Raw genomic sequence first — 120,215 nt, 5'->3', positions numbered from 1 at the left:
AAGCGTTATAAACCTCAATGTGACCTTGTTAAAACATTGTTTTGGGTAGAGGTAATTTGATCTAAGGGGTTAGATCAAATGGAATTAAAATCAACACAACAACACTAGAATCAATGATCAAATGATTGATCTCATAAAAGATCATAATATGGAATTCCCTGACATAATATATGAACATACAAATTATGGGAAATCAAGTAACAATATAATGGAGAACTATTCTAGACTTATCTTTCCCATGTCTTAAACTAATCCTTGAATCTACCATGAACCCCATGGGTATTCATTTTACTTCATTCATGGAATCATGACAAGGAGATCAACCCTAGAAATATTTATCCTTCTCTATTCCATGTTATTATACATCAAACCTAGAGAGGTGAGAGTTATAAATTAATAATTAAAGAAGCAATAACAAATCTTGAGCTAAAACCTTGGATATACATCCAAGTATTCAAATTATCATCTTCAAGAAGAACCCTATGATATTCTTCCAGGCCATTCCTAGAGAGAGAACCATTTATATTAACCATGGATATTGGTGACCACATAATCATCTTTGGAGAATAACCTTAGGTTAGCATTGAAGTCCTTTCCAAATGAGAGAGTCCATTCATATCAATCCTAGCTTTACCTAATTAAGAATAAAGGACAACTCTGTGAACTAAAAGTATTAGGAGATTAACCATTACATCTTGGAGTGGTGAGACAACCTAGTATCACATGGAATAAGATCATATCCATGAATTAATAAAGTAAGGAGGAGATTAATTCAACCAAGACAGTCAAGTGGAGTTTTAGACTTGATATCTAGTAATATATGGTGAATACACCATAAACCCTAGAATAAACAATACCTTTGTAGGAGAGCTCAAGCTAAGGTACTACACTCAAGAAAGTTAAGCCAACAATTGAATGTGAGGGAGAGAACTATCCTTATAAAACCAGATGATAATATCAACCTTATTTTAGTGGAACCCTAACAAAATATCTCAGGCATTTTCCTGGGATATAACCTATTGAAATAACCACAACCATGTTCACCCAAGAAACTATAAGAAAGATATTATACTTTAGCTAATCAAGACAATACTTGATCTTAGAAGTAAGAAACTTAACTCGGGAGAGATACCTTAGATAGCCAAACCTTGATCATTAAAAAATTGAGTAATGATCATAAACCCTAAGAACTTGAGGTAAAGATATTAAGAACAAGTTGATCATGCCTAAACCATGATCATGCCCTTGAGAAATGTGAGGATAAGTTAAACCCTAATAGGATAAGTAGATATCATTCACCACATGAAATCATGGGGAGATCATTAGTATGCAACAATAGGCTTATATCCTAAACCTTAACTTGTGAACCACTTGGTGATCACAAGTAGAATTCTACCACACATACATTCCACTTGTTCTTCATCTAAGAAAGCTTTAGAGTAAAACCCCATACTTTATATGGGAGAAATCATCAATCCATGTGACCAAAGTTAACTATAAAAAGAACCATAACCACTTTAGTTACTATAATAATAGATTAATGATATAAAAGAAGTCTATAGGAATCTGATAGAATCAATTCTCAGATCCTCCACAACTAAATGAGAATAATAATAATTAAAGTAAATAACCATCTCATTCTGATTAGAGGAGATTAAACCTTAGCAAACACAATTATGGTGTTATCTAAAGTCTACAACCAAAATTATATTTCAAACCGAATTGTGAATCACTTGGGTGATTACAAGTATAAAACCAGACCATAATTAAGATCCAAACCAAATGCCATTAGGTAATTATAATTAGAACTCTGGAATTGCACCTTAGTTAAATCCTCTGCTTAATTATGGAGCATAAGACTAACCTAGTCTAAATCCTACAACTTAAACCTATATGGTGGTGAGTAACCACCTATCATCATAATTAAGACCAAACCATGATAAGAGTAGAATTACCTTGGGTATTTCAAGGTGTTATTGAATATAATTTTAGTGCTACCTTTGAAATAGGATTATACTAAAACTTACAAAAAACTTAACAAATAGGAGGTCCCATAAGATCATGTGCAAGTGATCAAACTCTCAGATAAGAGATCAAATACTTAGAAAGACTTTTATACATGAGATCATATCATTAAGTCCCTTGTTTAATAGAACTCCATAAACAAACATTACTTGGTAACTTGTTTCTTGCAAGGCAATACCAAATAAAATGAGATATATCATTAAGTAAGAAAACTACCATTTGGGAAATAATGAGAATCTTCCTAAATTGATATTTAAATCCATGCCCATATGGACAATTAATTCAAATTCCAACAGTAATTAATAAACCAATGATTTAGTACCATATTAAAAATTGCTAATGTATAACAACAATCCTTTAAAGTGCTTGAGGGAATCTCACTTGAATTCAAACAACAAAGTTGTATGATAGATTGAATTCAAAACAGTATTTAAATCCACAAAATAGAAAATAGTAAAAGAAAAACAGAAAAGAGAGAAAAGGAATTACCTGGACATACCTGGCCGTGTAGCCCATGGTACAGCCCAGCCGCAACCCAGCAACACAGCCCAGTAAGCAGCCTGGCCCAGCTCAAAACACCACCCAGCACCGGCCCGTACCCCTTCGCGGTGGATAAAGACGAGGAGGGAGGACGTCGTCTTCGTCTTCTCCTCTGGGCGCACAGGAGCTCGCCACCGAGCCGACGTCGCCACGTCCCGCGTCCCCGCCGCCGATATTGACCACCAGCGCACGGCGGAGAAGGTATAAAACGCCCAGACGCCCTCCATTTTTCCTCTCTCTGCTCCATTCTCCCCCAACGACGAAACCCTAGCCCGCCGGCCTCCGTTCACCGTCGGTGATTAAGGCATCCCTGAGCCTCGCCGAGGATACTCCCAGCACCACCATCCTCTCCTCGTTCTTCTCGTCGAAGCTTGCAAGAGGAGGAGCCCCTGGATTGGCGAATTTGGCCAATTTCTCCGACCACTGCCGCCAGGTTCTCGGATGATTTCGTCGCCGTCCGAGCTCCATTCGCTTCTTCGTCAAGCTCGTCATGCTCCTGGTGAGTCCCTCTACCGACGAGCATGCTCGCCTGGATCGCTAGCACTCCGTAGCCTCGCCGCACCATTTGCTCGGGAACATCGCCGTCGGGCATCACCGTCGCCGCCGTTCCGGTGACCAATAGAGGGTGGCGCTGCCACCACTAGACTCGCCTCGGTGAGTATTGCCCAATGAGTCTCTTCTCACGCCCGCGGAACACCCTATCGCCGGCGGCGATCTCGCTGGCCGCCAGGTTAGTGGCCTCCTTGCCACGGTGGCGATTTTGACTTGGTCAAGAGCCCGTGGCAGGTGAGGTGGACACGGCCCCACCGAGTCATTGATCGTGTGGGTGTTCTGTCCGAGTAACATTAGGAATTAGATTCATTTTAAATCAATTTCATAATTCCGAAACTTTAAAATAATTTAGAAAATTCATTTTAAGTCAGAAAAATATAAATGAGATATTAAAATTCTTAGAAAAGAAAACTCCATCCAATAAAAATATAAAATGAAATTTTTATTTTTAATAAAAATTCAATTATTTAATACTTGTTATTTAAGCCTTTAATTTTAATTCTAAATTCAATTAAAATTTAATAATTTAGAAAAAGGTATAAAATAAATAAAAACCAGTAAAGTAAATAAGGAAAACAATAAAATTAATTTCCCTTCTCTATTAATTTATTAAATCCTTATTAGGAGGATTTTAAACCCTAATTAATAATTATCTTAATTATTAATTACTTAAAAGTAATAAAATGCCAAATCCAATATTAATTTTATTCCAAAGTTATTAATAACTTCAACCTTAAAGTGAAGTTATTAACTCAAGAACTTGAGGGTATTTAGAAAACCCTAATTTCATAAGTAATGGAACCAGGAACTCATCATTTCATGTGACTCCTAAAACCCTAAATTAATTAGGAACCATTGTTCCATTATTACATGTGAATCCTAAATTACTTCTAAAACCTAAACCCTAGATCCTCTCATATAATCACGGTGTTCTAATTCTCATACATAGAACCATAATAGCAATTACATACTTGCCATGCCACATAAAATTGTAGGAGCCCTATTATCAATAATTGGTAGTCCATGTAGGCATACCTATTCAACCTAGATGATCAAATAGGACCAACCCTAGCTCCTATACTTAAAGTCAACAACTTTAGATATCCATATCCATCATCACACCATGGTAATGAACCCTAATAGTAACCATACCTATTATTTTGCACTACATACCCTGTTCCCCTAAACCCTACTAGTGTGAGATACTTACAAACCATCCTATTTTGGAACCAACCATTCTCTACTTAGAGATCCAATGGCTAATACAAGCCAACCTCAACCTTAATTGTAATACTTCTTATTACTCAAGAAGTATGTTCTTCAAAAGTTATTCTTTTGAAGTAAATAAAGAACCATCATCAACCCTGCTTATAAGGACCTATAAACCCTAGCCAACTATCACCAACAAGGTATGCCACCTTGATAGAAATTATTGGTAATTAAGATGTTTAGGCTTAATTCAACAATACAAGCCTAGTAACCGAGGAATCCACCCAGGTTGTGATCCATCAAATACTTACTCCAGAAACTAACTGAAACCATAGTCAACCATAGAACCCTCTCAACCTAATTATCATACTTGTTCTTTATTTAAGAACATGTTCTTCAAAAGTTATTCTTTTGAATTATATCATAAGTAATCATCAACCATGTATTATCGAACTTAAAATTGACAACTGCTCTTTACTTATTATACATCTACTATTCCTGGTTGTGTATGATTGTTACTATTCATTTTGCCACCTGCTTATAATTCTAAAACAACACAACCCTGAATAAGAACCTTGTTTGTGAATCACTCTAAAAGTGCAACACACCTCTGAACTAATCATTACAACTCACCGATCCTAAATCATCGGGGTTAGGTCACGCTTAGAGCGATTGCATTTCATTCATATGCATTATTGCATCCTTGCCAATCTTTTAAACATCGTCCTTACCCGACGATGATGCTATTTCAGAATTTGGAGTTATTGCGTATCGAAGACCTTGTCTGCATAATCTTGCAGCCAAGAAAGGCAAGTTCATCACTTGCTCATGTCATTTGATTATTTCTATCAAATTACTTGCAAAGTACTATGGTTATCACTATTGCATAAAAACCAAAACCACTACTTTCATAACTATGAATATGACTATGTGGTGGGCAATGGAACCATGGATTGTGTTGATATGGTGGAGGTTCCATTGCACGGGCTTATATCCATCTAGGATTAAACAACAAATGTCGCCGATGATTCTTGTGCCGTAATATCGGTGTTAACCATAAGATCCGGAGTGGGACGGAGTAGTCAAAAGTGTTTCCACCTCTCGTTCATCAACGGATGCGCTTTACCAGTAGACACTTGTATCCGTCGGGGCAAGCGGTGGGCTGGGGAAGCCTTAAGTCCCCACGGCATAGTCCGTAGACACTTGTCGCTCGAAGTGCAAGCGGTGGGCTGGGGAAGCCTAAAGTCCCCACGGTATTGCGGTCTATGATGGGTTGCGGCTACCGGCGAAGGAGTTTGGTTCGATCCCAAACTGTTGTCGTGGTCGGGGTCCATCCTTAAGTGGTATAAGAGGACCGACGAGGACCGAGGGTCGGGGTATGCAACAAAGGGTGGGTGTTCGAGGTAGCGGAGGAACATGATTGGCTAGACCTTATACCGGGCCTCACACCAAAGGAAGTGTGGACGGGAACATATGCCCGGTTGGCACCAAGGTTAAGATCTCTTATGGGTAAAGCAACACACCTCTGCAGAGTGTAAAGAACCGTGACCTGTCACTCCCTGTTCGGGATATGGAACTGCGAACGCTGCCGGAAAGGAGCTCCATGAAGTTCTAGTAAACCGGTGAAGGCCGACGGACATAGTTCTTCCGAATAAAAGCAACCTCTTGAAGAAATGATTATGAAAACCTGCATTGGTATTAGACTTTACGGTCTAATGTCGTAGCTAGTGCATTAAACACCTCTTTCCTATAATGAACTTGTTGAGTACGCTCGTACTCATCCAACTCTTAAATCCCTCGCTTAGATATGGAGGCCACGATGGAGGATCTACGAGTGCAACTCGAAGACCGAGGAGTCAACAACTACTTCAAGAGACGGGACCATGTCGGAGGAGTCGGATACCACGTCCAACAAGGAGAAAACCTAGTTTAGCCATAGAAAGGAACTAGCTTCCTAAATCTAGCTCCTATTTAGCTAAAATCTATTCATAGCCCCTACAGACTAGTCAAATACTCTACAAATAGAGTTCGTGATAGGATTAGACTATGAGTCGTTCTTCCGGAGTTTATTTGCGGATTTACCTCATTGTAAAGTCGGAGGTCTGTGATGATCTTATGTAACGAGTAAATGTTGTAATTCTATAGACATGCCTTGGACCCGCATATGTTTCGTTGTACCACTGCGAGCGATATAATACGAGTGGAACTGTGTTTCATTAGTGTTATATCAGACTTGCATACTACACCATGCAGTGGTATGCCGGGTCACCACAGTTGGTATCAGAGCCAATACTTTGACCTTAGGATTAAAACCCTTTAAAGGAGACCTATAGGATTGGTAGTGTCTATAGGAAGTTGTCTTAGTAAACCAAATCTTTTTATGACTTGAGATGGATATTCACTTGAGAATAATCCTGACACACTTGAGTCAACATTTCCTACCATTTCCTAAGTAATGTTAGCTAGCTAATCTCAAATTATGTAGGATACTCTTAAGACCCTAAAATAATTATGAGTAGACCACAGTTGGTATACAATACATGGTAGTCCAAAGAGAGGATACAACCATAAGGAAGATATCCTATTGGAAGATGTGTACCAACATATGTGATGATTAAGTAAGAGTTATCCAGATCGGTAATAGGAATTATATCAATTAATGAAGTTAATTAAGATATCCTAATAGAAGGTATATGTTAAGACAAATAATGAGTAAGTAAAATTTATCTAAACCTGTGAAACAACTGATAGTAAGTGATACAAACAAGTAATATGAAGTAGTATAGACCATGATGAGTCAATCATGGGAGATAAGGAAGAGAGATATGAATAATATGATTACTTACATGGTAGAATTGTTAATCATATATGATTCACCTGAGAATCATTATGTGATGGAATAGAACATTATAAGTAATTTTGGAGGAGTACAATAAGAAGCCAAGTGCTAAACAATAGTGTAAGAATTATGTCCCAAAAATATGGGAAGTGTGCCAAGCACATCATGTCCATAGTCTCGTGATAGTATAAACACTTGGAAGTATAAGAGCTATATTTTCATAGTTATGTGTTTAGAGTAGCAATGTTAGAACCTAGACATATCATAGGAAATAGTCCTCAATAACACTTATATATGGTATAATACTTTGTTAGTACCTCCAAAGAAAATTAGGTTAACCACAACTATCCTAGACCACTTTGTTTCAAGTTTATCTCATTGCAAATGTGCAATTAAGGTAAAGGTTGAGACAAATAGTAGAATTTCCAATATTCGTGCTAAGTATCACGATACAAACCTATCTTATGTGGTGTTATATACTACACATCTCAGCCTGATGTTTAGAGATGTCTTACTCAACTATTATATTCAGGCTTATGATGGTGTGTATTATATGCACAAAGCTGAATCTTCTTGGATTTTATTGGAATTTCATTGTTTGACTAGATCCATACATGAAGTTTGACTTTGATATGCAAATGCATGTTGCAATATCAAGTCCTTACTTGATGCTATAGATCTAGAGGGTAATGGTATTCTTGTGAGGAAGTGACGGATTCTGTATAATTTTGAAGACAAGATGAAGGTTCATCAGATAAGGAAGTAAAGTTGTGGGAAGTAACCACAATATTCAGAAGAAAGTACCAATAAAAACTCATGCTTTACCTCAACTAAGGAGTACTTTAGTACATAAAAAGCATGAAGGTGAGAAATCTGATGATTATGGTGAAGCTGAAGCAGACCCATAGTCAATATAGACGAAGGAATGCATGGGAAATCACTTAGAATACTATATTCATAGTGTCAGCTAGTGGTTTTCTTGCAAAATAAACCCTGAATGAAGGAAGGTGATATATGAAATCAGAGCAGACATAAGAAGACCATAGTCGGTATCAGAAGACCACAATTGGTATAATATCGATCTTACGAGATAAAATAGAAGATGTCTCGACCGGTTTATAAGAACCTATAATAGAATCCATTTTTAGATATCAAGTAGCCACAGTTGGTATAATAACCACAGCCGGTATCAGCTGGTAATACAAATAGTCCACGAGTTAATTAGTTGTAACAAAAGTTTGTGAACAAATAAAAATTTTGTCAGCCAAATAGCTAGATTTATAAACATTTAGTCAAAGGATTCACATTGGATGTCCACAATTGAGTGGATACACCACAAAGATTCTTCGTAAAACCATAGAGAAATATAAATCGTAAACTAGACTTAGACCAATATTCTAATCATAAGTCCAATACTTGGAAGTAAAGGAGTTGAAGATCATAAAAAAAAACTCTAAGGGGTAGAGTAAAGATTGAGTTTGATGTACAATGACTCAATACTTTAAGCTAGATAGAAGCAGAAGGTCTGAACTGAGAGGAAGTTTGATCTTATTTTCATAAGATTGTCGAACACTACTTTCAGAAGGATGTCAGACCAGAAGCCGAGGTTTATACCTCGAGGAAGCAAGAAGGGGACTATAACTTGAGAAAGTGAGTAATAATTACTCAGAAATACGAAAGCTCAAGTAAGTCAAGCATAAAGAAGTTGGACGAAGAAAATACCATAGACCAAATACAGCCCAAGAAGGCCAAAGACCGAAGGAGATTGACCATACCAGAACCACGGACTAAAAGAATGATTCCTTTCATGGAACCTAAATAACCCAAAATAGTTAGAGGTATCAATTATAAACCATGATTGGATGGACTAAATGAGTCTAATCCATTCTTAGAGGAATGAACCATCATGAGCATTTCCCTGGTAAGTACCTTACTTAGTACCATTATTGCAGTTTTGGTAGTAAGGGAAAACAAAGACCTATTTATCAATTAGGAGTTTATTATTAAATTAGTCCTCAGTTAAGACTAGTAGCACCAGAAAAAGTCCCATCATTGATTCTTCAAAGAGAAGGGAAACAAACTTATAGAGTTGGAAGAAATCAATGAATCAGAGTAAGAACCATGGTCCAGAGACAAACCCTAATGGATTCCAGGAAGAGTCTGGACAAGGGATATATTCAATTATATCCGAGTGAGATCACCAAGGAGTTTGAGAAAAGATGTAGTCCGCACAAGACAGATCCACACTCCGAAACGTGAGAGATATCAAACTTCGAGGACGAAGTTTAGTTTAAGGGGTAGAGACTGTAATATCCCGGGTAATGGGGTTACGTAAATAGAGGAAACAGATGTGTGCATTGCATTCATGCATAGAAAATGCAGGGAATTTTCGCGCTTTAAAGTAAAACAGTCACAGTAACTGAAGTTTCACTTGACCTTGGTGGAATTGAAGTAGCTCATCAAGTCAAGCGTTATAAACCTCAATGTGACCTTGTTAAAACATTGTTTTGGGTAGAGGTAATTTGATCTAAGGGGTTAGATCAAATGGAATTAAAATCAACACAACAACACTAGAATCAATGATCAAATGATTGATCTCATAAAAGATCATAATATGGAATTCCTGACATAATATATGAACATACAAATTATGGGAAATCAAGTAACAATATAATGGAGAACTATTCTAGACTTATCTTTCCCATGTCTTAAACTAATCCTTGAATCTACCATGAACCCCATGGTATTCATTTTACTTCATTCATGGAATCATGACAAGGAGATCAACCCTAGAAATATTTATCCTTCTCTATTCCATGTTATTATACATCAAACCTAGAGAGGTGAGAGTTCTATATTAATAATTAAAGAAGCAATAACAAATCTTGAGCTAAAACCTTGGATATACATCCAAGTATTCAAATTATCATCTTCAAGAAGAACCCTATGATATTCTTCCAGGCCATTCCTAGAGAGAGAACCATTTATATTAACCATGGATATTGGTGACCACATAATCATCTTTGGAGAATAACCTTAGGTTAGCATTGAAGTCCTTTCCAAATGAGAGAGTCCATTCATATCAATCCTAGCTTTACCTAATTAAGAATAAAGGACAACCTGTGAACTAAAAGTATTAGGAGATTAACCATTACATCTTGGAGTGGTGAGACAACCTAGTATCACATGGAATAAGATCATATCCATGAATTAATAAAGTAAGGAGGAGATTAATTCAACCAAGACAGTCAAGTGGAGTTTTAGACTTGATATCTAGTAATATATGGTGAATACACCATAAACCCTAGAATAAACAATACCTTTGTAGGAGAGCTCAAGCTAAGGTACTACACTCAAGAAAGTTAAGCCAACAATTGAATGTGAGGGAGAGAACTATCCTTATAAAACCAGATGATAATATCAACCTTATTTTAGTGGAACCCTAACAAAATATCTCAGGCATTTTCCTGGGATATAACCTATTGAAATAACCACAGCCATGTTCACCCAAGAAACTATAAGAAAGATATTATACTTTAGCTAATCAAGACAATACTTGATCTTAGAAGTAAGAAACTTAACTCAGGAGAGATACCTTAGATAGCCAAACCTTGATCATTAAAAAATTGAGTAATGATCATAAACCCTAAGAACTTGAGGTAAAGATATTAAGAACAAGTTGATCATGCCTAAACCATGATCATGCCCTTGAGAAATGTGAGGATAAGTTAAACCCTAATAGGATAAGTAGATATCATTCACCACATGAAATCATGGGGAGATCATTAGTATGCAACAATAGGCTTATATCCTAAACCTTAACTTGTGAACCACTTGGTGATCACAAGTAGAATTCTACCACACATACATTCCACTTGTTCTTCATCTAAGAAAGCTTTAGAGTAAAACCCCATACTTTATATGGGAGAAATCATCAATCCATGTGACCAAAGTTAACTATAAAAAGAACCATAACCACTTTAGTTACTTTAATAATAGATTAATGATATAAAAGAAGTCTATAGGAATCTGATAGAATCAATTCTCAGATCCTCCACAACTAAATGAGAATAATAATAATTAAAGTAAATAACCATCTCATTCTGATTAGAGGAGATTAAACCTTAGCAAACACAATTATGGTGTTATCTAAAGTCTACAACCAAAATTATATTTCAAACCGAATTGTGAATCACTTGGGTGATTACAAGTATAAAACCAGACCATAATTAAGATCCAAACCAAATGCCATTAGGTAATTATAATTAGAACTCTGGAATTGCACCTTAGTTAAATCCTCTGCTTAATTATGGAGCATAAGACTAACCTAGTCTAAACCCTACAACTTAAACCTATATGGTGGTGAGTAACCACCTATCATCATAATTAAGACCAAACCATGATAAGAGTAGAATTACCTTGGGTATTTCAAGGTGTTATTGAATATAATTTTAGTGCTACCTTTGAAATAGGATTATACTAAAACTTACAAAAAACTTAACAAATAGGAGGTCCCATAAGATCATGTGCAAGTGATCAAACTCTCATATAAGAGATCAAATACTTAGAAAGACTTTTATACATGAGATCATATCATTAAGTCCCTTGTTTAATAGAACTCCATAAACAAACATTACTTGGTAACTTGTTTCTTGCAAGGCAATACCAAATAAAATGAGATATATCATTAAGTAAGAAAACTACCATTTGGGAAATAATGAGAATCTTCCTAAATTGATATTTAAATCCATGCCCATATGGACAATTAATTCAAATTCCAACAGTAATTAATAAACCAATGATTTAGTACCATATTAAAAATTGCTAATGTATAACAACAATCCTTTAAAGTGCTTGAGGGGAATCTCACTTGAATTCAAACAACAAAGTTGTATGATAGATTGAATTCAAAACAGTATTTAAATCCACAAAATAGAAAATAGTAAAAGAAAAACAGAAAAGAGAGAAAAGGAATTACCTGGACATACCTGGCCGTGTAGCCCATGGTACAGCCCAGCCGCAACCCAGCAACACAGCCCAGTAAGCAGCCTGGCCCAGCTCAAAACACCACCCAGCACCGGCCCGTACCCCTTCGCGGTGGATAAAGACGAGGAGGGAGGACGTCGTCTTCGTCTTCTCCTCTGGGCGCACAGGAGCTCGCCACCGAGCCGACGTCGCCACGTCCCGCGTCCCCGCCGCCGATATTGACCACCAGCGCACGGCGGAGAAGGTATAAAACGCCCAGACGCCCTCCATTTTTCCTCTCTCTGCTCCATTCTCCCCCAACGACGAAACCCTAGCCCGCCGGCCTCCGTTCACCGTCGGTGATTAAGGCATCCCTGAGCCTCGCCGAGGATACTCCCAGCACCACCATCCTCTCCTCGTTCTTCTCGTCGAAGCTTGCAAGAGGAGGAGCCCCTGGATTGGCGAATTTGGCCAATTTCTCCGACCACTGCCGCCAGGTTCTCGGATGATTTCGTCGCCGTCCGAGCTCCATTCGCTTCTTCGTCAAGCTCGTCATGCTCCTGGTGAGTCCCTCTACCGACGAGCATGCTCGCCTGGATCGCTAGCACTCCGTAGCCTCGCCGCACCATTTGCCTGGGAACATCGCCGTCGGGCATCACCGTCGCCGCCGTTCTGGTGACCAATAGAGGGTGGCGCTGCCACCACTAGACTCGCCTCGGTGAGTATTGCCCAATGAGTCTCTTCTCACGCCCGCGGGAACACCCTATCGCCGGCGGCGATCTCGCCTGGCCGCCGGTTAGTGGCCTCCTTGCCACGGTGGCGATTTTGACTTGGTCAAGAGCCCCGTGGCAGGTGAGGTGGACACGGCCCCACCAGTCATTGACTGTGTGGGTGTTCTGTCCGAGTAACATTAGGAATTAGATTCATTTTAAATCAATTTCATAATTCCAGAAACTTTAAAATAATTTAGAAAATTCATTTTAAGTCAGAAAAATATAAATGAGATATTAAAATTCTTAGAAAAGAAAACTCCATCCAATAAAAATATAAAATGAAATTTTTATTTTTAATAAAAATTCAATTATTTAATACTTGTTATTTAAGCCTTTAATTTTAATTCTAAATTCAATTAAAATTTAATAATTTAGAAAAAGGTATAAAATAAATAAAAACCAGTAAAGTAAATAAGGAAAACAATAAAATTAATTTCCCTTCTCTATTAATTTATTAAATCCTTATTAGGAGGATTTTAAACCCTAATTAATAATTATCTTAATTATTAATTACTTAAAAGTAATAAAATGCCAAATCCAATATTAATTTTATTCCAAAGTTATTAATAACTTCAACCTTAAAGTGAAGTTATTAACTCAAGAACTTGAGGGTATTTAGAAAACCCTAATTTCATAAGTAATGGAACCAGGAACTCATCATTTCATGTGACTCCTAAAACCCTAAATTAATTAGGAACCCTTGTTCCATTATTACATGTGAATCCTAAATTACTTCTAAAACCTAAACCCTAGATCCTCTCATATAATCACGGTGTTCTAATTCTCATACATAGAACCATAATAGCAATTACATACTTGCCATGCCACATAAAATTGTAGGAGCCCTATTATCAATAATTGGTAGTCCATGTAGGCATACCTATTCAACCTAGATGATCAAAAAGGACCAACCCTAGCTCCTATACTTAAAGTCAACAACTTTAGATATCCATATCCATCATCACACCATGGTAATGAACCCTAATAGTAACCATACCTATTATTTTGCACTACATACCCTGTTCCCCTAAACCCTACTAGTGTGAGATACTTACAAACCATCCTATTTTGGAACCAACCATTCTCTACTTAGAGATCCAATGGCTAATACAAGCCAACCTCAACCTTAATTGTAATACTTCTTATTACTCAAGAAGTATGTTCTTCAAAAGTTATTCTTTTGAAGTAAATAAAGAACCATCATCAACCCTGCTTATAAGGACCTATAAACCCTAGCCAACTATCACCAACAAGGTATGCCACCTTGATAGCAATTATTGGTAATTAAGATGTTTAGGCTTAATTCAACAATACAAGCCTAGTAACCGAGGAATCCACCCAGGTTGTGATCCATCAAATACTTACTCCAGAAACTAACTGAAACCATAGTCAACCATAGAACCCTCTCAACCTAATTATCATACTTGTTCTTTATTTAAGAACATGTTCTTCAAAAGTTATTCTTTTGAATTATATAATAAGTAATCATCAACCATGTATTATCGAACTTAAAATTGACAACTGCTCTTTACTTATTATACATCTACTATTCCTGGTTGTGTATGATTGTTACTATTCATTTTGCCACCTGCTTATAATTCTAAAACAACACAACCCTGAATAAGAACCTTGTTTGTGAATCACTCTAAAAGTGCAACACACCCTGAACTAATCATTACAACTCACTGATCCTAAATCATCGGGGTTAGGTCACGCTTAGAGCGATTGCATTTCATTCATATGCATTATTGCATCCTTGCCAATCTTTTAAACATCGTCCTTACCGGACGATGATGCTATTTCAGAATTTGGAGTTATTGCGTATCGAAGACATTGTCTGCATAATCTTGCAGCCAAGAAAGGCAAGTTCATCACTTGCTCATGTCATTTGATTATTTCTATCAAATTACTTGCAAAGTACTATGGTTATCACTATTGCATAAAAACCAAAACCACTACTTTCATAACTATGAATATGACTATGTGGTGGGCAATGGAACCATGGATTGTGTTGATATGGTGGAGGTTCCATTGCACGGGCTTATATCCATCTAGGATTAAACAACAAATGTCGCCGATGATTCTTGTGCCGTAATATCGTTGTTAACCATAAGATCCGGAGTGGGACGGAGTAGTCAAAAGTGTTTCCACCTCTCGTTCATCAACGGATGCGCTTTACCGTAGACACTTGTATCCGTCGGGGCAAGCGGTGGGCTGGGGAAGCCTTAAGTCCCCACGGCATAGTCCATAGACACTTGTCGCTCGAAGTGCAAGCGGTGGGTCGGGAAGCCTAAAGTCCCCACGGTATTGCGGTCTATGATGGGTTGCAGCTACCGGCGAAGGAGTTTGGTTTGATCCCAAACCGTTGTCGTGGTCGGGGTCCATCCTTAAGTGGTATAAGAGGACCGACGAGGACCTATGGTCGGGGTATGCAACAAAGGGTGGGTGTTCGAGGTAGCGGAGGAACATGATTGGCTAGACCTTATACCGGGCCTCACACCAAAGGAAGTGTGGACGGGAACATATGCCCGGTTGGCACCAAGGTTAAGATCTCTTATGGGTAAAGCAACACACCTCTGCAGAGTGTAAAGAACCGTGACCTGTCACTCCCTGTTCCGGGATATGGAACTGCGAACGCTGTCGGAAAGGAGCTCCATGAAGTTCTAGTAAACCGGTGAAGGCTGACGGACATAGTTCTTCCGAATAAAAGCAACCTCTTGAAGAAATGATTATGAAAACCTGCATTGGTATTAGACTTTCCGGTCTAATGCTGTAGCTAGTGCATTAAACACCTCTTTCCTATAATGAACTTGTTGAGTACGCTCGTACTCATCCCACTCTTAAATCCCCGCTTAGATATGGAGGCCACGATGGAGGATCTACAAGTGCAACTCGAAGACCGAGGAGTCAACAACTACTTCAAGAGACAGGACCATGTCAGAGGAGTCAGATACCACGTCCAACAAGGAGAAAACCTAGTTTAGCCATAGAAAGGAACTAGCTTCCTAAATCTAGCTCCTATTTAGCTAAAATCTATTCATAGCCCCTACAGCTAGTCAAATACTCTACAAATAGAGTTCGTGATAGGATTAGACTACGAGTCGTTCTTCTGGAGTTTATTTGCAGATTTACCTCATTGTAAAGTAGGAGGCTGTGATGATCTTATGTAACAGAGTAAATGTTGTAATTCTATAGACATGCCTTGGACCCGCATATGTTTCTGTTGTACCACTCTGAGCGATATAATACGAGTGGAACTGTGTTTCATTGGTGTTATATCAGACTTGCATACTACACCATGCAGTGGTATGCCGGGTCACCACACCATCCACCTTCTATCGATGTTGTCCCATATGACTCACCGCAGCCCGTGGCGGGTGTAGCAATGGCGTAGATCATCGCGGCAACAACGACGAGGAAGGTGCATGTCCTCATGATTGATGAAGATTTGGAGCTTGAGATGGCGATGTGGTTTATGTGGACTTTGGCGAGTTGGTGGTGTGAGCTTGATCCAAAACAACCGAAACAAGGGCACTTAAATACATGTAACTATGATAGGAAAAATTAATTGGATGCATTTCCAAATAGTAGGCATTTACAAGGAAATTGATTGCAACTTTTTATTGGGTGGACCCATCAGTAAAAAAAGTAGCTATTGGATGTATGTCTAAATATGCATTCAAAAGAAGAGATTAATGAGACTAATTACAAATTTCTATGGATGCAACTATATGTCGTACTTTTTTTGCCATATTAGTTGGATGCATATTCAAATAGTAGGCATTTATGTGAAAATTGGTTGCATCTTTTTGTAGGGTGGACTGGTTAGTAAACAAACAATTAGATGTATCCAAATATGCATTTGAAAGAATAAATTAATTACATTCTTTTCTTACACCTATGCTCAACAATAAACTATATACGATATCCAAGTATATGAAAAAATGGTAGATATTTAAAAGGTTAATTATAAATTTATATTGGGTGCACATTAATTTAAGGATTTGTAGAAGATTTATTTAGATGTATATTAAAAACCATTTAAGAGAAGATTAATCACAAATTTAAAGTTGTGTGCAATAATTACTACATGTCCTGGAATGGTGTTGGCGGTCCGCTGGACCTACCGGAGCTGGATGTCGGGGTGGCGGCGTTGACAAAGTTGTCAGGAGGGAGTTGTATTTTGTGCCAGGATCCGAGTTGTATCATATGCCGTCGGTGCTCTCAGATAATCTCCAGCAAACACCGCTATGATGGCTCGGCAAAACCTGTAGACAGTCTTGGAGCATGTCAACTCCGCCATGCGTAGGTAGTCATCGGCTGCATCTCGAGGAGCTTCATATGCAAAACATCGCAATACGGCAGTGCACTTCTGAATTGAGAAGAAGCCCCACAAACTTTGGGCTCGCTGGTGGAGATGCTCTTATCTACTTTGCAAATGTTCAATGTGGAGAATTTATCAACCCGAAAATATAATACTTGATCGGTTTAAGATGAATGATATGATGACAAAAGAGGATATGTTTATGAGATGTATCAGCCGCACTAGCGACTAGCGAGGGATGAATAAGGTAAGACATGACGAACTCTCAAGCATACAAACATGTGATGCAAAAAAACCCAAAAACACATTGTTACTCTGTATGATTTTAAACGCATTCACTTAGTACAAAAGAAAAGATATTTAAACAAAAGTAGAATCTATAAACATACAAGTTTTTATTTGGCGCAGCCATATATTACGTGCACTACAAGTACTCCAAAAATGGATGTAGGAGATTTGTCTTGATACACACATTCTATACGTGTTTTAGATATATTAAAATTTAGATAAATCATCAACATCTAATTCAGTACAGAGCAAGAGGGAGTATATATACTTGTGAGTTGCATCAGTTAATTTGGGTCGGATGAGGTAGAAAATGGCCGACTTCATATAATTCCATCTGTATTACAGAATATTTAAATGTTTTCCCTTTTCTACAACAAATTTCGTTCATCTTAGTTTTCTTTGTTTTCATCAGAATGGGTGATCTCTCGCATGTGCTTTTGGATCACTAATATTGCACTTCCTCCATTTTTTTAAAAAGCTTTACAATATTATCTAAATACCGTTTCTAGATAAAATTGAAAAGATTTTTTAGAAACGGGGGTGTAGTGTTTAGCCAATACACAGGTCCACGTCTCACAGCGAGGCGCCTGTGGTGACTTCGTCAATTTCAAGATCTAATCCGCCGGCTCGGTCTTCCGGAGGTGCTCATAGGGGTAGGGTGTGCGTGTGTGCGTTCATAGAGGTGAGTGAGTGTATGCGCGTGTATATGAGCGTCTGCGTTTGTACTGTGTTTCTCAAAAAAAAGTCCACGTCTCACGCTGAGTTGATATAGGGTCGGTCCGAAACTCGGAATGGCGAACCAGTGCGGTGTGCACGCTTCACGCTGTTCTTTTCGATTCCGTCGGCCCCGCACGGCCAAACAAATTAATCCTCTGGTCGCTCTCTGCGGCAAGAATCGGAATGGAAGTGGTGGTTCGCCTAGGAGCATGTACGGCGTGATGGTGCCAGTTTCTTGAGAGAAAACGGCATGAAACGAGCTCCTGGTCAGGAGAAACGTCAATTTATTCGGTGGCGACAGCGAGTCCGGCCGTGGTGCATGATGTCACGCTGCATAATCGCACCCACTACAACCGTATATTTAGCACATAATGGACGGTTATTTCGTTAGTTTGCTGAAGAAATTCAAATGCCCCATACATCAGTACGTTCGTCGGAATATTTTAATCCGACCATTGCAACTATCCTCTGATGTGTTACTGTTTAACGTTATCTTAAAGTGTGTTTACTCTTCAAAGACAGGGCACCGCACAAAGCAGATAACTTGATGTGCTTTATACGTGCAAACATATCTAACCTCTTTGTCCATTCCCACGGATCAAGGAATTGCAGGGATAGGAAATGGAGCTATATACACTTTTGGTACCATAATTTGTATTGGATGTGCAATTTAGTACTACATCTTGCAAAACGTGAACCAGCAGTACCACAACTTGTATCGAGGGAGCAAATAGGTACCAAATTATTCCAAAGCCAACACGTGGCATTGTAAATTTTGCACAAACAACCCTGTATTTTTCCTGTAGCACAAGTCGCCTTGTTGAGGCCTTATAGGAGGGTCCCACCTGTCAGTGTAGGGAGAAATATTAAAACTGATCGGGAAAGGAGGGAATTCGAACTCAGCACCTTGGGCTACCGCCCGTACGTGCTTGCCAAAGCACCAATAATGCTTTTGGGAAATTTCGAGTTAAGTTTTGTACATTATCACTACGCCCAACCACATGCGCCCCACGCAACTTAGTTAGGCACACGCCTCCAACTAGGCGACGCAAAGAGAACATCCAAATTATCCGCGCATATCCATTTACGTCGGCTGAAATAATCGAAACTGATCGCGCGTCCGTTTGCATCGGGGGCTGCTCCAGTGGCACGAAGAAAAAAAAATTGGTTCCATTGTTTAAACATAATTTACATAGTGATGAAAAGAAAATATTAAATATAGAAACTAAAAACCCTAGCCTACTCCTCATCGTCGTCGTCGAGCACGACAAAGTCCAGTACCTGCCACAACCAGTTGCAAACCGGCAGAACGTACGCCGGTGCCGCAGGTGGTGGAGGTGGAGGAGCCGATGGGTGGAACGACGGAGGTGGAGGCGACGGTGGGTGCGGGGCCGAGTTATGCAGCGCCTGTTGTAGGGCATGTTCCTCCGTGAGGCCAGACGACATGATGTCGGTGGCATACCGTGGCAGCGGCGGCTGCATCGGTCGGTCCACCTGCGAGACGAGGACGCCGAGTCTCTCGATCTCCTCATCGGTCATGGTCGGCGAGAAGTCGAACTTCCGGCCCTCCGCCATGGCCGCCTACCAGTCGTGGAAGACGCATGCGATGAAGTCCTCGATGTCGTCACTCGCCTCCTCATTCTGGTAGGCCAGCGCGTTGTTGTTGTCGTCCTCCTCCTCCTCATCCTCGTCGTCCTGTGGAGGCGGCGGCGGGTGCCATGTTCGACGACGAGGCGGCGGTGGGTGCACGAACAGGAAGTCTCAATCACCGAGGAAGCCCGCCTTCCTCCTCGGTATGATGCCAGGTATGAGCTGATGGCGAAGGCAGGATCATCGCGGAGGTCCTTATGCTGCCGAACTTCCCGGGAAGGCGGGAAGTTCGGCGGCAGGATCATCGCGGAGGTCCTTATGCTGCGAAACTTCCCATGAAGGCGGGAAGTTCGGCAACATAAGGACCTGCCTTCGCCATCAGCTCATACCTGGCGCCGTACCGAGGAGGAAGGCGGGCTTCCTCGGTGATTGAGACTTCCTGTTCGTGCACCCACCGCCGCCTCGTCATCGAACATGGCACCCGCCGCCGCCTCCACATGACGACGAGGATGAGGAGGAGGAGCACGACGACAACAACGCGCTGGCCTACCAGAATGAGGAGGCGGGGGACGACATCGACGACTTCATCGCATGCGTCTTCCACGACTGCAGGCGACCATGGCGGAGGGCCGGAAGTTCGACTTCCCGCCGACCATGACCGATGTGGAGATCGAGAGGCTCGACGTCCTCGTCTCGCAGGTGGATCGACCGATGCAGCCGCTGCTGCCACGGTATGCCACCGACATCATGTCGTCTGGCCTCACGGAGGAACATGCCCTACAACAGGCGCTGCATAACTCGGCCCCGCACCCGCCGTCGCCTCCACCTCCGTCGTTCCACCCATCGGCTCCTCCACCTCCACCACCCGCGGCACCGGGCGTACGTTCCGCCGGTTTGCAACTGGTCGTGGCAGGTACCGGACTTTGTCGTGCTCGACGACGACGATGAGGAGTAGGCTAGGGTTTTTAGTTTCTATATTTAATATTTTCTTTTCATCACTATGTAAATTATGTTTAAACAATGGAACCAAATTTTTTTTGCTTCGTGCCGTTGGAGCAGCCCGATGCAAACGGACGAGCGATCAGTTTCGATTATTTCAACCGACGCAAACGGATATGCGCGGATAATTTGGATGTTCTCTTTGCGTCGCCTAGTTGGAGGCGTGTGCCTAACTAAGTTGCGTGGGGTGCATGTGGTTGAGCGTAATGATAATGTACAAAACTTAACCGTCTTACGAAATTTCCCAAAAGAATTATTGGTTCTTTGGCAAGCACGTACGTGCGGTAGCCCAAGGTGCTGAGTTCGAATTCCCTCCTTTCCCGATCAGTTTTAATATTTCTCCCTACACTGATAGGTAGGACCCTCCTATAAGGCCTCAACAAGGCGACTTGTGCTACAGAAAAAATACAGGGTTGTTTGTGCAAAATTTACAATGCCACGTGTCGGCTTTGGAATGATTTGGTACCTATTTGCTCCCTCCGGCCTCCATACAAGTTGTGGTACTGCTGGTTCACGTTTTGCAAGATGTGGTACTAAATTGCACATCCAATACAAATTATGGTACCAAAAGTGTATATAGCTCTAGGAAATGCCAGCCAACTAATTTGAAAACAGTATAGCCATCAGAAACAAACAGGTAAAGAACAACATTAGTGAACCATGGATAGTTGTACATCCGCATCAAAATTTATAGATAACCATAGCCTGCAAGCACTCTATTGACGATTTATATAATACCCTCAAAGATGTATGGAGATAATTTTACACTTATTAGATATACTAGAACAGCTAACATGATCTCAAAACACATGTGTTATTACTAGCAAAAAACACCGCCACTCTCTCTAGTTGGCCTTGCTGAAGGATACGAGCTTGCGTGTCTTGGTCCGCTCCTGCTCGTACACCTCGGCCTTGTACGTCCCAAGTTTCCCACTGGCATCTGACGCGTCGATGATAAGCTCATAGTTCATGCCGGACACAACCTGCTCCTTTCCGCTCACCACCTTGTTGAACTTGAGCAGACAGTTCGCGTGCTTGAGGAACTCCAAAACTGCCCACCTGCCGAGATCCTGAATATGTTGGTCGTTGATTTTTGGGATAGGTTCCCATCCACCTTCTATCGATGTTGTTCCATATGACTCACCGCATCCCGTGGCAGGTGTAGCGATGGCGTAGATCATAGCGGCAACAACGACGAGGAAGGTGCATGTCCTCATGATTGATGAAGATTTGGAGCTTGAGATGATGAGGTGGTTTGTGCGGACTTTGGTGGGTTGGTGGTGTGAGCTTGATCCAAAACAAGCAAACAAGGGCACTTAAATACATGTAACTATGCTAGGCAAAAATTAATTGGATGCATATCCAAATAGTAGGCATTTACAAGGAAATTGATTGCAACTTTTTATTGGGTGGACCCATTAGTAAAAAAAAGTAGTAATTGGATGTATGTCTAAATATGCATTTGAAATAATATATTAATTGCAAAAAAGTATTTGTTACATTCCTGCTCACAAATAAATTGGAACCAATATTGAAGTATACTAAAAAACAAGTTACTTATAATGAGGCTAATTACAAATTTATATGGATGCAACTACGAGTACTTTTGTTTCCATATTAGTTGGATGCATATACAAATAGTAGGCATTCATATGAAAATTGATTGCATATTTTTATTGCATGCACAGGTTAGTAAAAATAATAATTAGATGTATCCAAATATGCATTTGAAAGAATAGGTTAATTACAGCCTTTTCTTACAACTATGCTGAACAATAATCTATACCCGATATCCAAGTATATTAAAAATAGTAGATATTTACAAGGTTAATTATAAATTTATATTTAGGGATTGGTTTAAGAATTATTTAGATGCATATTAAAACCATTTAGGAGAAGATTAATCACAAATTCAGAGTCGTGTGCAATAATTACCACATGTCCTAGAATGTGTGTTGGCGGCCAGCTGGACATGGCGGAGATGTCGGGGCAGCAGCCCTGACAACTTTGTCAGTGTTGTCGACTCCTCGTAGGGTTGCATTCTTCAAATATGTTTGAGTGTCCCATGTCTTCTCCTCCATAAAAGCCACAACGTTTTCTCTCTGGCGGTGGTGAAACATTGTCTGGTGTTGACGGAGCGGTCTTTCAAGTTTGCGCTTGGTTGTTTAGTGGGCTTGATCCCGTGGCGAATGTAGTCGTGGCCCCATGGTGTTGACATTTTTGTCTGGTTTTTGTTTATTTTTCCGCTAACAAATTGAACATATTTTCTTAATTATTGGATAGAAAAGGCTTTTGCCTTTGTTAAAAGTAGTCAACAGTACATATTGGGCCTTTTAATGACCCCATGTGGCACACGAAGGCCTTTTCCGTGTGTTATATACACAATCCTTAACATGCGAAAATTAAAAAAAAACATATGCAAGCTCCCACCAGCGCAAGGATTCCAGAACATCGCTGCCGGTTCTTCTCTACTAAACCGTTTGCTTTACATCACACACGTTGTTTTTTGAAGAAAAAAAATGGTATTCAATGTAGAGGGCAATTACAGACAGTTTCGAAAGTAAAGCTGCGTGTTTTGCACTAAAAATATTCATACAATGGTCAAGAAAGAAGTTTTCATTGTTTTTCGCATCGGTGCCTTTTACAATACTAACGAACCACGTTAGAGTATAAGAATTTTTTTACCATTTTATTAAGGCAAAAATACTGTACTTTCTGTGATACATTGCACGTGCCTTTTTTCAAAAGGAAAAGGGTGTGTGATGTAAGGGGCAATTGCAACCGTTTTTAGGGGAAAAAGTATGCGGTGTAGGAGGTAATCAGAGACCGTTATAAGGATAAAATAGTGTGTGATGAACTAATTTAGTTTTCATAAAAAATGAGTTGTTTTTGTGCAATGGTGCCATGTACCATACTAACCAATAATCTCAGAATGGAAGAATGTTTTGCCATTTTCTTAATGTTAAAATAAAGTACTTTCAATGATGCATTACACACATTGTTTTTCAAAAGGAAAAAAGGATACATGATGTACGATGCAATCGCACATGCTTTTTCTAAAATAAAAAATGTGTGTGATGCGGAAGGCAATCCCACACAGTTTTAGAATAAAAATAATGTGTGATTTATCAAAATATAATTTCCTTTGTATTGGGTATATTTTTGCACAAAGATGCATGTGGGATCGTAAGATCTAATAAACGCTTCTTCCGTCACCATAAAATAAAAACTTCTCCCATCTCATATTCAATTTCTTAACAAATAAGATTTGGATCAAATGATTTTTTAAATCATGGTTCAAACAAGTTTGCAAAACTAAAATAAAATCTTGAGCCCTTATTATGTATGTGTAAGAACTTACTTATCCAAGACTATTAGTTTTCAGATTTTATGAAGGGTGAATCTATTTAAATTGTTCCTAAAAGTACTAAGCCAAATGGATAAATTGGGCTGGCCCAATGGCCTGGCCCAATCCGGTCTGGTTAGGTGCAGTGGTTCGCCTGGGACTGGGAGCATGCATGTACGACGTGATCGTGCCAGTTTCTTCACAGGAAACGGCATGAAACGAGCTCCTGGTCAGGAGAAACGTCAATTTTTTCAGCGGCGACAGCAAGTTTGCTGTGCATGATCCAGGAATGATGTCACGCTGTATAATCTCACCTACAACTTTATTATCACATAGCCGACAGTTATTTCGTTTGTTTGCTGAAGAAATCCAAAAAAAAAATTGTACTCACGTGGGAATATTTTAACCTGATCAATGCAACAATCCTCCAGTGTGATGTGGTTTAATCTTAAAGTGTGTCTACGGTTCAAAGACAGGGCGCAAAGCAGATGACTTGATCATAACTGCAAACATGAAACATATCTAACCTCTTGGTACTTTGCCACGAATCAAGGAATTACAGGGATATAGGAAATGCCAGCTACCTAATTTGAAAACAGTATAGCCATCAGAAACAAATAGGCAAAGAACAACATTAGTGAACCATGGATAGTTGTACATCCGCATCAAAAATTTAGAATACCATAACCTGCAAGCACTCTATTGACGATTTATAGAATACCATTAAAGATGTATGCAGATAATTTTACACTTATTAGATATACCAGAACAACTAACATGATCTCAAAACACATGTATTACTAGCAAAAACACCGCCGCTCGCTCTAGTTGGCCTTGCTGAAGGATATGAGCTTGCGTGTCTTGGTACGCTCCTGCTCGTACACCTCGGCCTTGTACGTGCCAAGTTTTCCACTGGCGTCCGACGCGTCGATGATAAGCTCATAGTTCATGCCGGACACGACCTGCTCCTTGCCGCTCACCACCTTGTTGAACTTGAGCACGCAGTTCGCGTGCTTGAGGAACTCCAAAACTGCCCAGCTACCGAGATCTTGAATATGTTGGTCGTTGATGTTCGGGATAGGTTCCCATCCACCTTCTATCGATGTCGTCCCATATGACTCACCGCAGCCCGTGGCGGGTGTAGAGATGGCGTAGATCATCGCGGCAACAAGGACAAGGAAGGTGCATGTCCTCATGATTGATGAAGATTTGGAGCTTGAGATGATGAGGTGGTTTGTGCGGACTTTGGTGGGTTGGTGGTGTGAGCTTGATCCAAAACAAGCAAACAAGGGCACTTAAATACATGTAACTATGCTAGGCAAAAATTAATTGGATGCATATCCAAATAGTAGGCATTTACAAGGAAATTGATTGCAACTTTTTATTGGGTGGACCCATTAGTAAAAAAAAGTAGTAATTGGATGTATGTCTAAATATGCATTTGAAAGAAGATATTAATTGCAAAAAAGTATTTGTTACATTCCTGCTCATAAATAAATTGGAACCAATATTGAAGTATACTAAAAAACAAGTTACTTATAATGAGGCTAATTACAAATTTATATGGATGCAACTACGAGTACTTTTGTTTCCATATTAGTTGGATGCATATACAAATAGTAGGCATTCATATGAAAATTGATTGCATCTTTTTATTGCATGCACAGGTTAGTAAAAATAATAATTAGATGTATCCAAATATGCATTTGAAAGAATAGGTTAATTACAGCCTTTTCTTACAACTATTCTGAACAATAATCTATACCCGATATCCAAGTATATTAAAAATAGTACTCCCTCCGGTTCAAAATAATTGCCTAAAATGGATGTATCTAGACACTAAAACATGTCTAGATGCATCAATTTTTGGACAATTATTTTGAACCAGAGGGAGTAGATATTTACAAGGTTAATTATAAATTTATATTTAGGGATTGGTTTAAGAATTATTTAGATGCATATTAAAACCATTTAGGAGAAGATTAATCACAAATTCTGAGTCGTGTGCAATAATTACCACATGTCCTAGAATGTGGTGTTGGCGGCCAGCTGGACATGGCGGAGATGTTGGGGCAGCAGCCCTGACAACTTTGTCAGTGTTGTCGACTCCTCGTAGGGTTGCATTCTTCAAATATGTTTGAGTGTCCCGTGTCTTCTCCTCCCATAAAAGCCACAACGTTTTCTCTCTGGCGGTGGTGAAACGTTGTCTTGTGTTGATGGAGCGGTCTTTCGAGTTTGCGCTTGGTTGTTTAGTGGGCTTGATCCTGTGGCGAATGTAGTCATGGCCCCATGGTGTTGACATTTTTGTCTGGTTTTTGTTTATTTTTCCGCTAACAAATTGAACATATTTTCTTAATTATTGGATAGAAAAGGCTTTTGCCTTTGTTAAAAATAGTCAACAGTACATATTGGGCCTTTTAATGACCCCATGTGGCACACGAAGGCCTTTTCCGTGTGTTATATACACAATCCTTAACATGCGAAAATTAAAAAAAAACATATGCAAGCTCCCACCAGCGCAAGGATTCCAGAACATCGCTGCCGGTTCTTCTCTACTAAACCGTTTGCTTTACATCACACACGTTGTTTTTTTAAGAAAAAAAATGGCATTCAATGTAGAGGGCAATTACAGACAGTTTCGAAAGTAAAGCTGCGTGTTTTGCACTAAAAATATTCATACAATGGTGAAGAAAGAAGTTTTCATTGTTTTTCGCATCGGTGCCTTTTACCATACTAACAAACCGCGTTAAAGTATAAGAATTTTTTTACCATTTTATTAAGGCAAAAATACTGTACTTTCTGTGATGCATTGCACGTGCCTTTTTTCAAAAGGAAAAGGGTGTGTGATGTAAGGGGCAATTGCAGACGTTTTTTAGGGGAAAAAGTATGCGATGTAGGAGGTAATCAGAGACCGTTATAAGGATAAAATAGTGTGTGATGAACTAATTTAGTTTTCATAAAAAATGAGTTGTTTTTGTGCAATGGTGCCATGTACCATACTAACCAATAATCTCAAAGTGGAAGAATGTTTTGCCATTTTCTTAATGTTAAAATAAAGTACTTTCAATGATGCATTACACACATTGTTTTTCAAAAGGAAAAAAAGGATACGTGATGTACGATGCAATCGCACATGCTTTTTTTAAAATAAAAAATGTGTGTGATGCGGAAGGCAATCCCACACAGTTTTGGAATAAAAATAATGTGTGATTTATCAAAATATAATTTCCTTCGTATTGGGTATATTTTTGCACAAAGATGCATGTGGGATCGTAAGATCTAATAAACGCTTCTTCCTTCACCATAAAATAAAAATTTCTCCCATCTCATATTCAATTTCTTAACAAATAAGATTTGGATCAAATGATTTTTTAAATCATGGTTCAAACAAGTTTATAAAACTAAAATAAAATCTTGAGCCCTTATTATGTATGTGTAAGAACTTACTTATCCAAGACTATTAGTTTTCAGATTTTATGAAGGGTGAATCTATTTAAATTGTTCCTAAAAGTACTAAGCCAAACGGATAAATTGTATCCGGTCTGGTTAGGTGCAGTGGTTCGCCTGGGACTGGGAGCATGCATGTGCGACGTGATCGTGCCAGTTTCTTCACAGGAAACGGCATGAAACGAGCTCCTGGTCAGGAGAAACGTCAATTTTTTCAGCGGCGACAGCAAGTTTGCTGTGCATGATCCAGGAATGGTCACGCTGTATAATCTCACCTACAACTTTATTATCACATAGCGGACAGTTATTTCGTTTGTTTGCTGAAGAAATCCAAAAAAAAAAAATTTGTACTCACGTGGGAATATTTTAACCTGATCAATGCAACAATCCTCCAGTGTGATGTGGTTTAATCTTAGTGTGTGTTTACGGTTCAAAGACAGGGCGCAAAGCAGATGACTTGATCATAACTGCAAACATGAAACATATCTCACCTCTTGGTACTTTGCCACGGATCAAGGAATTACAGGGATATAGGAAATGCTAGCTACCTAATTTGAAAACAGTATAGCCATCAGAAACAAATAGGCAAAGAACACTATTAGTGAACCATGGAAAGTTGTACATCCGCATCAAAATTTTAGAATACCATAACCTGCAAGCACTCTATTGACGATTTATAGAATACCATTAAAGATGTATGCAGATAATTTTACACTTATTAGATATACCAGAACAGCTAACATGATCTCAAAACACATGTATTACTAGCAAAAACACGGCCGCTCGCTCTAGTTGGCCTTGCTGAAGGATACGAGCTTGCGTGTCTTGGTCCGCTCCTGCTCATACACCTCGGCCTTGTACGTGCCAAGTTTTCCACTGGCATCCGACGCGTCGATGATAAGCTCATAGTTCATGCCGGACACGACCTGCTCCTTGCCGCTCACCACCTTGTTGAACTTGAGCACACAGTTCGCGTGCTTGAGGAACTCCAAAACTGCCCAGCTGCCAAGATCCTGAATATGTTGGTCGTTGATGTTCGGGATAAGTTCCCATCCACCTTCAATCGATGTCGTCCCATATGACTCACCGCAGCCAGTGGCGGGTGTAGCGATGGCGTAGATCATCGCGGCAGCAACGACAAGGAAGGTGCATGCCCTCATGATTGATGAAGATTTGGAGCTTGAGATGATGAGGTGGTTTGTGCGGACTTTGGTGAGTTGGTGGTGTGAGCTTGATCCAAAACAACCGAAACAAGGGAACCTAAATACATGTAACTATGATGGGCAAAATTAATTGGATGCATATCCAAATAGTAGGCATTTACAAGGAAATTGATTGCAACTTTTTATTGGGTGGACCCATTAGTAAAAAAGGTAGTAATTGGATGTATGTCTAAATATTCATTTTAAAGAAGAGATTAATGAGACTAATTACAAATTTCTATGGATGCAACTACGAGTACTTTCGTTGCCATATTAGTTGGATGCATATTCAAATAGTAGGCATTTATGTGAAAATTGGTTGCATCTTTTTATTGGGTGGACTGGTTAGTAAAAAAACAATTAGATGTATCCAAATATGCATTTGAAAGAATAGATTAATTATTGCCTTTTCTTACACCTATGCTTAACAATAAACTATATACGATATCCAAGTATATTGAAAATAATAGATATTTACAAGGTTAATTATTAATTTATATTGGGTGCACTCTAATTTAGGGATTTGTAGAAGAATTATTTAGATTGCTAAGCTATTAATTTATATGTAGTTTATATTGCTAAGCTAAGTTACTCCAAGCAGAGATCAATGATAAATTATGGATTTGGAACTCAAATAACCATGTTCAACTGATCTTGTATGTAAAATATAAGTAAAAAGCGTGCTCCTGGCCCACATGTCACTGACCGACCATTCGCGCCGTTCTGAATCCCGATCCAAAGGCAGACCGAGATCTCATCTCGCCTCGTGCGCACCACCATACTCCTCCGGCCGACCCCATTCCAGAGCTCAACCTTCGCCGCACCCTCGTCGTCTCCGCCGCGCCCCAAACCCTACCACCGCCGACCGATCCCAATGGCCACCCACCACCGGCCCCTCCACGCGCTCCTCGGCGGCGGCGCAGGTACCTCGCTCAACTCCCCGTCCTCCTCTCCCAATGCCCTCTAACCCCCGCTCAGTTCCGCCGATCTACGACTCACCCATCTCCCCCGCTCCTCCTCCTCCAGTCGCCGACGTGCTCCTGTGGCGGCGGCGGAACGTCTCCGCGGCGGCCGTCGCGGGCGCCACGGTCGTCTGGTTCCTCTTCGAGCGCGCCGGGTACAGCCTCCCCTCGGTCCTCTCCAACGCCGTCCTCCTCCTCGTCGTCATCCTCTTCTTCTGGGCCAAGTCCGCCTCCCTGCTCAACAGGTTGGTGCTGCCTTACCGTTTTCTGCTCTGCCAGCTCGCTCCTATCTGCTCGCAGCGCCTTGCTTGAGATCTGATCTAGAACTGAATTGTGCTCTCTGTTGCTGTACTCGTATGCTGTGTGATCACCGATGCGTAATTTTTACAGATTACGGCCGAAATTGGCCTACTTACTCTCTAGCAGACGTTGTACCACTTTGTCTAGACCATCTTACTGCTGATTATTTTTGGTGGATTGTTCAAACTAAAGCTGTCGACTAGGTTTGCTAGAACTGAAATGTGCCCTGCTTTGCTATTATCATGTGCTCTGTGGTCGGGGGCGCATATTGTCTATAGATCCTGAGCAAATTTGGAGTAGTTTTGTACTAATTTTGTACAAGCAGATGCTGTATCACCTCGTATAGGGTATACTGCTGCTGATCTGTCATTTGTGTGGTGGATTCTGGTTTGTTCAAATAGAAGTCCCCCGGTAGGTTTGCTACAGTGGAGCTTTGGGAACTTTGGCCTGAGCACTTTGGAATTTGGTTGTTGTTTGAACTTGATCTGTAAAAGATGTTAGAGTCTTAGAGAGTGTCAGAGGTTTGACCTGTCTGTCCATTCAGTATGCAAAGGATCGTCTAATTTGCCCTTGTCTACCACATTAGTTATCATGCCCTACATGTTCCCTTCTCTACAAAGTAAAAACTAATGAGGTTGCTTTGCTTTACAGCTAAGTTGTGATAGCAGTTTGATATTACTTTTGCTAGCACATGCTGTTTTTCTCCGTAGCTTGTAGTTATGCTTTATGGGCACCTCTTATGGAAATGTCCTCTCTGTGTTTCTGTAGTAATTTGTGTTAAGTACTCCATCTTTGTCTTTTGACCTGGATTGTGGTCCATAACCAGCTTCCTGAGCTTGTTGAATTTGGCAACACAATGTTTTACTGTTAAATTGGTTAGGCCTAGTTATAAACTTATAATCTCTATACTAATCCATCTTACTTAAGTATTCTGCAGGATTGTTTTTTTTTTACTTCATTTATGCAATATCGCGTTAACAGATTGTTGTTTGCAGGCCTCTCCCACCAATTCCTAATCTAGAGGTATCGGATGTGGTTGTTCAGAAAGCTGCAGATCGGGCTCTTGTATGGATAAACAGGTTGTTGGCTGTTGGCCATGATATTGCCATCAAGAGAGATAGGACAGTTTTTATACAGGTGTCTCTCTTATACACACATACTTCTTTCTGTCTGTGCACGTTCTTACTTCCACACCCACACACACACACATTTCTCTCTATACTTGTACCTAATGTATGATATTGCTGTACCTAATGTATGATCTTGTCTCATGTTCTGCTCGGCGCAAAAGGTTATACTAGCTCTATGGGTGGTTTCATGTATTGGAATGCTCTTCAACTTCTTTACGCTCATTTACATTGGTGAGTTATAGTGAATTTGCTTCCCTGTGATGGCCCCATGGATTTCTTGTATTTGGATCTGCTATTCTTTCATGATAGTTCTTGCATATATATACTAAGCCTATGTTGTTTTGGCTTTTTTCTAGGAGCAATACTTTCTCTGTTGGTTCCCCCGTTCTATGAGAGGTACCAGGATCTTGTTGATGAAAAGGTTGGTTTAGCACACAAGGTTCTGTCAAGGCACTTCGATACCATCATTAGCAAGACCGGACAACCAGACAAACAAAAGAAGGCTGAGTAAGAAATATGCAAGGTCCATTTTGGTGAGTTCTTACATCAACTTGATTTTTTTCACATGTGCTAGCTATATACTTCCTCTGCTGTTTCAAAGTGGACTAGATATGGACCAAAATGAGTGAACCTACACGGTAACACACTAAAGCACGTCTACATACAAGCATTTAGAAAAAAAGCTGAAAGGTCTTACATTAGTGAACGGAGGAAGCTATAAATTCAGTGATCCAATCTAATTGCTTCTAAGTTATTCATCTTAAGTATATTTGTGGATGTAGTTAACACTATGTGTGACTGGCATTTGTACAATGTCTCTTGGGATCATAAGTTTGTGCAATGGTTCAAAAAAACCAATAAGGTGCTCTAAAAGGGAATTCAGTTGCCATTGCTTTATAGTTTCTGGTCCAATCTATGGACAGCAGGCATGAGAAGTGAAGCGATGAAGGGTTATAAAAAATGTAGGGCCTAGAGAGTAGAGACTAACATGTAATTGATGGAAGTATTTGAACTTGTTTGGGGCATAATGCTGTCTACTCTTCTTGAGCGGGCTTCTGTGACATGATTAAGTTGAAGGAAGAGGTGCAATTAGTCAGTTCTAAAATTGAATAAAACTGTCTATTGTTGGTTCTGAATATATGAAGAATCATGTTGGTATATCTTTAAGTTATTAACATCGATCAGTCATGTGGCCCCAAAAATTATTAGGTAGCTGTATGACCGTAACTTGTGCTGCTGACTTAGTTTTTTTATCCATTATGATACTCTTACCAGTGTAGTTTCTCTGGGTAGTCAGTTAGTCACATATCGTCAGAGAAAATTTTAACGAATTGCCACCACCAGTTACTTTGCGCAAAATGCAAGTCTGGCTAGTCCATCGAACCATTGTTGTCTGAAACTAGATTCCTCAGTCCTTCGAAACCGTGTTGGTTCTTTCAAGTTTCTGCTCCATTTTAATCATCTGGTAAACATTGCTCATTTCTGTTTATGAACCCATATATCACAATTTTAGGTGTTTTATTATTATTGAGTTTTCTTCTCGTCTTTCCAGAAAGATTTGTCTGCTGGATAAAGTAATAGGAAGCCTTATGCAATTTATTTGTGGTTTACAGAATTGCATTGTTTTATGCAAGATATCTGAATCCAATTTGTGTGCTATTCAAATAAAACGATGAAAGATGTAGTTAACAGCATTGCGTGCCCATACTTCAATCCTAGTGACAGCATGTGAACCATTCTGAATACATTCAATTGCGCTCGCTGATGCAAGTGCATGTTTCTGAAGTTACTCTCGAAATGGCAAGTTTTCATTCATTCATCTGTAATTTATTTATGTTCTGAAATATCATCATCGTTCTCCTGACAATTGCTATGGTTCTTAATCATGCTTTTTTCTTTTTCTTTTGATTATCAGGAAGATCTTCAGTTGTCTAGTGCAGTTGGCCTCATCCTCAGAGTCACCATACGTGGGAACCATCACTGAAAGTACTTATGGATATCCAGGACGTAATGCTTGACTGCTGATACGTGTGTTTAGATGATGCTCTCAATCTGAGAAATGTAATGATTTGTATATTTTTTTCCATATGAACATGTAACATGTTGAGGTTTACCGTCGGCGCACCTTTTCTCTCAACATCACTCTCTAAACCTCTATGCGAGGTACTGTTGCTAACATATGCAAATGTGGTCTCAGCGTGCGTCTTTGATTCTAATTGTTTGTAACGTAGATTGTACCCAATGAATTGGGGGATGTTGACCTTGGCAGCTCATTGGGTATCAAACTGCTATTCGGTATGTTCGTCATGTTAAGTCACCTTTAGGTTGTCTGTATCAGGATTCTGAAACCAATATGGGTAGTTGTCATACGTAGCTGGGGTATTCTATATTGTATATTTTTATAATACATTTGCAATGCGTGCTCCCCGTGGTTGAACTTCACAGCACTTTTTGAACAACCAATCATGGCTCACTAGATTATTCCAAAGATATATCCAGCTCAAAGGTCGTTAACTGATGACATATTTATCTATCGTTCATACATGCTTTACTATGGAAAGCTTTCCAGTTGTTGAACAAAAAGGTTCCTCAATTTGTGGTCTTTGTTTGTCTTTACACATTGTTCAGTTATATTTTTTGTAGGACGCTGGGTGTTTGTGACGGTTTGGTAGTAGTATGATGGAGGCAAAGCAGCAACTAACAATTGTCGTCGAGTGCCAGATACTTACTACCTACGAGTATCAGTGTCAATAGCTCAGCATTAGGGGACGTCAATTGGCAGTCCAAACTTCCAACTATGACATATATCCTGGGTGGGGACTGCCGTAGCATAAAAACCTTGATGCCACTTGTGTGGGTTGCCAAATGTAGGGTCCTTGGCAATAAGAAATGAGTGCCTCCTAATCCACTATATGGGAGCAGTATGCATATCGTCAGGAGCTTTCTTGTTTAGCTAAAGTTTTGCAATGTATAGTACTGTATTTCTTTGTGGGTGAGGCATCTTTATTTTGTTTTGTTTAGAGTACTATGTCCCACACGCCGATATCTGAGAAGCATCGGTATTCCACATTGTGATTTGTGAAAGAGTACCTTTGTTAGTGGCTCCAATCATGCTAACAAGAACAAAGCAATGAGAACAAGTGCACACACAGCATTATCATGTAGCTGCCCTTCTGCGGTGCCAACCTTTCTGCAGATGACATTGCTTTCCTCACTGACCATGGAACCCGTCAGGTCAAAAATATTTGACCACATTGTAGCTAGCAATTGCACCCAAATTGTAGTACTCCCTCCGAAAAGGACGTCACGGATTTGTTGTATCTAGTAGACATGATTTAGTACATTCAAATTCAGATAAATCTATGACATCCTTGTCAGGATGGAGGGAGTAGAATTTAACATGGGTTCTGCCCGGTGATCGGGAGAGATTCCGTTAGGATGGAGATGGGCCCGATCATGCCATAAGCTTCGTTGATGCACTCTGCTCTGCACTCCACGCTTCTGCTCGTAGTTCTTCTCCTACCGCCGACGAAGACCAGGTAACCGCCAACCCCACTACCGTGTGTGCCACTTGAACTTCTATCGTTTCCGACCTCTTTCCGTTTCGCCTTCGTTAAGCTATATTCACTCGTGCCCACCTCCACTTGTACGTGTATACGTACTCGTGTGTCGTTGCTGCTTGCGTATCGCTCCATGGCGCCAGCCGCAGCCCGGCCTCTCCCTTCTTATACCCGCCGGCAGCCGCCATTATCGAGGGACGGGAGAAGCAGAGCCGTGTCGACAATGGCGGTTCGAGGGCCAAACCATGCACTCGTTCTTGCATTGGTCGTTATGCTTTCCACGGCGCACGACGCGGTGAGTGCCACCGAGAGCTCCAGGTACACTCGATCCGCTGAGGGGACGAGCGGCGGCAATGCGCCATCGACGGCGGTGTCGTTGGTAGGGTGCGGGTGCGCGCCGTCGCGGTCGTCGACGGGGTCGCTGAAAGGCTGCCCATGCTCGCCGCCGCCTCCGCCGGCGTGCCCGCCTCCTCCACCACCACCTCCTCCCCCTCCTCCGCCTGCGTGCCCACCACCTCCCCCACCGCCTCCACCAGCGTGCCCACCGCCGCCTCCGCCGGCGTGCCCGCCGCCAGCGCCGTCGCCGGAGCCGTGGGACGACTTCGAGAACGAGAAGCTGAAGGCCCTCTACCCGGTGATCCACGCGTTCAAGCGTACCATCACGTCCGACCCGCTGGGCGTGACGGCGACGTGGGTGGGCAAGGACATCTGCTCCAGCCACAGGAACGGCACCGCCTACAAGGGCTTCTACTGCGACTTCCCGCCCGACGCCAACACCACGCTCACCGTCGCCTCCATCGACTTCAACGGCTTCCACCTGCGCGCGCCCACGCTGGCGGGCTTCATCGACGCCTTCCCGGACCTGGCCCTCTTCCACGCCAACTCCAACAACTTCTCCGGCGACCTCCCGGACCTCACCCACCTCCGCTACTTCTACGAGCTCGACCTCTCCAACAACGCCTTCTCCGGCTCCTTCCCGGCCGCCGTGCCGCCCCTCGGCGGCCTCCTCTTCCTCGACCTCCGCTTCAACGGCTTCGCCGGCGAGGTCCCGCCCCCGGTCTTCGGCATCTCCGTCGAGGCGCTCTTCCTCAACAACAACGGCTTCTCCGGCCGCATCCCGGACACCTTCGGCAGCACCACGGCGCAGTACCTCGTGGTGGCCAACAACCGGTTCACCGGCCCGATCCCGAAATCCATCTTCAACGTCTCCGGCACGCTCTCCGAGGTGCTCTTCCTCAACAACGACCTCTCCGGGTGCCTGCCGTACGAGATCGGGCTGGTGGAGGGGCTCACGGTGTTCGACGCCGGGGGCAACCGGATCAGGGGCCCCATCCCGCTCTCCTTCGGTTGCCTCGCCGACGTCGACGCGCTAAACCTCGCCTCGAACCAGCTCTACGGCCACGTCCCCGACGTGCTCTGCTTGCTCTACAAGACCGGCAAGCTCACCAACCTCTCGCTGTCGGACAACTACTTCCACTCCGTCGGCTATCACTGTTTGGAGCTGGTGAGGGCTCGGGTGCTCGACGTGCGCCGGAACTGCATCCCCGGGTTCCCCGGGCAGCGGCCGCCATTCGAGTGTGCCCTGTTTTACGCCGACCCGAGAAACCACTGCCCCTTCATCCCGCACATCCCGTGCGACCTGCCGGGGTTCAAGCCGCCGGCCATTGCGGCGTTGCCGGCGGGGAAGGGCGTGGTGCATGGCTATGGAGAAGGGAGTGGCGGTGGGAACTGACGTGGCATGGTTAGGTGAAGTGCACATGACAAGAACAAAAGAGAAGGATCTTTGATTATTTTTTAAAGTGTTTTTATGTCGTTCTGATCAGATGTTTGTGTTGCCTGACGAATAAGTTCAGCGTTGTAATTAAAGAAGATGGTGTTGTCACCCGAGAGTCTGCGAATCAAATAACTGCCTCATTCGCAAAAAAAAAAAAAAACTGCCTACCAATTAGCCAAGCCAGCTGGCACAGTCCAGCCGTGTTTATTATTATTATTATTATTTTTTGCTTCTGCCTGCTAGGTTTATTTTCTGCCCTTTTGCTAACTGTCGGTTAGCCAAGAAACAAGCTAGCGTTCAATCCTTCGATGGTTTAGCCTTCCATGGCTTGCTAGCGGGCTGTAGTTGGTTTAGGCTTTTATATTTCAGGCGTATGAGCAGCCTGCTGGACTGAAGGCGGACCAGATCACCAGAGTACGCGTTGTAGCATCTTCCATTGTTTTTTTTGTATTTTTTATTTGATGTTTATTTTATGAATTTTATTGTGGTGCTCGGTTAGTTTTTGTGTACTCCAATCGCATGTGGCTAATTATTACTATTTGAATGAGAAGAATCACGTTGATTGCTGTTTTTGTGCATCACGTGATGTTTCCCGATGAATCATGGCACGCAGTTTTGAATCGACTCGTTTTTGGAAGCGGTTGGTGCTGGGATTATTTTCATATGCAATTGCGGACATATGTGCAATTCGAAATTGCCCCTATAATATTTTTCTTCATATTTCTTTTATATGTAATTGCACATATGTATGCAATTGCGCATGTACATATGTATGCATACATAATTGCACATATGTATGCAATATGTACATGCAATTGCGAATATATGTGTTATTGCACATCTATATGTAATTGCATACATAAACATATTTTTTTTTTGAGAAACACAGTACAAACGTAGATGCTCATATACACGCGCATACACTCAACCCTATGAATGCACACACACACATCCTACCACTATGAGCACCACCGAAAGATTGAGCCGGCGGATTGGATCTTGAAATTGACAAAGTCACCACGACCGCCTTGCTGTCGACGGGAACGTCGCCTCCCACTGAATAAATATTTCGCCTTTATGAGACGCACAGATATCAAACCCAGGGTTTGAACTCTGGTGGCTAGGGATACAACCATCCTCCTAAGAGCATCGCCAGCCACGTCCCCCAAACGGCGCCGAAACGAGCGTTTGGGGACGTGTTTCGTTCGTGTCGCGTTTGGGGACGTCGCTCCCCAACCTCGCACCCCAAACAAAATTTCAGATATTTAAAACTTAAGTGAATTCATTCAAACTTGCTATATATATATTAGATAGATTCGAACGAAATTCGATGAAATTTAAACTAAACCCTAACCTAGTAGTACTTGGGGCGGCTAGAGGTGCCGTAGTACTGGTGGAAGTTATACATGTCATCGGTGACGACCTCCTGCTTGCTGCGCTCGTCGGGCTCGTCCTTCACCGTGCCGCTTGGTCCAGCCTCGCCGTCGTTGGCGAGATCGACGAGCGGTTCCCCGATGTCGCGGATGAACATGTCGATCACCGCGTCGAGGTCGCCCATCCAGGCGTCCTTGTCGTTCAGCGACGCCGTGAACGCCGCGTGCAGCCCTGGGCAGTCCTCGGGGTCGTCGCTGCTCGCGATGAGACGCTGCTGCCGCTCATACTCCGCCAGTAGCGCCGCCTTCCCGGCTGCCTCGTCGTCCTGCTCCTTCTTCACCTCCGGCTTCGGGATGAGGAGTGCACCGCCGGCGCGCCTTTGCTGCTGACGTTGTCGCCGTGCCTCGGATTGACGGGCGGCGTCGCGAACTCCGGCTCCTCCTTCACCTCGCGCTTGGGGATGGTGTAGGACGCTGCGCGATGCGACGAGGAAGGCGACGATCGCGCCGGCCCTAACGAGGAAGAGTTGGAGGAGGACGAGTACGTCCTCCTCGGCTACCAGCGCGCTGCGGGAGATGGTGGCGGCGATGACGGCGTGTCCAACCTCGGCGCGCCGTTCTGGATGCCGTCGATGACGTGCTCCAGGGTGCGCCCCGGAACGCCCCAGAAGAGGAGGCGTCCATCCTTGTTCCAGTTGTTCTGCCTGCAGCCGATGAGGCCGGCGGTGCTGTTCATCTCGACATCGTGCTGCGCCTCGAAGTAGGCGACCCACCAGGCGTAGTTGCCGGTGGCCGCCGAGGTTGGATCGGCCCGCTCGTCGACGGTGAGGCGAGACCGCTGGGCCCTGATCGCGCCCCTCCAGCGCTCTGTGCCCGGCGACGGTGGCAGCGGGATGCTTACGCCTTGGACGGCTATCCTCCACTCGTCGCTGCTTGGCAGGCGCATGTCCGGCAAGACGGGATATCCCGCGCGGTACAGTGCCCACGCCTTCGCCACGGTGAGGCCGCCGCGGCGATCTGATGGGACGACGACGACATTGGCGAGGAAGGAGCAGATTTGGGAGCGGTGAGAGGTTGGAGCGGCGAGAGATTGGGATGGGGAAGAAAGCAGGGGCGCCCTTAATGTACATCGGCGGCAGGCGAAACGGTAGCGGGGTGTTGGACGCAATAAACGTCGGCGCAGATGGCCACGTGGCCATGCACAACGAGATGCGTCCCTGCGTCACCTGGGAAAGCTAGGACACCACTAACGTCGCTTGACCAAAGGTAGGCGACGGGGTTTTAGCCTTCCGAGCCGCTGATGCGTCGGGCCCACGTCTTCTAGCCTCGCATTTTGTTGTGGCCGGCGTGCCCGGAGCGTCCCCTGTTTAGCGGGGACGGGCTTGGGATGCCGGACACCGTATTAGGACACGCCGGACGCTTTGGGGGACACGGCGCTGGAGATGATCTAACCACCCAACATAAGGTTGGTTCTCTACATGAACGTAATTTTGAATTATATATATAATATGTTTCCCCATATTAATTTGTAATTGCGCCTCATAGTTGTTTTCCTTTTAAGCTTTTTGTTAGGCTTCCTAATTAGTGATGGAAAACAACCCAGAAGACAAAAACACTTAAGGGTTCCAATCGATCGCGGCTGACTTAGATCTACCGATTCTCGATTGCTCGACAACTAGGCGCTTCCTATTTGCTTACACTCTAACAAATGCTTGTGGAACAAGAGAGGTGTACATAGGGGAGTGGCGGAGACCCACCAATTTCTGATTGGATATGCGGAGAGCCGAGTTAAGATTTTTTTTAAAAAAATCATAAAGATGTTAATGGAAATAGAGATTGTTTTTGCTAGCAGCATCGTCTTAGGTATGCGTACAAAGAGTAGAAAGTTATTTTTTTTCTTCCAAACGATCCCCGTGGACCGAATTTCATTACCAAGAGTAACATGCCAACGATGGCCAGTTCAAAAAGGAAAAACAACGGGAAAGACTAAGCTATTACATTGCCGCTTACTGCTAGTGAGACAAACATAGAAGTTCAGGGATATAAACGGCCAAAGTTCCAAAAACACATATTTGACAAGATCATCCCAGCGATAAACGGAGAAAAGCCCTCAGGCATTGGCATCCTCTTGATCTCCCACTTCCATATCATCCGCACCAGCAGCAGAAACATGTGCATCCCTGATCTGGAGGAGGCGTTGTTGTTACCTAGTCCCATCTTGTGTATCACCACCAGACACACCAGCAAGTCTCCACAGCCCATAAGCACCCGCCCGAATATCGTCAGCATCCCTCTCTGCCCAATATTTTATAAAGACAGTAGAATAGCTTATTAACTCAACAGGATTTTTGATCAGTTTGTGCTCAAAGCAGGATCGAATTCCGAGCTTCCAAATTGCCCAACATATAGCAGCCAACCCCGTAATCTGCATGTTTCTGCTAGCAGGAATAAACTGGGAAAACCACCAGAAGAATTGTGTAAAGGAGCTTGGTCTCGAATGGGCCCCAATCATTTTACCAACAGCACTGGCAAGTGGCACTCCCCTGCCAATTTCTTCTCAGCAGATTATCTTTTGTAGCAATAGTATTGTGCCAAATCATACACAACCAAATCTTTATTTTCAAGAGTATTTTGCTCTTCCATAGATGTTTGAAAGATCTATCCAATCCATTACCACGTAAGTGAGTGTATACCGATTTAACAGAAAATTTACCCCCTTTTGTCCATTTCCAAAAGTGTTTATTCTTTGCATCATTAAGAACAGTTTGTGCCATAATTTGAGTTAGCCCATGGATTTGCAAGGCAATATCAGGTGTCATCCACCTTCTAAAGGAGAAGTTCCAGTTCATGGCAGCTGCATCAGCCACAGTCACAGATTGTTCAGCCATTTTCGCATCCGCGAGCCAACATAAATGGACGCGCGTGGATATATTGGAAATGCGGCCAGCTGGAGATGGCCTGAATGTGCAAAATCCAGTGAATCCGCACATCCATTATGGGACAGATCCACCGTCCTCGTAGTATCTAAATATAGCAATGAAGTCCTTCGGCAGTAAGCCCATGCTGGTACTCACTGTACTATGATCTGCAGTAGAGTACTCACTTCACTGTAGGGAATAATTGGGTCCCGCAACTCAGATCCCTAGTATTTCAATTTTTTCATTTGGTCGCGATTGCTGAATTTGTACACACAATGACTTGATCGTGGAATCGGTCTTTGACTGTGTGGAACCTGCACTGTTCAGCTAAAGGAATAAGCAATGAATATGCAACGTGCTGTAGTTAATACTCGAGAAGACATATATGCTCGAATATTAACTTGTAGATATGGTCTCTGGAATCTCAGAACTTACATTCCTTAGTCTCAGGGAATTAGAGAACTACTGAAAACTTTGTTTCAGAATTCAGATATGATAGATATGTCATTCAAACATGGTGTAATTCAGTTAAAGAAAAAACAAACACATACTGGCACGTATGTCGATCATCATGCTCACGGCGTGGTGGATCTGGAAGCATCGGAACGCTGTGATCTTCGACAATGCACAACCCTTGGTGCCATCCATATTCGACGACATCGGGACTGAGGCGCGGCAATGGGCGGACGCAGGAGCCCGGAGTGTTCGCCTTCTACTCCTCTAGAACAGGGTCTCTTTTCTTGGGTCGAGTTGTAGTGCGGGGTGTTGGCCCCTCCACGGGGGGCATGTACATATAACCTTCTTTTTCTATCAATGCATCGAAACGCAAATCTTTTGCGTTTTCGCGAAAAAAAAGCAAAAAAAAAATCCGCTGAAGGTTGAATATGTATCATGGGTTTTAAAGTATGATGGCCAATTATCTCCTTCTTAATTAATAAATTGGGATAAATCTTTTGCTTCCGTTGACAAAATGGCACCGTAGACACTATTTGGAAAAGAGATTACCAACCTCGATTATGTATTTTGACAGTTCAGTAGTGGAATTGCAATATAAATGGTGGTCCTTACCTTCTAGTGTCTGAATCCTTTTTGTGAGTTGCACCACGAGTCATCACACTATCACAGGGAACTGAAGGTAGATTTGTTAAAAAAAAAACTGAAGGTAGATTGGATCATCAATCTGCCACACTCGCCGTACCACGAATCATGGGCTCAGAAGAGTTGCACCGATGCATGAGTACATCCTTTTCGTGATCATTTAACTCCAGGATCATCAGATTTGTATCATGACTTTTGCCTCCTACGAATCGCAAGTGGATTCAACTGCGTTTTTGCAGTTATAAGTGAGATTGACTTAATTGCAATTGATTTCTTTTGGTTGCAATTAGGATTATTCAATGGGTTTATCTATGTCTGACATGACTGACATAGGGTGTGTCTGAGTCTCAGTCGACTGAGACATAACTCAGTCGAATTACATGATGCGGGTCTAAATAAAATACAAACAACAACAAAAGCAGAAACAAAATCTAACGATGGAGCACGTGACTGAGACATAAGCTATTCCAGGTCTCAATCACCTGAAAAAGATGCAACCGCAGTTCAGTGAAAGGTGGAACGTTGCACTTTTCTGCCAGCTGCATTTTTCTGTTTCAGATTTATCGTTTTAGAAAAGTATAACCAGATGGCAGGAACGTGCAACACTTTTTTAGAATCGTTGTTGGATTTTTCTTGTGTGACTGAGATTAGCAGAATCGTTTTTCAATTCCTCATGAGTTGCATTGAGAAAAAATGGTTCATATAGTACAAAACATATTCCATAATAAGTGTAGTAGAAAATCGTGCGGTAAAATCACTTATGAGAGGATTAAACTAAATCTAATAAGAATTAACCACACCCGGCATACGATGCTGGGCTTTTGCTACAGCGCTTAGCTGTGTGCTTTTCCATGTCCACGGTACATTTGTTGTTGGCACGCCGCCACACAATGTCTTGCTATAGATACAGTCTGCTGCAGTAAGATAAGATAAGTAAACGTTTGGGCATTCATAGATACAGTATGCTGGAGCAAAGATAAGATAAGTGGCAGTCCACTACGGGGCAGTGAGAATATTGTCGGAGTACAGCACACTGTGCTGGTGCGGCCGGTGCGTGCTTGCGTCCCGTGTCGTGTTGTAGGGCGTGGCGCGGCAGCGCGAGCAGACGGCAGCGATGGCACGCACCGTTTTCAAGAGTACGTGGGACACACATGGCAGATTGGCAGCGTACATCGAATGCGCGCGACGCTGCCGTTGGGCATGCATGTAAGCATCTCTAAGACATGATGGGTAAAATAAAAATCCTTTACATTATATTTGAGCAAAAAAGCAGCTCCAACAGATGATGATGTATATGTAAAAAAAAACGGTCCAAAATTTTAAACCGTGATGTATAATTTACACCACGTGATGCAAATATACATCACATGAGAGGTGATGTATCGTATAAAAATGGTCACCCGCGGCCGCCCAACCGCCACTTTAGCCCCCCCCCTCGCGCGCTATTCTACCCCCGCGTCATGCCGCCTCCATCCACCCCGGTCACCGTCGCACACCGCCTTGAGTACATCAGGATCGTCCGGTCCGCGACACGTAGTTCCCCCCCAAAAAAAGCAGGGGCACTAACGTTTTCGTGCCCCCGCTTCGTTAGTTGTACTCAGTTTTCCCCAGCCCCTTAGTTTTTTCTCAGTTTTCCCCAAGCCTATGTCTGAAACCCACATAAGGAGCTCAGACGGAAGGAATCCGTCTATTTGGACGTTCTGTGCTGACGTGTTGCGCCGCGTCGTTTGTGGGGCCGCGTGGGGCCGCGTCGCGTGGGACCGCGTGGGACAGGACGAGAAGCGTTTGGTTGCACGTGAGCAGGAGCTGGGTTTTGTCTCTCTCGGCCCAAATTGGCATTTTTAAGAGCACCTTTTCCCCTCTTTCTCTCTCTGTCTTTTTCACCAAATTAGTATCAAATCTAGAGAAACTTCTATTTCTGTCTTTCTTCAATATGGCAGCAAATCTAGTAGCAAATCTCTGGGGTTATTTATGCCTTTTGGCCCTCGTTTTTTGCCCAATATGGCAGCAAATCTAGAAGCTAGTATATGATAAATTCACAACAGACATAATCGGAAAACTAAGTATAATACATAAATCGCATACGACAGCCAAAAGCAGCCAATAACATTGTTAATGTTCACGACAAACTAAGCTGAAAAATATACAAGACGCACGCAATGTATGGACAACAAGAAGATTAGGATACCCAGGATGAATGAATTTGTTCTTCATTCCTCCTCATATATTTCTTCGTCGCTCCATTCCTGCATTACCCCAAGGAAATATTGGTTGAACTCGTTCCGTCTGCGATGGTGCGGCCAATACATCCTCCAGACGGTATGGCTCGTGTTCATTTTTCATAACGTAGTTTCCTATTCTATCCACACGTAGTGGCCACTCATCCCATGCCTTTGTATCATGAGAGTACTCTCTGATATAACCCAAATCCGTGTAGTAGATGCAGCCAGGTCGAAGTGTCGGGTGCACTCTAGTGTCGACGGAGATACACCGGATATAATTCACGAAGAAGGCATTACTGCCAATGTTACTGACCGGATGGAGAGAGCGGCTCTGAGTGTCCACACGGTACACCAATGGTTTGCCCGCCAAAGCCTCGCTGACCAACAACACAAGCAGCAGATCACCATCCGACTTCACAAGGTAGAACTTCTGACGTCCAAGTTCTGAAATGAAATTAGTGTCTCCATCTTGACAGTGCTCGCGCGCTGCTGCAACTGTACATTGGTGCACACTATTCTTCCGGACTCAAAATTATCCGCAGCTATTGCATACAGTTCACCATTGAATGGGGTAATGCAATGCAGACAATGGTTCTCGATCGAAAATCTTTCTTCTCCCCAATCTTCATATATATCCTTAGTTGGAGTGCTCTCATCGACCCAACCAATTTCCGGCGGGAATTGTGCGGCAACGAAGACCATAGTCGGGGATTTGATTACAGCGACTGAATTCAGAAAAACAGATAGCATCTGCGCCTCAAACATAGTGTTCGATGCCTTTGTGAGTGGGTTCAGAAGCCGTATCTTGTGCGGCGGGTTCTTCTGGGCAAGCACGATGACGCCACGGCAAAAGCCGACGAAGTAGTATCTAAAATATATAGATGAAGATAACATTCAGCACTAAGATGTTTAAGATTGAAAATAAAAAGGTAGATATGGAGGAATTTGAACCTTGTATGAACTTCCGATAGATCTATATATGGTGACGGAGCGTGATGTGCCGAGTTGGAGGAAGGTGAACTCAGCGACGCGTGGAAGGGCATGGTCTAGCATGATCCATTCGTCCAGGTGCACGTCGGGCTCGGTGCAAACCTGAGCGCCAATTTCTACGAGACTTGCCTCATAGCGAGTAGGTGTCGGCGTACTCCTCGTTCGCCGATAAGCATTCACCGATCTTGTGAAGTGGTCCATCAGCCGAGAGAGGGCCCAGTTCACGGAGGCGCCGCGCTTGGATGCGCCGCCCTCGGCGGCGACGCGCTCGGCGGCGACGGGCTCGGCGGCGACGGGCTCGGCGGCGACGGGCTCGGCGGCGACGGGCGCGGAGGCGACGGGCTCGGAGGCGACGGCCGCCGGCGCATTCTTCTTCTCCATCGCCGGCAGGGTAGCGTGCGTAGGGCGGTTGGGGTTTTCCGATTTGGAGAAGTTGATGGGACGTGAGAGGGGTGGTTTCGTGCGTGAGCGAGAATGAGACGACTGTGTGCAGAGGGAGGGAAGGAGGGGCTTACGAGTCCTAAATGCGACCCGCGTCCTACGCGTCCACTATTTGCACGTCTGCACCGCGACACGCGTCAACAATGGCACGTCTTCCACTTCTGCACCGCAACACGCGTCCTCGGGTCTAACCCTGGAAATTTAGATATACTCAGGTATACCCTCGAGTCATATACTAGCATTTTTTGTGTGCTCAGTTTTCCCCTTGGGTGCTAATACTGGCTAGTGCAATATACTCAGTTTTACCCTCAAGTGGCTGGTCAACAGAGAGTCAACAAATGGGATTAACCGAGTTAAATGAGTTATTTAATGTGCAAAAATTCCGAAAAAGAGTGGCACTTACTCATGGAGTCTTTACCACAAGTTGCCACTTCTCAAATCATAGATAAATCAAGTTTTACCACAAATTGCCACTTCTCAAATCACCTAGTAGCTATGAAGGTGCATGATTTTCCACAATAAGCCCTACCCAAAACAGCTTTTCCCAAAACATACTTTGTCTGAATGAGGCCATAATTTTCACACTCATGTATATTTGTATTGCAAATAGTTTGAGGTAGGCCAAGATGGGTTTCATTGTACAAAACATGCATTTTTCATTTTTTAAATCTCATATTTGAATCCCTTAGTCTGTTTACTACTCACTTGCCCTTGATTTCTTGATACTACTCGGCTTTGCCCTCTCCCTTCACAAACTCTCACGGACGCCCAACATTGCCCTGATTGGTCTAGCCCATGTCACGCGGATCGTGCCCGCCGACCGTTGATCGTATGATCTAACGGGCGGGATAACCCCTATCTCTCTCTCTGGTCGGGGCCACCACCCTCTCTCTCTCGTCGTCGGTTAGCTTCACGCAAAGTTTGGTTTTCTGCATTATTTTTCACGAGCTAAATTATAAACTCTTTTTAGGCATTACGTTTCACGCAAAAATGATAAACCATCACCGATTTGTTGTAGCCATTACTTTTCACGCAAAAAAATGATACACCATCACCGATTTGTTGTAGCCATTACTTTTCACGCAAAAAACGACAAACCATCACCGATTTTGTTGTAGCCATTACTTTTCACGCAAAATGATACACCATCACCCATTTCTTGTAGCCATTACTTTTCACGCAAACAAAGATAAACCATCACCGATTTTGTTGTAGACATTACTTTTCACGCAAAAAATGATACACCATCACCCATTTCTTGTAGCCATTACTTTTCACGCAAAAAACGATAAACCATCACCGATTTTGTTGTAGCCATTACTTTTCACGCAAAAAATAATACACCATCACCCATTTCTTGTAGCCATTACTTTTCACGCAAAAAATGATAAACCATCAACGATTTGTTGTAGCCATTACGGTAAATGATAAACTATCACGAATTACCATTTCTTTTAGGCATTACTTTTCACGGTAAAATGATAAACTATATCACGAAGTTCCATTTCCGTCAAGATAGTCCGCATTACTTTTTTGTTGAGATATATACCCCCACAACGGTCGTCTCCTCCTTAATTTATTGTGTAAACCCCCACAACGGTCATCTCCTCCTTAATTTATTGTGTAAATCCCCACCAACGTTCACCTCCTCCTTATTTTATGGTGTAAACCCCTACAACGGTTATCTCTCCCTTATAAACACCCACACGGCCATCCCTTGTGTCAATAGGTTCTGCCTCTCTCTTCTTCGTTCACATACACTTGATCCATTGCCATGGCTTCCACGTCTCGGACGCGGACCGGAAGGGGAAGGGGAAGGGGAAGGGGAAGGGGAAGGGGAAGTGGATCATCATCATTGCCACCACCACCGTCAACACTGCCATTGATCATAGAGGAGTTCTTCATCGTCGTCTATGAAGACCCTTTGGTCAAGAAGGTACGTACGCGTTCCCACATATATGATGCATGTGATTAATTATGGGCATGTTCTAAAAAACCTTTAATTTCAAACGATCGGCGCTCGATCTCTTTGCAGGCTCTCCCAAAAAAGTTTGTGGACTATCTTGACGGCCAGGAGCCAGCTAAGGTGTATCTGCGAGCAGCTGACTGTGGTCCTCGTCTCTGGATCGTGGAGGTCCTATTTGACGGTCAATGCCGGATCTACCTCGACAAGAGCTGGGAGAATTTCGCTATCGCGCACGGTGTGGATTTCGGCTGCTTCGTACACTTCAAATATGAAGGCGATGATGTGCTCACAGTGAAGGTGTTCGACGGAACAATGTGCAGGAAGTACTACTACTCGGACGACGAAGATATCGACGATGAAAGCGACGACGACGTGAAGCCATGCATCCATCCCCTTTAGATAAGAGGATTATGACCAAGAATATATATGTAGCTTCATATGCATCGATTTAGAGATCTAACTATTTTCTATATATTATGCATGTAAAAGATAATATCGCATTTCCACTATTATTCGAGCACCACATCCTCCAAACGATGCCGATGCCGATGCCGATATCGGCATGGTCAGAACGGCTATGCTCGCCGCCACTCGCTAGGTCAACGTCGGGATGCACAATGTTTAGCATAAGAGTCACTTTAGATTAAGCTGCGAAAATAGTCACCTGCCACAGCGGTCATTGGCTGCGGAGGCCCCACAAAGCGGCAATATAATTTTCTATAAATAAATAGACGACCACTGGTCATTGGCTGCGGCAGCCCCATAGAGCGGCCCCATTTGTCATTGGCAGCACCGCGTATACACTCAGGAAATAAAACGGCCCACGCGTCAGCGGTAGATGGATGGCTACCCGTCAGCACGAGTCGGTCAGAGAGGAACTGCCCTCTATGCAGCCCCACCTCTGTGCAGCCCCACCCGTCGAGTTAACGGTAACGGTAAGGCCTCTGACCTGACGGCAACCCGCGTCTTCGAGGGGTTTCAAACTAGAGGGAGGGGAAAGCTGAGGAAAAAATAACGAGCTGAGGAAAACTGAGTACAACTAACGAAGCAGGGGCTGGGGAAAACTGAGTACAACTAACGAAGCAGGGGCACGAAAACTCCGCCCTCGCAGTAGCGCCAGTTTCCTCGTTTGTGTTCGCTCCTCGGCCGCTGGGCTGCCGAGCACATGTGTGGCGACGATCGGATGTGGCTCGACACCTTCGAGACGCCATGGTGTAGCGACTCGATGGAGAGGGCGGACCGATCAACTTCCCTGAGGTGCAGAGCCGGGAGGAGTCAGACTTCCTCTCGCCACTGTTCACGGCCATTCGTCGCAAGGAGGAGCGGCGGATGCACCAACAATACATGCGACTGTCGGTTCAACAGGCCAATGAGGAGGTGATGGTGGAGTTCCGCGCCAAACACCCAAAGCACGTGGCGCAGGAACTTGAGTACTACGCCTCCCTAGCCGCGCAACAAGCTTCGGATACCGGCACATCTACGTCTGCCGCTGCTTCCGCTACCGGCGCATCGTCATCATCAGCTGCCGGCTACTTTTCGAGCATGGAGATGGGTACTGATTGGTGGGATGATCTCGTTCACGAGGTCAACGGGCAATTATCTGAAGAGGATGATGGTTTATGGGACTGGTGTCGAGTATCGAGTTTCTAGCATGTACTATCGGAGTGTCGAGTATCGAATTGTCATCGGTATCTAGTGCCAATGTTGAGTTATAGTGTCAAATTATGTCTAGTGTCAATGTTGAGTTATAGTGTCAAATTATGTCTAGTATCAATCTATGGATGTATAAACTATCCGCGTCGAGCTATATATGTTTAATTAAGTTGTTCATGTTTAAATTGCGTTTGAAATATGCCAAATTTTAAATTTTTATTTGAAGTTTTGTAACCGAGGTGATGTAAAATACTTTATCTCCTTGAGCACTTTCAGAGGAGAGGTGATGTATTTTACATATATAATTTTTGTGAGCAAAAACAAGTGATGTAAAAATAGAAAAAAGAAAAAAAAAACAGGTGATGTAAAATACATCACACGCGATGTAAAATACAGATCTCTTGGAGATGTTCTAAGAGGCAGACGAGGAGGCGCCAATTCGAGAAAATGTAAGAGCATCTACATTGCAGTAGCGCCAGTTTCCTCGTTGTTTGTGTTCGCTCCTCGGCTGCTGGGCCGCCAAGCTCACGCGCGGCGACAACCGGATGTGGCTCGACACTTTCGAGACGCCATGGTGTGGCGGCTCGATGGAGCGGGTGGACCGATCAACTTCCCTGACGTGTAGAGCCGAGAGGAGTCGGACTTCCTCTCGCCGCCATTCACGGGCATTCGTTGCAAGGAGGAGCGGCGGGTGTGCCGACAATACATGCGACTGTCGGTTAAACAGGCCAACGAGGAGGTGATGGTGGAGTTCCGCGCCAACACCCGAAGCACTTGGTGCAGGAACTTGAGTACTACACCACCCTAGCCGGAGTAATGCTACACATACAGATAGATTTTACGGAAATTCACTTACGGACGCCCACGTTACACATCAGCTAGAGGTGAAAACAGGGTCGTCGCCCGGTTTTTAAGGGAGCAACCAAAATTCAGCGAACCAGCGATTCACACGTACTCCCGTAGATTTGCCCGTAACCCACCAGTCCGTAGGTGTAGGATTTCCGCCCTAACCGTGCAGCAAGCTTCGGACACCGGCGCATCTACGTCTGCCGCTGCTTCGGCTACCGGCGCATCGTCATCAGTAGCTGCCAGCGACTCTTTGAGCACGGAGATGATGGATACTGATTGGTGTGATGATCTCGTCCGCGAGGTCAACGGGCGATCATCTGAAGAAGATGATGGTTTCTAGGACTAGCGGCTGAGTATCGAGTTTCTAGCATGTACTATCAGATTGTCGAGTATCGATCTGTCATCGGTATCTTGTGTCGATGTCAATTTATAGTGTCAGATTATGTCTAGTATCGATCTATGGATGTATAAACTATCTGCATCGAGCAATAGATGTTTAATTAAGTTGTCAAGGCTTAGATTGCATTTGAAATATGCCAAAGTTTGAATTTTTATTTGATATTTTGTAACTGAGGGGTGATGTAAATTACATCATCTCCTGGAGCACTTTCAGAGGAGAGGTGATGTATTTTACATCATCTAATTTTTGTGAGCAAAAACTAGTGATATGAAAACAAGAAAAAAAGCAGAAACAGGTGATGTAAAATACATCACACACGATGTAAAATACACCATATCTTGGAGATGCTATAAGGGGTAGACGACGAGGCGCCAATTCGAGGACATATAAGAACATAGAGCTTTTTTGCGGTGATTGGCACGGAACTTTGGTTCCCTGCGAGTTCCGTCTAATCCGATTTTTCGTGACCGTTGATTAAAACAATCATAACTTTTATCAAATTGGTATAATGATTCACAATCAAAAAACGTACATCCAGCGGTCGACCTAACCTGGCCCTAGCAATCAAGATCGAGAACCTACGCCAATAAAAACAGGATCTCCTTATACTCTCAAAATAAAAACGGATCCCCTGCCGACCATGCTGTCCGTGATCGGAAACGGGATCGCGCGGGCCGAGCTTGAGAGTGGAAGTCGGCCGCCTTGGCCTGCCGGCCGAAGTAGTCATCCGCCGTCACGTTCGCCTCGCCTTGCACGGGGTACCCGTCTGTTCCTCAGCAGCCGGAGCTGTCGTCCTCATGTACATGATCGGGATCGAGCAGTCAAGCCAGAACCGGCCCGAGGGTTCGCTCGCCGCCACCTCCTCATCTCCGGGATCACGGCCGCCGCCCCGTCGGCATCTGCGGGAACCCTAAGACGTTCTACTCCGCGGCCTAGTCCGCTGTGACGCCGCCGCTCTCCTCGCAGGCGGGATCGGAGTAGGCGGCCACCGCCTCCCTCGCCCTGGATCGTATGCCACTGCCTCAACTCTCAAGGTCAGTCCAGTGTCTCAACTCAAATTCAGTGTTTTGGAATTTCTATCTCTAGTCCCTAATTGAGGTGTACCCCTGTCAAATGAAATAGAATAGATGTGTACTTCTTCATTGCAAATAAGAAATGCATCTCTGTGTAAGCCTGAAGAATGAAGAGATTAATCACTTCATGATGCACAAAGGCATATGGCATGGGTGCCAATTCGATTTCAGTTTTCACAATTCCTCCATTTAGGAATATCCTAGATTGTAGAGCTTGTGTATTTGATTACAATACACTAGATATACAGCAATTTAATTTAAATGTATTACTATGGATTGATGATAGCAACTAGGCAGATAGAAAATGAATAGCAGGTGAACTGAGCAATTCTGACACTGTCATATGCATGGAAAAGGAATGGCTAATTCAAATTTTTAATTTGTATCATCAGGTTCTGGGGACCAACGCTCAGTTTTATTGGTCATGGTATGGGTGGATTTTAGATGCCTGAACTAACACCTGCTGCAATTCATGGTAAAGATGCACAATATAGGCCAAAACCTCCAAACATGCCTCAGCTGCAGCCACCGGCACACATGCTTCCTCGTCAACAAGGACATCGACCATCACTTTCTCAGCTTCCATCGATGCCAGGTTCTATGCCAGGGCCATCGCCAGTGAACCCAGCACTACCGTCCATGGCACACCCGATGGTACTATTCACCGATACCTTATCTGTATTTCGTTCAGATAGCTTTATATTAGATCTTTAGTTAGGTCTTATGTCTATTTTGCTCTTCAACATTTCGTTCTGATAGCTTACTCTGATCTAGTAGGACTCTGAATACATTTTTCTTGCACTAAAACTGGAGTAGCAATTTCTGCACATTTTTCGATTCATATGAGGAAAAACTCCTGCGATGAACATGATTCTAAGATTGGATGTGAGTAGCAAGCAAATCTTGATCTTTATTGGGTTTTATGCTCTTTTCATTTAAAAAAGAACTTGATGTGAACGAGGAGATGCCTTGAAAGCTGAAAGCATGTAACCAAGTCGTACATTAATTAATTTGAGGCGCTAGGATATCTCCTTCTGAAACTTCCCCATCTCATCTCTCTGCAGAAGCTTATGACCCTCTTGATCCAAATGGGAACATCACTATCAAATGGGATATCATGGAGTGGACCTCATATGGCTATACTGTAAGTACACCATAACTATATTATGTCCCAATCTGTCTTGTATCATTAACACATACTATCATGTATATAATATGCAGCTGCTATATTGAAACTTTGTCATCACTTAAGATCACAATCCACGAGCGCTGCGAGCGATGCCGATTGAGTCCCTGATGGATGAGTTCCACGAATCAAACAAGGAGCTTTTCTCCATATTCATTCTATGTTTTTGTCCTGTGTGTGTAAGATCACTGCTGAGTGGGATCACAGCAGTGATCTCCTTTGTATGTTTTATCTTATCTTCCGTTTGTTTGTATAAACTTCTACTACTCGTTTGTGATAGTGCAAACTAGAGGCCTCTTTCTGTATCACCAGGCAAGCTGTAATCTCCTGTCAACTGATATTTTACCATTGTAATTATGTTTGTTTGCTTTAGAATACATGCCAGGAGGTAATCTATATGACTTCCTTCACAACCAAAAGAATATATATTGGAGCTATCTCTGATTCTCAGGATTGCTATAGACATCTCATAGAGGGATGGAATATTTGCACCGGAATAACAACATCCATAGAGACTCCAAGACTGCCAACTTGCTAATTGGCAACGTTTCAAGTAGTCTGGACGTTTGCTTTCTTAGAGCATGTCTAACAGACACTGTATTCGCTCACCCCGTATCGAGCGAATGCAGGATCCTGTATTAAAAAAATTGACACGTAGACCCCTTATTTCACCCCGTATCTTTAAAAATGCAAAACGCCGGAGATAGTTCTTCATAGATCATAGATAGGGCATACACAAAATTGCGCGATCCTATTGGATCGCGACTTCTACAATGCTAGGGATGCGCCATGGCTACCGCCGCTACTGCCTAGTCGTCGAGGATGATGACGATGACATTGTCGGCGGCATCCCAAGCCTTCAGCTCCTCCACGGCGGTGATGGCCTGCGCCACCTCCTCTGCGTCCGTCTGCGCCTTGTCGGTGGCGTCCTTCTTGGACGCGGCCACCGACAGAAGTTTGATGAATATTTTGATGAAAAATTAGCCGGGCTTACAGTACGTCCAGGCTTGATAAAAATCTTGGGTCCGCCTCTATCACTCGCCTCTGCCATTGAAGCTCTCATAGTTGCATCGAGTTCCCATCTCCGATTCAAGTCGAGCCAGCAAATCGCGAGCACTGCTCTCCCTTGGCTGGTAGCGCCCAATCCCCTTCTCCTTGAGTCGTTATGCACCCCCTTCTCCACTTCTTATGCGCTAAGGAAATCTCCAACGGTGCGGTCCGTTTTGTTTGGATGTGGCGGCCCGCGGACATGAAACAGGCCGCCGTCCGTATGCGGGTGACAGCAGCGCCCCTCACATCTGGAGGCAAGTAAGCTCGCCGCCACAGGATCTCCCCGATTCAAATTTAGGCCACCGAAAAAAGTTGCAGCTTGTCTCCCATAGGTACAACTGGGCCGGCTCGACGCCATCGACGAACTCGGTGAAGTTGTTTGGGAGCCGCTTGATGCCGAGGGGGTCGTCGTCGATGCAGAGGAGGAACTCGAAGCAGTGCTCCTCCTGCGAAGATGAGGATAACACAGGCGACGGCCCCGAGGGCGCCCAGGCCCGCGGCATCGACGGGCGTGGGACGCGTGGCATCGCCATTACTGTGTTGGCAGAGGTGGACGACGGCCCTCGGCAGGCGAGGCATCGTCATTAACATGTCACAAACTACCGAGACGACGCAGCGGAGCCAGTCGCTAGCTCGCCAGAGAAGACGCATCGAGCCAGGGTCGCTGCCAGGCGAGCCTGACGAAACGCTCGCTAGACGCGAGCGGACACTTTGCGCGTCCGCAAATACGCATCCGAAACATATATTTGGGTCAGGTCACTTTGCATCGTCCCGCTGGAGCAGGACCCTGACGCATTTTTCGATCCACGGACGCAAATTGTCACTCAGTGTCCGTTTGCATCGCCCCGCTAGAGATGCTCTAATAACCTAATAAGAACTCCTAACCTGCTACAGTGCTACTAGAACAATCTATGTCTGCTATCCTGCGGTACTAGAACAGGAGACTGGTGCGACCCCATTCCCAAATCCCAGCCCAAACCCACGTTTCCATTGCATCGCGCGACGAAGTCTCGCAGGTCGTAGCCACGTAGGATTGGACGAATATCGTACGCAATTTGTCTTACTTATAGCAGCGCTCATTGATGTGCGTGCGGCTTTGATTTTGTTGTCGTATAAGGATCGGATGAAAATATTTTATGTGTTGCTTAAGGTTCGTGCAGTTTATCGGATGTTTTGGCCATTTAAAAGGACACTCGTTTTTTATAATTTTCGTAAAAAATATTAGTGGTTCCGGTCCCATATATTTTGGTTCCGTTTCCATACTCTTGGTTTCGTCAGTTTGGTTCCATCTATTTACAACCGTTAGATCAGGCTGGATGAACGGTTATTAAAAATGCCAACCACTTTAAAACTTGTAAAGAACATATATGTACAATGAGGACGCCAAGCCATAGACGCTAGGAAACAAATCACTGCCATTTTGGCAGATCCCATGGAAATCGAAGCTTATCTTGCGGGCATCGATGTAAAGATTGGAGTCTAACACTTAATTAATATAGCACTGAACATTATTCTCTACCTAAGCTGATCATAGTACATAGTATTGTGTACTAGTATCATGTATATGATACTTGTCTATAATAATATCTCTATAGTTGGTGGTATTATAGAGTAGTACTCCCTCCGTCTCAGGCACGCACGTAGTTTAAGAAATTGCTTTGACCATTATTTTAGTCAATAAAATATGAAATAAATGACACAAAAATTATATCATTGGAAAACTTTTTTGCATACGAATCTAACGATATATATTTTGTAGACATAAAAGTTATATTTTGTTGACCAAATCAATGGTCAAAGTTTATCTTGAATTGCGTGCGTGCCTGTTAAACCGAACCGGAGGTAGTATCATAATCTTTTAAATTTATTGTTTTGTAGGATCCCTATGTAAACCAATGTACAAGATTTATTTGGCATTTATTTTTTTCGTAATATGCACTATGATACAATATCCACCTAGTATGTTACTCTAAACCTATCTTTCCTCTTTAATTATATGCCACTTCAACATTTTTATAGACCTAGAATATATGATACGATCTAAGATACTAGCACTATGGTCAGCCTAAGGTTTGCATGATGGGACTTCTTGATTTATTTTTACCCGTCTCTTACTTATCGAATGCTTACTCTAAGCCATACCTTATTATCGTGGCCCCTAGCATGACAATCATGATATTTTATTTTGGCAAACGGTGTGATTAAAAATCCAAGTGAAAGTCCGCAGCGACCCAAACTCAAGGGTCGTAACAATTGCAGCCTTCTTTTCACGTGTACTTTTATTTGGAGCTAGCATGCAACATGAGGCAAGTATTCTCCACCCAGGTGAGAATGTGCACTGCACAACCTACGGCTACACCAGCTGCAGTGCGCAACATACAACAGCCCAAGCAAAAGCGAGGGAATACCACTTTACATCATATGTTGGGGCTAAAGTTGCACAAAATCACAACTTCAGTTTTCTTTTGCACGAAACACCATTTTTTCATGCAATTATTTGCAGAGAAGACAATATTACTAATTAGGATACCTAATAGGCCATTAACATATTGGGGCCCACCTCTAGGAGCCCAAGTCATGCTCAGCCTCTACTCAATGCGACCGACTCGTATGTGCTCCCACCCGTTCCACTCGATATGAAACCCTCGACACGGTTTGGAACCCACACCAGGGATTCAACGACCCAACGATTTGAATTGACCTCTTTTTAGTTGAATTATGGTTGAACCAAAGTTCAATTGGGCACAACAATAACCAACTTTTATCTTTGTTTAGGCTGGAGGAAAATTTTGACAGATCGGACCACCTGCCCCGATGAAATGCCGGAAAAGACCACCTCTCAATCCAAATGCCAAAAGTATCGTGGCGGCACGGCTGGCCAGGCGACGCGTGGAGGTTGCCGCCATAGCCAGTGGCGGCAGGCCTTGCCGCCATAGGGGAATCATGCAATCCATTTTCTATACAAACATAGTGTCTACCGGAGCTGAAAGTGCAAAAAACAGTACCAAATTGGCAAATACCGAGAGCATGGAAATCATAGGAGTCAGCCTAGGAATCAATTAGAGCTGTCAGGCAGCGGTGGTAGGCCCGCCCATCGACGGAGCGTCTAACGGCAGGCCACCAACCCAATGTACCGCCATTCCCGGTGGCGGCATACGCCATGTGTCGCCTGGTCAGCGTGCCACCACGTTAGTTTTGGCATATGCACTGAGAGGTGGTCTTTTCTGGCATTTCACTGGGGTAGGTTGTCTGATGTGTCAAAATTTCGGCTAGAGGATCATGCAGATGTTCCGTTCAATGGAAAGGAGATCGATGATGGGCAATATGAAACCGTTTTCTAGATTTCTACAAGCTGTTGTGCTACATATTTGTGGTTAACTCCTTGATAAATTTCAGCTTGGTTTAGGCTTTTGAAGGTGGGCCCCAATTAGTTAATGGCCTATTAATTAGGCTCTCTAATTAGTACTATTATGTTCTCTGCCAACAATTGATGAAAAGTGGTGTTCTCTGCAAAACAAAATGGAAGTTGTGGTTTTGTGCAACTTTAGCTCTAACATGTGGTGTGAAGTGCTATTCCCTCAGCAAAAGCATACAACAACCCAAGCAAATGCAAAAGGAAAACTCGTGCTAGGGTAGGCTCCACCGATGTGCAATGCATGCATCCAAAACCGGGCCGCGGCCGTTGGTCTTCACCAAACCGATCGATCTAGCTAGCTACACATGATTTGCTTCAGTGCAACAACGCTGCGACCGAGACGCGCCCGTCCTCGCGAACCGCGACATCAGCCTGTTGTCACGTCCTCGTTCGGACTTTTTTGAGATTCTGAAATGTTTTTTCGGGGGCATGAGCACATATCCTCCTATGTGCCAAATTGAATTTCGACAGACTTAGATGTTACTATATTACATTGGTGATGTAAGCATGCACGATGGCAGAATATTGCATTCAAGACGATTCATTATGTGTTCAATAAGACATTTACTGTAGCATAATGATCAAAGATTGTACAGAGAGGTGGTAGAGAAAATCACGCGGCAAATCAACACAAAAACGCCGTGCTAGCTTTATTAATTGTACGGAGTAGCAGCGATGCAAGAACGATTACAGACGCTGCAGCAAGTACTGAAAAACGCTGTAGCGGTGCAGCTCCTACTGTTTCATCCAATCCTCCTGCAGCATGCGATATCCTTGCGCAAACCACGCGGCATGGAAGCAATCAAGCAACCTAGCGCCTATAGTGTCATGCAGACATGCACGTGATGTGCCGTCGTACGCCGACATTGTGCAAGTTGCGATCGCACACTAGACCATGAAGCAGCTTAAATAGAAGGGGAGGGCGCGCGTAGACAAACTAAGAGCACATCAGAGCTATAGCAGAGCGAGAGAGCCAGCCGATCGAGCATAGAAGGATGAGGGTGGCAGTGGTGGGTGGCGGGGTAAGCGGGCTAGCGGCGGCGCACGAGCTGCTCGCCACGAGCGGAGGCGGCGTGCGTGTGACGCTGTACGAGGAAGACGACCGCCTCGGCGGGCATGCCAGAACGGTGGCCGTCAGTGACGGCGCCGGAGGCGAGGTCCAACTCGACCTCGGCTTCATGAGCTTCAACCAGGTCGCTTCATGTTTCTCAATCGATCATCCCGTGGGGGGTTTTGAGATTTAGATTCTCAACTTATGTGTTATGTCCATGTATATATACAAATCATTTTGCTAGCGAGTGCATGAGAAAACTCTATATGGTCACCACTAACTGTTACGTTTTTCAAATGTGTTTATACCTCATATACATACAGATCATATGCCGCGACACTTGTCTTGTGAAAATTGCCCCGTTATTCACATGGAAGAAAACATCATGGCTTTTGATGGAAAAAAAGATGAAATTTTCGGAAAAAAGTACACATAAACGTTCAGCTTGTAAACTGCATGCGCTAGTGTTGGGTCTTTTTTTTCTTAGATCTCGCACAGGTTTTAGACGTGTATTCTTGGATTTTTTTAGGAAGGTCGCAAATATTTATTTTAAATACTACATTGGCTAGAATTTGAACCCATAACCTTGTAGGTCCGATACCATGTGAAATTGCATGCGCTAGCCAGTTCAACCAAAAGACCAATCTATTCGAGGAGGACTAGCCAATTATATTCAACACAGTTGTCACGACGATGCTGTTTACAAGGCTTGTGAAAATTTCTCTATGGTTCATAGGGTAGAAAGCACTATGGCTTCCGGAGGAATGCAAAAAAGTTTGCAATGCGTTAATACCAAAAAATTGTTCATGTGTAATAGTTAGTTTTCATTAGGTGTTGTGATGTGTAGTTGTGTTTTACTCGTAGTTTAAAGGTAGAAAATTTTTCATCGGTACCGAGTTTCTACCGCCTTTGCCTCACACGCAGAGCATTAATCAATGGTGGGAGGCTTTCCTTGCAACCCTCGACGTCGGTCCAATGGCTATTTTTTTGTTGAGCGGGACTTTCAGTAACCGACATGAAAATCGAAGTTCTTGTTACCTCCAAAAAACATTGCTACCGCTAGAATAAATTCGAATGAGTTTAATTTTAACTTTAAAAGAAGATCAAATAATAACAAATGGGATAGGTGGGTGTGGTGGCAAGACACACTGGGGTTCGTGGGTTTGGTTTCTTCTCCCGGCACCATTATTTGTTGGAAAGTTCACTCTCTATGTAGGTGGTGCTTCCCAACATAAAAATGAAAACTATTTAGCCCTGAAGAAAAATATTTATGATGCAGCGAGTGGGGTTTCAACCCCATGGATGGTTGTAGGCGCAAATCGCTGACCACTACACCGTGTAAGTAGTATGGGGGAGTAAGGGTATCAATTATATTTATGTATAGTATTAAAATTTTGAATTCAAACAACTCAGATGGTAAAATACCGAGAGCTCCGAGATTCGCAGTAACCAGTCATTCTAATGCCTACATAAACAAGTTGCTTGAGATAAAAAAAACCTTGCACATGACATGCCTAGATCTCGGGAAATCCACTTTGACTCATAGGTGTAGATGCACACACTATTTAAAAATCTATTTCAAAATGTCTAAAAATTCTGAAAAAAATATCAGGGTGTACTTCTAGACATTCTATGTTCACGCACAAAGTTTCACAGAAAAGTATTATTTTTTGTGGCCAGTGTAAAAATAATAATTCGACGCTCCAAAATAGCTTTTAACAAGACAATTTTTAAATCTTTTTTATATAGTGCACACAAAATGTTTTTTCATGCCAAACTTTTGTGAGCTAACATAGAATGTGAGGATACACACTTTTATTTCATTTTTTTAAAATATTTTGAAATAAATTTAAAATACATTTGTCATAATAGGTGCATCTACACCTATGAGCCAAAACAACATGTCCAAAAAAGTAGTACTACTGTTATAATATAGGGAACTATAGTTCCAAAAGCTTAAAAAAACATATATCAAACTAGCATTTGGCAGCCTAAAGATGCGGCTGCTCCACCTCCTTGGTGTACTGCATCTCACCCTCTGCTGGATATAGCAAATTTTGCAGTATTAACGAAATTTTGAAAAATTTCAATTTTTTTGTCAAACCAAAAGTTTAGCGATTAAATTAATTTAGCAAAACTAGCTTACAAGACGTGAAGTCAAAATCAGGACAGTTCGTATAACCACATGTGCCCTCCACTACCACTAGACTAATGCGAAATAGATGTTTTTATGCTTGAATTCTGTTTCTTAAAACTTTAATGTACGAGAATTTTCAAATATGGTAGAAAAATTGGATCGGTATTAAGTTTTCTCGTATTTTAGCGAAAATCGTTATTTCACTAAATTCTTTCAAAAATTTGATGAAATATTTTTCACTTCATAAGACACTTCTCCCTATAAATCGAAGCAAAACCCAAATCTTCAATGCCAGCAATTCCCTGCATAGCCCAAGCCGTACCCCTCCTTCCTCCCCTGACCCCTCATGAGGTCTATTCATTGCCGGTTCGGGGTTTTTAGAGACCCAATGGCGGACACCATGAATAGGTCCAACAGTTTGGAGGAAAAATCGATTTCATACATATATTAAAAAATGTGAATGCATAAAAATCCAATAAATTGTGATTGGCAAATAACACCTGGTAGAAGAAAAGGAGAGATGACACCTGAACGTTGTAGTAAATTAGCACAAATCTAGCTCTCCAAGCATCCAAGACCACATGATAAGCTATGTAAGAAAATAATATCTGATAGAATAGAAAAAGAGAGATGACACCTGAACGTTGCAGTAAATTAGCACAAATCCAACCATCCGAGCATCCAAGACCGAGTGAACCGCTAATGCAGCAGCTACAAGTATTGTAAAAAAAAAGATAAATCACTCGCCGGGTTGGGGTTGAGAACGCAAGAAAGTAGAGGATAGAGCCGGTGCTAATAGAAATTAATTCAAAGTTAGATGCGCTCCTTCCGTTTTTGTATGCCCAAACATTGACTAACAATTTGATCAATAAAAAATAAGTTATATAACACCAAAAGCATATTGTTGGAAACATCTTTCAAATATCAATCCAATCGTATACTTTTGGTGACATATATGAAAGTTCTACCCCGAAATGTGTTGCGACCTCGAAAAAAAATATGAAAACAGAGGGAGCCGAAGAAGATTGATCTTCTCCCACTTCCTTCTCTTAGCCCCTAGCAGGCGCTCTGTGCCTCCGTGCGTGATGCAATCGTTTTGGTTGGTTTGAGATAGTTATCACATGTAGGTGCAGATTGGATATATGGGCCGGCTTTGTTTCGGGAGTGGCTTCATTTCGGCTTTGTACCGCAGTCCTGGGTATGGGCTCCCAGCTTGGTCGGGCCTGGCTCTACCGCCTGCCTTCCCCGCCCGTTCTGCTTCGGCCACCGCCCTGTGCTCCAGTGGCCGCCGCCTCCGTCGTCGCCGTCATTTCCTGGCCTCCAGCACACGCTCACACACCGTCGTCACCACCAACGGCGGCCGTCGCCGCGATGCGTCGAGCTGCCTTGAACGTCGCTGCCTCGCCTCAAGCGCCTGTCACTCTCTTTCCTTGCCCCAGGTCTCCACCACCTCTCCTTGCCGCCGCCCGACGCCGCCGCGTCACTCCACCAGCCTGCATGGACGCCCAGGAGGCCGACCCTGGTGGCCCCAAGAAACCACGGCGGTCACTTTCGGCACCGATGATTCTGCTCGACCCAATGCGTGTCCGCGCCAATTGGATTCGGTTGGTTGAATCTCTGTTCTCTGCAAACTGATGTAGTGTAGGAGTAGTTGATATTGGTGATGCGATTCCAGATTAAGATCTGAGCTTTACATATACGTTTGCCCATTTGGATTAGTCTTGTAGAGTTGCAGTCATTGTTTCCTAGTTCTGAACTTTTTTTTTTTGCGAACGTTCCTAGTTCTGAACTTCACCTATCCCTATTCCATTCAGTTTACTCCGTTTGGTAAATATCTAAACATCGTTTTCTACTTTGTCTGATACAATCAGTGATTGTTTGGGACAACCCGGTGAGCATCTTGGATTGTTGAATCCTACCTGCACATGAAGCTCTTCCTAGGCACGAGCTGAGCGTTCAATCTTATTAATGTGCATGTTTGGTTGTAATTTTGACTAAACATGGAAGGATCCTTGCAACTCTAAATTATATGATTGAGTACTTTTTTTTGTTGCTCATTAAGATTTGTTGTGCCATATGCATCAAAATAATGCAGGTAACATATCCCCACATGATGGAATGGTTAGAAGGGCTCGGGGTGGAGATGGAGAGATCAGACATGTCGTTCTCAGTGAGTACAAATCATTGTGGCGGACGAGGATGTGAGTGGGGCAATGGCAACGGTATCTCGAGCCTCTTGGCGCAGAAAGCCAACATACTGAAAACCAGTTTTTGGCGCATGGTCTGTGAGATACTCAGGTTCAAGAAAGAGGCTCTGATGTAAGCAGTCCAGTCCATCAGTTCACATGTGCATACATAATACTTCCATTACATATATCTATGCCTTGTGTTCATATATGATAACAATTAATCTGCTTGTCTGATCTTTGGAACGAAGGTACCTGGAGTACCATGAGAATAACCCTGATCTGGACCGTAGCGAGACATTGGGGCAGTTCATTCAGTCGCATGGATATTCCCTCTCATTCCAAGAGGCTTACCTTGTACTGCTTCTAATCTACTTGCTTATGCCTTTTTTCTAGCGTATCGAACAACCCTTTATTTTTGCAAAATCTAACATCATAATTTCTCTACTCAATTTATGATTTTTCATGTGTTTTTGGGCAGTTATGTAAAAACTGTGAAGGGAAACTACAATTTCCTATAGTATGAAACTTTTTGATAAAAAATTCAAATTATTATAAGTAAAATCAGTGCAACATGGATGGGTATAGGGGGTGGTAAGGCCAGCTGGTTATGTTAGCTTGTAGAAGTTTTTGAGTGTGCAAACACACTGTGTCTCGTTTATGCAGTTTTGAAAAATATATACTTGGTGCAGATTCCGGTCTGCGCAGGCAGTTGGTCATGTTCATCACAAGGTGTTTTGAGCCTCTCGGCTTTCTTCGTGCTGTCATTTTTCCGTAACCATGATCTTCTTCAGGTGCCTAGCAAAACTTTGTATACATGTTCCTTTCCTCTTGCATTTGAATGCTTAATAGTTAATTTGTCTTTGAAAGCTGATGACTATGTCGCTGCACTCTCAGCTGTTTCGTCACGCCCAGTTGCCCACTGTCAAGGCTTGTTCGCAGTCGTATGTAAACAAGGTAAAAGGAGAATTGGAAAGCATGGGCTGTCGAATAAAAACCAGCTGTCTGGTAAAATCTGTTTCAAGTTTTGATGGAGGTACATGCGTTATTGTTTGTTTATTGTTGCCTGTACAAACATTGTGGGTGTCATCATATATATTATTGATCCACTAACTAAAACAATACTCTATCTTGACAGCTGGCTACAGGGTCTTGGAGAATGATGGTTCAGAGGAAACATACGACAGTGTCATCCTTGGGGTCCGTGCACCTAGTTCTCTCAAAGTACTAGGAACTGAAGCTACACATTATGAACTGAAAATTCTAGGTGCCTGTCAGTATGTCCAAAGGTGAAACCTGCCTACTATTTTCAAATGAACGCATCAATAGAGTTTGATCTCATCTACTAATTGTCTGACACATAGGGACATATACCTCCACTGTGATCAAAATTTGATGCCCCGAAATCTGTCGGCATGGAGCGCCTGGAATTTCCTAGGGGTAACTAGTACCGGGTTTTCTGTTACTTACTGGCTAAACCATATTCAGGTAACTTCCCTACAGCAAGATTTTCATCACGATATAACACGCTGTAGAGCAGGCTGTAGCACAGAATAGCAGCAAAATAGAAGCTTAAGCCTAGCCCCTTTAGCTGTATGAATGGATTACTTAATTATTAACTATGGTATATTTGTTCTTTTTTTTTTGCACTTCTAGAAAATTGAATCCATCAGGCCTTTCCTCGTGACACTCAACCCCCCTTGTGTTCCGAATCACGTACTGCTTAAATGGTCTACAAGCCTTCCTGTTCCGTCTGTGGCTGCGGCGAAGGCTTATCTTCAGTTTGATCAGATCCAGGGAAAGAGAGGAATATGGTTCTGTGGGGCGTATCAAGGTAATCTGTTTCATGAATTCCAGTTTGTGGATTAGATGTTTGTTACAAATTGCATTTAGATGTATGATATACTTTTACTACATTACTGAACTTAGGTGTGAAATGAGCTAAAGAACATTAGGTCTCAAATGTCTCATCTACCTTGGATCGCAGGTCATGGATTCCATGAAGATGGATTGAAGGTATCTGCATGCACAAGCTGTGCATTTTGTCATTTAGACCTGTCTTGCATTTCCTCTCGGCGAATCTTGTCACCGCTTTCCCATGCCGGAAAGGTGGTCAACAAAGATGGAAAGAGATGATGGCCATGCTCACGCATTGTCGGCCCAATCTCCACAAAGAGAGCGGCAAACTGGATAAGGCATTTGCTGCACGAAAACATCTCATTGTTTATTCCTAGACAGCAGAGATAGAGTGCCCCCATCGAACACCATTGTTGTGAGTTGACAGCTAACCTGGGCACAACTGACAAGTCATGAGCTGACAAGCCATCTTGATTCTTGCCAAAGATGACAAGGACACAAGTCAGAAACTATGATTAGAGCATTACTAGTTTATTATTCCCATTGCTTAGTGATCAAAGAGTTTGATCCCTGTTTAGAGACATGATGTTCTATTAGACTGTAAACAACTAATCTCTAACAACGCTAAACATACCTAATCCTATCATAACCATAACTAACCATATTCTTGCTTACCTCTAGTAGGCTTATGGCCCAAGCTAGCTACTAGATTTCCAAGCTTCTCCTTTATTCATCTATGGGGGCACCACCCTGACATATATGATTTTAGTTTCAGTGGCATAATTTAGATTTACTATTTGATGAAATAGTTATGTGAGGTATTTTTATGTTGGCCATATTGAATCGATGCAGTCTGGGAGAGCAGCAGCTCAAGGTTTGCTTGGAAAGAAATGTGAGCTTATGCTGAACCCAAAGCAGATGGTTCCATCATGGACCGAGGCTGGGTCACGCCTTGCTGTTGCAAGATTTTTTAACCAGTACATAACCATCGGCAACTTGATGTGAGTCCTTGTATGAGTCAATGTACTACGTCGCATCTAATTATGAATATTTTTAACCATGATAGTTTTGTGCAGATTGGTCGAAGAAGGAGGTAGTGTGTTCAGCTTTGGTAAGGCTTGCGACAAATGCCATGTGAAATCTGTCATACGAGTTCATGACCCCTTGTTCTATTGGAAGGTAATCTTCTCTTCTCTTGTTCTGCCTACACTTTTTCATACTACACTGCAATTGCTTCATCCAACCTTCTCATTTGAACTACATGTGTTTATCATGGCTCTCAGGTTACAACAGAAGGGACCATTGGCTGGGCAGAAGCCTATATTAATGGATGTTACTCTCTTGTTGACAAGAGAGAAGGCCTTCTGAATCTTATCCTGGTAAAACTATACCAAAGTCCACGAGCTTATCGCTAGAGCTATTTCTTCTTCATTTCAGATCAAATCCACGATCCATTTCTTTGCAGATTCTCATCGCTAACAGAGATGCGCGTAGGAACCGCGGCATTGCCAGAAAAGGGTTCTGAAAACTTCATTTCTCAATTAAATTCCTATGAATTCTTTGATAAAAATGACGTGGTACCTGAGAATCTATGCGTTTCTGACTAATCATGTACGGAGTATATGATTTTTTTGGGTGTGCAGGGCTTGGACACCCTTGCATGCAATAGCTAATTTGAAATATGCTAAAAACTTTCTGCGCCATGTCTCGAGGAAGAACACTGCAACACAAACTCGTCGAAATATCTCTCAGCACTATGATCTTGTCAGTACCCATCTCTCTTCTTTTATTATTACATTCCATCTGGATTAAGATACCTAGTTGATTAGGTCAATTGTAATACCATAGTTATTGCCGATCTTATTGAGTTGAGATTTTTGTTTTCCGAACATATCAAAAAGATTTGTTATCATTCATTACTTTCCACGCTTTTATAATAACAAACCAAATAGTACTGATAGTTCCGTCTTTTTATATATGTGTGCAGAGTAACGATTTTTTCAAGCTTTTTCTGGATAAATCGATGACTTACTCTTGTGCAATTTTCAAGGTTTGTAAATCTTGTGATTTGTTCTGCAGCTTGTAAATGTTGTAGCGTAATTTTATTAATTCATGGACTAAACTTAAACTGGTAGATGGAGGATGAAAGCTTAGAAGCAGCCCAGCAACGTAAACTTAACCTTCTAATCTCAAAGGTAATACTGCCATATCTCTAGAAATTGTGTCATCATATTGGTTACTAGTTAGAAAATGTTGTGAACATGATCTGATGGTACTTCATTCTTGCAAAATTCATGTTTAACCAAAGGCTAAAGTCGAGGCGGGGCATCATGTTCTTGATATCGGTAGCGGCTGGGGCAGTTTAGCTATACAAGTGGTTAAGCAAACTGGCTGCAAATACACTGGAGTGACTTTGTCAGAGGAGCAGCTTAAATACGCTGAGAAAAAAGTAAAAGAAGCTGGCTTAGAGGTTAGTTCTATGTTACTCCCTCCTTTACGCAAGACCTGTCCAGTTTACTAGTTTAGCAGTAATTAATCACCATTCCACCATATGTGTTCATTGATAAAGTTTAGTGCGAGTATTTTAGCTTTTTTATCCTCCAGACCTCCACCCTTTACTTGGGTAGGGTGAAAGTGTAGCTAAAAATTCTACCGTCAATTGTTTTTATTTTTTAGGAGCACATAACTTTTCTGCTGTGTGACTACCGTAAAATGCCACCTTGCAAGTATGACGCAATCATAAGCTGGTAAGCATTACTAACACTATTATGGATGCGCACTGTGACTTGGACAATACCCGTGTTTACATATTCCTCTTCTGTAAATTAAACTAGGAAGTTTCAGCGCGGCGACACGCCGCGCCCGTTAAGTTAAGTAACATTTTTTATGATGAGATATCGATTTTTTTTTCATCGAAAAGGAAGAAGGCCGAGGGGACAGCAGCTTTCCTTCGGGCTTTGCCTGCTGTAATAAAGAATTCCAGCAAGGCCCAGGAAAGGGTTGGCAACAATGATGAGATTGTGAGGTGAAGAATAGAAGATGATATTGTCTCAAAAAGAGAAAAAAAACTTGAAACATAGAAGTTACACAAATCAGCTGTAGTTCAAAGGGAAAACACATAACACTTCCACATCGATTACAGGCTGTAGAACATAACTGCCAGCCAACGTAGGAGCAAGCCAAAACACTCAGAAACAACCATTACTGATTTTGGACTTTCCACTACAAAAAACTCATGCGGACACAAGCTACAGCTGCTACATGATATAAGTAGGTCCAATCAATTCTTCGAATACTGCCATCACGAAGTTGAAAATTCCTAACCAAGAAGAGCACCTTATATACCTCAGCATGCAAGGTCCCTCGATGCTTCTCCAGCAACATGATTTCCGAATGTAACGCGAAAGCCACACTGTAAAAATATTAATAAGTGCTGAATTACTAATCAGTATTATTCAGTAAAATATAAGTTGTGATCTGACACAGGAAAAAATGGACACGCGAGAAAATACACACTAAGACATGAGTCCCACTGTAAGACAATTAAAAGAATCCTAAGAAGAAAAACATCATGGCAAATGGCAAATGCATCCAAAATAATGCTATTACAACACCTTTTAGCCGCAGAGTGGTCCTGCAGATGAAAAGTAGTCAAAAGGAGCAGTATTTAAATTGGTCTGGTTGTACGGTTACAGGAGAGATATGAAGGTAAACTTGTTAAATTGCTTAATTGCAGCTTTACTAAATCGAAGTCAGTACCACTTGAAGATGAAAGTACGAATTTTGTTCATGAAAGAGGAATGGAATTAGACTTTAAACATTACTCATAAAACCGTAGTAATAGATGGTGATGCATATATTATGCACAAACAAATCAATGAGCACACAAATAAGTACACAAACCTGAAACAGAGGACACACAAAGTGAACATACATGGCATAGACTACCATGAGCTAACTTCTAAAATAAAGAACGGCAGGAAACTGAAACACCTCATCAAAAGGCAACCCAACAGAAATGCTCTCTAAAAAATAATGGGTAAAACTCTGACCGCATCTTTTATGCAACAAAGTAAATATACTTTAACTTGCATCTATATGGAAGTGAGAAATTCTGCTAATGAAGAGATAAAGAATGACACGTGGTTTCTGTCCGCATTGATATATAATATTACACTATGTAGCATATGAGCAAAGGATTAGCATGTCAAATATAAATTTATTCAAGCATATGACTTGGCTAATTTGATCAACACAACTTCAGATATGAATCGTATATATAGAACTCTTAACGAATAAGTAGCCAACGTTAATGAAAGGCAGTTTTATCCATTGTAATTCACCCATCCACAATTGCATGGACCGTCACACTGATTGGTGATAAGGTTGAATGCTACTTTGCAGGAAAACTCCGTCCATTAATTTCTCAATAGACCAAAGTTTTCTTTTACTCACGGATAAGATAACTTTGATCAGAAAGAGATAGCATACCTAGCTTTCATCGCAAGGGACCAAGAAGCCATGGGCAATGTCTTCCGCACAATGTATATATAGAATTAGAGATGCGACGGTGACCAACCGGATGCGCCTGACTATACTAAGATGATACCTCACCAAACATTTTAGCACATAACTGAAAAAGGAAAGATATGAAATTATCCTTTGAGCAAAATGACCTGATGTGCAGAGTCTAAATTTACTCCCCACGGTGATTACAAATCTATGAAGTCGAAGACACCTGCACCAAGAACTGGAGAACTCACCATTGAGCATATCACTTTCAAACAGTTATCTGCAAGACAAAAGCAGAAAGTAAAAGAGCAGTGATGCTAGATAGCTACCAAGAAGTAAGGAACTAATAAATTCATTCAAGAAATGGAGTCTATTGGAATAGCCAGGCTGCTATTAAGAAGGTTTCTGATTTTGCTCCATGAAAATGAGTAGCAAATAATACCGACTAAATTGCATATGTCAGCACATGCTGTACAACTGAACTAACACTGTTACTTGTTGGCGCCATCATATTAGCTCTTATTCAGACCACTAACAGATGCATCATAGTATAGCCAGAAGGCCATTAAATAAGCAACCATATGTATACTTTACAGCCCTGGCAGATGGTGCTCCATGCTTTGATGTTCTGAATCAGAAATATGAACAGACTTCTAAGTCAGAACATGCTGGTTGAAACCTCAGATGAAAGAAGCAGCATTACATTAATAACAGGAAAATGAGCAGCTATAAGTAAGCAGATACGACATATTAAGTAGGCCAAAGTAAACAAAATATAATTAGTACTACTCCTACTCTCACCAGAGCAATGCATTTTTAGACCAAATTCTGACTAATCACTGAAATAGTCACCCTATTTAGTCGGCTAAGTTCATCGTTAGATTGAGCAGACAGTTAGCCTGAATGGACGACTTAACTGATTAACTAACTGACTGGCACCACATAGATCCAACATATAAAATGTAGATCTGCTGAGGCATGAGCTACTCTATAGAGCTAATTAAAATGTTTGGCGAGCATGAAGATTTCTGGAGTCAGGTCATGACTTTAGCATCGAATACTATACCTCGTAGTTGGTCGGGCTAGCTTGGTTCAGAAAACAAACTGACAACCTAGCTCTCAAAATTATGATTCGGTTTGATAAATGAAGTCACAAAATGATGTTGGTCAGTTTTGCTTCAGCAGATCGGGACACAGCTGTATCAATCAGATGTAAATTTCTGGAAAACGTGAAAAAAATTCTTCATGTACAAACGGAGTGGTATTCTCATTTCCAAATTGTTCAGAAAACCATGGATTCCTGGAGACCTACAGGCCAAGATACGTTGAGGCTCAGTCGGCAGAAGATACAGCCGACACAGCCCTCCGACAACGCCCTCCTCCAGGAGCAGAAGAATTTCCCCATGCAGGACCTGGAGGCGTACCCGGTGCACGACCTGCAGGCCGACCACGCCTCGGACGCGCATCACCAGGCGAGTGCAGGCACGACGTCTTGAGCATCGAACAGGGGCGGGCAGCGCGGCAGTACTCTGCCGCAAATAGGTGCGGCTGAGCTGAACAGGGGCGTGGCGGGACTCGCGTCCAGCATGGGTGGCCCAGAGCTGCGCGCGGTGCGGAGGAACTCCGCAGCGAGCAGGGGCGGGAGGGAGCTTTGGGCAGCGCGACGGAACTGCGGCGACCAAAGGCTGCAGGGAGCTTGGCCGCAGCGAGTTAGGCGTCACGTACCTATGGCGCGTCGCTGGCGTGCTATCCACCGAAACCTCCGCGCCCACCGCTCCTGGGTCGACTTCGTCGTCAACGGCTGCTCTCACTCCCTGGAGGCCGACGACACATCAAACGCGCATCGCGATGGCGGCCAGGGATAGCGGAGGTCGGCAAGCTTGACCGCCCCCACTCCAATCCGGCCGCTCCGCCGGTGACCACACGCACTGTCTATAGCCAATACATGAGGTCGGGGAGAAGAGGATGGCGGCGAGATTCTCATCCACGCCGGCAGCCGCCTCTGGACTCTGGAGGAGGGGAGAGCTGGAAGCTCCTCCACTGCGCTGCCAGGGAGAGAGAATAAGGGGGCGCCACCAGCAGCACCGCCGCCTCTTCGGCCGCCGACAGCAATTATCGCTTTCACCCAGCGCCAACCCGGCCGCCGACCCTCCCAGCGCGCCGCCGTCGATGCCTCCATGGGCCATGGCCTGCCAATTCCTCTCGGCTGAAGCAGCACGATGACGCGGCCAAAGCTGCAGGGGGCTGGGGGAAGCCGGCCCGCCTCCTGTGCCATGGCCTCTTGCCGGTGAGGATCTGTTCAACTGGAAGGTCCTGCGGCGCCGTGTTTGTGGGATGTTGGGTCAATAGATTGGTGGAGAACTCCACATAGAGACACGACGTGGAGACGGGAGAGGTCAGGAAATCTCTGGAGGATCCAGTCAAAGCGGTGAGGGGATGGTAACCACCGCTTTGACTCCCAAAACTGGTACTGTTAATTTGGTACTGTAGATGGCGTTTAACAGTAACCCGGATCCTGAGGTTTCAGCAAACTTGTTCAAATTTATTACAGTACCCAGTCTATCTACAGGACAAAATCTATACGTGGCTAATCCTGATTTGGTAAACCGTGAAGTGAACAGTAGCCAAATCAATCTCCTTTTAGCAAAGAGGGTTAGCTTTGATATATAGTAAATATCAGCGGTATGATCGAACATGTTGGCCATGAATACATGGACGAGTTTTTTGCCATCTGTGAGTCTCACTTGGCTGAAGATGGCATATTGGTCCTCCAGGTTAGTACTGCAGGATAAATATCATTGTCAACACCTAATCCACACAAGTCCTTAGTTAGGTTTACACGATCACAAACTAACCTTTATCTGCAAATACCTACTTGTGCGTCCAGTTCATCTCAATTGCAGAGGAACGGTACGAGCAATACAGAAAAAGGCCAGATTTCATAAAAGAATACATATTCCCTGGCGGCTGCCTTCCTTCTTTGGCCCGTGTAATGGCTGCCATGACCTCGGCATCAAGGTTCTGGTACGTTTCACATCAATCGATCGATGTTTGATTAATTGGTTACTTCATGCATGGTCATGGATGGATCTAGGCTGGCTTATTAATTACACTATCCCTAATGTTGTAGCATAGAGCATGTGGAGAATATTGGGCCCCATTATTACACAACTCTGATACACTGGAGGGACAACTTCATTGCCAACAAAGAGTAAGTATATAGTACATTCAATTGAATGCTCTTGTTACAGTTGTGACGATTTGTTAGAGTACGTCATGGGCCTGGGCCCGTTAGTCTTATGGTTTGCTTAGGGGTCAAGTAAGCCTTGCTTGGGAGTCAAGTAAACCTCTCTATATATGGAGAGGAGATGTATCAATGTAATCAAGCAAGAATTAAGAAGGAAATCCCTTCCCTCTTGCCACCGGCCGTGGGCAAGGCCCCCGGCCGGCCCTCTCGCGCCCTCGCAGCCCTCTCTCTCCCTTCCAAACCCTAGCAGCCACATAACACTTGGTATCAGTTTTCCCGGGTTCGATCATGTCCAGCCCTCCACCGAGTTCTTCCCACCCACCGCCGCTGCAATCCGACGTCCCCGCCGTTCTCTCCCCGGCGGAGATCACCGCAGCCCTCCGCGATCTCGCCACCGCGGTCCAGGAGATCTACCTCTACTTGGCTGGCCCCTACGGGCCTCCGCCGCCGCCGGTCTGCTGCTGCGTGGCGGCCGACGCACCAGGCGGCCTCCGCCGCGATCACCGGGCCGCTGCAGCCGCTGTTGCTGTCGTCGCCGCCACCCGACGCCGGGCTGCTGCAGTCCCCGCTGCCGCTGTCCACCATCTCCTCGGCGCCGGGGGTCCCTCTTCTCCAGCAGCCGGCCGCCTTCTTCCCCACCGGGACGCTGCGCGGCAACGGCAGCTGCCGCCGCCACCAACGCCGCCGCTGCAGCTGCTGTCCTAACCGACGCTATCCCTGCCGTTCGGTGGGCAGCCGCAACGGCAGCGGCAGCTGCCGTCGCCACCAACACCGCAGCGGCCGGCCGCTGCCGCCACCAACGCCGTCCCCGCCTTCGGCGGTGTGGGAGCGACCTTGGCCCCGGGCTCTACATCGACACCGCCCGGGATGCCCTTCCACCAGGTCTGTTTCCCTCCGTCGCCGTCACCGCTTCCGGCTTGGATCGCTATCCGCGACGTGTCGGCGGCGGTGAGGCTGCAGGCTGCTACGCGCGGCCTCCTAGTGCGTCGGCGTGTGCGGGAGATGCGTGATCTGCAGCTGCAGCTCCTCCAAGTTGCGCTTCGTTGCGCAAGGGACCTCGATCTCGTCCGCTGCGTTGGGGATCTTGGGCGTGCGGTTTCCCCCACGGGCGGCGAACATGCTGTTTTTCCCGCGGGCAGCGACCTCAAAGTCTGCGCCATCGACAGTCATCCGGCGGGGAGAAGGCATGGTCTCACCAACAGGAGCGCACCGCGTAGCACCACTACATTCCGCCGCCGGCCGCCGCGCGGGCTCCTTTTGTCCCGCTGGTTTCCATGGGATCCAGGTGGTTGTACGGGTGCACGTCCGACGGGCGGATGGGGTCCACTTTATGTTCAGGGGTCAACAATAAAGCGTCCCAGTCTATTTCAGGTTGAGAGTAATAAAACAAGCCGAGATGTAAAAGGCTCATTTTTAGGTGTTAGGGTTGTGTTGCGTCGAGTCATGGTTTGTTTAGGTTGCAGCTCGAGGACGAGCTCCATGTCCAGGTGGGGTGTAGTGTTAGAGTACGTCATGGGCCTGGGCCCGTTAGTCTTATGGTTTGCTTAGGGATCAAGTAAGCCTTGCTTGGGAGTCAAGTAAACCTCTCTATATATGGAGAGGAGATGTATCAATGTAATCAAGCAAGAATTAAGAAGGAAATCCCTTCCCTCTTGCCACCGGCCGTGGGCAAGGCCCCCGGCCGGCCCTCTCGCGCCCTCGCAGCCCTCTCTCTCCCTTCCAAACCCTAGCAGCCACATAACACGATTATACTGTTATGATTGATTACTCAGTTAGTAGTATTAATTTCTTATCGCTTTCTTTTTCTTGCTGCAGTCAAGTTTTGGCCTTGGGCTTTGATGAAAGATTCCTCCGTATCTGGGAGTTTTACCTCATATACTCTGCGGCTGCTTTCAAGTCACGAGCACTTGGAGATTACCAGGTAGATATGTATATATGTGTACATGTACATACGTTATTTCCAGACAGATGGAGATAATTTACTCCCTCTTGTCTTAAAAAGATGACATTATGGAAATCGGCATGGTCTCCTGCTCAAATATAGTAGTCATCAATTTCCACTGTAGCAAATCATAAAACTTGAACGGAAGTGATTTCTTGAGAAAGACCTAAACATGTGATTTTCACATATCAAATCAAAACATTTTATAAAGATATGAATGGTCAAAGTTTTAAACAAAATTTATGTCCGAACCTTCCCCTTTTTATGGAAAAGGAGGTCGTACTCCAGGTACTGATTGTGATGCCTGACTGGCCGACGTATTGCGTGCAGGTTGTTTTCTCTCGTCCAGGCAACAGGCGGCTAGCCATGTCTTGATGGCTAAAGACATTAAGACAACATATCCTTCTCCGTTCAGCTGTCGAACTGCTACTTCTCGATAGCCTAAGAACTTCTAATAATTCAATCCCAGAATGGTTCGTTCCCGGCAGCCTAATCACGTGGTTTGGTCATATATCCTCTAGCTTGTTTTAATCATGCAGTGTTCAGTTCTTCGTGACAGTGTATTGTTATCTTTCAATAAAGATGTACCATGTGTGCATGTGCACGCGTATGCAAGTGCTACATTATATATAGCCTGGTTACTAGAATTTGGGAAATGTATGGATGAAAGTGGTCCGTTGCTTTCATATCTATCAGAAACAGTTGATGTCCTGTTTCTAGTTTCTGATCTATTCTTTTCTTTTAGTTAAACGTCGTCACCTTTACTCAAAAGATGATAATTAACATATCCGATTGGACAAGCCCAATCAGGGATTAGTTCAAAGGAAGCTACTTCCGAAACTAAAGATAAAGAATGTTTTGCACAGACACATGCGTTGCCTTATTAGCCTTTGTATGAACAAAAGCAAATTTATCTGAAGAGTTGAACTGATTTCTCCCATCTCTTTAAACACTTGCCACAAGCCAACCTCCCCAAGACCAGCCTCTGAATCCCCCTTCTCTGCAAGCAAAAGACCATCCCTAGGGCAGCTCGTTTTGTTTGCTCTGCTTGTTCTTGCAAAATGAAGAACATCACCCTGACGTCCTTTAATTAATCATATTTCTCCGGAGGATTGTATCTTGCACACAACACAGGAACACAAGCGAGACATTAAACACCGTGAAGAAAGCTATATCCTCTTGAGGGAAATCGCGGCCGAGTGAAGCGACAAAACATGTGCATGCATTTGAGAATAGAAGGCATCACTCAATCAGACATCAAAACATCCATTTCTACCCCATCACATTAGCTCAAGTACCTACACATGCTCTTGATGTCAATAGTTCTTCCGTGCTCTTCATCCATGTCATCGATATCATCACCAAGGTAGTAAGAAAGAGATAGATCGTCATAATCATCGCACGAAGAAAACGGAGAATTGCAACAACTATCAGGATCGGATGGCAGAAGGTACTCATAGTCATCCACGTTGATCCTGGCTAACTTGGCTCCTAGGTTTTCATCCATCTTGATATTCCAGCAATCGTGCATGTTAAGATACTCTAGATGATGGCAGTTGTCGAGGATGGTTGTCAAGCCTTCATTGTCGAGTTTATCATTGACAATATGCAAGGAACGCAAGCCACACATTCTAGCAATTGCACGAGCTTTCCGGTCATCCTTAGGTTCAAAATTCCAGTGGTTGACAAGTCTAAAGTGCTTCAGGCCTGGGCACGCTCCCGCCACAAGTTCGAGAACTTGTGTGCGATTTAAGCACCATGAAAGCTCAAGCTCCTCAAGCAGAGAAAGCTTTTTGATTGTGTTTGCAAACCCTTCGTCGGAGATACAGTAGCAGTTAATGAGATGAAGGCTCTTCAGTAAGGGGGCCCTGCATGATATAATTAGCTCTTTAGTAAAAAACTCGTTCTCTTTGTTGAGCAGAAATGAAGACATGAAATTAACAACGGTCGGATGTAAAAGAGTAGTTCAGTGTGAAGCAGCACCAAAACGTCATATGCATAAGGCTGATTTCACCGTGTAATTCAGATAAAGCAGAGGAAATAGTATCCAAACAAATTTAGTGTTTACTGGAGAGCTGGAACAAATATTTTATTTGGCAACTAAATATTTGTTGCAATTTAGCATGAACAACCAAACATTTGGATACGTGGCATCAAACCAGAGGTGGGGTTAGGGATGAAGAAGAAGAAAGCCTTACTGCTCAGCGAGGAGGACGAAGTGGTCATCGTGGAGGTGCTCGCCGAAGAAGGTATGGCACTGCCCCGCGCTGAGCCGCAGGGCAGCCCGCATGATACTCCTGAGGCCGACTCGCCAGTTGAAGGGTGGAATATGATGAAAATCACGCAGGTCAATGCGTCGCCACAGCTCTGGCTCCTCTCGCGCGGCGCAGCGCCAGGAGCGGCACACCGCCGCCACGCCGCCGATGAGGAGCTCCGTCTGGTCCAGCCTGTGGAGGATGCACGAGATCGCGTCCGCGGGCAGCTCGGCCCAGTCCCTCCCACACGGCAGCTCCATGTGCTTGAACACGGAGACGTGAAACGCCGGGGCTTTCCTGGCTCGCCCCCGTCGTGTCGCCGGAGTGGCCGCCGGCGGAGGCGGTGATGACGACGACCGCATCGCGGTCGGGATGTGGAGCGCGCGGTATCGAGGCAAGGCCGCTTGCTTTTATATGGACTGTGGCGAGCTGTACGTGTGTGGGTCGGTGTCGGTTTCCTCGCAGGCATATGGGCGCTTTGTCTGTTGCCATTGCCAGGCAGAAGTTTTGAGGGCTAACCTACATGCAAGGGCCTCTGTAGATCTAATGACCTGGACATCAGCATGTATAGTTTTGCCAAAATAAGTTGCTTCGTGTAACTGTGGCATATTCAGGCCAGAGAAATCTTGTGCCGCATGCCAAAACAGCTTTGCATGCTCACGGCGTATCAGAGCTGTTGTATATGCCTTCTTTTCCAGCTCACCCAAAACATCGCAATCGTGGCGGTGAGAGAAAGGCGAGGATGAGTGCATCCATAGCGGCGCGTCGTAGCAAATTACATGTTTATTCAACTTCAACCGGAACAAAGCAAGTAAGAAAAAATAAAACATGCATCACTTGTATTTTTCGAGGTGGGTTCATCATCAACATCTATGTCCATCTGAGAACCAACCTCAGGTTGGGTGGTTAGGAGGATGGTTGTACCCCCAGCCCACCAGAGTTCAAACCCCGGGTTTGACATCTGTGTGTCTCATAAAGGCGGAATATTCTTTCAGTGGGAGGCGACGTTCCCGTCGACAGCGAGGCGCCTGTGGTGACTTCGTCAATTTCAAGATCCAATCCGCCGGCTCGGTCTTCCGGAGGTGCTCATAGGGGTAGGGTGTGCGTGTGTGCGTTCATAGGGGTGAGTGTACGCGCGTGTATGTGAGCGCCTGCGTTTGTACTGTGTTTCTCAAAAAAAAAAAAAAAAAACATCTATGTCCATCTACAAAATTTACAACAAGGAGGCAAAATTCAAGGACAAGATATTCACATACTATAGGAATAAAATATGAAAATGTGAGTGACTCACATTATAAGACTTAGCTATAGGATCACCAAAAATGCTACCATCACCATTAGATGATACTTCATCTTCATCTTCTAAAGATGACGTATCAAAATCCTCCGACCTGGAGTCATCAACGTCCATAGTTATTTTCTCATTGTCAATCCTAGAAGCCATAGAACCATCCATCAGTCCAAATAAAACCAACATCAGTGACCTAATTAACGGAGCTGTGTTATAGAACCATGTGTACATGCACCAACATAAAAACTTGGCTTGAAATTCATTGTTTAATGCAGATCAACAAAAAATGTCCCAAAAATTGATAAAAATTTGAACAACAAATTAAACCCTAAGCACACATGCGACAATACATCCTAGAAAGTACATGGAATAAGAATGGAATAACAGTGTGTCACGGAGGGCTAACCTTCTGGGCGTCGGTGGCAATCTGGACAGCCATGGGAAATTGGGATCGGCGGCTGTCCGCATGACCTCTTGCTCTGCCTTATAATGGACCGGCCTGTATGTCGACCGTGGGCAGGCGGAGGGTGGATGACTCAGACGATTGTCGTCGTATCGTTGTCGTGAGGGGAAGGCCAACGATCCACCAGATGCGGGAAGGATAGGAGATCGCCGAGGTAACCGGCCACGCCTGCTACGATCGACCGGGGTACGTGGAAATGGCAGTGGTGAGGGATCGACTGGCTTCAACAAGACGGAGGGATCAAAACCCTAGGTATGAATGACGGCCGTGGGAGGGGTGGAGTCGGACCAACGCCGGACGCCGGATCCTTGCCGCGATCGGGCGAACAAGTATCCACCGGAGTAGATCGAGATCGGAGATGGCCGGGCTAGTGGCTGCAACGAGCTGATCACGGTACGTGAGAATGGAAAGTGACAACCTATGACAACCACCACATCGATCCATCCGACGTGGACCCAAACAAAACCGGTACGTACATACACCGTATACCCTTTCAATAAGTACAAGGGTACAATCGATATAGATTTTCGGGGGCTAACCTAACCCGACCCACTATCGTCGGCGGAAGGAGCATGTGCATAATGGTACGGTTATGCAATTGTTTGCTTGGGGGCCTACGAAAGCACTGCTTTTAACTAATAGAGGTACCTTTTTCATTTTCGATACATAGACAAACAAACAAAAAAATATACATACATTTATCAGTATACGAGTGCAAGACTGCACACATGCACATCGGCTTACAATTTATGAGTACTATTTCTCTATATATTCTTGTTATGCGGATTATTTCTGTATCTATTTTTAGAGAGGCTGTTTCCTCCATTTGGTTTGAAACCTTGGCTCTATAGTACCATCCAACTCATGTAGAATATCATAGCTATAGAAAGGATCGTTATGAACCAAAGAATGGTACCATCAACCATTTTCTGTTGGCCAGAGCGGCGAAGGGACATGGCCATGGCAAAGTCAACCACCTTGGTCACGTCCGGCATAACCGTTTGGGCCGCCTTCAGCTCGCAGAAGCGGTCGGTCCATGCGGCCAGGAGCGGTGTCCTGGCGGGGTCGAGTGTCTTGATGCCCTGCATGGCGTGCACCCACGGAAGAAGGCTGCCGAGCACGACATCCACATATCCGGCAGCTTTGCCCCCAAAGAATGGCGTGGAATACTCTCTCAGGGCTCCCTCTAGAGCCCTCACCGCGGCGGCCCCTTGATTCTTCCCCTCTGCCTTTTCAATCTCCGTTTTGCCCCATGCCGCCTTGTGCATCGCGTCGATAAGCTGTGTGCACAGACACACACACGCCACAGATTAGAAAGTAGAACCATGGGAAAATGCCTCCAATATGATAGAATTACGTCGTGGCACCTAGTCTGAATACTGTAGCGCCCCAAAATACATATTTTCACACCTCTAAAAAATAAAAAATTCGCATGTAAAGGATGCACGTATGTATATGTGTGTCAAGTTTTATACCCAAATTCGAAAGTATGTAGTCTAGGTAAAAATCACAAGTTCCGGATGAATAGTCTAAAGAAAACTCCCCCCTCCTGAAATTTCTGTAACTTAGTGGTCGGATAACTATGTAACTTGAGGCTTGCTTCAGTTCCCCCTCCCCCCTACAAAAACTTGAAGGGATAAATTTTCTCGTGTGCCTTCTGCTAAACTAAGTTTAATCGGATTCCGCAGTACGAAGGACACCCGGAAACCGGAAAGAAAGGAAACACAATATATACCGTGTCATCAATGAAGTCCGCCCAATATTGAGCGGCCGCACGCTCGTAGCTGTCGGTGGGGAGGAGGTCAGGGCCGACCCCGGGGAAGACGTCGTCGATGTACTGCAATATGTTGGAGGACTCACAAACAGGCTTGCCGCCGTGGATCATCATCACCGGCTGCTTACCAGGGAGGAGCAGCTCGCCGGTGGTGTTCTCCTTGTTGGGGTCTTGCTCCACGTAGTGGTAGCTGACGCCCTTGAGGCGGAGCGCGAGTCGCACTCGCAGTGTGTGCGGGCTCGCCCACGTCCCCAGCAGCTTCACATCGTCTCCTCCTCCTCCTGCGCCGCCCATCCCTGGTGTGGATCAGCTGAAACTTTGCACAAAATGTTGTGTTCTTGGATCTTGCCTGCACGTACTACTTGTTGGTGTTTGGTTATTGTGTGACTACTCGGTATATATAGGCGAGCAGAGCAAAACGATCGACATACGAAGGTCGAATGTTTTGCGTGTACGTACTATTCGTCGACTTGGAAAAGTAACCAATTACGACCATATGCAGAGGTGAAAAATTAACCGTGTACAATGGTTTGACTAGTACAAGTACGAGCAAACTTGAGCCAGTCCATAAGTTGGCCTAGAATTGTGCAGTCCGTGAGGTGAAACCGCGTGCCGTGCAGCCTTGGTAGCCTGCCCAAGTGAGTGCGGCAAGAACCGTCACGACTATACATGCACCGAATTAACTCTTCAATTTTCTTTCTGCTCTCCAAGTGCCATCTTTTTATAACTTACACCTTTTTATTCATGGGAAATAAGTGTTACATGACTTACATCTGAAATCAAAAGAGGTATAATCACATCAGGAGGTTCATCGATCTATCCAAACATTTTGGATTGAACCTTTTGGTAACCTATCTAATTCACGAGCTACACAATTCATCTCACGAGGGTTGTATTCAACTGAATTTTCACAAACTCCGTTGACAAGTGGTAGCAGTCATATTTTTGTTGCGATTAAGCTCCATGTAACATTGTTGTCACCACCTCTGAACAGGCCTGCCCGAGTGCTGCGAAAAAATATTGGGCTCGCTTCAATGTTTAAGGTCCAAAGACCAATTTATAACACGCCAATAAGTATTCCCTAGGAGAAAATTGCAAAGCCACCACATCTGGGGCAACTACTACAAAAGACCACTAATATAAGGATATTTTGCAAATCGCCACCGGGTAGCCCATTGCAAATAACATTGATTTGTTTGGTTAGCCGTCTTAACTGTTGTTCTGATGTTGGGACCCAACTGCATGGCTGACGTGGCAGCGAAGCTTTGTCCTGTTCTCGGCGGCTGTGGCTGCCTTGGCTGGCATTGTGAAGCGCAAGCCGGCAAAGAGTACCCCCCCTCCGTGTCAGTGAGTAAAATTTCCCTCCCACCATTATCTATTGCATTTGTAGCATACCTTTAGGTTTCAGGGTTTGGGAACATAGTAGAAATACCAAATTGAAATGTGTTGGTGTTGGTGTTGATTTGTATCTTGGACGATAAAGTATGGGACGTTAGATTTCATTTCCAATGCCCTAAAGTTGAGTCCATTAATATGAACCGGAGGGAGTAGCTAAGTTTTCATGATTTTTAGAGGGATCTAAAAATATTTGAAAAATACTAACTATTTTTCATGAATTTAGAGGTGTCTAAAAATAGTTTTAAAAATAATATCTATTTTTGCATGAATTTTGAAGAATCTAAAAATAGTTTTTAAAATACTAGGTATTTTTTCATAAAATAATACATGGATCTAAAATAACTTATAAAATACTAGCTATTTTTCCTTGATTTTGTAGATGGGTCTAAAATAGTTTCAAAAATATTAGGTATTTTACATGAATTTTTAGAGGGATGTAATAGTAGTTTAAAAATATACTAACTATTTTCCATGAATTTTAGAAGGCTTTCAAAATGCTTACAAATTATCTTTCATTTAGAACCCTCTATGACCATCATCGAGAACCCTCGAAGGTCATCCTCGAGAATCCTCTAGGGTCATCGAGAACACACGAGGGTCATAAAGAACATTCAAGGGCCATCACAACATTACCATTACCACAACGGTAACAACATTACCATTACCATTACCACAATGGTAACAACATTACCACAACATTATAAATAGTTCAACACATACCCAATCATTCAAATAAAACATGAGGAAGAAATTTAAAATAAATAGACATAGTTCACTAATTCTTTACCATTACTACATGGCAAGTAAAATATTACACCTCATTCATCACAATTTTTCTTGATGCTCTACAACCTCTCCTTGTTACCTTCACTAACTTTGAGAAGATCAAACAACATGTAATTAATCTTCTTATTCTCCTCCTTCAAATTTTCCCATTCCTCATCCCATTTATTTACCTGAGCTTATCAACTCCATATATGATGTTTTCACTTCCTTTCGCATAGCCACTTTACTCTCTAGCTTATTCCTCCGCTTCTACATATCCCAACTCACTCTCAGCTTGTACCTTCATAAATTCAAGGAGGGCAAACTTTTGCTCCTCACTATTTTCCTTCATCTTGTCCAAGTCCTCCTCAACCACATTTTTATCAACTTGTTCCATGAATTTCTTCACAACATCTAGCATATTGGAGTACTTATTTTTCACTTTGTTGTTCTTCTTCTTCTCACCTGGCCCCTTGACCAACTCTATGATCTAATCGGTGCAGACTTTTGTTCTTGTTTTCCACAGTTATGAAGGAATTAACAGCGGAGGAGGTGAGGTGTGCTTTGGACAACATCAGGGACCTCAAATCCCCGGGATTGGATGGCATGCCCTCCCTCTTATATAAGAATAACTGTGATATTGTGGGCCACAAGATCATGGAGGGGGTGTTTGTAATAACCCAGAACCTAGGAACAACGAAGGGTAGATTTAGAAATGGGATGTGCATTTCATCGCAAAACGGGGGAAATTTTCGCGCCTTATTGCAACTAAACCTAAGAGGGATCGAGATTCTCTCTCATCTTGCACTTAGGGTTAGGCAATGTGAGTTAGGGAAATTTCGACATGATCTCTTTTGTATCTTGTTGATTTGGGGAATTGATTTCATTTGACAAGTGTTAATACATTTAACAATAAGCATTGAACAATATAAAATAGAACTCATAATTCAAACACAATTTATAAATTCAAATGACTTTGAATTTCAAACTGGATATTAAATACAATATTTAATTCAGAATTTAAACACTACATAAATCAAAAGCTCATGAACAAAAACTTGAGCTTTATTGATATCAACACAGATTACAAAGTCTTTACAATATTCTTGATACAAGAATTGATAAATAATAAACAGTAAATGAAAATAAAGATTACAATTTGCTCCTATAACTAAAACCTAAACTAAATGCTTGAAGAACATATTCTGGTCATATTCAACTTCAAAACCTCGCAAAACAGATCACAAACACTAGCCAAAATATAAGTGTTAGCTCAAGATTCAGTTTAGACAGCTTAGCAAGTGACACAATCTTCAGCTTGGACAGAACCAAGTCACAAGACACTTGTGCTTGTCCAAAACCAGGGACAAGACAAGATAGGATCAAGCAGCAGACCAAAACCGAGCAACTGCAGGGGGCTCAAGTTTCAAAGCATATGAGAGCACACAGCTCAAGTGTGTCGGGCAAGAACAAGCAAGGCAATGCAAGGGGTGAGTCATAAAGTGACCAGGCTTGTGTGTCATGGCCAGGGAAGAAGTAGAGACCATATAAATAGCACACAAACCCTAGAACCAAGTGCACGATCGACCGTATAAGATCACCGTGTAAGGGTGAAGCAAAAACAAGCATAGTTCATCTGTTCTTGAGCAAGAACGGAACCAGCACACAACTCCTCAAGCCACCGCGAGATCATGGTGACCTAGAAGATCATCCAAGCTCGGAGGTGAAGGGCCGTGAACAAACCCAAGTCCGCATCAACAAAGCATTACTTTCTAGGAGCCGGAACAAGGTATACCTAGTTCCCGGAAGAGATCCAATGGATCTAATCCATCATATGCATAAGCATGGGATGAGCAGATGCTCATATGGGTAAATCATCACTTGGTTTTCACCAAGGATTACCGCCACCAAAAGCCACTAAGACAGAAACCATCCGTGATACAAATCAGAGTGCACTGAAGCTAGACAACATGCACGGATGCACACTAACAAGATCACATGCACGGATAGCACCGAGAGATAGCATAGATTAGCAGCCTAAGACTACACGTAAGATCCTAAGCAAGCAACCATCGAAACCCTAGATTTCTTCACAGTGCAAGCATATTGGCATTCATACTTACTATGATCCCCTAATATGCAAGCAAAGTTGAGTAGCCAACAAGATCCAACCACTAGGTGAGCAACCGACCAGTAGCAAGGCTACCGAGGTCACATCACACTTAGCACCAAATAAGAGCAAGCCAAATAGACCACATCACTATCCGGTAAATGGATTCAGTAGTTTAATTGCTTGTAAAAGAATCATGAACAAAGAAACTCATATACAAGCAAGACATTTAAATCATCACCGCATAAGCAAGCTCATCATAATTAAGTAATCTAAGCATGAATTTATCACGGATCCATGCTAAGCATGACAACAAGATACCGTTAAGCAATACAACTTAATTCATAGCCACTAGAGCAAGTAAGTTAACAAACACGTTGATGCTTGAGCATCGACATCACCAAATAAGTGAACCATATAACCACGATAGTTAGCCAAGAAGTTAATCATCGACAAACAATTGATCAAATTGATCAATCATAGCAAGCCAAGCTACACAGAGAGTTTTGCCAACAAGCAAGAAATGATCCAATGGATCATTAGGTTGCGTAATTAGTACTCGAATCATATCACAGTGCACCTCCGGCACACACACAAGTGTCACAGTATGCATCACAAGTACACCTAGACAAGCAAGCATGATAGTCCAGGAAGCATAAGCAAGTCATAACCAAGCATAGCATGGAATAGATAGCTTTTGAGCAAGCACGAGAGAGCATGGCAAGTACAGAAGCATGCTAGGAGCAAGCAGAGAAGTAAGCACAAGCATAGATAGCAAGCAAATCGACATGTGCCGATACCAAAGAATCGGTAATCCGACCATGGGCTTGCAAGAAACCGAAGCTACGTAAGATTGCGCAACAGAGTAGTATGACTCTAGATGATCACAAGACCACAAAGAGCAACAGATCATGAGGAGGAAGAAGAACAATGGCAAGGGAGGCGCACGTAAGAGAAGGAGGAGGAGCAGAGGACCTTACCCGCGCTCGGAGGCGTAAGCTATGGCATGGCGAGGCGAGTGCCCGCGCGGCCATAGCAGCCGCAAAGCCGTGGAAGTCGCCGGCGTTACGCCGACGAACACCACCACAGCAGCACGAAGCATGGAGACGACGGCACAGCGCGGCGCAAGCGACCCGCGCCAGGTCGGTCTCGGAGGCGCACACGTCGACGACGAGGGCGAGAGCTCGTCGGAGAATCACCGTGATCGCCCATGGCGATTCTCCGAGAGATCCGCACCGAGGCGATTCGCCGAGAGAGGACGAGAGGAGAGAAACGGCTCGGACGGATCGATAGATCTGCTCGAGGCGGTTCTAGATCGGTAGGTGACCACGGCGGAGGAGGCCGGTGATGGCCGGAGCAGTGGCGGCGGCCATGGCGGCGACGCCATCGCCTCGTGGTCGCCGTGAGATTAGGGTTAGACGAGTGAGAAGAGGGCCGAGTGAGAGTGAGAGTGGTGGGCCGCTTCGGCGCCACCAAACCCAAAAGGGGGCCAGCCCTATTTGGGCCGTCCCTGGTTAGTCTATTGGGCTGGGCCCAATATGAGTCCAAGGGGTAATTTGGTCTTTTTCTAATTAATAAAAGATCAAAACTTTACCAAATTTTAATAAATCATAAACAACTCTAAAAATCCAATAAAAATTGGATTTATGAATGAAAAATAAATCTTAACCAGAATAAAATATGAAATGGAATTTATGAAACAAATTCAAATTTATGAATTTTCGAATTTAAATAATCACTTGGAATTTTCAATTATTATTTCCTTGTATTTAAAATTCAAGGAAAAATCTCAAATAAGTTCAAAAACTTATTTTCGAACATTTCAAAATGAGATTCTATTATTCCAAGTCATTTCTTTTGAACAAGAGAATTTTTCCAAAAAACTACTATATTCCCTTTTATTCCAAAAACTATAGAGGTAACTTTATAATTTCAAATTATTTTGGAATGACTAAGGTAATTACCAAGTAAAATCATGTTACTTTGGATTGTTGTACTTTGTGTGAATTACAATGATTAATACTTTTAAATCAATTGTAAATTACCGTCAAAGACATAAATCTTAAATACAACCCTAAATTGTAATAACTCAATGGGGTAAAGGGATTCAACATAAAAAAATACATCCATGATTGCATTATTTGGATTTTTATAACATTGTCCTTACCGGACAATGATGCTTCTTACGTAACCCGAGGTCCAGGTTCCATCAACCGCATTGAACCGCACTATCTCGCAGCTCCACGTGCAAGTTCACCCTTGCTCATGTCAACTTGATTATTTTTACTACTTTTAATGCAAAGCTATATACTTATCATTCCCGCATCGCAAATGAAATGTTAATTTCCAACTATGAATATGACTATGTGGCCGGCAATGGAACCATGGTATGTGTTGATATGGTGGAGGTTCCATTGCAATGGGTTATATCACCCTAGGATTAAATTACCAATGCCGTCCAGATGATTCTAGCGCCGTACAAATCGCGTTGACCATGAGATCTATAATGGCCTCGGGGAAGCCAGCCGTATCTTTTCCCTTCGCACGCCAACGGATTGGTAGAGCCGGCGGGGTGCCGGAGGCACCGCCGTAGGTTGGGATAGCCTTTTAAATCCCCATCCATTAGTGATGATGGCTCTACGATCTATGAAGGATTGTCCAAAGTACACCATGAGTAAAGCCGTATTATCTGGGGAAGTCTACCGGAGGTGTGCGGGTGGACAAAAGGGTGGGTTTGCAGCCGCGGAGAAGGCGGTGTGGGCTTGGATCTTTATACCCGGCCTCACACCAAAGGAAGTGTGAACGGGGGCAAGTCTCTCGCGGATGGCAAAAAGGGTGAGATCTCTTGTGGGAAAAGTAACGCACCTCTCGCGAGTGTATTAAATTGTGGCCGTCACTCCTTGTTCCGGGAAGGGAACTGCGAACGCGGCAGAAAGGAACTCCACGAAGTTCTGGTCAACCCGTGAAGACCGACGGGCATAGTTTTCATAATAAAAGCAACCTTTTGAAGAAATGTTTTCAAAACATGCATTGACCTCGCGATTTCCGATCAATGGTCGTAGCTAGTGCATCAAACACCTTTTATTCTTTTAGAACTTGCCGAGTACCTCTCGTACTCACTTTCTTTCGACACCCTTGCTAGACCGTGATCCCGAAGTGGAGGCTATCAACGATGGGGCACCGTGAAGGAAGCTACGAGCTGGTCTACGAAGAACCCGATCTTACCTGGCGGAGTGGAAGGCGTAGACTATGGGATAGTCTACGGACTCGTATGACACTGGAGGTGGAGGAGTAGTGACATACCTTAGTATCATAGAGCCGAGCAACGTAGAACTTACCTAAATAAGTTGTTGAGCTCTTTTCATCTTTAGTATAATTTGTAATGGTACTTTAGTAGTCTCTTAGGGTGTTCTCATAGGACTCGTGAGGATACCAACTTGTAAGACAATGTTTGTAATAAAGTATGGAGTGTTATGACCTGCAATGTTTCGTTGTACCACTCGAGGGATATGGCAATTTGTGAGGAAGCCCCTTCACAAAGATCATATCAACGACTTGTATACTACAACATGCAAGTGGTATGTCGGGTCACCGCAGCTGGTATCGTGAGCAAATGTTGCGACCTTAGGTTGGAAAAACCTAGTATAGGGAAGAAACCCGTAGGAGCCTAGTAGAAATAGTAAAGGATTCTCTAGAAATATGGTGGTTATTCACTTGAGAATAGCAAAACCATATATTTTAGTGCGATAATTCTTTATTATAGCTATTATGATGCATTATCACTACTAATATTCTCGCTTTTGTATACAGCCATAATGGCGAACACTTTTCCCAAGAGGACTTTGAGGAAAGTTGAGGGTTGGCTCGGTGATTATGATGGACCAATAACAGCTCTCCCGTGTGGGATGTCGAAGGAACTTCATTGCGATCCACGGATACCTGTTATCAAGTATACTTACTATGATGGGGAAATCCTAGCCAAGTGCAGAGTATCGGTCCAACTACCGGAAAACTGCCGATGAGTCGTATAATGCCATACGGAGAAGCCAAAACTATCACCACAGCCTACCATATGGGCCTATTCAAGGCAATCCTTGAGATAAGGCAAAGCACAAGTCGAAGAGAACTCCTATGTTCGGAGTTTTCTCATATACCTCATGCCGAGGAAGATGAGGATCCCACTCTTAATCATTTGGTGTTAGCCCACGAAGTCCCGAAGCTGCAAGACAAAGCACATGGATAGCTGTAAGTCTTTATTGACCACGATGTATCTTTTACACATGAAGATGAGAGGTGAGATTGACCACATGCTAGCTGAGTTCACTGGACCCCGATAAAGTCCAAACTCGGATGCATGACTTGAGGGCACAACCACAACATACTACACCTTTCTTTAACCCAGCATAGCTGATGTAGATTTGAGTGACCAGTGGTTCAAGAGAAATCTACCTACAAGAGACCCACTTACACCTAATTTTGTTCCGCACTATCCACATGTGTCAAGCATCATATGATACCGGATATGGGGGAGACCACTCATGGAACATAAATTGCTCGGAGTCACCGATTGAAAACTCGACGGGTTGGCGTTTCGGGAACCTTTCGGTGATGAGGAGGAGCCAATTCCATGTGATACCGGAGATGAGAGTGATGCGGTTAACCCAAATGTTAACCAACACTACGAGCAGGAAGAGAAAGGTACGGATTCCATTTCGTTAGATTTGGAGATGGGCATATCTAAACCATCGCAAAGACGAAGTAGGTGAGAGTTCTGGAACCAAGAAAAAGAAGAAGAAGAAGATGAGGGGTCAAGTGAATAGGAATCCTCCATGGATGACTCGGAGAAGAGGCACTCGTATTCCACCGGGGATATGTATGAGTCTTTATCTAGTTACTTTGGAATGACAGATCTCTGTCTCGGCACTTCGTCCGATTCAGATTACATACCTACTGGAAGGACCTTTGTTCCGGACGGTGTTCGGAAGACTAGTCGCTGTACTGGTTGGACCCCAGGGATGTACGCGGAGGCGAATGAAGACGATGAGGAGTAGAGCTTTAAGGAAGAATAAAGTAATCTAGGTGGTATTGTAATAGAACGTATTTTAAATTTCCGTTGGCTTGGGCTTGGAGCCAAATAAGTGGTTTATATATACCACATGTAATATAAGTTTGTGAGTGTGTTATGTATTATACGGTGTATATACATAATAAATGTTTGTTTTGGATTTGCTTCTTGATTTCATTGTGTGACTAGTATCGGGCAATGAGTTGAGCTCGTAAAACATTCGCATGGTGTAATTATGAGTAATCGCTCTTTGTTACGAGGACTAGGGGGAAATGGCGTTAGTAGAAACCGAAGAGGCTCGCAGAGAGCGGGAAGAAAGAGAAAAAGAGGAGGCAAGATGCAGCAGCTAGAGCAGAAAACGCACCACCACCACCACACCCAATGTTGCACCCGGACTTCCAACAAGTATATGAGGTCAATGGAGGAAGACAGAAGGCGTTACCAGGAAAGTCGAGCAAGAATATGCAGGATTTCTTTACCCATGTCATCAATGAGAGGGGTAATGAAGGCAAGGGAGTAACACTATCGGACTTCCAAAATGCAAGACCACTACCATTCACATCAGCTCCGTAACCAATGGACGCTCGAAGATTGGCTTATGGATACCGAACGGAAATTGAAGACCGTTGGTTGCAACGATGAGGAGAAGATCGGATATACCACTTATCCGTTGTCGTGACCAGCAAGCATCATGGTGGGAGAACCTTGTAGCAAGACACCCTCCGGATAAGGTATTCACCCGGGAGGAGTTTAAGAAGAAGTTTCGGGATGCTCATGTTCCTGACAGCGTGGTGGAGCCGAAGAAGAGGGAGTTTGAAGAATCGAGACTGAATACCGCACCAATCATGCAAGATGTTCGGGATTTCAATAGGTTATCCGGATATGCACCTGAAGATGTAGATACAGAGGAAAAGCGGAAGAAGCGGTTCATGAAAGGCATGAATCCATACATGAAGATGCAACTGAGGTTGGCAAGAACTCGCCGAATTCCAGGAACTGATTGACTCGGCAATCACTTTCGAGGATGACTACAGGCAAGTCCAGGAGGACAGGAGGAAGAGGGCTCGTATAGAACCAAGGAAGTACCCAATCAGTAAACCAACACCTGATCGAAGTTTCAAACCTCGATACAGACCTACTACCGGTAATCAATACAACCGAGGAGGTCAGAGTCAGAATCCAATCAGTCAAATCATCTGCAACAATTGTGGCCTAAAGGGTCATTTGCGTGAAGGATTGTCGAAAACCCGTAATCATTTGCTATGGTTGTGGGAAGGAAGGACACATTAAGCCGGAGTGTCCAAACAAGTCGTCTTGGAGTGGACAGAGCTCTGGAGGACGAGGTGGCAACAACAACAATAACAACAACAATAACAACAACCGCAACTACAACAACAACAACAATAAGAGGGGAAAGCCTTATGGAAAGCTGAATTGCACATCTTTGGAACAAGCGGAAGAATCGGATCAAACAGCTTTTAGGTACGCTAAGCATTCTTACTCATCCCGGCAAAGTATTATTTGATATCGGAGCAACCACATCATTTCTTGCATTGGAGTTTGTGGAAAAATTCGGGCTTAGATGTTCTAAGTTAGAAACCCCTATAACTGTCCTATCCGCGGGGGGAACGATCTTAGTGACCCACGTGAAAGAAGCACAAGTCCTAACCATATGTGACTCGTGTGTATTTCGCGGACCTATTAATCATACCCATGAAGGACATATCAGTCATCTTAGGGATGGATTGGTTGACCGAAAATGGAGCGGTGATTAACTCGTGGAGACAAAACAAGATCACTTCGCGACTCCATCGGAGGTAGAATTGTGTTCCAAGGAGATAAGTACAGTGAATTAGAGATTGGATTGGAACTCAACAGACTCGAAGGAAGTGAGAATTGAAGATATTCCCGTAGTGAATGAATTTAAGGATGTATTTCCTAAGGAACTACCGGAATGCCACCCGATAGAGAGATAGAATTCACAATCGACTCGATTCCAGGCACAAGCACCAATAGCACAACCACCATATAAGATGGGGCCAAAGGAGTTAGTGGAACTGAAAGCTCGTATAGATGAACTGGAACGTAAGGGATTTATTCAAGAAAGTGTGTCACCATGGGGTACACCAGCTTATTTTTGTGGATAAAAGAGATGGAGGAAAGAGAATGTGTGGAGATTATAGAAATTTGAACAATGTAACGATCAAGAACAAGTATCCTTTACCTAGAATTCAAGATCTTTTTGATCAAGTTCAAGGAGCAGGAGTCTTCTCGAAGATAGATTTAAGGTCGGGATACCATCAAATCAAGATCAAGAAGGAAGATGTACCAAAAACAAGATTCGTATCAAGGTATGGACACCATGAATACTTGGTTGTACCATTTGGACTAACAAATGCACCAGCAATTTTCATGAATTTGATGAACAAGATATTCATGAAGTACTTGGACAAGTTTGTGATAGTGTTCATAGATGATATTCTAATCTATTCCAAAGATAAAGAAGAACATGCCAAGCATTTGAAGATAGTTCTCGCAAACTTTGAGAGAACATCAGCTATATGCGAAGTTCAGCAAGTGCAAATTTTGGTTAGATAGTGTTGAATTTCTTGGACATGTCATAACCAAAGAAGGCATAGCGGTGAATCCAAGTAAGGTTCAGTCCGTATTGGAATGGAAATCACCTAAAAATGCTAAGGAGATACGAGGATTTCTTGGTATGGCAGGCTATTATCGGAGATTCATAGAGGGATTTTCGAAGATTGCAGGACCAATGACCAAGTTACTCAAGAAAAATACTCCATTTGTGTGGACAGATGAGTGTGAAGCCAGCTTCCAAACACTCAAAGATAAGTTAACCACAGCACTCGTGTTAGCAGGCTCTCGAACCGAGAAAGGATTACACAGTTGTATTGTGATGCTTCCAAGAATGGACTTGGATGTGTTCTAATGCAAGATCGGAAGGTAATAGCTTATGGATCAAGACAGCTTGAAACCACATGAACACAACTACCCAAGACATGATCTCGAGTTAGCGGCGGTGGTGTATGCTTTGAAGAGTTGGAGACAATTTCTATATGGATCTAAATGTGAGTTATACACTCGATCACAAAAGTTTGAAGTATTTCTTCACCCGTAAAGAATTAAACATGAGACGAAGAGATGGTTGGAGTTGATTAAGGATTACGACCTTAAGATCAACTATACCCCGTGCAAGGCTAATGTAGTAGCGTATGCCTTAAGCGAAAAAGTACGGAGAATCAACCTACGGAATGGGAGATTCCAAAGGAACTTCGGAAGGAGTTAGAAGATGCTCGGATCTTGTTTATTCAAGGTGATGCCAAAGGAAGTATAGCAACCATGAGGATTATGGATGAGATGTACTCAGATTTGAAATATGAGATTATCCGAAAGCAAGCGGATGATTTGTTCATTCAAGAGGAAATCAAGAGGATTGGCGAAGGAAGACCATCGGAATTCCATCTAGGGGATTTTGATTCATTATATTTCCGTAAAAGGATCCAGTGTACCGGATGATCCAAGTGAAGTCAATCATATTAAAAGAAGCACATGAAACCCCTTATTCCATACATCCAGGAAGTACCAAGATGTATATGGATTTGAAGGAGATGTTCGGTGGAACAACATGAAAAGAGGAATAGCACAATATGTCTCGGAATGTCATACATGTCAACGAGTGAAGGCGGAACATCGTAGTCCTCGCGGGATTACTCAAACCACTAGAGATACCGGAATGGAAATGGGATGAAATCGGAATGGATTTTGTCACTGGTTTACCAATGACTAATAAGAGGAAGGATATGATATGGGTAATAGTGGATAGACTTACCAAGAGCGCTCATTTCATAGCCGTAAACACAAAAGATACTCGTAGAAAAGCTTGTGGATATTTATGTGAAGGAAATTGTGAGTAAACATGGAGTACCAAAGAAGATAGTCTCGGATAGAGGTTCGATTTTCACATCAGCATTCCGGAAACAACTACAAGAATCTTTGGGATCCAAGTTGGATTTCAGTACAGAGATATCATCCACAAACCGGAGGACAAACCGAAAGAACCAATCGGATACTTGAGGACATGCTTAGAGCTTGTGCTCGAACTTTGGAGGCTCATGGGAGGATCATTTACCTTTAGCGGAGTTCTCATATAACAATAGTTATCGAGTAGCATTCGGATGGCACCGTACGAAGCATTGTACGGAAGGAAGTGTAGATCACCAATTTGTTGGTTTGAAACCGGAGAAAACAAGGAATTTACACCGGATTACATCAAAGAAAGACAAGACGTCATCGAGGTGATCCGGGATAGACTCAAGATAGCTCGAGTCGTCAGAAGAGTTACGCCGACTTAAAGAGAAGAGATTGGGAACCGAAAGTGGGAGACATGGTTTATTTAAAGGTTAGCCCAATGAAAGGACTTAAGAGGTTCGGAGTGAAAGGAAAGTTAAGTCCTCGATATATTGGACCATTTAAGATACTCAGTCAGAATCGAGGAACATCCTTTGAGTTGGAATTACCGGCACAACTAAGTCAAGTTCATAATGTATTTCATGTTTCACAACTCAGAAAATGTTTGAAGGCACCGGATGATCCTATCACATATGAAGAAATAGAATTGCAATCTGACCTAACTTATGTGGAAAGGCCTGAAAAGATCTTAGAAGTACAATGGAAGAAGTTAAGAAACAGGGCAATCAAATACTGCAAAGTGCAATGGCAACATCATCCTGAGCGAGAAGCTACTTGGGAGACAGAAGAAGAACTCAGGAAGTCTTACCCCGAGATGTTCAAGTACCAATCTTAACTTCGGGACGAAGTTTCGTTAAGGGGGAGAGGTCGTAATAACCCGGAACCTAGGAACAACGAAGGGTAGATTTAGAAATGGGATGTGCATTTCATCGCAAAACGGGGGAAATTTTCGCGCCTTATTGCAACTAAACCTAAGAGGGATCGAGATTCTCTCTCATCTTGCACTTAGGGTTAGGCAATGTGAGTTAGGGAAATTTCGACATGATCTCTTTTGTATCTTGTTGATTTGGGGAATTGATTTCATTTGACAAGTGTTAATACATTTAACAATAAGCATTGAACAATATAAAATAGAACTCATAATTCAAACACAATTTATAAATTCAAATGACTTTGAATTTCAAACTGGATATTAAATACAATATTTAATTCAGAATTTAAACACTACATAAATCAAAAGCTCATGAACAAAAACTTGAGCTTTATTGATATCAACACAGATTACAAAGTCTTTACAATATTCTTGATACAAGAATTGATAAATAATAAACAGAAATGAAAATAAAGATTACAATTTGCTCCTATAACTAAAACCTAAACTAAATGCTTGAAGAACATATTCTGGTCATATTCAACATCAAAACCTGCAAAACAGATCACAAACACTAGCCAAAATATAAGTGTTAGCTCAAGATTCAGTTTAGACAGTTAGCAAGTGACACAATCTTCAGTTTGGACAGAACCAAGTCACAGCACACTTGTGCTTGTCCAAAACCAGGGACAGCACAAGATAGGATCAGCAGCAGACCAAAACTGAGCAGCTGCGGGGGCTCAAGTTTCAGCATATGAGAGCACACAGCTCAAGTGTGTCTGGGCAGCAACAGCAAGGCAATGCAAGGGGTGAGTCATAAAGTGACCAGGCTTGTGTGTCATGGCCAGGGAAGAAGTAGAGACCATATAAATAGCACATAAACCCTAGAACCAGTGCACAGTCGACCAGATAAGATCACCAGGTAAGGGTGAAGCAAAAACAAGCATAGTTCATCCGTTCTTGAGCAAGAACAGAACCAGCACACAACTCCTCAAGCCACCGAGAGATCATGGTGACCTAGAAGATCATCCAAGCTCCGGAGGTGAAGGGCTGTGCACAAACCCAAGTCTGCCTCAACAAAGCATTACTTTCTAGGAGCTGGACCAAGGTATACCTAGTTCCCGGAAGAGATCCAATGGATCTAATCCATCATATGCATAAGCATGGGATGAGCGAGATGCTCATATGGGTAAATCATCACTTGGTTTTCACCAAGGATTACCGCTAGTCAAAAGCCACTAAGACAGAAACCATCCGAGATACAAATCGAGTGCACGAAGCTAGACAAGCATGCACGGATGCACACTAACAAGATCACATGCACGAGATAGCACCAGTAGATAGCATAGATTAGCAGCTAAGACTACACGAAGATCCTAAGCAAGCAACCATCGAAACCCTAGATTTCTTCACGGGCAAGCATATTGGCATTCATACTTACTATGATCCCCTAATATGCAAGCAAAGTTGAGTAGCCAACAAGATCCAACCACTAGGTGAGCAACCAGTCAGTAGCAAGGCTACTGAGGTCACATCACACTTAGCACCAAATAAGAGCAAGCCAAATAGACCACATCACTATCCAGAAATGGATTCAGAGTTAATTGCTTGTAAAAGAATCATGAACAGCAAACTCATATACAAGCAAGACATTTAAATCATCACTTGCATAAGCAGTTCATCATAATTAAGTAATCTAAGCATGAATTTATCACAGATCCATGCTAAGCATGACAACAGCATACTGTTAAGCAATACAACTTAATTCATAGCCACTAGAGCAAGTAAGCAACAGCACAGTGATGCTTGAGCATCGGCATCACCAAATAAGTGAACCATATAACCACGGTGTTAGCCAGGTAAGCAATCATCGACAAACAATTGATCAAATTGATCAATCATAGCAAGCCAAGCTACACAGAGAGTTTTGCCAACAAGCAAGAAATGATCCAATGGATCATTAGGTTGCGGAATTAGTACCGAATCATATCACGAGCACCTCGGCACACACACAAGTGTCACGGATGCATCACAAGTACACCTAGACAAGCAAGCATGATAGTCCGAGTAAGCATAAGCAAGTCATAACCAAGCATAGCATGGAATAGATAGCTTTTGAGCAAGCACAGTAGAGCATGGCAAGTACAGAGCATGCTAGGAGCAGCAGAGAAGTAAGCACAGCATAGATAGCAAGCAAATCGACATGTGCCAGTACCAGCAACTGGTAATCTGACCATGGGCTTGCAGTAGAACCGAAGCACGATGAAGATTGCGCAGAGCAAGAGTATGACTCTAGATGATCACAAGACCACAAAGAGCAACAGATCATGAGGAGGAAGAAGAACAGTGGCAAGGGAGGCGCACAGAAGAGAAGGAGGAGGAGCGAGAGGACCTTACCCGCGCTCGGAGGCAGAAGCTATGGCATGGCGAGGCAGTGCCCGCGCGGCCATAGCAGCTGCAAAGCCGGGAAGTCGCCGGCGTTACGCCGACGAACACCACCACAGCAGCACGAAGCATGGAGACGACGGCACGGCGCTGCAAGCAGCACCCGCGCCGAGGTCGGTCTCGGAGGCGCACACGTCGACGACGAGGGCGAGAGCTCGTCGGAGAATCACCCGGATCGCCCATGGCGATTCTCCGGAGATCCGGACCGAGGCGATTCGCCGGGAGAGGACGAGAGGAGAGAAACGGCTCGGACGGATCGATAGATCCGCTCGAGGCGGTTCTAGATCGGTAGGTGACCACGGCGGAGGAGGCCGGTGATGGCCGGAGCGTGGGCGGCGGCCATGGCGGCGACGCCATCGCCTCGGGGTCGCCGGAGATTAGGGTTAGACGAGTGAGAAGAGGGCCGAGTGAGAGTGAGAGTGGTGGGCCGCTTCGGCGCCACCAAACCCAAAAGGGGGCCAGCCTATTTGGGCCGTCCCTGGGTTAGTCTATTGGGCTGGGCCCAATATGAGTCCAAGGGGTAATTTGGTCTTTTTCTAATTAATAAAAGATCAAAACTTTACCAAATTTTAATAAATCATAAACAACTCTAAAAATCCAATAAAAATTGGATTTATGAATGAAAAATAAATCTTAACCAGAATAAAATATGAAATGGAATTTATGAAACAAATTCAAATTTATGAATTTTCGAATTTAAATAATCACTTGGAATTTTCAATTATTATTTCCTTGTATTTAAAATTCAAGGAAAAATCTCAAATAAGTTCAAAAACTTATTTTCGAACATTTCAAAATGAGATTCTATTATTCCAAGTCATTTCTTTTGAACAAGAGAATTTTTCCAGAAAACTACTATATTCCCTTTTATTCCAAAAACTATAGAGGTAACTTTATAATTTCAAATTATTTTGGAATGACTAAGGTAATTACCAAGTAAAATCATGTTACTTTGGATTGTTGTACTTTGTGTGAATTACAATGATTAATACTTTTAAATCAATTGTAAATTACCGTCAAAGACATAAATCTTAAATACAACCCTAAATTGTAATAACTCAATGGGGTAAAGGGATTCAACATAAAAAAATACATCCATGATTGCATTATTTGGATTTTTATAACATTGTCCTTACCGGACAATGATGCTTCTTACGTAACCCGAGGTCCAGGTTCCATCAACTGCATTGAACTGCACTATCTCGCAGTCCACAGGCAAGTTCACCCTTGCTCATGTCAACTTGATTATTTTTACTACTTTTAATGCAAAGCTATATACTTATCATTCCCGCATCGCAAATGAAATGTTAATTTCCAACTATGAATATGACTATGTGGTCGGCAATGGAACCATGGTATGTGTTGATATGGTGGAGGTTCCATTGCAATGGGTTATATCACCCTAGGATTAAATTACCAATGCCGTCCGGTTGATTCTAGCGCCGTACAAATCGCGTTGACCATGAGATCTATAATGGCTCTGGGAAGCCGGTCGTATCTTTTCCCTTCACGCACGCCAACGGATTGGTAGAGCCGGCGGGGTCGCTGGAGGCACTGCCGTAGGTTGGGATAGCCTTTTAAATCCCCATCCATTAGTGATGATGGCTCTACGATCTATGAAGGATTGTCCAAAGTACACCATGAGTAAAGCCGTATTATCGGGGAAGTCTACTGGAGGTGTGCGGGTGGACAAAAGGGTGGGTTTGCGGTCGCGGAGAAGGCGGTGTGGGCTTGGATCTTTATACCTGGCCTCACACCAAAGGAAGTGTGAACGGGGGCAAGTCCTCGCGGATGGCAAAAAGGGTGAGATCTCTTGTGGGAAAAGTAACGCACCTCTGCAGAGTGTATTAAATTGTGGTCGTCACTCCTTGTTCCGGGAAGGAAGCTGCGAACGCGGCAGGAAAGGAACTCCACGAAGTTCGGTCAACTCCGTGAAGATCGACGGGCATAGTTTTCATAATAAAAGCAACCTTTTGAAGAAATGTTTTCAAAACATGCATTGACCTGCGATTTCCGATCAATGGTCGTAGCTAGTGCATCAAACACCTTTTATTCTTTTAGAACTTGCTGAGTACCTCTCGTACTCACTTTCTTTCGACACCCTTGCTAGACTCGTGATCCCGAAGTGGAGGCTATCAACGATGGGGCACCGGAAGGAAGCTACGAGCTGGTCTACGAAGAACTCGATCTTACCGGCGGAGTGGAAGGCGTAGACTATGGGATAGTCTACGGACCGGATGACACGGAGGTGGAGGAGTAGTGACATACCTTAGTATCATAGAGCCGAGCAACGTAGAACTTACCTAAATAAGTTGTTGAGCTCTTTTCATCTTTAGTATAATTTGTAATGGTACTTTAGTAGTCTCTTAGGGTGTTCTCATAGGACCTGTGAGGATACCAACTTGTAAGACAATGTTTGTAATAAAGTATGGAGTGTTATGACCTGCAATGTTTCTGTTGTACCACTCTGAGGGATATGGCAATTTGTGAGGAAGCCCCTTCACAAAGATCATATCAACGACTTGTATACTACAACATGCAGTGGTATGCTGGGTCACCGCAGTGTTGCAAGTGTTGAATGGTGGTGACATGCTATTGGTGTGGAATGATACTTCTATCATGCTAATTCCAAAGGTTACAAACCTAATGAGTATGGAGGACCCGAGGCAATGAGTATGAAGGACCAGAGGCTGATCAGTCTATGTAATGTGATTTACAAGTAAATATTCGAAGTGTTGGCCGATCATCTTAAGATGATATTACCAAATATTATAGCGCTAAATCCTTTGTCCCGGAAGGCTAATCACGGATAAAATCCTGCTAGCATATGAGTGCACACAATTTATGCTAAATAAGGGGACGAGAAAGAAAGGTTTTACAACGGTGAAGCTGGAAATTAGTAAGGCGTAAGAGAGAGTAGAGGGGCACTTTTTGGAAGATATGATGAGGAGAATGGGTTTCCATTAGCAATGGATTTAAAGGATCAAGCCATGTGTGTCGACAGTGAATTATACAGTGAGCGTGAACAATGTATATTGTGATGTTATCATGCCCAAAAGAGGACGACTAAGCCAAGGTGACCCACTTTCTCCAAGCTATGTGTGATTATGGTGAATTATAGGTTGAGAATGTTGTTGCCTATTCGTGGTACCTCGGAGGAGGGATCCTCACGAGGGGGAGAAGAAGTAGGGGTCATTGGGCGGAGTGTCCTCGGGACGGTGGTACGCGAGTTACCAGCTTCGGAACACCTGCACGATGACAGGACCTACTGCTGCTTGTCTGAAATAATCTGGGCGTTTTCGCGTTGTTACAATGAGTTGTGGTTGTGCCTCTAGGGCTCCCAGGATCCGGCTTATAAAGGCGCTCGGATCTAGGATTTACACGGAGAGTCCTAGCCGGAATACAAGATGCCTAACTACGGAATATTACATTGCCGTGCACGTCAAGGATCCACCTTTCCTTATGCGTCGTATTGGATCCGGATACTTCATGGGCCTTCACAGATCCAACTATCTTCATAGGGCGGTTAAGATCCGGCTCTTGTTACCTGGGCTGGACTTCATCCATCTTGATCTACAGCAATTGGGCCACCTGATGGGCCACATGCCACCATCACCGTCTATGGGCCACCCGGCCTTGCCGGATCTAGATCACGCTGTTGATATACCCATAAAGTATACCCACAACAGAGAACCTCCATGATATCAGGAGGGAATGTTTGTTGGACCATGCTCCTCCACGTGGAGGTATGTTGGTAGTGTAACATCAGCCCAAGAAGTCCAGCCATTAATTGAAGTTCGCATCCAATGACTAGGCTGCCTCCTTGAGATGTAAGAAGGAGAAAACCCTAGCCACCTATGGTGACTGTTGAGATAAGAAAGAGCGAGCCTAGAACGTGGTTAATGTTGTGAGAGGGTGAGAGGACACATGTGATTCCTATCTAGATTTCTAAGATTTGATCGGTCCATCTTGCTTCAAGCTGGTGTTTGGATCGGTTCCAAACATGGTGAGCTTGTTCCTTATATTTAGTACATCGATGTGGTTAGATGGTTTGAGATTGGAACAGCGGAGTATCAGTTTTGAGAGCGGTTTTGTCAGTTCAGACAGATGCAGTTTTAGCACATAGCAGTTTTGGTAGCACAGTTTGAGCAGACAAATAGTATCCAGTTGAGCTGATTTTTTGTAAGTACGTTGGAATCACATATGTCTGCTTGTCTATCAAGTTTCGTGTAGTTTGAATCTATGGTTTAATAACAGTTTGTTGATTATCCAAGGGAATAAAAACTATGATACCTCAGCTTTGATGTAATATTAACTATCGTGGTTATTGTTGTTGCCGCTTTGGTAACGAGCTCGAGTGCGTTGTAATCTCTAGAGGTTCTACAGAAGTTTCTCATAGTTAAAATAGGGTGGACCATTTTTTCATATCTGTGTTTTTTTACTTCTCGTACCCTTGTGTCACTTGTGAGTATGCTTAGATCTGTTACATATCTATCGGTTGAAGCTATCCTCGAAGTTCAGTGGACGAGTCTGTGTATCGCCTCCTCCGACTGCAATATAATGAACCAGCGCGGCTGCACTTTTAAGCATTTCAGATTATTAAAATAACGAGGCCAGCTAGCTTAAAAAATGTAAAATCATAAAGAAGAAACATCAATCCGGTCAGGAAGTCAAGATCTTCATGAGCGTAGCAAAGACAATGCGGCAACGCTCCATGAACCAGCCTGCGAATGCCATGGAAAGCGCAAGGGATATGACCCTGGGGATCTCCTCCGCCGCCGGCTCGACCCAGCCAGGTGAAATAGCACACCACCATTTGCGAACAAGCGGCAAAAATACAAATACAAATACAAATACAACGCAGAAACGACATGATTGAACCATCGACCAGAGCGGCGGCGAGCAGGAGACGCCGTGGGGAAAATTTTGGCCAGCTTGGCGTCCTCCGGCATGACCTCATCAACCGCTGTCAGCGCACCGAAGTGCTTCGTCCACTCGGCCAGGAGCGGCGCGGTGGCGGGGTCGAAAGTCTTGACGCCATGCGTGGCATCGGTGGCGCGCACCCAGGCGAGAAGGCTGCCGAGCACGACGTCCACATATCCGGCTGTGTCGCCGCCGAAAAAGGGCTTCGAGCACTCGCTCAGAGCTGCCTCTAGCGTCTCCACCGCGGCGGCCGCCTGCTTCTTCCCCTCCGCTCGCTCGCCGTCCGTTTTGCCCCATGATGCCGTGTGCTTCGCCTTGATGAACTGAAACAGTTGCACGGGCTGCACGATCAGAAACTATCTTTTGCGGTTGTATCGGCTGAATATATATCAACTATGGTAATAATGAAAACGTCGATTATCAGGGAAACAAATTCAATACCGTGTCATCGATGAAGTCCGCCAAGTAGCGAGCGACGGCGCGCTTGGAGGGGTCGTCGGGGAGGAGGGAAGGGCCGACGCCGGCGAAGACCTCGTCGACGTACTGTACCATGTTCAACGACGTCCCGCGGACAGGCTCGCCGCCGTGGACCAGCACCGGCCGCGTGCTCTGGAGGAGCAGCTCGATGCTGTCCTTTTTCAGGTCTTGCTCCTCCACATACTGGTAGCTCACGCCCTTGAGGCCGAGGGCGAGACGCACGCGCAGTACGTGGGGGCTCGCCCACGGCCCCAGCAGCTTCAGGTCGTCTCCTCCTCCTCCGGCCATTCTTCCTGTTCGTCGGCGTCGATCAGCTAAACTTTGCAGTAAGTACAGTTAGCTTTGTTTGTTGGGTTGTTCTTGTCTGCCCTTATTGGTGTTCGGTTCGCTGTCTGACTAGTTTGGGATGAAACGAGGGAGGTACATGTACTGGCTTTATCCGTGTTTAGAACTTTTTGACTCGGACAAGTATAAGCAAAGTTTGGCGGTTCAGCAATTCCTCAAGAATTGATAGCCTGCCCAAGTGCTGTGAAGGTTCCGGACGCCTCGGAGGAAGGAGATTTCGCGGGAGATACCAGGAAGCAGAAATACTGCCAACTCTCTCCCTAAGTGGCTGCTTGATTTTTCTCCCTAAGTGGCTGCTTGATTTTTCTGGCTCTGAAAGCCGTGAAAGTTGGCACTATCACTTTCTTGATTATCTGGAAGCTGCGCACTGATCCTAATCATGCCTAATCCATCAGACGACAGAGGTAACAATGAAGACAATTAGTTAGCTATTTTCGATTTCCATGACTGTTTCCTTTAATTCCCTTGTCTCCTTTTGATGGCCAAAACCAGCCTTGGTTCGGTCGATGGCTCCTTCCAAAGTACGCATGCTTCTGCTGGTTCTGTTGGACACATTGGTGCCTGAAACTAGTCACTCCCTCTCTCCCAAATGCCTAAATCCACCTAACAAACTTAAAGGACGTTCCAAGAACATCTTGAGCTCTATACATCCAATATCTACAAGCTGGATATTACCCAAATGTTTAAGGACCACAAAAGAACATAACTAATATGATTCGGAAGTTTAGTGATCTTAAAATAGAGTCAGGTTACCATGTACTGAACATAAAAGAACGAACAGATTATAATGTGGACACATAGTAAGTCCTCTTCTATTTTGTAAACAATTCACTACAGCTCAATCGGTGTACATTCTCCCTTTAGAGTCGAGATTATTGCAAACAAAGACGTGCAAGACCTCGTCTAGTTTGCAGGTGATTATAATGTGGACACACGGTACAAGTCCTCGTCTAGTTTGTAGGTGATTCACTACAGTTCAATCGGTGCAGATTCTCCTTTTAGAGTACAGATTATTGCAAACAGAAATAACCAAAGAAAGGTAAAATACACTAACAGCAAGAGACTACCAAAACAACCCATGGACAATCTTGGAGATTTCCATTTCATTCTGCAGAACTAACAGGGAGATAGATATAACTAAGCATATAGATTCCTCAAACTATGTGCTCAGCCAATGCAAGGATCTTCAGATGCTTCTTCTTCCTGAGCTCATGCGGAACAGGACCAAAGACGCGTGTGCCAATCAGTTCCCCCTTGTTGTTCACGATGACAATCGCATTGTCGTCGAACTGGACCTCGCTGCCATCGCTGCGCCCCTTTTTCATGGCAGCACGGACAACCACTCCATATACCACATCTCCTTTCTTGACCTTACCGCGAGGTTGCGCTTCCTTGACAGAACCGATGATCATGTCCCCAAGCCTTGCTCCTTTCTTCCCCCTAAGGGACTGTATGCACATAACCCGCTTGGCTCCAGAATTGTCTACCACCTTGAGGTTTGTTCTCATCTGGATGAATGTTCTGATTTGCTGAACCCAGAATAGAAACACATGTCACCACATTTATCATTGGAAAGCATTTGTGGTTCGATAAACAAGCACCTCAAGAAAACTACACATTCCACTTCTAGCAGTTATCTTGTTAGCTTTGCAAACAGGTTATGTAGATAATTTTTTCTTCACAAACTTCGTTTCAATCTCTTATTTTATGGCTATCTTCTGTTCTGCTACAACAGAAGCAATGAAAAATGCTTAAAGAATGTCTCGTAAGGAAAACTCCGAAACATGTACTTCAATAAGTCATCGAATCTAGCCTGTAATCAATTGTAGACAACTAAGTTAACTGAAGAAATTTCCTGGATCTTGACAACAGTATTAATACAGGCCATTCAATGATATAACAAACTACCTAGTTAATACCGGATCATGGATATCATTGGAACAAAATAAAAGAAACACACCTCGCTTGAACAAATTACCAAATGGATCAAAAAAGGGCATGATGATTTATGACTAATAACAAATTAGACGTGAGGGGGCGTTAATTTAACATTTGTGGTTGAAGGAAGCAGCAATACTGCAATACCTGGCAGACAGCATCAGAACGAGATGGTCTAGTCACTGCTTCAATAGAGCTGTTAACACCCCCATACATATTGTTTCCAAGGCTTCCCATCAAAGTACGGCCAACTACATAAATAAATAAAACATTTAGATCATGTGATTTTGCTAAGCATCACATTGCAGCACCAAAATGCATTTGCTAATTAGAGAAATAAAAAAAGTTCAATAAATTCTATAATTTTATTTAAAGTTATCTTCTAGTTAAGCATATCAAGCTAACTTTATCTGTTTAAAATCCAAAATGAAAAGAAAAAAAAAACAGGACAAAAGTAGATGTAACTGCTATAGCTTTCAGAAAAAAATTATGGTAGTTCCTTAAGCATTTATGTTATATGAATTAACCATAATCACCATAGGTCCATATTCCTATAAGCTATAGCAGTTAAAATTTTCAGGCAAACACGGAATCTGAAGTTTGGACTGACTAAGGTACGACTAGCAGATCCCATTCAGAAAAAGGTTCAAGTAGTAGCCAAGATTTTTCTCCATGGTTTTGATACACCATGTTGGATTGCTGAATTCCATATTAACTGAAACTCATTTACTGCAATCAGCAGCCAACTACTACCACGCGTCCCATCGTAAACGAGTGGCACGAGAACTGAGCAGCAAATTCATAATGCCAAGGTTAAAACGAGAAGGCTCAGTCAGACGAGCAGTACCTGACGAACACTTTGACCTGAGGAATGCTGCCATTTCTTGTCACCTGCTGTATATCTACCTAGGTTTCCCTGCAGAAGAAAATGGCTCAATTTTTTTACAGCGATACTACCACGGATTGCGCCTAGCAACAGGACCGGTAGAACCGAATCTGTCGCAGAAATCTTGGCGCGTATAAGGAACAGCAAAGCTAGGGCTTCCTTACACCAGAGAAGAAGGACTCGCGCGCCCGGATGGATCTCCGCTCCGGGCTAGTAGGGTAGATGGAGGGGAGGAGGACGCCGACGAGGAAGTAGAGCTCCTGCGCTTTCGAGCTGCGGTCGAAACGGGGGTGGGGTTTCTGCCGGCGGCGGCGCGGGGCTCCGGCACGGACGAGCACAACCCAGCTCAACGGCCCACGGCCATGGAATAGGCCCTTTCAGACCCGCCCGGCCCATAATTGTTGTGCCATTATTCAAGCCCACGAGGCGGCCCAGGCTGATCCTTTCGGCTCCCTGCTTATTTTCCTACTCCTTTTCCCCTCCGATCCCTCTCCCCCGTCTCCGGCAGAGTTCGATAGCTCTACTCCCTCCCATCGCGCCGTCCGCCGCCGCCGCCGATTTCTCTAGCATACTGCGAGGAAGCGCAGCGCGATGGCGGGCAAGAAGAAGGCAGCCGCGGCGTCCAAGGCCCGCAAGCCGAAGCAGCGCGATGCAGTAAACACCAAAAACTACGCTTCGATCGATCCCTTACTTCCCGTGTTTGATCGAAATTAGGACCGGGGAGTGAAGCTCGTTGTTTTTCCGATTGATCTTCAGGTAAAGAAGTTGGGGAAGAAGGCCGACATGTCGGAGTTCAGGGCGCAGCTGGACTCCATTGGGGTCAAGATAGTCGAGGTCACCGCCGATGGCAACTGCTTCTTCAGGTTTAGGAACCCCTCTTCTTGACTTGGATTCTATCAGACTCTTGCTCGTCTCCGGAAAAAAGAGGGGGGATTTAGTTCTTTTTTTTTTTTGTACCCGGAGGGTGGGGCAGTTCTGCTGCTGTGGGTATGTATGCTGTTTTTTGAGTTACATGACTACTCATCGTAGTCTGCAGGGCAATGGGTGACCAGCTTGAGGGCGATGAAGAGAAGCACATGAAGTACCGGGAGATGGTTGTGCACTACATCGTGGTAAGAGATTGATACAGCCTATTTTTGCATAGGAATCTCCTTGTAAATTGTAATGTCAGTTAGGATTTCATCCGGACTAGGCGGGACTGATTAGACACGATGCTGAATTGTTGGTGGTACATCCTTATTGTGTGCAGGAACACCGTGAGGAGTTTGAGCCCTTCATCGAGGATGAGGTGCCGTTCGATGAATACTGTGACTCTATGATGAAGGATGGGACTTGGGCTGGCAATATGGAGTTGCAGGCGGGCTCTCTTGTCACCAACAGGAACATATGCATTCACATGGTAATTTTCAATGCAAGCCTTCCTTCTGATTATTGATATATGGATGGCATAATAATGCACTCGGACCATTTATGCTATATCACCGCTAGTCTATCTATAGATTAGTAGGTCACTTGTATGTCCTTCGATATTCATTCTTTTTGGTTAGATTCATTTACATATTGTACATTTTATTGATATTTGTATCATTGCTGTTTGTTTTACAGCTTAACTCACCACGATGGTACATAAATAACTTTTCTGGTCGTGAAGCCAGCAATATGGTTCATTTGTAAGTTGATATATTATACGATATGTAACTAATATGTTAGTGTCGATGGTAGTAAACATGGTTCTCTTGCAACTTCTAATTTGTTGTCAATGCAGATCGTATCATCACGGTGAGCACTACAACAGTGTCAGACTGACTGAAGATCCATGCCAAGGCCCTGCAATGCCAGTTGTTATCAAGGTATTTTCACTGTGAAAGTTGTAAACAGTTCAGCTCCGTTCTGTTCTGGAAGGACAATGTTTGCTTACGTCTATTTCTTTTTCTGTCATAATCTTACAGACAGATGCCAATGTAGCCAGCACAAGCAATAGTGCTCAAACAAAAGCAAAAGACCTAAAGAAATCTTCGAACAGGTCAACCTATGACGATAGATCGGTTAAACGGGTCATGGATGGAACTGGATGTTCTGATGCCACTGTAGCTGAACATGTATGGGTTGTATGATTAATCGTCATTTTGACATCGCATTTGTTAACTTGCTTTAGATTGATCTTAGCAATCACTGTCTGTTGATGTCATTAGTAATGATCAATTGATCATGCAGGTTTTGGGGGAATTTGATGGTGATGTTGATGCTGCTGTTGAGTACATGATAGCTGAACTAGTTGCAATGTGTTCTGATAATGTGGATGAAGATCTTTATATGGACTATGCGTGCAAGGGTAAGCTTTAACTACCACGAATTTACTAAATACCTCTCTGTTTTCCCAACAGTTTTATCCGTCCATGTGTGTTTATTGTACTTTGCAAAGTAATGACCAATCTGTGAATTTTGGTTACTAGTAGCAAACCGGAATTGGGGGTACTTCTAGTAAATGTTATCCCCATCTTTGCTGAAGGCTCCGTATGAGAACTGATGGCTTTTGGTGTGAAATTTGCACTCTTTTGAAGATAACATTAGCTCAGTTTTCAGAGTCTAATCTTGTTGCAGTGTTCTTGGCTTCTTCCTAAAATATGAACTAGTTCGCTTTCTGTTGGAAGCATGTGTCTTATAGTCTTATTCACAGAGGTCTTAATTGTGTAGATGACAGGCAAGTATTAGGTAGGAGTACTAACCTAGCTATATCGGGTGATATAGCATGTAGATGTTCTGGGTCCTCATGTTGTGGAATCATTTTGAACACTGCACTCTTTTTGTAGAACCATTTTGAACACAAAACTGTGAACTGATTTGTGGGAAAGTTGAAGCATCCATGTATTCTTGCCAAAATATGCTACTTTTTCTCTTTTGGAATTTGGATGCATTTCCTATTCGTTCTGCTGGAATTGTTAAAGGTAGTCGATATGTTAGTCAACAATCAGCATCCATATAATTTGTAGTATATCTGTGCTGAGTTGTATGCGATAACAAGAAAGGCCTGCACTGTCCAATGTAGACTTTTTTTTTTGCTACTAAATTGCTGGTTGTTGTGAATATAAATTTGGGTGATATATTATCTAAGAGAGAATGTAGTATAGACTTTGATAAACACTACTTCCTTGCTTTGTAATCTGGACACGTTTTAATGTGTTGTGTATCTAGAAAAAACTGAGTTAATTAATTCTGATCGTGCACTAATAAGATGTTAAGTGTGCTAGGTACAATAGCCTCCAAGTTTTTTTAAAAAAAAATCTAACATAGGAATTTTATGATTTTTTTTATTTTATCATGCTGGAATGTTCTGGATTCTTGAATAAATCTATTGAAGAACAGTTGGATGCGGAAAGCCCATAGGCTTTATATTTTGTAGAAGATGAGCTTAGTGCATCATATTTTGTAGAATATGAGCTTAGCAGTTAGCACATCATATTTTGTAGAAGATGAGCTTAGCACACATTAAGTGTCCTAGGTACAATAGCCTCCAATATTTGCTCGTTCATTTACTGTCATAATTGCTGGATGCTCATAGGCTTTATATTTTGTAGAAGATGAGCTTAGCACATCCCAGAATGGGAACCAAATAAATTACCACAAGGAAGAAGAAAGCTGTTCTAGTAAAGATGAAACAGTTCAGAAATCCAAAAGTTCACATGCTAAGAAGGTAACTATCATGCGGGCACTTCTTAACTGATGTTCCCAGTGTTGAACTGCCCCGCATTGTTCCACCATGTTGAGACTAGAAAGGCGAAGAATGGTAATGAGAATTATCTCTTGTTCTTTTGTACAGGATAAGTCCAATTCCAAGGAGTGCTCTTGTGGATCTGCAAAGAAGCACAAGGCTTCTTGTAGTTTAGCCACGGCTGTAGCGTCAAAAGCACCTCCACGGTATGACTTTTGATGTTCTCATCCTCTCTTAGTCTTTTAGCATATTCTTTGCTACTTATGAGCTTCTTTCCTGTTGCTTCCATGGCAAATATTCTTCAGATAATCTCTTCTAGATAAAAGCAACATTGTGAATGTTCTTGCACGCAGCATATCTGTTCTGTTTTGTACAGTTCATGTATTTCAAATAGTGGTTTATAATGGGAAAAAAAGGGGAAAGTTCTTAGTCTTATCTCATATATGAATAGTGAGAATATTTTCCAGCCCTCTTTACAGAGCTCATTTTGGTGGTTAAGATAAGTTAAATATTTACGTTCAAGTAACAAGGCCCTGTTTTTTGTTGGTATGATGTTGAAGTGTGATGAAATATACACTTATAATGCCTTTTTGTATGTACTTGACACCTATCAGGACCAAAGGTGGCCAAGGGAAGGCTCAGAAAGGGAAGAAGCAAAAGAAGAAAGAACCTGAAGCAGCACCCGTCAAGGAGCGCAAGTCTACGGTACCCCTACCAGATCTAGGAGCTCTCTGCATATGAACCACCTTTTAACGGTGACCGCACTCTGACGTATGGAAACCCAGGCATAAGTTTTCAAGAGATGCCTGACTTGCCTTTGCTAGAACTGCACTGTTCTAGCTGAATGCCGTACCGTATGATTGTTGTCTACTATTCTAGCGGTATGATTGGGAGAATGGGATGAATGATGGTGTTGGCAGATTAATTAGCAGGTTTCCGTGGGGTTTTACATACAGCTGATTTCTGGTGGTGAAACCTCACTTGTGAACAGTGCAATATATGTATACGGTAATCAGTTACCTGAAGCTTTTGGTTTCACAAAAGGTTCAGTCTGTTTGCAAATTTTCAGATTCGCACTGGTTATGGTTCCCCCTTCACGTTCGTTTGTGTGGCAAATAGAGACCTCCGGGCCTCGTTGTTTGACATGTACTTTCTCCGTTTGCTGTGGGGGTCCTCTGTACTATCCGACGAAATCCATGAAAATGTCATGGGAATAATGCTGCGAACGTGTGAGTAAGACTTGTGAAAGTAGTCTTTTCATCTTTTGTTGATGTGAATGTGGAGTTCAGCACATAAACAAAGATTAAAAGGACTAGAAGGGGTTGCTTAGCGACAGCCCAGACTCCGACAATGTTCCTTGGTGAGGAAGGGGAAAGGCTCTTTGGTGCGTGATCTCCACTATACTAACTCAATGTCAAATGTTGCTTTTGAGCTTTACATACATTTTGTAAAGCAGTGACACAGCCCACAGGCAAAGCAAAGATGAAGAAAGAAGATGAGATTTTGATGGACTGTGTAGGGCGGCAACATGTGCTTTCTTCATTAAGTATTTCTATATACTCCCTCCGGTTCATATTAATTGACTCTAATATGAATGTATCTAGACATATTTTAGTTCTAGATATATCCATATTGGAGTCAATTAATATGAATCGGAGGGAGTACTATGTTCTCAAGCATTTGAAATGACTTTTGAGGAGAACAATAGTGTCAAGCAATGTACAAGAAAGAAATTTTCTCTCTTGTGAGAAATAACTTTTAAGGCTTTCTCATCCTATCGCTGAAGCGGCGTCCTGTCGTGGATAGGGCCAGTCGCAAAAAAATTATTTTTTAGGAGAAAATAAGCAGCGCCGCACTTTATCCAAAGGCATACTCTATAGTGTAGTGCTTGGTCCACTCGAGATACCCTTCACCTAGCAAATGATCAGAGGTTCCTGTCGGCCCTGGCCAATAACCACCGTGCATTCTTAAAATAGAAGCTTTTTCACGGAAAATGAACATGGAGTCGATTAGGCTGGCAGTACGTAGCGTTTGGTGTGTATCTGGCTAGTGGTCCTTCTGGCATTTTCGACCTGACGCAAACTGTATATTTTTTGGCCATTAACGTTCGCGGATTGGGGCCCCATGATGTGCAGGCTGCGACTTCTGGAGATGCGCCCTCGCCTCGGCGAGACTGGCATTGCCCGCCTGGCTTTCGGCGTTGCTCGCCGATGGAGCAACCTGAGGGACGCCCCCCGCTCTCCAACGCGACGACCATACGCGCCGCCGCCTCCCCAATGCCCTCCCCGTGGGGGCCGTAGAGCTCGTCCTCACGGGCATAGGCGGCGGTCTGCTTCGCCTTGAACGATGCGATCTGTCTGGATCTTCTAGATAGTGGGGCGCGAGCCATGGCGATAACGCAACTTCAGATGCTTTCGTGGTCGGCCATGGAGATCGTAGGTAGGGTTTGTCGTTGTTGTGGCAGCGGCACTCATATTATAGCCACATCAAGGTGGGAACTAGTATTCGGTTTCCCCGTGTGCGAAACAGCGGCCACGCATGCCAATCGATCGGCTGTGCGCGTGAACCTACCGCCCTCGCGCGAGAACCGGTAATATACGGTGCCATGCCTCAACGGAACGTTAATGACCATTAAAAAACGTGACATTTGAAATAATAAATTGCCTCGGCCCGCTGGAAATACCCTAGACGCAAATAGTCACTCACTCGTGCCTTTTCAGCCACTTTTGTATCAACGGCTCGATCCAACAGATGATCATATTTGGTGACCGAAATGCATAGGATGCCCCTAGGCACGGTCGGTCGGTACGCTGCCCGAACCATCAACCACGTTCGTGCGTGCCGTGCCCATGATTTGGCCGGCGAAAGAAAACATGCACCGATGTGTAGGATAACTGCCTGCGAATCTAGCTAGGCTACGCTACAGTCAGGGAGGATACGCAAGGAACCTGTGTGGTGTGGCAGTGGCAGAGCGGCGCGCGCGTTTAACCCCTCGGACGAAGCAACGGACGGAACGGAAAGCTACGGGCTCTAGTGGAATCCGTAGGATTGCGTCACTGCGTGTCTGATCAATTTGATTATTCTTCCAATTCAACAAGTTGGATGGATGTTCAACTTGGCAAGGAAACGGTGGCCCGGCCGTCCGTCCGTCCATGTTTCCGGCACGGGCGGGCTGCCCCTCCGGTTCCCGAGGAGCTAGAGCCATACCGAGCGGTCACCGTGTGCACTGTTTGCGGCGAGAACGTTCACCGGCGCGAGCACGCACGTCACTGCCGTTCCAACCATCGGGGGCCAGCGCGCCGCAGTCCGTAGCTACGTACCCGCCGTTTCGCGGCGAGGAAGTTCACGGGCACCGGCGGCGGCGGAGCAGCCAGCCGCACCGCATCTGCATATTCCTTTCCGGCTAAGGAAAAGGACGGAGGCTCCTAGATTCCGTTGGGGGCTGCGCTGCCCCCTGCCGACCACCGTAGGCGGTTGCTAGCTCATCGTTGTTGACGGCTTTCTTAGCCGGAACGGGTGCACGATAGAAACGGTTCGCCGTTCTTGAAAAGCGTCTAACGGTCGGTCGAATGGCCGGCGTGCGCGTCGGCGACTCTACGGCCGTGACCAGTCAGCTACTTCCTCCGTCCTTAAATAAGTATACATTTAGCTCTAAATTTTATCCACAAAGAGAGTACTCATATCTTTTAAATGTATTTTAATTGCTTCTTTTTCAAACACAGAAATCAAACCCAATAATATTAAACGCATATTCTTCTTATTTTTTTACATGCACTTAACTTACTGAAAGTGAAAGAATTAAAGAGAATAGATGCATGTTACCAATGTATTTTTACTTCACTTCATAATTTATCTCAAAAACCTGCATGCACACTTATTTGTGGACGGATGGAGTAAACCGTGCTTTGTGCCCCAGCTTTGACGGATCGTGCTCTCGCTCCATCGCGGTAGGACCATTTCCAGCGGCATGATGAAAACAAGAGCAAAGCGGTAGTTTAGGGTTTAGGGTCCGTCTTTCCAAGGAAAAAAAAATGGGTATGTCTGTCCATCGAACCGCATTCGTAACCCTAATTTGCATCGCGATCGCGTTAGCGCGGTCAGCTCGCGTGACCTATCGGGTCTGGCCTGCCAGGGACAACGAAATACAACAGATCGAAATCGTGCCCCTTCCCTTATTTGCAATCCTAGGGCAACATCGCCACCCCGCCACTTCCCACCGCTCCCACGCTGACGTTAATGTGCTCTGTCGCTCTGCATTATTCGAATGGCTTCTAAAAAACATTGCTCCTGCGGTGAACTATGAGACCAATGGAAAAGCATACGACAAGCCATACTATCTTGCTTGCCGATAGTCTCTATCTTGACCGGATCACACTTGTGAAGATTGTCCGCAAACCTGATGTAGAGAAAACTAAGAGGTTTGCCCAGAGGCAAGATAAGTATGCATGAAAGATGTGGAGTGGGTATTTGGTGTGCTCCAAACTCAATGGGCTATTATTCATTATCCAACTAGAACATGGTGATGACTGTTGTGTGGTCAAGCACAACGTGGTCGTTGAGATAGAGCGTTCTGACGACCTCAGTAACCACGAAGGAGAATTTAAGAGTGAATTGGTTCAGCCACAGCCCGAGGCGGGAACATGTGAGGAGTTTCAGCATATGTACATTGAAGTCTTTGAAAGCCACATTTCCAAACGCCCTGTAGGAGGGTTCGATTGATCACATATGAGCATTGGCAGGCCATAAAGAGAAGGGGGAGTAGTCAATCTCATCTCATTTTATTTGTTAATTATGAACAACACTCTTTCATTTTTCATCTCCACTACTTATAAAAGAGAGAACTTGGAAGGAAAATTACATCTTAACCATTCACACACATCGATCAAATGGTCGAGACTCGTCTGTTCTCCCCACCCCTCCACCCCAAATTGACACGCGCGGTCCATCCGCCAGAAAAAAGAAAGGCGTGTGCTTGCATTAAAAGCAAAATTTCCTATTAAATATTGTGCAAAAAAGTAATTAGAAAAATTCAATCATCTGAATCAATTATTTATTCCTATGAAAGTAATAATATTAGTCTAACCGTCCAAAATCCTATGAAAGTAATGATAATCCCAAATCCTCGTTATAGGTAGAGAGCTACTTATTGGTGTGCGATCTCTGGATTTTCGCCTCTAGGCGCATTTAAGTGTGCGATCTTTGGATTTTCGCCCAGCCTTCACGTTCACTGTGATACACAAATATACGGGTATATCTGTTGGAGTAGTATTACCTCTGTCTATAGTATATAAAAATAGGTCATAAGTTTATCTAAATTAAATATATTTAGATCTTTTTAATGTATAGATCTATATTTAAATAAACCTCTAACATCTTTTTTATGTGCGGAGAAAGTACTTTTTTAAAATCTACTTTTAATCTTGGTGCATCTGCTTGTGCCATAGGAAAATCATTTTGAATCTTCAAAAAAAAAATCAATCAAAAATTTTGTGTATACATCTTGACATTCTATGTGTGCACGCCAAGTTTCATGAAAATGAAATTTTTATGACATGTGTAAAAAATAGTCTCGCGAAAAAACACACGATATATTTTAATTTGTTCTTTTTTGCTACTCGTAGTATACAAAAAAATACCAAATGATAATGCAGAGATCTCCCCCGTCCACGCTTGATCCACGGCCTCGATCGACCATGGTGATGTGGCCGTGGATCAGAGTCCTTATCCGATCCGACCAATATTCTAGACAGACAGGCCGTGCATAGTCAGGATTAGATTCTTCTGACATGCAGGATTAGAATCAGAATCAGCTTAAACAAATAATTCGAGTTTGAATTAGAATTAAGAAAACAACACCAAAACCGCACCTTCCTGCCCACCCAGGACTCTTTTCCCCGACCCCAAACCGACCGAGCCCCCATCTATAAATCCGACCCGCACCCAACCCCTCAACACACACCCATCGAAATCACGAACAAGAAAAAACTCGAAAAAGTATCTCGTCCCTCTCGCGAGAGCGACGCCCCTCTCCACCGCCACCATGGCACGCGCCGCCGCCGCGGCGGCCCTGCTGCTCGTCCTCCTGGCCGCCACCGCCCTCGCCGCCTCCGCCGCGGACATGTCGATCATCTCCTACAACGAGGCGCACGGCACGCGGGGCCTGGAGGAGCGCACCGAGGCGGAGGCCCGGGCCGTCTACGACCTCTGGCTCGCCGAGAACGGCGGCGGCTCGGGCCCCCCGCGCAACTCCAACGCGCTCGTCGACCGCTTCCGCGTCTTCTGGGACAACCTCCGCTTCGTCGACGCCCACAACGCGCGCGCCGCCGCGGGCCAGGAGGGGTTCCGGCTCGGGATGAACCGGTTCGCGGATCTCACCAACGCCGAGTTCCGGGCGGCGTTCCTCGGGGTGAAGGGCGCCGCTGAGAGGGTGGGCCGCGTGGTGGGCGAGAGGTATCGCCACGATGGGGTTGAGGAGCTGCCCGAGGCCGTCGATTGGAGGGCGAAGGGCGCCGTCGCCGCCGTCAAGAACCAGGGCCAATGCGGTGAGTAACAATCTCTCCTCACTCTCGAGCGATTTTGCTGTTGAGTAGTTTTTCATGCCTAGATTAGATTAGATGCGATCGATCCCCTGCTCTGTTAACGGCAATATCGGATCTAGCCTGCGTCAGTTTTACCCTAGTTCTTATAGATCCCAAATCGATCATGGTAGCGGTGCAACACTGCAACCGGTGTGCTATGAAATTGAATTCTGGGGGTTGCTGAAAAAAAATCACGTACGGGCTAGGTTAGTTGCATAGTTTAATTGCTGGTTTGTTTTTCATATACCTTCCTTAAGAAGGAAGCAATGGCTGCCAGTCGCGCCGCTTTGACTTGGTGAGGAATTAATAGCAGGCGATTCCTGGAGCTGCCTTGCGCCGTGTGGTTTCCTTGCTTCCAGACACCCGAGCTTCGCTCCAAAATTGTTTTCCTGATTTGTGGCCGCCTTTTTGGGTTGATTTTTGTTTGTTTCCATGTAACTGAAATTATTGTAATTTGGTGTATCTGTCAGTCAAGTATACTGCTGACCAGCTGATCATCGTGAGTGACTTATACCACCAACCAACTAGGTTAACAAGATCTCGCAATGTTTAATCACAACTATTTTAAGCTTTTTAGTGCCTCTGTACAGATTGTTCTGTATGGTAATTATGCTGTTAGTAGTATGTGGTATGGTGCTGATCTACTCATTATGTCCCCTGCCCTTGATATTGGACCATGGGGAATATGAGCAAACCAATGTCATGACAGGAAATTGATGTAGTTAAACTGGTTTTGAGGGGTTGGTGCACCCTTCCTGTTATATTTGGCACCTATAGATGGGATAAGTGAGTATAACTCTGATTGGGGCGATCCTAGGAACTGATTAGTTTGTGTAATTGTAATTGTTTTCAAGTTATTTTGATGTTGACTGATGGATTGTTTTTGTGGACGTGTGCAGGAAGTTGCTGGGCCTTTTCTGCAATCAGCTCAGTAGAAAGCATCAACCAAATTGTCACTGGTGAGCTGGTCACATTATCTGAGCAGGAGCTTGTGGAGTGTGACACCAATGGGCAGAGCAATGGCTGCAATGGGGGGCTTATGGATGATGCCTTCGATTTCATCATAAAGAACGGTGGCGTTGATACTGAAGATGATTACCCTTACAAAGCCTTGGACGGCAGATGTGATATCAACAGGGTAATTTCTTTTTTTACTTCCTTCATATTGTCTCTGCATCCAGATGATTCTCGCTGCTGATGTTCTAACTGGTTTATCTGATTTTTCAGAAAAATGCAAAGGTGGTGAGCATCGATGGCTTTGAAGATGTCCCTGAAAATGATGAGAAATCGTTGCAGAAGGCGGTTGCTCACCAGCCCGTGAGTGTTGCCATCGAAGCTGGTGGCCGAGAGTTTCAGCTCTATCAGTCGGTAAGTGAACTTGCTGCAGCAAGCAGCTTACTTTTATCCAACGTTTAGCTCATTCTGGTGATAACTGTCCCCTTTGATCAACATTACAGGGTGTCTTCAGTGGAAGGTGTGGCACACAACTTGACCATGGTGTGGTTGCTGTTGGCTATGGCACTGAGAACGGCAAGGACTACTGGATCGTCCGCAACTCATGGGGTCCAAACTGGGGAGAGGCTGGGTACCTCCGCATGGAGCGCAACATCAACGTGACCACTGGGAAATGCGGGATTGCCATGATGTCATCGTACCCTACCAAGAATGGTGCTAACCCGCCCAAGCCATCTCCAACACCCCCCACGCCACCGACACCGCCTCCCCCAGTTGCCCCTGACCATGTCTGTGACGAGAACCAGTCATGCCCGGCCGGCAGCACCTGCTGCTGCGCGTTCAGCTTCAGGAACCAATGCCTGTTATGGGGCTGCTGCCCGGTTGAAGGCGCCACCTGCTGCAAGGACCATGCCAGCTGCTGCCCACCGGACTACCCCGTCTGCAACATCCGTGCTGGAACTTGCTCAGCGGTAATGACTTTGCCTTACTGTGTTTGTTCTTTCTGCAGCATTTAGTGTTCATCTCATGCAAGGTAGACAGTTTTGAGAAGTCATGTCATATGCATGATCGAACTGACCTGAGAGCTATGTGCCGCGCTTTTCTTGAATTACCCAGCAGATATTACGTTTTACTTGAGATTTGAGTGGAAAACCATAATGGATCAACTAACCTCTTCTGTTTTGATTTAACAGAGCAAGAACAGCCCGCTGACTGTGAAGGCCTTGAAGCGCACCCTCGCTAAGCGCATCACCGCATGAACTCGTCGAGACGGCGGTGAATAGAAGGATGCGGCTGCCTGGAGCTTTTCTGCCTCTGTGCACCGCAAACCTTTATTCAAAATTTGAACTAGACATGGCTTTTGTAGAATTGGTTCTTAAGTTCAGTACTACTACTTATCTTAGATGAAGTCGTCGTTGTACATATCTCGCTCCCATTTGTAATGTTCTCAAGAATATTTGTCAAGCTAATTAGTGATTATCCTTGTTCATCTCAACTTTTAACTACAAGAGATTAAGCTGTGTGCTCTGTTCGTACCGTTTACTGCCTTTGCTTTCATATGAGCGGTAACAGTGATGTCGTGATGTCTCCTGGAGTACATCTGTCCTTAACTCCATATACGAAGGGCTTTCCTGATTTCATCCAAAGACTTTGGCTATACATGGATGGTTACTGTCAGGCATCACTTTTTTTTTTTTGATTTAACTGAACAATTCAGCCGAAGCAAAGCCTTACGATATCACTGTTGCTTGGCTAGATAGATCATTGAAAGGAATATTATTGCCTATGAATATCATCTTTCCAAACCGTTCAAATCTGAGCCAGACATAAATCCAAGTTTTTATTTACAATAAGATCAGCTACACCCAAACTTGCAAACATATCAACAACGTGAAAAAGTATGTGTAGCTACAAGCTTGTCCATCTCGAGTGAAACCGTCTTTATCATCTTGGTGTCTTAGCAAAACAGGAAAGAGCAAACTGAAGTACTGAACTACTTGGATCTTGAGCTCGGGTTGGGTCATGATGCCACTCTCAGTCTTCTTCCAGCAAAACTTCATCCGGATGCATCCACAAGATCGTCTTCACATTTGGATCATCAGAGCATCCCCACTCGTTGGCGCTCCCCACGCCTAAATCCGGCGAAATTTTCGTCCGGATTGGAGGAAGATTTGGCGTGGGGAGTAGTAGTTTCCCAGCCGCGTGCCCAGGCGAAGTCGACGATGCGAATTTAAAAACGGAAACTTGACAAACTACGGCTAAAAACGGGTGAATATAGACTAAATTTAATGATATTTATTACATTACGGGAGGAGTTCATACATAGAGGCCGAATTCGACTATATTTCGAATTCGGCTAGGAAATTCAAACGCTAATTTTAAAACACGGCGCTCTACATGCCGAAATGGCGGTAGAACACCGTGTAGTCGCCGCCGTCGTCGTCGGAGCCGTCGTCGTTGGCCTTCGGCTGCGCGGCTCGGCTGCTGCTGCCACGGCCGGCGTCTCCCACCCCGGGGATGGCTTGTACCGGTCGTCGTCGGAGGACTCGAGGTCGACGACGGGGACAGCCGACGCCGGATGGAGGTGTCGCGAGGACGGCGGTCACCGCGCGACATCGTCGTTGGCGGTTGGAGCGGCGCGGGCGGCGAGTCGGCGTGCGGCGGCCGGGTCCGGCGGCCGCCGCCGCTGCTCCGCCTCCTCGCGCTCCCGGTCGCGCCCTGGCCCGGTCCGATGCGGCGTCGTCGGCGCGCTTCTCCTCCTCCATGTCGTGCAGCGACACGGCGATCGCCTCCGCCATCGCGGCGTCCTCCGCGCGCTTCGCCTCGTCCTCGGCGAGGCTGGCTTGCGGCGGCCTCTTTCTTTGTCTTCTTCCGGCCGCTCTGCGGCGCGGAAGGCTCGTTCTCGGATGACGAGGGCGCCGGCTGCTGCGCCCTGCGGTCGCCGGCGGAGACGCCGGCTCCTTCTTGACACGCACCGGCGTCGAAGGCGACGTCGCCTCCTCCCTCTTCACCGGCGCCAAGGATGACCTCGGCGCCGATCCGAAGACCGACGAGCTGGCAGCCATGCGCCGTGGCTGCCAGACGTTTCCCGGCGGCGGCTAGCCGATGCCCTCGATGGAGGGGCATCGTGAGCACCGGAAGTTGCCGCCCTCGATGTGCTCGAGGACGGCCTCGAGTGTCCGGCCCGGCGCGCTCCACCACCGTCGGCGGCCCGCGGCGTTGTTGCGCGTAGGCGGAGGCGGCGGGCCGTCGTAGGCCGCCAGCTCCCGCTCCCACCGCCGGAGGAAGTACGAGTTCCACGCCGTGTAGTTGTCGGGGTGGTGGCGTGGCTCGGCGCGCTCCTCATCGGTCATCGTCATCCTCGCCTCCTCGATGGCGACGTCGAGGGCATGGACCCGCGGCGGTGGCGGGATTGGAACGCCGCCAGCACTTAGCCGCCAGCCGCCTCCGGGAGGCCTCGTGTCCGGCGGGCAGGGGTACCCCGCCTGGTGGAGGAGGTGCCCCTCCCACGCGTGGAGCGACCGGCGGGGAAGCCGTTGTTGGCTGCGCCGTCGTCGTCGTAGAACGCCATCTTGGGAGTAGAGGGAGAGTGGAGGAGAGTGGAGCACGGGGTACGCCTTGCGGTGATCGGACCGGCGTATATAGGCGTGGCTGGCGCGGGGATTAAATGCCGCGCGGATTGCGACGTGTCCGCGGCGAGCTGACCGGCGGCAGCCTTTAGTGCGCGCGGAAGACGACGACATTAACTCGCCGCGTGGCCGGCGAATGCAGACCGGCGGCAGGCTTTTACAGCGCGCGGAAGACGATGCGATGAGGACGACGATCGGTTTCTCTCGCCAGACAAGTTGGGGCCACCAGACGCGCGGGAAG

General features: G+C 44.1%; 10 protein-coding genes, 1 long non-coding RNA gene and 1 pseudogene across 13 annotated transcripts; 5 read left to right on the top strand and 7 right to left on the bottom strand.

Moving 5' to 3' along the window:
• Positions 1-21,666: 21,666 nt before the first annotated feature.
• Positions 21,667-22,038, bottom strand: LOC124669841 (cysteine proteinase inhibitor 8-like). The gene has a single exon (XM_047206382.1). It carries the CDS (start codon positions 22,036-22,038, stop codon positions 21,667-21,669), a length of 372 nt encoding a protein of 123 aa, XP_047062338.1.
• Positions 22,039-24,991: 2,953 nt separating this feature from the next.
• Positions 24,992-25,363, bottom strand: LOC124669842 (cysteine proteinase inhibitor 8-like). The gene has a single exon (XM_047206383.1). The coding sequence runs from the start codon at positions 25,361-25,363 to the stop codon at positions 24,992-24,994; it is 372 nt and encodes a 123-aa protein (XP_047062339.1).
• A 3,039-nt stretch (positions 25,364-28,402) lies between these two features.
• On the bottom strand, positions 28,403-28,774 carry LOC124669557 (cysteine proteinase inhibitor 8-like). The gene has a single exon (XM_047206152.1). It carries the CDS (start codon positions 28,772-28,774, stop codon positions 28,403-28,405), a length of 372 nt encoding a protein of 123 aa, XP_047062108.1.
• An 884-nt stretch (positions 28,775-29,658) lies between these two features.
• Positions 29,659-33,521, top strand: LOC124675154 (reticulon-like protein B11). Its single transcript, XM_047211224.1, has 6 exons — positions 29,659-29,739; positions 29,843-30,023; positions 31,074-31,215; positions 31,370-31,439; positions 31,565-31,741; positions 33,124-33,521. Exons 1-5 carry the CDS (start codon positions 29,691-29,693, stop codon positions 31,717-31,719), a joined length of 597 nt encoding a protein of 198 aa, XP_047067180.1. The 5' UTR covers positions 29,659-29,690; the 3' UTR covers positions 31,720-31,741; positions 33,124-33,521.
• Positions 33,522-34,991: 1,470 nt separating this feature from the next.
• LOC124670897 (uncharacterized protein At4g06744-like) lies at positions 34,992-36,500 on the top strand. The gene has a single exon (XM_047207363.1). The coding sequence runs from the start codon at positions 34,992-34,994 to the stop codon at positions 36,498-36,500; it is 1,509 nt and encodes a 502-aa protein (XP_047063319.1).
• A 21,671-nt stretch (positions 36,501-58,171) lies between these two features.
• Positions 58,172-74,483, top strand: LOC124670896. The gene is made up of 23 exons (XM_047207362.1): positions 58,172-58,369; positions 62,460-62,683; positions 62,802-62,907; positions 63,243-63,344; positions 63,448-63,586; positions 63,689-63,839; positions 63,915-64,038; positions 64,207-64,384; positions 64,538-64,566; positions 65,260-65,408; positions 65,484-65,586; positions 65,691-65,786; positions 65,873-65,925; positions 66,051-66,171; positions 66,395-66,457; positions 66,543-66,602; positions 66,716-66,877; positions 67,084-67,154; positions 71,600-71,693; positions 71,807-71,943; positions 72,050-72,130; positions 73,982-74,087; positions 74,439-74,483. Exons 1-23 carry the CDS (start codon positions 58,172-58,174, stop codon positions 74,481-74,483), a joined length of 2,592 nt encoding a protein of 863 aa, XP_047063318.1.
• On the bottom strand, positions 67,510-70,340 carry LOC124678277. Its single transcript, XR_006994403.1, has 2 exons — positions 68,899-70,340; positions 67,510-67,819 (listed from the first exon to the last, which is right to left on the bottom strand). It is a non-coding gene; the product is annotated as an uncharacterized LOC124678277 (long non-coding RNA).
• Positions 74,484-78,962: 4,479 nt separating the features above from the next.
• LOC124670895 (probable glutathione S-transferase GSTU6) lies at positions 78,963-80,185 on the bottom strand. The gene is made up of 2 exons (XM_047207361.1): positions 79,853-80,185; positions 78,963-79,397 (listed from the first exon to the last, which is right to left on the bottom strand). The coding sequence occupies exons 1-2, from the start codon at positions 80,183-80,185 to the stop codon at positions 78,963-78,965; spliced, it is 768 nt and encodes a 255-aa protein (XP_047063317.1).
• A 20,941-nt stretch (positions 80,186-101,126) lies between these two features.
• LOC124670894 lies at positions 101,127-102,267 on the bottom strand (annotated as a pseudogene).
• Positions 102,268-103,095: 828 nt separating this feature from the next.
• On the bottom strand, positions 103,096-105,404 carry LOC124676867 (50S ribosomal protein HLP, mitochondrial-like). Its single transcript, XM_047212888.1, has 4 exons — positions 105,269-105,404; positions 105,066-105,134; positions 104,366-104,469; positions 103,096-103,809 (listed from the first exon to the last, which is right to left on the bottom strand). The coding sequence occupies exons 2-4, from the start codon at positions 105,097-105,099 to the stop codon at positions 103,435-103,437; spliced, it is 513 nt and encodes a 170-aa protein (XP_047068844.1). The 5' UTR covers positions 105,100-105,134; positions 105,269-105,404; the 3' UTR covers positions 103,096-103,434.
• Positions 105,405-105,645: 241 nt separating this feature from the next.
• Positions 105,646-109,851, top strand: LOC124676211 (OVARIAN TUMOR DOMAIN-containing deubiquitinating enzyme 7-like). 3 transcript variants are annotated; one of them, XM_047212282.1, is made up of 11 exons: positions 105,646-105,758; positions 105,861-105,967; positions 106,141-106,216; positions 106,354-106,503; positions 106,710-106,774; positions 106,870-106,954; positions 107,054-107,203; positions 107,319-107,436; positions 108,680-108,795; positions 108,922-109,019; positions 109,428-109,851. In XM_047212282.1, the coding sequence occupies exons 1-11, from the start codon at positions 105,696-105,698 to the stop codon at positions 109,552-109,554; spliced, it is 1,155 nt and encodes a 384-aa protein (XP_047068238.1). In that variant the 5' UTR covers positions 105,646-105,695; the 3' UTR covers positions 109,555-109,851. The 3 variants fall into 3 exon arrangements, with proteins under 3 accessions (XP_047068238.1, XP_047068239.1, XP_047068240.1); XM_047212283.1 differs by having other exon boundaries at positions 106,134-106,216; XM_047212284.1 differs by lacking the exon at positions 105,646-105,758 and having other exon boundaries at positions 105,867-105,967; positions 106,157-106,216.
• A 5,002-nt stretch (positions 109,852-114,853) lies between these two features.
• On the top strand, positions 114,854-117,881 carry LOC124672737 (oryzain beta chain-like). The gene is made up of 5 exons (XM_047208911.1): positions 114,854-115,355; positions 116,291-116,529; positions 116,619-116,759; positions 116,849-117,316; positions 117,539-117,881. The coding sequence occupies exons 1-5, from the start codon at positions 114,854-114,856 to the stop codon at positions 117,602-117,604; spliced, it is 1,416 nt and encodes a 471-aa protein (XP_047064867.1). The 3' UTR covers positions 117,605-117,881.
• Positions 117,882-120,215: the final 2,334 nt, after the last annotated feature.

Source organism: Lolium rigidum, chromosome 7 (genome assembly GCF_022539505.1).
Source record: "Lolium rigidum isolate FL_2022 chromosome 7, APGP_CSIRO_Lrig_0.1, whole genome shotgun sequence".
In the NCBI taxonomy this organism is placed as follows: Eukaryota; Viridiplantae; Streptophyta; class Magnoliopsida; order Poales; family Poaceae; genus Lolium; species Lolium rigidum.
This window is presented reverse-complemented; position numbering and strand designations above follow the sequence as displayed.

Excerpts from the sequence above, each read along its gene's own strand:
- LOC124676867 (XM_047212888.1), bottom strand. The coding sequence starts at position 105,099 with ATGGCAGCATTCCTCAGGTCAAAGTGTTCGTCAG. Across the intron at positions 104,470-105,065 it reads CAGGTCAAAGTGTTCGTCAG|TTGGCCGTACTTTGATGGGA; the intron begins GTACTGCTCGTC and ends TTATTTATGTAG. Across the intron at positions 103,810-104,365 it reads GTTCTGATGCTGTCTGCCAG|CAAATCAGAACATTCATCCA; the intron begins GTATTGCAGTAT and ends TTCTGGGTTCAG.
- LOC124675154 (XM_047211224.1), top strand. The coding sequence starts at position 29,691 with ATGGCCACCCACCACCGGCCCCTCCACGCGCTCCTCGGCGGCGGCGCA. Across the intron at positions 29,740-29,842 it reads GCTCCTCGGCGGCGGCGCAG|TCGCCGACGTGCTCCTGTGG; the intron begins GTACCTCGCTCA and ends CTCCTCCTCCAG. Across the intron at positions 30,024-31,073 it reads TCCGCCTCCCTGCTCAACAG|GCCTCTCCCACCAATTCCTA; the intron begins GTTGGTGCTGCC and ends TGTTGTTTGCAG.
- LOC124672737 (XM_047208911.1), top strand. The coding sequence starts at position 114,854 with ATGGCACGCGCCGCCGCCGCGGCGGCCCTGCTGCTCGTCCTCCTGGCC. Across the intron at positions 116,530-116,618 it reads GCAGATGTGATATCAACAGG|AAAAATGCAAAGGTGGTGAG; the intron begins GTAATTTCTTTT and ends CTGATTTTTCAG. Across the intron at positions 117,317-117,538 it reads GTGCTGGAACTTGCTCAGCG|AGCAAGAACAGCCCGCTGAC; the intron begins GTAATGACTTTG and ends TTGATTTAACAG.
- LOC124670895 (XM_047207361.1), bottom strand. The coding sequence starts at position 80,185 with ATGGGCGGCGCAGGAGGAGGAGGAGACGATGTGAAGCTGCTGGGGACG. Across the intron at positions 79,398-79,852 it reads CGGACTTCATTGATGACACG|CTTATCGACGCGATGCACAA; the intron begins GTATATATTGTG and ends CTGTGCACACAG.
- LOC124670896 (XM_047207362.1), top strand. The coding sequence starts at position 58,172 with ATGAGGGTGGCAGTGGTGGGTGGCGGGGTAAGCGGGCTAGCGGCGGCG. Across the intron at positions 65,787-65,872 it reads GCCTTCTGAATCTTATCCTG|ATTCTCATCGCTAACAGAGA; the intron begins GTAAAACTATAC and ends ATTTCTTTGCAG. Across the intron at positions 71,944-72,049 it reads ACCTCGGCATCAAGGTTCTG|CATAGAGCATGTGGAGAATA; the intron begins GTACGTTTCACA and ends CTAATGTTGTAG.
- LOC124669841 (XM_047206382.1), bottom strand. The coding sequence starts at position 22,038 with ATGAGGACATGCACCTTCCTCGTCGTTGTTGCCGCTATGATCTACGCC.
- LOC124669557 (XM_047206152.1), bottom strand. The coding sequence starts at position 28,774 with ATGAGGGCATGCACCTTCCTTGTCGTTGCTGCCGCGATGATCTACGCC.
- LOC124669842 (XM_047206383.1), bottom strand. The coding sequence starts at position 25,363 with ATGAGGACATGCACCTTCCTTGTCCTTGTTGCCGCGATGATCTACGCC.
- LOC124676211 (XM_047212282.1), top strand. The coding sequence starts at position 105,696 with ATGGCGGGCAAGAAGAAGGCAGCCGCGGCGTCCAAGGCCCGCAAGCCG. Across the intron at positions 106,775-106,869 it reads GCCAGCAATATGGTTCATTT|ATCGTATCATCACGGTGAGC; the intron begins GTAAGTTGATAT and ends TTGTCAATGCAG. Across the intron at positions 107,437-108,679 it reads TATGGACTATGCGTGCAAGG|AAGATGAGCTTAGCACATCC; the intron begins GTAAGCTTTAAC and ends TATATTTTGTAG.
- LOC124670897 (XM_047207363.1), top strand. The coding sequence starts at position 34,992 with ATGGCGGTTCGAGGGCCAAACCATGCACTCGTTCTTGCATTGGTCGTT.